At 48.7% G+C, this 139,644-nt stretch overlaps 7 protein-coding genes across 12 annotated transcripts; 5 read left to right on the top strand and 2 right to left on the bottom strand.

Moving 5' to 3' along the window:
* Positions 1–29,244: 29,244 nt before the first annotated feature.
* CCL22 (C-C motif chemokine ligand 22) lies at positions 29,245–33,465 on the top strand. Its single transcript, XM_007167550.1, has 3 exons — positions 29,245–29,317; positions 30,536–30,659; positions 33,381–33,465. Exons 1-3 carry the CDS (start codon positions 29,245–29,247, stop codon positions 33,463–33,465), a joined length of 282 nt encoding a protein of 93 aa, XP_007167612.1.
* A 9,378-nt stretch (positions 33,466–42,843) lies between these two features.
* On the top strand, positions 42,844–54,011 carry CX3CL1 (C-X3-C motif chemokine ligand 1). Its single transcript, XM_057534414.1, has 3 exons — positions 42,844–42,968; positions 48,827–48,947; positions 50,901–54,011. Exons 1-3 carry the CDS (start codon positions 42,899–42,901, stop codon positions 51,979–51,981), a joined length of 1,272 nt encoding a protein of 423 aa, XP_057390397.1. The 5' UTR covers positions 42,844–42,898; the 3' UTR covers positions 51,982–54,011.
* Positions 54,012–68,853: 14,842 nt separating this feature from the next.
* On the top strand, positions 68,854–71,446 carry CCL17 (C-C motif chemokine ligand 17). Its single transcript, XM_007167548.2, has 3 exons — positions 68,854–68,936; positions 70,544–70,661; positions 71,294–71,446. The coding sequence occupies exons 1-3, from the start codon at positions 68,867–68,869 to the stop codon at positions 71,391–71,393; spliced, it is 288 nt and encodes a 95-aa protein (XP_007167610.1). The 5' UTR covers positions 68,854–68,866; the 3' UTR covers positions 71,394–71,446.
* Positions 71,447–81,953: 10,507 nt separating this feature from the next.
* CIAPIN1 (cytokine induced apoptosis inhibitor 1) lies at positions 81,954–95,533 on the bottom strand. Of its 2 annotated transcripts, none has more exons than XM_007167545.3 (9): positions 95,424–95,533; positions 90,287–90,468; positions 89,314–89,466; positions 87,845–87,924; positions 86,251–86,413; positions 84,738–84,811; positions 83,738–83,853; positions 83,164–83,245; positions 81,954–82,683 (listed from the first exon to the last, which is right to left on the bottom strand). In XM_007167545.3, exons 2-9 carry the CDS (start codon positions 90,441–90,443, stop codon positions 82,573–82,575), a joined length of 936 nt encoding a protein of 311 aa, XP_007167607.1. In that variant the 5' UTR covers positions 90,444–90,468; positions 95,424–95,533; the 3' UTR covers positions 81,954–82,572. The 2 variants fall into 2 exon arrangements, with proteins under 2 accessions (XP_007167607.1, XP_007167608.1); XM_007167546.3 differs by having other exon boundaries at positions 87,845–87,921.
* On the top strand, positions 95,519–109,044 carry COQ9 (coenzyme Q9). Its single transcript, XM_007167547.3, has 9 exons — positions 95,519–95,658; positions 97,931–98,099; positions 99,269–99,404; positions 104,592–104,734; positions 104,995–105,079; positions 106,144–106,248; positions 107,522–107,677; positions 107,978–108,031; positions 108,340–109,044. The coding sequence occupies exons 1-9, from the start codon at positions 95,589–95,591 to the stop codon at positions 108,373–108,375; spliced, it is 954 nt and encodes a 317-aa protein (XP_007167609.2). The 5' UTR covers positions 95,519–95,588; the 3' UTR covers positions 108,376–109,044.
* Positions 109,045–111,252: 2,208 nt separating this feature from the next.
* POLR2C (RNA polymerase II subunit C) lies at positions 111,253–119,619 on the top strand. Its single transcript, XM_057534733.1, has 9 exons — positions 111,253–111,411; positions 111,595–111,644; positions 113,819–113,887; positions 114,030–114,082; positions 116,866–116,994; positions 117,442–117,493; positions 117,624–117,792; positions 117,938–118,012; positions 118,599–119,619. The coding sequence occupies exons 1-9, from the start codon at positions 111,326–111,328 to the stop codon at positions 118,741–118,743; spliced, it is 828 nt and encodes a 275-aa protein (XP_057390716.1). The 5' UTR covers positions 111,253–111,325; the 3' UTR covers positions 118,744–119,619.
* Positions 119,620–120,701: 1,082 nt separating this feature from the next.
* DOK4 (docking protein 4) lies at positions 120,702–133,339 on the bottom strand. Of its 5 annotated transcripts, XM_057534732.1 has the most exons (9): positions 133,137–133,333; positions 126,922–127,174; positions 123,240–123,347; positions 122,967–123,081; positions 122,582–122,701; positions 122,298–122,487; positions 121,461–121,599; positions 121,177–121,300; positions 120,702–121,059 (listed from the first exon to the last, which is right to left on the bottom strand). In XM_057534732.1, the coding sequence occupies exons 2-9, from the start codon at positions 126,985–126,987 to the stop codon at positions 120,941–120,943; spliced, it is 981 nt and encodes a 326-aa protein (XP_057390715.1). In that variant the 5' UTR covers positions 126,988–127,174; positions 133,137–133,333; the 3' UTR covers positions 120,702–120,940. The 5 variants fall into 5 exon arrangements, with proteins under 5 accessions (XP_057390715.1, XP_028018728.1, XP_057390714.1 ...); XM_028162927.2 differs by having other exon boundaries at positions 120,702–121,300; positions 133,137–133,339; XM_057534731.1 differs by having other exon boundaries at positions 120,702–121,300; positions 126,922–127,171; positions 133,137–133,339.
* Positions 133,340–139,644: the final 6,305 nt, after the last annotated feature.

The raw sequence follows: 139,644 nt of genomic DNA, 5'->3' as shown, positions 1-139,644 counted from the left end.
GGGGAGGGAAAGGGAAGGATTTCACTTTTCATTTTGTACCTTTCAAAGTAAGGTTTGAATTTTGGAACCAAATCCTTTTTTCCTCTTTGTGCTCCTGCTTCCTCCTCTCACTGGTATCAGGAAGTCTCTGGCCAGAGAGCCTGCCACTGGAGATTTTCTTCTTCGAACCTCAGTATGTGAAAATGAAATAAAAACTGCAGTCACTGTTATATAATTTTTAAAAATCCCAAAATGCTGGCTTCCAAAACTTAATTATTTTTTTTACATTACATATTTAAAAAAATTTTTAACAGGCATGACATTTACATAACTTGACTTTCAAAAGGTACAAAAGAATAAGCAGTGAAGCACTTTCCTCTCCTCCCTGACCCCAGTTTCCTTCCCCAGAGGCACTCCCTGTTCCCAGTTCCTCCTGCAGCCCTCCAGGACATCTTTGCACGTACAAGCAGATATGTATAGGTAATTCCCCTCCTTCCCCTCCTGATGCTGTAGTTTCCTACACACTCTGCTCCGTTCCTCCCCCCACCCCACCATTTAACAATATATCTTGGTGGTTGTTTGCAAGAGTACACGAATGCCTATAGAATCTGGTCATTTTTACAGAAGGGGAAATTGAGGCCCAGAGAGCTCTAGAACCCCGTCTTGCCTCACAGTCTGGGGAGCGTTCCTCAAGTTGGAGGGTGAAATCGTCAGGGCTGAACTGTTTCCACTTAGAGATATTATTTTAAACAAATTCACTGAGTGAAATAGAGCTTACCAAGATGTGTTTAAGAGCCCTTGGTTCTCAGAAGGAAGAGAGGAAATCACAGCTTCCCAAGTACACACTAGAAAACAGCACCCGCCTTCCCCGGGTGTCATCTGTGAGACAGTGCCTGCCCCTGTCACAGATCGCTGCCTCCCAGCCCAAACTGGGACCAAATCTACTGAGCCCCCTTCCAGTACTGCCACAACAGCTGTGTAGCATTGGGTAGGTCACCTTCCCTCTCTGGGCCTCCAGGTTCATCTTCCCCAAGGAGCTCCTCTCTACGCCTCACCAGCTGGAATTTGTTGCTGTCTTTCTAGGTTCCCACAACTCGTGATTTACAACCATCCTTCCCCGGTCCCCACCACTTCCTCCTTTCACTCAAATAATCTTTAATTAATTGAGCATTTACGATGTTCCGGGTCTGTGCCAAGCAGTCTTCATGCATTGAAGTTTCAAAACAACACTGAGGGGAAGGGAGAGACTGGACACATTTTACGCATTTTACAGATAAGGAAACTGAGGCTTAGGGAGGTCAAGGAAGTACCCTGTGTTACACAGCTAGTTAGCATTGGAGACAGAAATCATACCAGGCCGGGTCTGCCGACCGCACGGTCCCTAATGTGACCTACCACTCCCTTGGGTGTTGATATTCAAGTGTAAGCCTAGACAGCTTTACATCAACCCCCAGACAAAGAGGCTGGGCCCAGAGAGGAAAAGCAGATTGCCCAAAGGCACACAGCCACCAGGGCAGAGCAGAAAAGGGAACATTTCCTTCGGTCTTTTGGATATTTATCATGTACAGGGTGCTGCGGGCAGGGAGGTGAATAGAACACCTGCAGTTTGCCCCCAGGTTGCTCACAGATCTTCTGATCCATACAGTGGTCTAAGCCAGGCGTTGAGCCATAGCTACGTGCCTGGCACTGTGCGGCTCATGCATATTTTCTTCACAGCGACGACCCATTGAGGAAAGGCACTTGACCCATTTTACAGATGGGAGAACTGAGGCTCAGAAGGTGTGGAAGCCCTGGAGCTGAAGCTCTGGCACGACCCCAGCCTGTTGTCCTAACCGTCCTAGTGCTCTGCCTCCCAGGCTTGGGACTACGCAGCACTGTGAATGAATGGGGGGCGGTGTTGTATGATACCTAGTAACAGTTATTATTATCAGTGGGGTGTTGTAACTGGATGACCCTTCTCCCCGGGCCTGGACAAGAGGAGTGGGGGTTTGGATGGAGGGGTCTGGACATTTCCTGGCCCTTCATCACCCAAGAGAAAGCAGCCAGGCTCCATCCGTAGGCAGGAAGGTGACTCAGACTTTCCTCTGGGACAAGTCCAGCCTGAGATCCCAGAACCTCGGGCTGACCCAACTAGCAGCTTCCGGTCTCTCTACCATAGAGTGTGGAGAAAAGGTCCCCAGGTGATTTCTCTGGCAGGGAGAGATGGGGCTTTCAGCAGCTGAGGAACAGAGGAAAATCTCCCTCCTGAGAGAGACCAGAGAAGGGCAGTGATTTATCCAAAGTCCCGCAGAAAGTCGGAGGCTGAGGCCAGCCCTATCTGGGACATTGAACAACTCTTGGAGAGGTCCGTTGTGTGTGAGGCTGGTGACATCAAGATGGACAAAGCCCACGCCCTGCCTGGAAATGTTCATGGCTCAGTGGGGAGTGACGTCATGACTGGGCTAAGACCTTGTGTCATGTCCACCCCGTGGTGGAAGGAAGCGGCAGCCTGGTGGCCCAGAGGAGGATGCTGTGCAATTCTGTCTAGTCGGGGAGAGAGGAGGAGAGGGAACATATCAGGGAAAGCACTGTGTGGGCACGGAAGGGTACGTTTTGCCAGGTGGAGGAGGGAGGAAGCATTCCAGAAGGAGGGAACAGCATGACCAAAAGCTCAGAGGTGGGATCGTGCCCAGGGACTCTGAGAGGCAGTAGAATGTATGAGTTGAAGGCCGAGATTTTGGAATCAAACTACTTAGGTTTGAATCCTGGCTCTGTCACTTACAGCTGTGGACCCTGGCAAGCATTCTAAAGTCCTGGTGCCTGTTTCCGTCTCTGTAAAATGGGGAAAACAGTAGTACCCACCTCAAAGCGTTTTTGTGAGGATTAAATAAATTAATCCACATAAAAGAGAGCGAGGCACGTATTCTCAACTTCTATTAACAACGCTGCATTTGGGTTCAGGGAGAATTTCAGTGTGGTGGTCCGGTGCTCTTTCCTCTGTTCTTGGCTCCATCTTGCTCTTTGGGGCTCCAAGAAACCTTCTCCTCACCTCACCCAGTATTCAAGATCCCTGATGGGTGGCCTGGAGAGGGGGAGATTCTGGGAATAGGCCTAGTGGAGCTTTTGGAAAGTCCCAGCTGTCGATTGGGATCCAGCCGCAGGGCTTAGGACATGAGAGAGGAGGGGATCCTCTGGGAAGGTGGGAGTATAGGAAGGGGGGCTGCTCCAGATGGAGCAGAGAGACCCCCCGCCACCCCTCACAGGGGCCCTCTTGCCTAAGGGCTCCGGAAAACTCTTACGGAACTGGTCAGCTGCAGAGGGAGGTCACAGATTTACGGCCATTCGTAAACACAGAAAGAATTTGCCTGGGCCTCCCAGGCAGGGACATGGAATGTCCAGAAACAACTGGGGTGGGGAACAGCTGGGGAGGGCAGGACAGCCCTGGGGCTGCCTGGAGCAGTTCAGCCCCCTCCTCTGGTCTGGGGCAGGCGGGACGCCTCCGGAGTCAGCAGCCCACCTTGACCAGCCGGCGGGGGGTATGGTCAAGGGTCGATGGAAGAGCCCCACCTGAGCCAGTGTCTTGGAGGAACAGGACATGCTCATGACTTTTGGGGTGGGGATATGTCATAGGGACACACAGGAGACAGGACTTGAGGAGATGGGTGTGTCTCTAAGGATGCCTTGGGGGTCCTCCCCACTCAGGAACAGGAACTCCTGTTTCCTGTGCCAGGCACTCTGCCATCTTTGTGCTTCAGCTTCTCTGTGGGTCTCTGGGTCTTTTTCCGTGGCTGCTCAGTCTCCCTAGGTCAGCCGTGGCACCCCGTCCTCACCTCCCTCACTGCTGCGGCCCCTGCTCACTGGTGTCCCGCAGAAGCCAAGGAGGTCCTGGCTTCTGTGCCCCTCTCTTCTCCATGTCAGAAGCACAGCGGGGTTTGGGGAGAGGGGCTGACAGCCCCACACTCTCCGAGAGGGGTGTTTTCCCAAAATTCGGCTTTCCAACTGAGTGATTTAACATCTAATTGAGTTATTTATTATAAGGTAAATAAATACTAAATTTGTTTTTGAATCAGTATTACATGTTATCTTAGTCAGCTGGGCTGCTGTCACAAAATAATGTGAACCGGGTGGCTTACCAACAACAGAAGTTTATTTCTTACAGTTTTAGAGGCTGAAAGTGCAAGATCATGGTGCCGGCATGGTCCATTCTGGTGAGGACCCTTTTCCGGGCTGTAGACTGCTGACTTATTGTATCCTCCCATGGTGGAAAAAGGGAGTGAACTAGCTTTCAGGCTTCTTCTTATAAGGACGCTCATCCCATTCATGTGGGCTCCACCCTCAGAACCTAAGTATCTTACTAAGGCCCTGCCTCCAACATCACACTGGGGATTAGATTTTAGCATATGAATTTTGGGGGGACACAAACATTCAGTCCATAACACACGTACATGGTATAACAGTAAAAAACAAACCTCTCTCCCTGTCCCCTGACCCCCAGTTACTTTTCCCAGAGGTAACTACTCTTGCCTGTTTCTTCAACAATAACTTTAATGTTGATTTGTGATTTGAGAGTTTCTGTGAGGCTGATGAAAAGTCCCAAGAGAAAGCAGTAGGAAAGCAGGACCACGAAATGCCCAGAAAACATAGTTAGAGGGAAGAGTCTTTTCTCTGGGCCACTTTCCCTTCTAAACAATGATGAAAGCCCCCATTCCTGCATCCCATTTGGGCCTCTCTTCCTGGTGTGAGAATTTGACTGTGATTCTGCTCTGTGGGCTTTAAAATCTGATGAGACAGGTTATTTCTCCATTCCAGAGCATGCCTGGGGCAGGTCTGGGGTGGCTACCATTGGCTCTAGATTTAACCCCTGGTCCCAACACTTGCTGCCTTAGTGATAGGTTACCAGTTTTTAGTATATCTTTCCAGAAAGATCCAAAGGTTTTAAGCATATACGTACATATAGCCCAGTTCCCCTTTTTACTACAATTAGGATAGTATTCTGGACAAGTGATTTAGATCACTCTCACCACTTCTCTTTAACATTGTACTAGAATGGTAGCCAGTGCAATAAGTCAAGAAATAAAAGGCATAAGAATTAGAAAGGAAAAAAAAAAGCTATCATTACTCATGATATGATTGAGTACAGAGAACTTTCCAAAAGAATCTACACACTAGCTCTTGGAATTGATAAGGACATTTAGCATGGTTTCTGCATCCAAGGTTAATTCAAAGGTTAATTATATTTCGATAAACAAGCAACATACAAATAGATACTTAAATTTAAAGATGAGATGATTAAAAATTTTTAATGGAAAATTTAAAATGTTATACAGTACCATAAATAATTTGAAACCTAGAAAGAAATCTAATAAAAGTTGTACAAGACCTCTACATTGAAAACCGCAAACTATTTTTGAAAAAAATTTACAGGAAAGCTAAATGAATGGAGGAATATACCATGGCCATAGATTGAAAGACTCAGGATTATAAAGAGTCTACTTCTCATTTCTTCAAATTGATCTATAGATTTAAGGCAATTCCAGTAGAAAACAATCCCAGTTTTTTTTTTGCACATGTATAGAATGTCTTTATTCTTGAAAGAAAGATACATGTTTGAAATATTTAAGAATGTAGTGTCATCATTGAGTATAACTTCCTCTCACTGAAAGAATACTCTACCTAAAATTTCTTTCGTATAGCATGTAACAAACATCTATGTATCTAATGCAGGAAGAAGCCTTTACATGCAGATGGAAAGGAAGATACATCCTGTCCCTGTTTGAAAGCTAGGCTTTTCCCACCTTCAAAGCAGCTTTAAAAACACTAGTGCTACAGGTCTGTTATACAATTCACTGCATGCATGACCCAATGAGTATAGCTTCCTTTCACTGAAAGAACGCTGTGCCTAAAATTTCTTTCATGTAGCTTGTGAGAAACATCTATATAAATCTAATGTGGGAAGAGTCTTCATAAGGACACGGAAAGGACGATACCTCCTTTTCCTGTTTGAAAGCTAGGCTTTTTGCAGCTTCAAGGTAACCTTGGAAACAATAGTGCTACAGATTTGTTATATAATCATTGCATGCATGACTCACTGAGTATTAAAAAAAAAAAGAATAGAGTGTCATGATGTCTACAATTTACTTGCAAATTATTTTTTTTTGTTTTTACTTTTTTTTTTTTTTTAAAGCTGAGGCTCTTTCTTTTTTTTTTTTTAATTTATTTATTCATATTTATTTTTGGCTGTGTTGGGTCTTCGTTTCTGTGCAAGGGCTTTCTCTAGTTGCGGCGAGCGGGGGCCACTCTTCATCGCGGTGCGCGGGCCTCTCACTATCGCGGCCTCTCTTGTTGCGGAGCACAGGCTCCAGATGCGCAGGCTCAGCAATTGTGGCTCACGGGCTCAGTTGCTCCGCGGCATGTGGGATCTTCCCAGACCAGGGCTCGAACCCGTGCCCCCTGCATTGGCAGGCAGACTCTCAACCACTGCGCCACCAGGGAAGCCCTGTTTTTACTTTTTTAATGTTATTGTAATAATGTTTTTCCATAATCATTTGAGACATTTTCTTCTCTAACCGCTTAATAATAAACTAATTTTTTAAAATTAAAAAAATTTATTGATGTATAATTAACATACAGCATTATATTTCAGGTGTAGAACATAATGATTCAATATTTGTATATATTGTGAAATGATCACCACAATAAATCTAGTTAACATCTTCTGTCACCATGCATAGTTATAATTTTTTGGTGTGTGTGATGAGAACTTTTAAGGTTGATTGACTCTCTTAGCAGCTTTCAAATATGCAATACAGTGTTATTAACTATAGTCATGCTGTACATTGGATCCCCATGACTTTTGATTTTATAACTGGAAGTTTGTACCTTTTGACCCCCTTTACCCATTTTGCCCACCCTTACCTGCCACCTCTGGCAACCAGTTCCCTGTATTCATAAACTTGTTTTTTATTTTTAATTCCACATGTAAGTGATATTTAACAGTATTTGTCTTTCTCTGTCTGACTTATTTCACTTAGCATGAGGTCCTCAAGGCAAGACTTCATTCTTCGTAATGTGTTTTTTTTGTTTTTGTTTTTGTCTTTTTTTGGCCGTGCAGCATGGGGGACCTTAGTTCCCTGGCCAGGGATTGAACCGTGCCCCCTGCAGTGGAAGCATGGAGTCTCAAGCACTGGACCACCAGGGAAGTCCCTGTAATGTGGTTTGAAATCAAGGATCATAATGCCTTCAGCTTTGCTCTTCTTTCTCAAGGTTGTTTTGGCTATTTAAGGTCTTTTGTAGTCCCATACAAATCTTAGGATTGTTTGTTCCCAGGATAGTTTTTATTACATGCAGATTCTAAAATTTCTTTGGAGAGGCAGAAGGCTAAGAATGGCCAAAGCAATCTTGAGGAAGGAAAGCAAAGTTGAACAACTAGCCCATCAGATTCAAGACTTACTATAGAGCTGCTGTGCTTAAAAAACAAAACAAACAAACAAGCAAAAAACCCAAACATGTCGTATCAATCAATTATCTAAATGGAAAAAAAAAAAGGAATATTGACCCTGTATCTCAAACTACATATATAAAATCAATTTCAGATTGATTGTTGATCTAAACATGAGAGGTAAAACAATAAATACTTTAGAAGAAAACAAGAAAATATCTTCATGACCTAGATGTAGGAGATCTCAACTGGGGATATCAAAAAATGCTAACCATAAGAAAAAAAAAATCGTTAAATTAGACTACATTAAAGCAAAAATTTGTGTTTGTCAAAAGCTGGGCAGGGGAGGTCATGGTGAAGGGGACTTCATGTTCTGTTCTGGATTGTCTGAATCTTTTTTTTTTTTTCATTTTCATTTATTTATTTATTTATTTATGGCTGTATTGGGTCTTCGTTTCTGTGCGAGGGCTTTCTCTAGTTGCGGCGAGCGGGGGCCACTCTTCATCGCGGTGCGCAGGCCTCTCACTATCGCGGCCTCTCTTGTTGCGGAGCACAGGCTCCAGACGCGCAGGCTCAGTAGTTGTGGCTCACGGGCCTAGTTGCTCCGTGGCATGTGGGATCTTCCCAGACCAGGGCTCGAACCCGTGTCCCCTGCATTGGCAGGCAGATTCTCAACCACTGCGCCACCAGGGAAGCCCCAAGTTTGGTTTTAAAGCAAAGGAAAGTTTTATTCTTTGGTCAAATCAAAGAATGGACAGGTGCAAGCTCTGGCTCTAGAGTACGCGCTACCCGCCTCCCTCAAGGCCGTGGGCGGGGCCGCTTTACAGGGTTCTTGTCAAGTGGAGAGGGGGCGGGGTTCTTGCAGGTCTGGCGCAAGCGTGTTGCTCACGCTCCACATCGCAGTGCCAGGTGCAGCGTCCCTGCACACGGCCCTGCCAAGTTGGGGTGCTGGGCTTAGTGGTTCTGCGATGGAAACTCTAATCCGTGGTATTAGGTGCAAGGCCTCTGTACCTGGTCCCCTACAGGCAAGGGAAAGTAGACTAAGCAAAGAAGAAATTAGACCTTATCACCTAGATTCAATCTTATTTTTCCCTGGACCCCAGTGGGCTTTGCAGGTGACAAAAGCTTTGCCTAATCCAAGGTCACAAAGATTTCGTCCTAAGAGTTTTATAGTTTTAACTCTACATTTAGGTCTCTGATCCATTTTGAGTTAAATTTTGTGAATGCTGTGATGTAGGGGGTCCAACTTCATTCTTTTGTGTGTAGCTATCTCGTTGTCTCTTGGCTCCTTGGTTGCAAATCAATTAACCGTAAATGTAAGGGTTTATTTCTGTGTCGTTGATCTATACGTCTATCCTTATTCAGTCCCACATTCTCTTTATTACTGTAGTTTATAGTAAGTTTTGAAATTGGGAAGTTACATCCTCTAACTTTGTTATTCTTTTTCAAGATTGTTTTTGTTATTCTAGGCCCTTTGCCTTTTAATATAAACTTTAGAAACAGCTAGTCAATCTCTGTGGAAAAGAAAAAGACTTGCTTGGATTTTTTTTTTTTAATTGGGGTATAGTTGTTTTACAATGTTGTGTTAGTTTCTACTGTACAGCAAAGTGGAGTTCCCTGTACTATACAGCAGGTTCTCATTAGTTATCTATTTTATACATATTAGTGTATATATGTCAATCCCAATCTCCCAGTTCATCCCCCCCCCCCACTTGCTTGGATTTTGATAAGGATCGAGTTGGATCTGTTGATCAAATAGAAGAGAATTTCCTGTAGATAATGAGTCTTCCAATCCATAGACACAGAATGTCTCTGTTTATTTAGATTTCTATTACTCTTGGCAAAGACATAATTTTCACTTTTCAAATCTTGCCCCACATTTGTTAAACTTATTCCAAAGTATTTTATTCTTTTGATACTGTTGTGAATGGAACTGTTCATTTTTGGATTGTTCATAAGTGTACAGAAATACAGGTGATTTTTGTATATTGATCTTCTACTCTGCAATCAACTGTACTACTGTTGTTTCTACTAGGGTTTTGTGGTTCTGTTTGTTTATTTGTTTTTGTTTTTGCTTTTGTAATCCCCTGAGAATTTTCTGTACATAGGATCATGACATGTGCAAATAGGGATAGTTTACTTCTTCCCTTTCGGTATGGATGCCTCTTATTTCTCTTTGTTGCTCCAATAAAATATTGACTTAAAGTGACTAGAGCAGAAATCCTTGTCTTGTTCCAGATCTCAGGGGGAAAGCATTTGGTTTTTCACCATTAAGTATGTGTTGGCTGTGGGTTTTTCATAGATGCCCTTTATCAGATTGAGAAAGTTCCTTTCCATTTTTAGTTAGTTGAGTATTTTTTATCATTAAAGGGTATAGGATTTTGTCAAATTCTTCTTCTGGGTCTATTGAGATGATCATGTGTTTTTTGTCCTGTATTCTATTAATATGGTGTATTGCATTGATTGTTTTTTGTATGTTAAACTAACCATGTATTCCTGAGATAAATTCCACTTGATCATAGTTAATCCTTTTTGTATTTTGCTGGATTTTGGTTGGCTAATTTTTTATTTAATAGAATTTTTGCATTTAGATTCATAAGGGATGTTGGTTTTCCTAGTTTTGTTTGTTTGTTTTTGTTTTTGTTTTCCTTAGTTTTCTTTTTTGTGATCTCTTTTTCTGATTTTGGTATCAGAGTAACATTGGCCTCACAGTATTACTGACCCAGGTACTTGGAGTCTTCAATCAATAGAAATTGATAAGAGGCCAGATGAGAAATTCAGGCAAGGCTTCATTGGGCTCTGGCTGCAGCAGGAGGGAGTGAAAACAAGAAACAGGTGCCCTTGCTTGCTCTCTGAGGAGATCAGGCTGATTCCTTAAATGGGGTGAGTGTAAGGGGTGGATTGGTGGGTTGGGCTGGAGGGATGGCTTAGGTGGGCTGTCCACCCCCTTGGTGGTGCTGTGTGCAGGGATCACACAGAGCTTTTGCTCTTGGCACCTCAGAAATGGCAGCTGGTTTTGGCCTTTTTGTATCTTATTCATAATTTGCCCTACCCGCACATGCATGCAGTTATTTTTAGTCCCTTATAGTTTCTTTGTATTCTCGAGTAGACATTTATCCAGGTGCAAGCACTCCAGTGAAGGGTCCCAGGTGCCGGGTCCCAAGTCCCAGCCTATCTCAATAGAATAAATTGGGAAGTATTCCCTCCTATTTTTGGAAGAGTTTGAGAAGGATTGGTGTTAATTCTTCCTTAAACTTTTGTCAGAATTCACTAGTGAAGCTATCTGGGCCTGGCCCTTCTTTGTGGGAAAATTTTGATTACTAATCCAATCTTTTGGCTTGTTATATATCTGTTCAGACTTCCTATTTCTTTCTTAGTCAGTTTTGGTAGTTTTTGTCTTTCTAGGAATTTGTCCATTTCATCTAGTTTATCTAATTTGTGGTCATACAGTTGCTCATAATATTTTCTAGGTAGTAATATCTCCTGTTTCATTCCTGATTTTGTTAATTTGTGTCTTCTTTTCTCCTTAGTCAGTCTAACTAAAGGTTTGTCAGTTTTGTTAATATTTTCAAAGAACCGACCTTCGGTTTCGTTGATTTTCTCTGTTGTTTTTCTATTTATTTCCACTTTAATCTGTACTATTTCATCCCTGCAGCTTGCTTTGGATTTACTTTGATCTTTTTTTAAATTAGTTTCTCATGATAGAAGTTTAGGTTATTTGAGATCGTTCTCCCTTTTAAATATAGGCATTTAGAGCTGTAAATTTCCCTCTATGCACTGTCTTAACTGTATCCCCTAAGTTTTGATGTTTTGTGTTTTTGTTTTCATTCAACTCAAAGTACTTTCTAATTTCATCTGTGATTTCTTTTTTACTTACTGGTTATTTAGGAGTTTGTTGTTTAATTTTCATATATTTCTGAATTTCCAAAAATTCCTTCTGTTATTTTATTCAATTGTGGTTGGAAAACATACTTTGGATCATTTCAGTTTTTTAAAATTTATTGAGGCTTGTTTTATGGCTTAACATATGGTATATCCTGAAGAATGTCCTGTGTACACTTGAGAAGAATGTTTATTCTGCTATCGTTGGGTTAGAATGTTCTATAGATGTCGGTAAGGTCCAGTTTTTTTAATAGTGTTGTTCAAGTCTTCTATATTCTTATTGATCTTCTACCTATTTATATTAATTATTGAAAATGGAACATTGAAGTCTCTATTATTGTTGAATTATCCCTTGGATTCTGTCAATTGTTGATTCATGTATTTTGGAGTACTCTTAGGTGAATATATGTTTATAATGGTTGTCTTCCTGATTGATTGACACTTTTATCACTATAGAATATCCTTATTTGACTTTAGTAACAAATTTTGTCTTAAAGTCTATTTTACCTGATATTAATATAGATACCCTAGTTCTCTTTTGCATTTATATCTCTATTTGCATGATATATCTTTTTCATCCTTTTACTTTCAACCTATATGTATCTTTGGCTCACAAGTGTGTCTCTTGTAGACATAACATAGTGGGATCATGTTTTTAAAAATCCATTCTTCATACTCTGCTTTTAATTGGAGAATTTAATCCATATGATTTCAGTGTAATTACTGAAAAGGTAGGAGCTGTGTCTGTCATTTTTCTATTTGTTTTTTATATATTATTTAAAAATATATTTCTATTTCTTAGTATTTCCCCTGGGGAGTACAATTAACATCTTAATTTAGAAGCATCTAATTTGCATTACTATCAATTTAATTTCAGTCATACACAAAACCTTTGCTTCAATCCCTCCCCTCTCCTTCGTGTTATTATTTTCATATAAATTACATCTTTATACATTTTAAATCTATCAACCCAGTTTGACAATTATTGCTTCATGCAGTTTTCTAAATCAGATGAGAGAAGAAAAGAGTTATAAACAAAAAAAATTATACTGTCTTTTATATTTATCTGTGTACTTACCTTTACTGGTGCTCTTTATTTCTTTTGTGGATTTGACTTACTGTCTTAGGTTCTTTTATTTCAGTTTGTAGAATTCACTTTAGTATTTCTTGTAGGGCATGTCTGCTAGTGACAAATTCACTGTTTTTGTTTATATAGGAATGCTTTTATTTCTAATTTGTTTTTGAAGGATAGCTTTGCTGGATAGGGAATTCTTGGTTGACAGTCTTTTTCTTTCAGTACTTTGAATGTGTTATCCTTCTGCCTTCTGGCATCCATGGTTTCTGATGAGAAGTCAGCTGTTAATCTTAGAGGATCATATGTATGAGATGAATTGTTTTTCTCTTGCTACTCTCAAGATTCCTTCTTTGTCTTTCTACAGTTTTACTGTGATGTGTCTAGTTGTGAATCTCCCCCCTCCTTTGTGCTATAATTGTCATATATATGTCTATGTGTTATAAACCTAACAGTATAGTGTTATAATTATTTCTTTACGTAGTCTTATGCCTTTAAAAGAGGTTAAGAGAAGAAAAGAGAAAATACATATTTATAATGGTTTTAAATTAACTTACATATTTATGATTTCTGGTAGTCTTCATTTCTTCCTGTGAATTCAGGGTAACATCTAGTGTACTTTCCTTACACCAGTATAACTCACCTCCCTCCTTCATGCTGTTACTGTTACATATATTACATCTTTGTATGTCATAACCCCAACAGTACACTTTTATCATGATTTTTTAAAAATTTTATTTTTAAATTTTATTTATTTATTTTTGGCTGCACTGGGTCTTTGTTGCTGCATGCAGGCTTTCTCTAGTTGTGGTGAGCAGGGGCTACTCTTCTCTGCTGTGCGCAGGCTTCTCATTGTGGTGGCTTCTCTTGTTGTGGAGCACGGGCTCTAGGCACGCAGGCTTCAGTAGTTGCAGCACGCAGGCTCAGCAGTTGTGGCTCGTGGGCTCTAGAGTGCAGGCTCAGTAGTTGTGGCGCACGGGCTTAGTTGCTCCGCAGCATGTGGGATCTTCCCAGACCAGGGCTCGAACCCGTGTCCCCTGCATTGGCAAGCGAATTCTTAACCACTGCGCCACAACCACTGCAATGAGAAGCCTGTGCACCACAACGAAGAGTAGCCCCTGCTCGCCCCAACTAGAGAATGCCCACGTGCAGCAACAAAGACTCAACGCAGCCAAAAAAAAAAAAAAAAAAAGATTCATCCATGTTATAGCACATGTCGTAAGTTCATTCCTTTTTAAGGTTAAAAATGTTCCATTTTATATATACACCACATTTTGTTTATCTATTCTTCTGCCACTAGACAATTGGGTTTCTTCCACCTCTTGACTACTATGCAGCTATGAATCTGGTGTGCTGCTATCTCTTAGAAATCCTCCTCTCAATTCTTTTGGGTATGTACCCAGAAGTGAAACTTCTGGACCACACTGTAATTCTATTTTTAATTTTTTGAGGAACCACCATGCCATTTTGATGGCAGCTGCATCATTTTTACATTCCTACAAGCAATGCACAGGGTTTCAGTTTCTCCATATCCTTGTTATTTTCTGGGGTATTTTTGGTTATTTGTTTGTTCGTTTTTAATACTAGCCATTCTAATGGATGTGAGGTGATACCTAATTGTGGTCTTGGTTTGTATTTCCCTAATGATTAGTGATGCTGAGTATCTTTTTATATGCTTGTTGGCCATTTGTATATCTTCTTTGGGGAAATGCCTATTCAAGTCCTTTGCCCATTTTTAATCAGGTTATTTGTTTTTTTGTTGTTGATTTGTAGGAGTTTCTTATATATTCTGGATATTAAACCCTTATCAGATATATGATTTGCAAATATCTTCTCCCATTCCCTAGGTTGCCTTTTAACTCTATTGATTGTGTCCTTTCATCCACAGAAGTCTTACACTTTTTTTTTTAACTTTTTGGGTTTATTTATTCATTTATGGCTGTGTTTGGTCTTCGTTTCTGTGCGAGGGCTTTCTCTAGTTGTGGCAAATGGGGGCCACTCTTCATCGCGGTGCGTGGGCCTTTCATTATCGCGGCCTCTCTTGTGGAGCACAGGCTCCAGACGCGCAGGCTCAATAATTGTGGCTCACGGGCCTAGTTGCTCCGCAGCATGTGGGATCTTCCCAGACCAGGGCTCGAACCCGTGTCCCCTGCATTGGCAGGCAGATTCTCAACCACTGTGCCACCAGGGAAGCCCAGAAGTTTTACATTTTGATGTAATCCAGTTTATCTGTTTTCACTTTTGTGCTTTCAGTGCCACATTCAGGAAATCTTTTCCAAATCCAATGTTGTGAGCTTTCATCCTATGTTTGCTTCTAAGAGTTTTATAGTTTTAGGGCTTACATTTAGGGTTTTGATCCATTTTGAGTTAATTTCCATGTCTGGTATAAGGTAAGGGTCCAAATTCATTCTTTTGCATGTGAATATCCAGTTTTCTCAACACTATTGAAGAGACTGTCCTTTCTCCCATTGAATGGTTTTGGCATGCTTGTTTGAAAATTATTTGACCATAAAAGTGATGGTTTATTTCTGAGTTCTCTATTTTATTCCATTGGTCTACCTGTCTATCTTAATGCCAGAACCACATTGTTTTGTGTTTTGATTATTATAACTTTGTAATAAGTTTTCAAACCAATTCCTCTGGGCATGGAATTTTCTGCACTCTGAGCCAATAATGCCACCCCGTTCTATACTATGAAGCTGAGGGGAGGAGATAGATGGGCATAGCCTCAGGCTGAACACCACAGATTCATACTCTTCTTACTAGGGTTCAGTAGATTTTCTTGAGTAAACATTTCTCAATTTCTTGTATGATGTATTAGTTTTCTATTGCTTCTATATCAAATTATCACAAACTTAGTGGCTTAAAATTATAAAAATGTATTATCTTACAGTTCTGTGGGTCAGAAATATAAAATGGGTCTCATTAAAATCAAGGTGTTAACAAGGCTGCCTTCCTTCTGGAGGCCCTAGAGGAGAATCCATTTCTTTGCCTTTTCCAGCTTCTAGAGGCTGCCTGCATTCCATGGCTTGTGGTCCTCTTCCATCTTCAAAGCCAGTAATGACCAGTCAAGTCTTTCTTACACTGCTTCCCTCTTCCACATTTAAGGAACCATTGCAATTACGCTGGACCTACACAGATAACTCAGGATTGTCTCTTTATTTTATGGTCAGCTGATTAACAAGCTTAATTCCATCCTCAGTCTTAATTCCTCCTTGCCATATAACAGCATATTCAGAGGTTCCAGGGATTAGGACATGAACAATTTTGGGAGGCCATTATTCTGCCTACCACATATGATTTTGATAAATTTCCAGTTTTCAAATGGTTGCTTTTGGCCATTTTGCATAGTTTTATCATTGTACGTTTCGGGTGAGCATTTTCAGAGGTTCTCAGTCATTCTGGAAGTCCCACCCCTATATGATAAATTCTTACAATAGAATGCTATAAAGGAATGAGAATGAGAGAGCTGAAAAAAGGCAACAACATGGCTGAATCTCATAAACACAGTTTTGAATGAAAGAAGTCAGACACAAAAGAATGATTTCTACATGATTCAAATAGAAAAACTGGTCTAGATATTAGGAGTCAGAATTGTGGCTTCCCTTGAGGAGGTAGTGATTGGAAGAGGTCATGAGGGGGCTTCTAGGTGCTTATAATCTTCTGATTTATTTTTTACTTTTTGTTTTGAAGTAATTTCAAACTTACAGCAATCTTGCAAAAATAGTATGAAGAATTCCTGTATTCCCATCACTCTGATTCCTGGTTAACATTTTGTCACTTATTTTTTTAAATCATTCTCCCTTTTCAGATAAGGGGTACAGACCCATGCAGTAAATACAGCATACCTGGGGCAGTAACTACCTGGAGCTCAGAATAAAAGAATGCAAAAGGAGGGTCTCTTTCCTTCATGGTTCCTCCTGGAGGATCCTTTCCTCAAACAGACAGCTATTGACCAGGGAATCAATATTAATTTAGGTCATCCTCCTACCTGAAGGCTCCTGGGTATTCCAGATGCCCTTAGTTACCCCTCTACTTCTCTGTAGTCCCCCCTCTTTGAACAGATCACCAGGCATCAGGGAAAACAAATCACAAGCCACCACCTCTTATCTAGGGACTGTGAATTGGGGTTTTCCTGGGCCAGTCATGTCACCTTACCAGCTCAGACTTTCCCCATCTGTGAAATGAGCAATGGCCATTCATGCCCTTTCAACTCCAAAGGGCTGTTGTGAGGATCATTTGGAGCAGAGAACGAGCAGATCTTTGATTCCCCAACAACATGACAGTGGCAAGCGTTACTAATCCCCGTTTCACAGAGTTGGATCCTGAGCCCTAGGAGCATGAGGCTTGGTAGGCAAGCTCTTGCTGCCAGTTGGAAGTGGAGCCATGCCAGAGTCCCAGTCTTAGGGTATAGCCACGCTAGTCACACCCTACAGGCTTTAAGGTACCTCTTGTTTTTATGGAACACTGAAAAACCAAACTGGAAACCCACAAAACATATCAAATGGCAGAAGAGATAAATGGAATGTTAGGATTGTTTGGTTTTCTAAGGGATTTCTTCCTAGAAAAAAGCAAATGTGGTTTTACAATGGGACTTCCTCTCCGAATCCAGGCCAGAGCAAGCTATTCATTCAGGATAAGATGCTGGAGGATGAATCATCTTTTTCTTGCCTGCTCACTGGAAGCCCTTGGAGGACTTCCATCATTTGCAAAGACTAGCTGACTCTTCATCGAGCCTATTTCCTTTTCTTCTTGGGCAGTCAGCTAGATAGTTTCTCAGCCTTCCCTGTGGTTAAGTGAGGCCATGTGTCTGAATTCTGGTCAATGGAATGTTAGCAGAGCTGATGCCCCCCCAACAACCAGGCCTGGACCATAAAATCCTCCCATGCTTCATGCCCTGCTCTATTTTCCCTTCCTTGGCTTCCTGCAGATGAGCACAGTAACCTGTTGACAATAGTAGAGCCACAGATGGAAGGAGCCTGGGTCCTTGAATCATCACTAAGAGAAGAGCTGCCCCATTAATCAGGAATACCCATTTTGGACTCTGTGTGGTGAGAAGTCAACTTTTATCATGTCTGAGCCATTATGTAATTTGGGGTTTGTTTGTTACAGCATCTAGTGTTCCATCATCTAAACGAATTTACCTAATTCCAACAGGTTTTTTTTTAACCACAAAAGACATTTTATATCCTTCACGTGTTTAACAATTTCTCCATCCCCCATAAACCGAAAATATTTTCTTATGTTTCTGTCAATACCTTCAAAATACAGTGTGCTCCAGAGCTTCACCTCCCCCTCCCCTCTCTGAAGTGGATCTTCCTCTCATGAATCTGCCATCACAGGGAATTCCAAAGGAATCTCTGGAATCAGAATGGGAATGGAGAGCCTAGGACAAGGGGAATTGGAGACAGCAAGTATAGACTATTCTTTTGAGTCTTACTATAAAAGTGCAGTATTTGGAGGTGGATGTGTGGTCAAGGCACTGTTTTCTTAAGATGGGGGAAATAATGGTATGTTGCACGCAGATGAGAATGATAGAGTAGAGAGGGGGAAATTGATGATGCAGGAAAGAATGGGAGAACTGAGGAGGAGTGTCCTTGAGTAGGAGAGGGGATTAGTCAGGAGAAAGGAAGATGCATGTCCATGGGTAGCTGCAGTAGTTGTAGGCGGGTGTGCTCTTCTGGTAACTTCTCTTTTCTCAGGGAAATAGGAATCAGGGTCATCAGTTGAGAGTGAGGATCAAGGAAAAGGGGTCAAAGGTTTGAGTGGAGAGAAGAAAGAATGAAATAGTGTAGGAGAATGGGAAAGCAAACAAGCCAGGAAAATGTAGCAGGACTTTGGGGCAGCATGGAAGGACCTCAAGAGATCAGTGATCTTGAATTTTCAGTTAGCATGGCTGGATACTTCTCTCCAGCCATGTTCAGCTGCACTGGTGCAGGCGCAGTGGGTGAAGAGTTGGGTTTCCACCTGGTCTTGGATTTGTCAGGAGGTAGCAAGAATGGGAGTTGAAGTTATTTGGGCAAGAGAGTTGAAGGTATAGGTAAATGATGCTTGTAATGAAAGACCAGGGAAGTTGAGTTGAATTAGGAGAGAAGCAAGGACCTGAGTGGGGAAAATAGATAGGATCAGTTTGGGTACAGTGGAAGGATAGTTGAAATTGGGTGCTCAAAATGATGAGCTGGGCTGAGAGATGATGGTAGTTAGAGAGTGGGGTGTGTGAAACTGAGATTATGCAACTGCAGGTACTGGTAATGATATGGTCAAGATGTGACCTTGGAAGTGAGGGACTGAGGTAGGTGGAGGATAAGTTTTTTGGAGGAGAGATGGTCATGGAACTGAGAGGCTGGTTGTTGAAATCACCATGACTGTGACAGAATCATGCTAGAGGGAATGACTATGAGCTGGGAGCTAAAATTATCAGTGAAGGAGAGGGAGTGTCTAGGGGTGTACATGGCTGCAACAAGGGGTGGGTAATGGATGGAGAGTCTGGTGACATGCATGTCAAAGAATCTGGGGGTTTTAGGGAGAAGAGAGGAAGAATGGCTGGCTTGGAAGTAGCTATGAATAGCAAAGAGGATGCCTATCCTATCCCAGTCTTGTGGTGTGATGGTCCTCAGGGAGAGAACCGCGACTGCTAAGAAAGCTGCAAGGGAAGCAGAATCCACAGGGGAAGCAGAATCCTCAGGGGAGAACCCAGCTTAGAGCAAAAAGATGAAGAGAACAGGAAGACACAGGCAAGGATGTCCATTCATTACAGAACTCTCAGTAACAGTCAACATCTGGAAACAACCTAAATGTCAGTTGCCAGGGGAATGGATAAATAAACGATAGATTAGTTCAAAATAGAACTAGTTCATTTTCACAGCAGTGAAAATGAATGTACTAGATCCACATGGATCAACATGGAAAAAAATCTTATGAACATAAACTTGAATGGAATAAGCAAGTTGTAAAAGGTTACATTCAGTACGATGCTACTTACATAAAATATTAAGACCCACAAAACAATGCTATAATATATTATAAGGCTATAATAGGATAATGGTATCCAAGGAAAGACCCCCAGCAGCTTCAGAGTGATGGTTTTGTGGTTACCCACGGAGACAGAGGGAGGGGAAATGGGTGGGGGTAGGAGTAAGATAGCTTTGGTTGTATCTAAACTATTTTACTTCTTAATGAAAAAAAAAAAAGCTGAACCAAAACACAGAAAAATATCAACTGCTGTTAAATCTAGGTTGTGGGTTCTCAGATGTATTTTAATTTTCTGTATGTTTGAAAGATTTCACTTAAAAAAAAAAAAAAGAACCTGAGAGTATTATTATAAAGTATGGTAATCAAAACAGTGTAGTACTGGCACAAGGGTGGATAAACAGATCAGTGGATTAGAACTAAGAGCCCAGAAATGACATCATACATTTAGGGACAATTGATTTTCAACAAGGGTGCCAAGACAATTCAATGGAGAAAGAAGGGTCTTTTCAGCAAATGATGCTGGGACTGGATAGCCACATGCAAAAGAATGAAGTTGGACCCCTACCTCACATAAGATACAAAAATTACCCCCAATTGAATCAAAAATGGAAATGTAAGAGCTAAAACTATAAAACTCTTAGAAGAAAACATAAGGATAAATCTTCATGCCCTTGGCTTAGGCAATGGTTTCTTAGATATGACACCTGAGGCACAAGTAACCAAAGAAAAAATAAATTGATGTCATCAAAATTTAAAACTTTTGTGCTCCAAAGAACACTATCAATAAAGTAAAAAGACAAGCCAGGGACTTCCCTGGTGATACAGTGGTTAAGAATCCGCCTGCCAATGCAGGGGACACGGGTTCAAGCCCTGGTCTGGGAAGACCCCACATGCCGCGGAGCAACTAAGACCGTGCACCACAACTACTGAGCCTGAGCTCTAGAGCCCGTGAGCCACAACTACTGAGCCCACATGCCATGACTACTGAAGCCCGCGCACCTAGAACCCGTGCTCCGCAACAAGAGAAGCCATCGCAATGAGCAGCCCACACACATAAACGAAGAGTAGCTCCCGAGCGCCACAACTAGAGAAAGCCCACACGTGGCAACAAAGACCCAACACCGCCAAAAATAAAAATTAATTAATTAATTAATTAATTTTTTTTAAAAAGGCCAAAGAATGGGAGAAAATAAGGATCTAATATCAGGATACGTAAAAAACTGCTACAACACAACAACAAAAATATAAGCAACCCAATTTAAAAATGGGCAAAGGATATGAATAGACATTTTTCTGAAGAAGATATACAAATGGCCAATACGCATATAAGATGCTCAACATCATTAGTCATTAGGAAAATGTGAATCAAAACCACAATGACATCCCACTTCATACTCACCAGGATGGCTATAACCAAAAAGGCAGACAATAACAAGAGTTGGCAAGAAAACTGAAAAATGGGAACCCTCATACATTGTTGATGGGAACATAAAATGGTAGATCCTCCTTGGAAATAGTCTGGCAGGTCCTCAAAAAGTTAAACATAGAATTATCGTATGACCTAGAAACTCTATTCCTACTTATATACTCAAAATAGTTGAAAACATATGTTCACAGAAAAATCTGTACACAGATGTTTATAGCAGCATTACTCATAACAGCCAAAAGGTAGAAACAACTCAAATGGTCATCAGTGGATAAATGGATAAACAGAATATGATATATCCATAAGGAAATATTATTCAGTCATGAAAGAGAATGAAGTACTGATACATGCCACAACATGGATGAACCTTGAAAACAGGTTAAGTGAAAGGAAGACACAAAATTCCGCCTATTGCATGATTCCGTCTATATGAAATGTCCGCAAAAGGCAAACTCATAGAGACAGAAAGTAGACTAGTGGTTGTCAGGGTCTGGGGAGAGGGGGAAATGGAAAGCGACTGCTAATGGGTACTGTGTTTCTTTTTGAGGTGATGAAAATGGTTTGGATTTAGATAGCAGAAATGGATATACACCTTGTGAATATATTAAAAACCACTGAATTATATATATCCTTTACAAGGGTGAATTTCATAGTATGTGAATTATATCTCAATTAAAAAACAAAACCAGGGACTTCCCTGGTGGTCCAATGGTTAAGACTCTGTGCTTCCACTGCAGGGGGCGTGTGTTTGATCCCTGGTCAGAGAACTAAGATCCTGCATGCAGCGCAGCCAAAAAGCAAAACAAAACCAAAAAACCTAGGATCAAATCCAGTGTGGTCCCAGCAGATGACTTCCATTCTCTGAGCCTTGGTTCCTCATCTGAGGGGACTTACAGTAACCCCGGCTGCACCCACCTGAGATGGACTCTCAGGCCATCTAACAAGCCCATCTAACGGGGCTTGTTACTCTCACAGGTGCCTTTATTCCTAGTCTGATCATGGCTGCAACAATGAGTGGTTACTGCGCACCTGGATTCTGGCATCAGACCTGAGCACAGATTCAGGCTCCGCCACTCACTGGCTGTGGAATCTAAGTCTCAGTTTCCCTATCTGAAAAATGAGGATAATGATGGTGGCCCCTTCTAAGTGTTGCTGTGGGAAGATGATGACACAGTTGGTGTAAAACACAAGACACAGTACATCTGGCACTCTGACGCTCAGTAAGTACCAATGGGCTGCTGTCGTCTTTTCTTCTTCTTCTTCTTCTTCTTCATCTCCCCTTCCTCCTCCTCTTTCTTCTTCCTCCTATTGCTGTAGTGGTTGCCATTGTGGCCAATTAACCCCAAAGTCTTTTACTTCTCCCTCCCCACCCCTCTCTCTCCATCCCAGGATTTCCCTGTTGCCTCCCACTCCACTCGTCTGGCCCAAGTGGTGGTCTGGACTCAGCTGCCTCTTGGCCGGGCTCTTAAACAATTCTCTTTGCTCACAAAGGTCCAGGTTTGTCAGCCTGCCACCCCAGGCCCTCAGATAAAAGTGCTCATCCTTCCTTCCATTTGTGGGACAACCTTGGGGTGCTGATCTCCTCCCTGCCAAGTAGATGGATGGCAGGATGTCCCCCAGAAAACTTTGGCTCCTAGCTGCTCAGAAATCAGGAGCCTGGCGTGGTCCTCACAGCCCCACGTGGAGCTCTCTCCTGGGGCCCCTCGCCTTTGCTGAAAAGGGGAAGCTCTGAGGCAGCTGTTCAGGGCAGGGGCTTTCTCTTTGCCTCTCAGTGGAAGCAAAAGCCCAGACACTACTTCTAGGAATTTATTCACCAGTTGCATTCTCCCTCGTGAGTATGCTCAGGGAAGGTTATTTCGGCATTTTTATGTAAATGCAAAAGACCGGAAAAACCCAAAACATCCATCAATAAGGGGACCAGTTCTATGAAGTTTGGTAGGTCCATACAGTGAAAAACCAGACGGCCATTGGAAAGAACCCATCCTTTCTCCCATTTCTTTCAAAGGAATGCCTTTATATATGTGCTTGCATAGACTGTTTCTGAAGGAAAAATAAGAAATCATTAAGCTCGTTTGCCTCTGAGAAGGGGAAATGAAATGTGGTTGAGAGGTCAGAGGTGAGAAAATTACTTTTCAGTCTACCCTGTTTTTGGCTGCATGAATTTAAAATTTTATCTTTTTGAATTGGTCAGTCATGCATATGGAAAAAAATTTCAAATCATTCAAAAAGGTATTTGGTGGAAAGTAAGTCTTTCCTCCTCTGAGCAGCTGCCCCCATCCACTACCCCGTTTCCCTCCTTAAGGGCAACTAATGTAATGGATTGTTTGTATATCTTTCCAAATATAAGCTATGCATTTCTGTAAATCCACATTTACATGTAAGTAAGTGTATTTTTATAGAGGTAATATATGCATAACATAAGCTTTACCATTTAAATTGTTTTAAAGTGTACAGTTCAGTGACATTAAGTATATTCACATTGTTGTGCTACCATCACCACATTCCATCTCCAGAACTTTTTCATCTTCCCAAAGTGAAACTCTGTCGCATCAAACAATAACTCCCCATTCCCTCCTCCCCCAGCCCCTGGCAACCAGCATTCTACTTTTGATCCCTATGAATTTGACTACGTCTAGGTACCTCACAGATACCTCTAGGAATCATACAGTATTTTTCTTTTTGTGACTGGCTTATTTCACTTAGCATAATGTCCTCAAGGTTCATCCATGTTGTAGCATATGTCACAATTTTCTTCCTTTTCAAGGTGAATAATATTCCAATGTGTGTGTGTGTCTATCACATTTTATTTTTCCATTCATCCACCGATGGACACTTGGGTTGTTTCCACCTTTACGTATTTTTTAATAAACAAAAATTAATTTAAATAAAAGAAGAAGGAAGTTTGGGGGAAAGAGTATTTGATCTGGGAGCTTCCCATGCATTGCCAGTGTTGTAGAAGGACAGAAGGATAGGGCATCATCAACCTCTTGACAAAAGGAGGGAAAACATCCCCTTCTTTGGCAACTGCCCGTGATTCCCCGCCTTCAGCCCCGAGAGAGAAACTCCCCTTTCCTTTCTTTGAAAGCTGGTCCCTTGAGCCCTGCCTGGTAACTCAGGGCTCCTTGAACGCAGTACCTGCCTCTTCTGCACCAGGGAGGCCAAGGGCCCTGGGGGAGCAAAGGCCTGCTGGCTGCACGTGTGGCTCACCGTCTTTACAAGCCCCAGGGAAATGGGGTGCTGGGTAGCAGAGGCTGAGCCAGCAGGAAAGCCTTGGGGCCCTGCCGAGTCCCTGGGGACGCAGGTGCTCTCCAGGGGGGAGCCCCTGGGCCCACCCCCTGGAGGGGCCTCCATGAGGGCCCCGTGTAAGGAAACCCCGAGTTCAGATGAAGAACTGTCAAACCAGTTCTCTGTCTCTCACTTGCAGTCCTCCAGTGACAGCCCATTTTTACAAGATGACTTCCACATTTAAAAAATATTTTTTTTCTTTTCTCCCCATGTTTTTGTTATGAAACATTTAAAATGTTCAGGAAAGTTGTTAGAGCAGTTCCATGATTCACTACCTCACTGCAACATTGTTAACATCTTGCCATGTTTGCTTTGTCTTTCCCTTTCTCTCTCTGGGATATGATATACCTATACACATACATACACGTACATGCGTACAACTCATTTACACATACATATACACATGTACATACACGCACACACCACACATGTGCATACATACACGCACATGTATACAATACACACATACATGCATGCATATACACACGTATGCACATGCACATATATAGGCAATACATACATGCATATACATACGTATATGCACACACACACATATATCCCTCTACATACACACATCTATATGTACTCACATACACACACACCCACACACACAGACACACACACACACACATATATTTCCTCTGAACCTGTACTCTTTGAAAGTAGGGTCATCATGAACTTCACCCCTAAATACTTCAAGTGCATCTCTTAAGAACAAGGACATTCTCTTACACACCTTTAAAGTCTTTATCATACCTAAGAAAATCAACAATAAAGCCCTAATATCATCTAATATTTAAATTTCCTCATTTGTCCCCAAAAGGTCTTTTATAACTGTTTTTCAAAATTAGGATTCAATCAAAATCTACATATTGTACATATTTGGCTGTTATGTCTCTTCAATCTCTTTTAATCTTCAATGTCCCTAATCCACATTTTTAAAAAAAGAACATTGACTATTTGTTGATCTCCACACAGTCGTCTTGTAGGAGACCTGGAAGGCCCCACCTTCTGGAGTTGTCTGTTTTCTTGCGGGATCACTCATCTTCCTCTAGCCCCTGTAGTTCTTGTAAACTGGAAGTTAGGACTAGAGGCTTGATTAGATTCTGGGTTACACCTTTTCTTTTTGTTTTTCTTTCAAGACTTAATTTTTTAGAGCGGTTTTAGGTTCACAGCAAAATTGAGAGGAAGGTACAGATATCTCCCACATGCTTCCTGCCCCCAGGCAGGCGTGGCCTCCCTCACTATTAACCTCCCCCACCTGAGTGTACCTTTGTGACAAATGATGAACCTACTTTGACACATCATAATCACCCAAAGTCCATAGTTTATATTATGGTTTATTCTCTCTTGGTGTTGTATAGTGTATGGGTTTGGACAAAAATATAATGATGTGTATCCGTCATTGTGGTATTATACACAGTATTTTCACTGCCCTAAAAATCCTCTGTGCTCCACCTACTCATCTTTTTTTCCCTCTAACCCCTGGTAACCGCTGATCTTTTTACTGCCTCCGTAGCTTTGCCTTTTCCAAAAGGTCATATAGTTGGAGTCATATAGTTTGTGGCCTTTTCAGATTGGCTTCTCTCACTTAGTAACATGCATTTAAGCTTCCTCCATGTCTTTCCCTGGCTTGATAGCTCTTTTCTTTTCAGCAGTGAATAATAATTCCATTGTCTGAATGTACCACATTTTATCTATTCACCCACTGAAGGACATCTTGGTTGCTCCTAAGTTTTGGCAGTTGTGAATAAAGCTGCTATAACATAGGCTTGTGTGAGGACATAAGTTTTCAACTCCTTTGGGTGAATACCAAGGATCATGATCACTGGACCAGAGAGTAGTTTAACTGATAATATATACATAATGTAAAATTTACCATTTTAATAATTTTTAAGTGTACAGTTCAGTGGCATTAAGTACATTCATACTGTTGTGCAGCCTTCACCACCATCCATCTCCAGAACTTTTCCGTCTTCCCAAACCAAAACTCTGTATCCATTAAAAACTAACTCCCCGGGGCTTCCCTGGTGGCGCAGTGGTTAAGAATCCGCCTGCCAGTGCAGGGGACACAGGTTCGAGCCCTGGTCTGGGAAGATCCCATATGCCACGGAGCAACTAAGCCCGTGCGCCACAACTACTGAGCCCGCGTGCCACAACTACTGAGCCCGCGTGCCACAACTACTGAGCCCGCGTGCCACAACTACCGAAGCCTGCGCTCCTAGAGCCCATGCTCTGCAACCAGAGAAGCCACCGCAATGAGAAGCCTGCGCACCGCAATGAAGAGTAGCCCCCGCTCGCCGCAACTAGAGAAAGTCCGCGTGCAGCAACAAAGACCCAACGCAGCCAAAAATAAATAAATAAATAAATTTATTTATTTAAAAAAAATCCACAAAACTAACTCCCCATTCCCTCCGCCCTCCAATCCCTGGTAACCACCATTCTGGTTTCTGTCTCTATGAATCTGATTCCTCTAGGAACCCCACAGAGTTGTAATCATGCAGTATTTGTCCTTCTGTGACTGGCTTTGGGTAATGCCTTTTGACAAGAGGACTTCCAAGGCGATGCTGTGCACCTCCAATGCACATCCATCAGGAGGCTCATAGGAACTGCAGCTGAACAGGCCCTGCCCGGCCCTGCCTGCAGGCCCCTCCCATCTGGCTGCCCCCTGCTCCCCGACCCACTCTGCCCCAGCTGCTCAGCCCTCTCACCCTTTGCACTTGCCCCTTCCTCCCTGGCAGGTTTCTTAGTATCTTCTGAATTTCAGCTTGCATGTCAGCCCTCACAGAGTAGTCTCCTGACTACCCAAACCTGCTTCCCCATAGTCACTGTCTATTTTTCTCTGTTTCATTTTCTTCACGGCACTCACCACAGCCTGACATTACCTTGTTTGGTTTTGGTTTTTTTGGGTTTTTTTGCCTGTTTATTGTCTGTCTCCAAGGTAAACATGAGAGCAGGGACCTATTCACTGTTGTGTCCCCAGATCCTGGCAGTGTACCTGGCACGTGGCAGGTGCTTGTATTACTCTCCTCTTGCTTCTGTAACAAATGACTTGGTGGTTTAATACACCAATTTATTATCTTACAGTTCAGCAGTTCAGAAATCCTAAATCAGTCTCAGTGGAGTAAAACTGAGGTGTTGGCAGGGCTGTGTTCCTTCTGGAAGCTCTAGGGGAGAATCTGTTTCCTTGCCTTTCCCACCTTCTCGGGCGCATAGCGTCACATCATTTGGACTTCTGCTTCTGTCATCCCATCTCCTGTCTGAATCTGACCCACTCACTGGCCCCTCTTATAATGACCCTGTGATTGCATTGGGTCCATCCAGAGAATCCAGGAAGTCCCTCTGTTTTTGTTTTTGTTTTAATATTTATTTATTTTGGCTGCTCCGGGTCTTCGTTGCGGCACGTGGGATCTTCGTAGCGGCATGTGGGATCTTTAGTTGCGGCATGCGGTCTTCTTAGTTGCAGCATGCAGACTCTTAGTTGTGGCGTGCATGTGGGATCTAGTTCCCCGACCACGAATCGAACCCGGGCCCCTTGCATTGGGAGCACGGAGTCTTACCCACTGGGCCACCAAGAAAGTCCCAAGGAAGTCTCTGTTTTAAGGGCCTTAACTTCAACACACCTGCAAAGTCCTTCTTACCATGTAAGGTCACATATTCACAAGTTTGGGGAATTAGATATGGACATTTTGGGGGGGTTCATTATTCTGTTGACCATGGGCTCAATAAATATTTGTTGAATGAATGAATGAGTGGATGGATCCCTCTACAAATGGAGTGCTGAGCCCTGAACTCCAGGATGGCTTATCCACTTACAGGCAAGGCCCCTCCTCCTCTGAGCCTGGGTTTCTTCTTCCACTAGGTGTGTTCTGAGCACCCACCGTGTACCCCACTCTTGGTAGACCCTGGAATGCCAAGACAAATAAAGGGAGGCCCCACCTTCTAAGAGCTTGGAGTTTGGCTTCTGGGAGGAGACTGAGAAAGAGGAAACCTGACGTAGTCTGTTCAAGTCCACGTTCTAGGTCACCTCAGAGAATTTTGGAGTCCTGAGGGGGTGTGTTTACCTAGAGGGTGACATTTCAAATGGCTCTTGATGCACGAGTAGGAGTTTACGCGGTAGAGAAGTGGCAAGGGCATTCACGGCCAGGGACAAACCACAGACCTCTTTGAGAAACTATGAGGACTGTGGATGTGATTCCTCAGGGGAGGAAGACCAGTTGGGCGGGGGCGGTGGGGTCGTGTCCGGAATGGAGGCCTCGAGGGCCAGAATCAGGAGCATGGGTTCAGGGGCCCACAGCAGGGTTTTGAAGCAGGAGAGAGGCATGTGCAGCTTTGAATCCGGGCTACTCACTCTGGTCACTGCAGTGTGGAGAGGGGAACGAGGGGCCAGCATCTGAGCCTGAGGTGGGGGTGGCCTGGACTGGGCAGGGACAGTGGGGATGGAGATAAGGGGACAGATCCGAGACAGACTGAGGTAGTAGAATCAGTGGGACGTGGCGGTAGATTGAGAAGGGGGTGGGTGAGGAAGAGCGTGGAGACAGCTGCGAAGGAAGAACAGGCAAGTTGGAAATGTGTGGAAGCTGTTTACAGCTGTTGAGTGGACCATGAACTGGCCCAAGCTGAGACTTTGTGAGAAGCCCTAGAGGACACCGGTGATGGGGCAGAGAAGCTAACCCAATGGGTTCATAGGCTTCTCCCTTTGAAGACAGATCAGTGATGAAGACTTCATCAAGATGGGCCTCAGTTCCAGGTGAGGGTTTAGGGCTGTTTGGCTCCTGTCCACATTCTCACTTGATTTACAAACAACCACTGGGGTAAATACGTAGGACTGTAAAACCATCTCCCCCATTTCTAGATGGGTAAACTCAGTCCCAGAGACATCCAGTGACATGGCCAAGGCCACACAGCCAGCAGACCCCAGGGAGCACAGGCCTCCAAGAGGCCCAGCTCAAGGGGGATTTTGCAAGTCTCTTGGGACCCAGGGGGGAGGTCAGGGTGGGGGTCCCCTTTGAGTGGTTCCTGGCCACAGAGAATTTCCTTCTCTTTGGAGGAAGTGGGAGTTCTTCTTTCATAATGTGAATGTCAGAGATTCTGGGCTCACCGGTGACTAAGAGTGTCTGAGGCCTGTGGGTGTAGCAAACACTTAAATACCAGAGCTTCCTGTCCTTTGGCGATTGTAGACATCTGAGCTGGGACACAAAGGACAAAAGTATGGCCAGCCTGCAGACCCCACTCCTGGCTGCCCTCATCCTCCTTGCTATGATACTTCAAGCAACAGAGGCAGGTGAGGTTGGGAAGAGGGAGGGCTCTCTGCAGAGGTCAAGGTCAGATACTGGGGTATCTTCCTCATGTGGTAGAAAGAGCACTGAACTGAGAGCAGAAGACCCCAATCTGCCACTGGCTCTTGGGCTAGTCCCGTTGCTTCTCTGGACCTCAGTTTACACATCTGTTAAATGGATAGTCTTGAAGGCTTGGAGTCTAGGATCTATCTCAGCTGGGCTCGGGGTTGCAGTGGGCATGGCCCAGGGTCTCCTACTCCAGAGAACTCACGGGTAAGGCCTTGGGACGTGGAGAGGGAGCCACTGAAGGAGGCCAGCTGGGGTGGGTAAAGGCAGGAGCAGGGGTAAGAGATATTCCCTTGGAAAACTAGTCCTGCCCTCTCACCACCCCATCTTTCTCCCGAACCTGCCCTCAACACTGGGTTCCTGACTTCTCTTTCCACCCCAATGTACACTCTTCTGCCCTACGATGGGGAGGGGAATGAGCACTGGACTGGGAGTCAGGGAGCTAGGAGCAATAACTGCTCAGTTATGGGGTTCCTGAGCGCCTTCCCTGCATTACAGGCCCCATAGAGTAGGTACTATTATTACTCCCTGGGTCTGAGGAGGAAATTACGTCTCAGAGATGTTAAGTGACTCAGGGCAGAGCGAGACTCGAACCTGGGTTTCCGTGCCTGGACTCTGCCTGAGCCCTTGTCCTGACTCTCCAGGGTCATGCTGTGTGATCTGGGCAAGTCCTCCCCCATCTCTGGACCTCAGCCTCACCATTTGCATCATGAAGGGGATTAGAGTAGATGTGAGTTGAAGGGAAGTTCTCAGATTACCTGGGAAGTTCTTCAAAATGTCCCCCTGATTCAGCAGGGCTGGGACTAGGCCCTGAGCTTTTCTGACAAGCTCCTAGGCGATGTTGACGGTGTGGGTCCACAGACCTCAACTTGAATAACAAGCTTCTAAGGCTCCTTCCTGTTCAGCGTCTCTGGTCCCATCTAGAGCTTAGGGCATTGTTGATGCTCGGTCGTTCTGAATCCCTCTCCCTTGAGCTGACCAACGCAGAGTGTAGACTTTGGGCACTTAGTGGCTTCTCAGAGGCCCCAAGAGTGGGGACGTTGAGGGCCCAGAATCCTCTGGACACCAACCTTCCACATGAGAACAGAAAAGCTGGGTCAGAGGTTAGGGCCAAGGGAGAGCAGCCTGTGACTCCTCTGAGCACGCTTCCCCCCCAGGCCCCTACGGTGCCAACGTGGAGGACAGCGTCTGCTGCCGGGACTACATCCGTCACCCCCTGCCCCTGCGTTTGGTGAAATATTACTACTGGACTTCGGACTCCTGCCGGAGGCCTGGCGTGGTGTGAGTAGGAAGCCGGGGGTGCAAGACCTTGGAGAGCTTGATGGGTGTGGCCTGGGAGGCTCCAGGTGCACGTGGGTGGGGTGCACCCAGGGATGGAGGAATGCAGCTGGGCATCCAGATGTCGGCTGGGAGCACTTGGCTGAACTACATGGCTCAGCTGAGGCTTGGGTGTACAAGAAAAAAATCATGTTATCATTCAACAGATATTATCAGGCACCTCTTACGTGCCAGGCAGCGTGCCAGGTTCTGAGGATGCAGAAGGTGCCGCTCCACGCCGGCAAGGCAGATAGGTAGTGCAGAGCTGCCGTAGAGTGTAGGGCTCAGCGTACGGGCAGTATGCCTGGTTCCACTGAGTCAGCGAAGATGCTCCCATCAGAAGCATCTTGGATCCCCAGTGCCCTGGGAGTCAGTTATGTGAGGCAGCCTATTCTTACCAGGAGCGTATTAAGAGCTGACACTAAGTGCTTCCTCAGGGCCAGGCACTGTTCTGAGCATGACTGTTTAATTCTCACAATGATCCTACAAGAAGGTGCTATTCTTTCCATTTTACAGATGGAGAAACAGGCTCGGGGCAGGGTGAGGGGAGAAGTGACTTGCTCAAGATTGCCCAGGCTGGAACCAGGACTCCTGGGTCCTTGTTTAGGGCTTTCTCCTAAGGTTCTTATTCTCCTTTGCTGCTTTCTCTCAGCTTCTCTGCTTCCTTTTCCTCGGCCGGGAGCCTGGCCCCGCCCCCGCCCCTGCCCCTCCCCCTGCCCCTGCCCCTGCCCCTGCCCCTGGCTGGGTGACGGGACCTGTCCTTCCTGGGGCAGCCCCTCTGGCTGCTGCTCTGGCTCCTCAGAGCCTGCTGCCTGCCAGACCACAGAGTGGGGGGTGTTTGAGCTTGGGGACTTATGACCCCCTTTGGGGCCCTGTCATCTTCTCATCTTCATCCTTCTCACTCATCTTCCGTCCCTCAGAGGGGTCTGTGGATAAAACACAAGAAGGCTGAAACGGGAAGGCCTGCCACAGTTCTGGTCACTTCAATACTGGGCCTCAGTTTCCCCATCAGTATAGCGGGAGTGATCACTTTCATTTATTTATTTATTTATTTTTTTTTTTATATATATATTTTTTAATTTTATAGCTACTTTATTTATTTATTTATTTATTTTTGACTGTGTTGGGTCTTCGGTTCATGCGAGGGCTTTCTCTAGTTGCGGCAAGCGGGGGCCACTCTTCATCGCGGTGCGGGGACCGCTCTTCATCGCGGTGCGCGGGCCTTTCACTATCGCGGCCCCTCCTGTTGCGGGGCACAGGCTCCAGATGCGCAGGCTCAGTAATTGTGGCTCACGGGCCCAGCTGCTCCGTGGCATGTGGGATCTTCCCAGACCAGGGCTCGAACCCGTGTCCCCTGCATTAGCAGGCAGATTCTCAACCACTGCGCCACCAGGGAAGCCCCTCATTTATTTTTTTAATCAAACATGTGGAGAGTGCTTGTTAAGTGCTAGGCACTGTTATAAACACTTTATAAACATTAACTCATTTAATCCTTCAAGCAACCCTATGTAGTAGGTACTGTTACAATCCCCTTTTTACAGGTGCATAAATGTGCACAGCGAGTTATGGGGCCTCTCAAGCATCACAGGGCACAATAATAGTAAGTGGGAGGTGTACTACTCAATGCCTGGCATATAATAGATACTCAATGAGAGATGGTACACATGTGATTATTGGATCTTGAGCCAGAAGGGATTCTAGAAAGAATGTGGCTCAATGAATGAGAAGATCAAAGCTCAGAGAGGGTCTGAGCCTTGTCCAGTGTCACAAAGCAGACAGGGCAGGCTGGCCACGTGGCCAAGATCAACGCTGCTTTGCTGCCTTCTTTGTTCTTTCTATTCATTGGTCATCTAGGTGTGTGTGTGTGTGTGTGTGTGTGTGTGTGTGTGCAGATCAGGGGTGTTTGTTGCAGCTCTGGCAAAAGTGGAAGCCTTAGCCCACTACTGCCATGTGGTCTTGGGCTACTGTTCACCTCCCCTCTCTGTGCTCAGGTCTCTCAGAGGGGCCTGGATAGGGATGCTCGTTCACAGCAAGCACGATGTGTCAGGTCTTACCAGCTCTGGCACTTAGGCAAGTTGCTTTACCCCATTGGGCCTCACTTTCCTCAGCTATGAAGTAGATAGAATATTGGAGGCTCATAGGGTTGTTGTAAGGATTTATTAAGGAAATCAATGTTAAAAGTTCAGGCCAGGCCCTGGCACAATTATATATCACCTACCGTCTGCTGTGCACTGTTCTGAGCACTCCAGTTTATATTAACTCAACAAATCTTCATCAAATTCCTATGAGGTTGGACCAGAATTATCATGCCCGTTTTACAGATGTGGAAACTGAGGTTCAGAGAAGTTAAGGGACTTGCTAACATGTGGCAGAGCTAGAATTCTAATCCAGATAGGCTGGCTCCAAAGTTCATGCTCTTGGCCACTACCCAATACTCTCTTCCAAAGCAATGTCAGCAAAGATTATGGGACTCCTGGGCATTCTATTTCCTGGCCTGACCTGGCACTCATGGCTGGGGCTGAAGGTATGGGAAGTCCTTGCTGCTTATCTCCCCCTCTCCTTCTTAAGAAATGTGTTTGCCTACAGCAGGTGACTCATAATTGCTAAGGTTCTGCAGCGGGGCTGTGGCATCCTTGCTGCATGCTAATGGGGCCTCCTTGTCTCCCTGGTGTCTCCGCCTTCCAGCTTGCTAACCGTGAGGGACCGAGAGATCTGTGCTGATCCCAGACTGCCCTGGGTGAAGAAAGCTCTCCAGAGGCTGGACCAATGAGGCAGGCCCTGCCCTGAAGACCATGGCCTTGGCTCCTCCAGGAAGGCTCATGGAGCCCCACCTCCCTGCTGTTACAGCTGCTCCCCGACACAACCCTGTGCCAACAACCCTCTCAGCGGTCCCTGATCTTGATCTCTGCAGCTGTCACTCCCAGTCAAGCCTCCAACTGTCACTCTCATCTCCCCACTTACCCTTCCAACCCATCCTCTGCCCCACCAAAGCCAGAGGGTCCACAGTCCTGGTCAGTCACTCCCCTGCTCAAAATCCTTCCATGGCTCCCCTTTGCCCTAGGCTGAGGTCAGAGCTCCTGAGCCTGGCATCCCTGCCCTCCAGATCTGGGTCTTATCCTTCGCCTCCAGCCCTGCCTCATTTCCCTTCATGCATGTTGGACTCTGGCTCCCTGTTCTCCCAACCCATGTCATACATTTCCACTTCTGGCTCTTTTCCCGAGCTGCTCCTGACACCCAGAATGTCTCCCCATCCTCTGCACATGTCCAACCCCACCAGCCCTCCAGGGCATCACTCAACCTAAGCAGCCAGTAATTGAGAGTCATTTTTTAGACTTCCCCTGGCCCTCTGCCCCCTTTTAACAGCCCTGATCACAGTCTGCCCAGAATTCTCGGGAACTGGGAGCTTGTCCTCCAGCCCCACCAGCTGGACCAATATCCACACCTGAGCTACTTTTGTCTCCCGGCCTCTGGCACAGAGCACAGGGCCTGGCTCAGAATCAGTGCTCAATAAGAGGCTGCAGATTGAATCAATAAAAGTAATGTCCGTCTCCCACCTCTCAAGGGCTCTCACACATCAATACAGAGACTCAAGGTCATCTAGAGAAGGGCTGGCGGGGTTCATTATGAAGCCTCAAATTTACCCAGATTCACCTTTCTTCCCCATGTTACCTCTTTAAACTTCTTGCTTCCCTTGGGTTTTTTACTGCTTCTCCAACCTCCAACATCCAGGCCTGACCTCTTCAGAGACCCGAATTTCCTCTTCCTCCTTCCCCAAATAGCTGACAACCAAATTCCTGCTATGGGGTGAATGAGTACCCTTGGCTTGGTATTATAAGCTCTAGTTATATTTGTATAAGAAAAGAGGGCAAATGCTTAAAAGGCCAAATGGATGACTGGAAGAATTTTAAGAAATGTGTGGAAGGGGGACAAGGCAGAGATTTCCTGGTCCTTGGACCAGGAATGTGTGGGGTATAGTTAAGTGAAAGAGCCTTGGATGGAGGTTGTTCTCAGGTGGCTGGGGCCAGGCTAAGGACTGGGACTTAGGACTTATCTACACCTCTTTGAGGACCACGGCTTCCCCAGGTATCTGTGCTTGTTCCTTTCCAAGGGAGCCTGGTATAGTATGGCAGGGTGGTTGTTGCTGTGTGACCCTGAGGAGACCATCTAACCTCTCTGAGCCTCACCTGAGAGTGAGAATACTTACCTTATGGGATTGCTGTGGGGCTCAGATCCAAGTCACAGAAAATATGGCTTTGCTGGCCATGAAACTCAGTGTCTTCCAGGGCTTGTGTCCCCCCGGGAGCCCAAGGTCATTTGCCCACTATAGGCACTGGAAGTGTTAACCTGGCCACTGCCCACGCACAGGGCCTTCAATTGTTCTGGGATCTCCCTCCACTCCTGTCCTGCCCTTGCCCTTGCCCCTCAAGCCTTCTGGAAAATAAATCCTCTACAACAATGTCTGTTTTGTTCCTTGGCATGTGCTGTTCCTGTGAGGTGGGGCAGGGGACCCATGGCCCCTCTCTCCCAGTGGGGAAGCCCTTGACATTTATATGTGAGCTGGCTTGCCCAAGGTCACCCTGTGAGAAGGTAGGGAATCCCAGCTAGACATGAGGACCTGGGAAGTAGCTGAGCAAGTGTCAGCCAGGAACCCCAGACATTTGTCCACCCTGGGACCACTTGTCAGGAGGAGCTGATGAAATCATTCATTCAGTCCTCAAGTCTAGATCTTTGAGCAGCATATTCATCCATTCATTCAATAACCCAGTCTCAACCTTCCCACTTCAAGGGTGGACACAGAGGCAGAGGAGAGTATATCAGTCAGGAAATGCTACTTGCAACAAACAACCCCCAAAATCTCAGTGGCTCAACTCCATAGAAGTTTTTTTCTTCTCACACGAAGTCTTATCAGGCATTCCTGGTCTGTGGGCGACCTTCCATCCATGTGGTCATTCAAGGACCCAGGTTGCTTCCTTCTCATGGCCCTGCCCACCTCCAGGACCAGGTCTCCTCTCCCTCATCCAGCAGACGGGAAAAGAGAATAGAGGCTTGTGGGAAGGTTTTTTATGAGCTGGGCCAAGAAGAGGGGCTCATCACTTCTGCCCATGTGCCATTGACAGAACTTAGTCACATGACCACCCTGACAGCAAGGGATGCTGGGAAGTACAGCCAAGCTGTGTGTCCAGGAGGAAGAGGGAGTGGGTTTGGGGAGCACTCCAAACCCAGTTCATCTGGCGCTAACTTCCCTGGACCCTCAAATGGGCCTGCTTCCCTGAAGTTCCTGGACACAGCTCACTCTGCCAAAACAACAACAAAAAAGGACTCCTCTGCCCTTGGTGCATCTTCATTATTTCCTCGGTGTGCATACTGTTCCATGGACATCTTGGCACAAGTGGCCTTTTTTCCCTTTTGGATCTGGCTCTCACAGTGGGATTTCCAGGGTTGAAGCTACAGACACATAGAACATTGTCTGGGAGGCATGGAGAAGTATGATGAAGGGCACAGGTCACGGATTCAGACAGATATAGGAACTCTCACTGGCTGCGTGTCTGGAACAAGTTACTTGGTCCCTCTGAGCCTCAATTTCTCCCTCTGTGAATAGGGGGCGATAAAAGCACATGGTGCATGTAGCTGTGAGAATCTCATAAGAAGGTACAGACAGCCCAATAACAAAATGGGCAAAGACTTGGATGGTTAACAGGCACATTGTAGGGGAGCAATATTTGCCACCCCAGAATGTGTCTCTTTGGCATGAGGACTAATTTAGGCTGATTATTTTTAAGAAACAGAAGACTCGGGAAGTTTTCCTTGTTACTTCCGCCTTAACTGCCTGAAAGAATTTAGATAAAGGACTGGTCACAGTTACAGAGCTATCGCCAGAGGTATCTGCAAAGAATATGGGGCGAACTGTGGTGGGGAGGACTCGGCAGCGTCTGGAGATCAGGGTCCACTCTGTGTCCCGTTGTCTCTGCATGACCCAGCAAACATTTATTTACCAAACATTCACTTTTCTATCTCCCTGTGGATCGTCTTCCTCCCCTTTGAAGTCCCAAACCACTACCCCCAGCGACCTCTGAAGGTTTCAGCCATTTTGGCAAGTTACTCAGTTTTCCTGGGCCTCTCCCATATATACAAGTTATTAAACTTTTGTTTGACTTTTCTCCTGTTAATCTGTCTCATGCCAATTTAATTCTTAGACCAGCCAGGAGAACCTAGAAGTGTAGAGGAAAATTTCTTCCTACCCAACACATGAAAAGATGCTTAACAACACTAATCGTTTGGGAAATGCAAATCAAAACCACAATGAGATACCACTTCATACTCATTAAGATGGCTACTATAAAAAAAAAACAAACAAGGTTGGTGAGGGTGTAGGGAAATTGGAACCCTTGTGCATTGGTGATGGGAATGTAAAATGGTACAGTCGCTGTAGAAAACAGTGTGACTGTTGCTCAAAAAATTAAACATAGAACAACCATATCCAGAAATCCCACCTCTGGGCATACACAGAAAAGAATTGAAAGGGACAGGAACAGATATTTGTACATCCGTATTCATTGCAGCATTTTCTGAAATAGCCAGAAGGTGGAAACAACCCAAGTGTCCATCGATGGATGGATGCATAAGCAAAATGTGGTCTATCCATACAATGGAATATAATTCCGCCTTAAAAGGAAGGAAATTTTGACACCTGCTACAACATGGATGAACTTTGAAGACATCGTGGTAAGTGAAATAAGCCAGTCACAAAAAGACAGATACTGTATGATTCTTAGAGGAGTCAAATGCATAGAAACAGAAAGCAGAATGGTGGTTTCCAGGAGCTGTGGCAGGAGGAAATGGGAGTTATTGTTTAACGGGTCTGGAGTTTCAGTTTTGCAAGATGAGAAAGTTCTGGAGATGGATTGTGGTGATGGTTGCACAGCAATGTGAATGTACTTAATGCCACAGAACTGAACACTTAGAAGTGGTTAAAATGTTAATTTTTACGTGATGTATATTTTACCACACTAAAAAAGAGGGTGTGGCCAGGCATGTGCACAGACAGAGGAAATGCCCAGTGCATGGGGGTAGCCCTCTTTACTGGTCAGAAAAGGTGAGCTGGGCAGGACTGGCTGGGACAGGGAAGGCTGTTCCCAAGGGGCCCTGGAGATGACCACCTCCCTGGCCACCACATTCCTCCTACCATCCTGGGACCCCACAGGGGTGCCCAGGGCTCCCCACCCTGATCCCCATGTTGTTTCTGTTCTGCTTCCAATGCTGGGGGAATCGCTCATGTTCCACAAGAACGACACAGGCTCCCTGCTCTCTGGGACACCCACGCAGGGCTCCAGCCATCTGTGGGCCTGCAGAGGTATGGGTGGGAAGACCCCCATCCCTACCATCCCACCGACTCTGAGAGAACCTACTTGCCTGCTGCCCAGCGCTGCTCTAGTTATTCCTCAGCTCAGAAGATCCCCAGCTCCCCTTTGCCCCTGAACAACATTCTCTTTCCTCACTCCAGCTTCAAAGTGTCCAACTACAGCCTCCCTGCCCATTCCTTCCTCAGAACCAATGGCATTGGACCGTTCCCCAACCCCTGCCTAGGTCCTGTGCTTTCCACCTTGGTTAAGTTTTCCCTCTGCCTGGAATGGTCAGTCAAAATCCTGCCTGTCTGCATATGGCAAGTTACTTGTGAATCACAAAGGGAATAACACTTCCGCAGTGGAGAGATCTAGCGGTCGGCCATCAATCTCTCAAGAATAGTGGAATAACCTGTCCATCGTGGTGGATGTGATTGGTGTACAAAGTATTACTCATAATGGATTCTTACCAAGGATTTGTAGCTAAGATCTAATCAGGCCTCTAGATCTAACTTCCAGTTTACAGGAAATATATAGGGTAAAGGAACAAATTAGATGACATCACAAGGAAATAATTCAATAAATTAAGAATGATGGGGCTTCCCTGGTGGCGCAGTGGTTGAGAGTCTGCCTGCCAATGCAGGGGACATGGGTTCGAGCCCTGGTCTGGGAGGATCCCACATGCCGCGGAGCAACTGGGCCCGTGAGCCACAACTACTGAGCCTGCGCGTCTGGAGCCTGTGTTCCGCAACGGGAGAGGCGGCGATGGTGAGAGGCCCGCGCACCGCGATGAAGAGTGGCCCCCGCTCTCCGCAACTAGAGAAAGCCCTCGCACAGAAACAAAGACCCAACACAGCCAACAATAATTAAATAAATAAATTTAAGAAAAAAAAAAAAAAAAGAATGAGAACAGCGTGTGAGACAATGGTCCTGACTCTTCAGAAAGTCAATGTCATGAAAAATGTAAAGGAGGTCTATCGTAGAATAAATAGAAATAACCATAAGCAATGCATGAACCTAGATTGGACCCTGGTTCAATAGATAGATAGATAGATAGATAGATAGATAGATAGATAGATATGTATGGTTAGATAAATAGGTAGATAGAGAGAGAGAGAGAGAGATAGGAAAGAAGGAGGAGAGAGAAAAAGGGAGGGAAGGAGAAGAAACTTAAAATACATTTTGGGATAATTGGAGAAATTTGAATATTAACTAAATATTACAAGACATAGGAATCATTGTTAGTTTTGTTAGGTGGGATAATAGTATTCTATTTATGTAAGACAATGTCTATACAATGGAGGTACATGCTGAAGAATTCAAGGGGCAAAGTATCAGGCAACCATAATTTACTCTGAGATGGCTTAGCAAAAAAAAAAAAAAGAAGAAGAAAGATGAAGCAAATATGAAAAAACACTAATCATTGAATCTTGGTGGTAGAGATAGGAAAGCTCTTTGTTTCATTTCTTCTTTACTGTTAACAAATTTTTCAAAACGATAATGTAAAAAAAAAAAGCAAAATTCTGCCCATCTTTTTTTCTTTTTAATAAAAAAATTTTTTTAATAAATTTATTTTATTTATTTATTTTTGGCTGCATTGGGTCTTTGTTGCTGCGCGCAGGCTTTCTCTAGTTGCGGCAAGCGATGTACGTGCTTCTCATTGCGGTGGCTTCTCTTGCTGCAGAGCACGGGCTCTAGGCGCACAGGCTTCAGTAGTTGCGGCACGCAGGCTCAGTAGCTGTGGCTCGCGGGCTCTAGACCGCAAACTCAGTAGTTGTGGCACCTGGGCTTAGTTGCTCCACAGCATGTGGGATCCTCCCAGACCAGGGATCGAACCCATGTCCCCTGCTTTGGCTGGAGGACTCTCAACCACTGCGCCACCAGGGAAGTCCCTCTGTCCATCTTCTGATTGAAATATCGTCTCTCATTCCTGCCTTCCTTGATTCCCAGACAAGAACAAAGGCTTCTCTCCCTCCCTAAGACCTGCAGCCTTCGAATCTCTGGTAGGACTTGCATCTTCTCCCTGCCAGTGAGCTGGGGCTCCTTGGGGCAAAGACTTTGGCTTATTTGCCTATGCTCCCCCACCAACACTGTCCCACCACAGTGCTAGGCACACATCAGGGCTGAATAACAAACACCAATGGTTTCTGTGTGCCAGGCACTCTGAAAGTCCTTAGTTTTATGAACTCCTCCAGGGAGTGATTTGATGAGGTGGCTTTAGCATCCCATTTTACAGAAGGGGAAGCTGAGGCTCAGAGAGGTTAAGTCACTTGCCCAAAGTGATACCCCTCATAAGCGGCGGAGTCATGTTTGTCTCCAGGTCCCACCATCCTAAAAGCCTGGCTCCTGTGTCTGAACTGAATCTAAACTCAGTTAGTTCTTAACACCCTGATGAGGTAGGTGGGGTGACCATTCCAATTTTATGGGAGGGAAAGCTGGGCCAGTAGAAGATAGGGGATGTTCCCAAGGGCTGAACAAAGAAAAGCAGTGTTATATCTGTGTTTTGGCACCTGTTTCGTGCCAGGCTCTGAACCGGCACCTTAAGGGCACAAACTCAATTCTCACAGCATTCCACGAAGTGGGGATGGAGGGAGGTGGTATAGTCTGGTGATCAGGAGCTCAGACTCCAGAGCCAGCTGGCTGGGGCAAATCCAGGCTCCCCCACTTCCTGGCTGGTGATCCTCAGAAAATTCCTTAACTTCTGCATGCCTCAGTTTCCCCATCCATAAAATGGACCACGACAATGGTATTTTGCTTACACCTGGGTTTGTTGTCATGATTTCCTGAATTAGTCATACAAAGCACTTAAAACAGTGCCTATCTCAGAGTAAGTGTGAACTCAGAGGGGCAGGGAAGCCTCCCAAGATCACACAAAGATAGTGGCAGAGCCAGGATCATCTGATCCCAAAGCCGTTGCTTTCTAAATCCTTTGGAGCATAGTCCGGGGCCAAGGGAACAAGGGTCTTTACCCCCAAATACCTGGCCCAACCCGGGTCTTGTCCTTAATGAAGTGTGGGGCTTCCCAGGACTTGCCTCTTGCCTCTCCCCTCTCCCCCTTCCCTCCTCCCTATTTCTCCCCCCTTCCTCCTCCCACTTGTCCCCTACCCCTGGCCCTCCCCCTCCTCCGTCTCTTCTTCCTCCTCTTCCTCCTCCCCCTTTTCTTCATCTGCTCCTACTTGGGCAGAACAGAAAGCCTTGGACCTCAGTTTGTTTCACTTCTTGTCCCCCTCTGGGCCTCAACAGCTATACACCGAGGGATGTGAAGGTTACTAGCTTCGTATCTGCATGGGCTGCAACAGATTCTCTGAGCCTGAGTGGACACTGGCCAGTGCCAGGGGTGCTCCTCCCTGTCAAGGAGGGTCCAGGCTCTTAGCTCCACACCCTAGGCAGCTTTACTGTGCTTGGGTGAGAGAGAGGTACCCTGGCCTTGGGAGCTGTGACCCCTCCACCCAGCCCAGCCTAGACCAACTGGCTCCGTAGCCTGCAACAGTGCCTCACAAACTGGTTTTGCTCTGGCTGGCAGCCCAGACTTGCCTAGATGGGAGTGGGTTCACAGTTAACTCCTGTCCCAGACTGAGCTAGGCTCCTGTTAGACTCTTCCAGAGTCTTGGGCATTATTGCCACTGCCTGCAGGAAAAGCAGCCATGAAAGCAGCTGTGCTGCACCCATTTACCCCAGCAAGCACTTATACCAGTTTGGTGGGAGCTGATGGCCGATCATGCCTGGTCCTGTTGTCACCACCTCTAACAAAGAGAGAACCTAGAAAGTCAGAGCTGCGCAGCTCCCTCCTCAGTGGATAAGCCCAACTTCCTCCTTGTACAGATGGAGAACTGAGGCCCCGTGAGGGGCCGGACTTTTTCAAGCATGCTGCCGAGTTAAGGACCAACCGAGAGGCCCTGAGTTACCAGGGGTGAGGCTGGCAGCCGTGTTTTTCCCGTGGGCTCACAGAGGGTCAGAGCCAGCGATGGAAGCGGGTGCAAATGAGGAAAGGACAGGTCGGGGGGCTGGAAGCAGGGAGGCCGGGGCTCTTGTCTGTGTCCTGCCTGAACTGCCCACGCCCTGTTCACACCTACTCTTCTCTGTGGCAGCGGGAGGTGGGTTCTCTGCTCTGATGACCTCTATGACCTGGCATGATTCTGCCCCCTCTCTGGGCTTCAGTTTGCCCATTTGTCCCTATGAAGTTGGGCTGGATCATTCTCTCAGCAGGCATTTGCTGTACGGAGCCCCTACTGTTTGCCAGGCTGCATGCTGGGCTCGGAGGATACTTCGATGAACAAGGTCCCCCAGGTGTTGGGGCTTTAAGAGGTAAGGGCTGGAGGTCCTTCCTGGCGTGGGAGAGCTACCTCCCAGACCAAAGGAGACTTCGTCAGACCCAGACTGACGGGCCCTGTGTCCTCCTGGCTTGCCCGCAGCCAGCATTCTCTAGTCTTCTGTCCTTTGGTTTACTGCCCACTTAGGAGCTAGGGCCCCAGGTCGGACCCTAGGGCGTGTGCCAGCTCCCAGTAGGAAGGTGGCCCCAGCAGATGGGAGGAGAGGAGGCCCTTTGAACCCTAGCAGGCTTTGTCCAGCCTCCCAGGCGGGTCCCCGTATGAGAAGCCAGCCCATTACCCTCCCAGGAGCCCTCACCCGGAGCCTGGGAGCGCCTCAGCTCCTTGGCAACATCCTAAGGAATTCAGTCGCTGCACACGCTCCCTTCCTCTCCCCTCCCACCGCCTGCCTGCTGCCTGTGGGGGCGAGCGAGGCAGAGGCAGAGGCAGTGGAGCCCCATTATAAACCGCGGCAGAGCTCAGGCAGCGAGAGGACTGCACCGAGCCCCGACGAGGGCCCCCACGCCCGCCCCGGCACCCCCGGACCCCCTCGACCATGGCTCTTCTGCCTCTCTCGTGGCTGCTCCGCTTGACCGCCCTCTGCCATCTGATCGTGCTGCTGGCTGGTGAGTGGGGTGGACTCAGGCATGAGCGGGGTTGGGGAGCCCCCAGCCCCACTTCTGCCCCTCAGGGCTCCATGAGGGCCCCCGGACCCTGCCCGCGTAAGGCTGAGATCCATGGCAGCCCCTTCCTGACTGATATGCCAGAGGGGGCTGGGCATCTCCCTGGTGGCGGTCCCGGACTCAGGACTGCCCCTCCGGCTGGAAAGATTTACCGTCTCCAGAGACTGTCCCTGCCCGGCCCAGTGAGCAAGGTGGCGACCGCGTGGCAGCACAGAGAGGTGGTGCGGGCAGCACAAGATGCCGGGTGTGGAGGGGTGCCAGGAGGTGGGGCTGTGGGAAGCCCGAGGATGCTCTTGGTGGGCCCTGGGGTGGGAGCCCTGGCAGACTGTGGGCTGGTCTCCATGCCCGGGGTTAATATGTAACCCTCAGCCCTGACTCCTGAGTCTCAGCTTGGCCCCGGGCTAAGCCACACTGGGACTTTCTCCTGCCCTGATTTCAAGTCCTTCCCAGGAGTAGGGGGCCCAGGACCAGTGGAGGTCAAGGTCACTGCAGCTCATGAATTGGACTCATCACTGTTGCTCTGGCCTGTAGCCCCCAGTCCCTCTGCATGTGTCTCCCGCATGATACTGCCTTTCTCCTACAAGCATAGCTTAGAAATGTTTGCACCTCCAGTCACTTGCTTTCTGGAGCCTGGGACCTGATAGGGCATGATGTATCCATCCCACCCGACATGAGTAAGATGGAGGCCCAAAGAGGTTTAGAAACTGGCCTGAGGATGCACAGCCAGCAAGTAGGGCAGGAGAGGGTAAGAGTGGGCGCAGGAGAGAGTGTGGATGCATGCTCACCACCTCTGTGGATCACACTGCCTTCAAGAACCGTTTGAGTCAGCCCCATCCTCAGGGAATACCCGGACCATCCGGCAGGTTGGGGCTCAGAGAGGGTGGGAGGCTGCCTTAGGGCACACAGCCAGGCTGGGAAAATGAAAACCAGTCTCCAGCTTCCAGAGTGCCTCCGTGGAGCAAACTGTCCCCCGAGTCCCTCTGTTTGGGGAAAGCCCACCAGTGGGGCAGAGAGCAGGTGGGTGGGGTGGGGTGGGCCTCGTGCCGCTGGCCTTCCTGCTTCCTGGGCTAGAACACTGAACTCCGAGGTGTTGGGGATAGTGAGTACCGGAAGACGTGGGCTCCGATGGAGGCTGCTTTGCCATAGCCCTGACCCTGAGTGGGGTCTTGCCTTCTTTGGTCCCAGCTGCCGCACCTTTAAAGATAGCTATTGCCGCCATGTGGTGAGGCTCTAATGCCTATGAGGACGCTTTGAAAGTGGGAGGAGGAGGGATTACTTATACTAAGCTGGGGGTGGAGGTCTTCTATGTTAGGATGGAGAGGGGATCCTGGGGGGACTCTGGATGCTCTATCCAGCAGCCCGAGGCTTCAGAATCATCAGGTTCCCGCCCCAATCTTGGTCACTGATTTTGCTGGGAGATACTCACATTATTTCAACCTTTCCAAGCCTCAGTTTTTCCTCCTTTAAGACTGGGCATTGGGCTGGGATCATCTTGGAAGTCCTTAGCCATGCTGACATTTGTGGCTCTGAGAGAGCCCCTGGGAACCCCTGCAGGACTAGCGAGTGGTCCACAAGCCAGAGAGGTCTGGAAGGGGGCTGGGGACTTCGTGGCTACTGCCCTGGCAGGTGCAGGGTGGCTGCGTCAGTTCCCAAATGTGGGTTTGCAGGGCTGTGTCAGGCAAGAGGCTCCTCTGCTTTATATAACAAACCTGCAGATACAAGTCAGAGCAGTGAATTTTTCTCCCCAAGCACTGACGCATTCACTCCCACTCAAGCTCCAACAAGAAAGAGAGCAAAAAAAAGCCCTGAATTAAGCTGCTGTCGTCTGCCCCCCTGGTTAGGGTGTGGGTGGGGGGAAGGCAGGGGAGGATAAATCCAGAGGGTCAGGTCCAGGCCCAAGTCGAACTTAAATTAAAATTCCTCTATGTCTCCGTTGGTTAGGATTTTGTTTGTCACAAAGTGCTTCCTTGTGCATTTTGTTGATTCATTCACTGGCTGAGCATCTACTATGTGTCAGGCACAATTCTAGGTGCTGGCGACACATCAGTGAATAAAACTGCCAGAGATCCCAGCCCTCAGCGTGCCGAGCATCAACCGGAGAAGACAGACAATCCTCAAAATAAACAGATTTGGTCTGTGAGAAGGGAAAAAGCGCTGCGATTTAAAAAAGCAGGGAGTCGGGGGTGGTGGGGAAGGTGTTGAGATTTTAAGTAGGGGGTCAGGGAAGAAGGGGACGTTGAGGGAGCCGGGCGGGGACACATGGGTGTCTCCAGGGCAGCGCTCCTCAGTGCGGGATTCGGCCCCCAAGGGGACATTTGGCAATTTCTGGACACAGTTTTGGTTGTTGCATTTTGGTTGGGGGGTGCTCATGCACCTAGTACGGAGAGGCCAGGGATGATGCCCAAAGTCCTACGGGACACAGAACAGCCTCCGTAGCAAAGAATTATGTGGTCCGAGATGTGAGTGGTGTCTGCTGTTGAGAAAACCCTGCTCTAAGGGCCCAGATATTTTTAAAGCTTCATTCTCATAACCATCCTGCACAGCAGGTATTATCATGTCCATTTTACAGGTAAGGGAATGGAGGCTCAGAGAACCTCAGTCACTCGTCCAGGACACACAGCTGAGCAATGGCTCAAGCCTCCTCTACCACCCAAATACCCAGAGACCCGGAACATTCCCATCTTTTCCTGCCTGTAATCCTCCAAACAGTCCTTGAGGTCCAGCCTAATGTACACCTCCTCTAAGAAACGTCTCCCGATCACTTGCAGTTGGAAGTGGTCTCTCCCTCCTGTAAACCCTGGCACAATTTGGGGTCTGTTCTGGAACATGGTGTTTTTACCTGGTGTTTAAGGCAGCCTAGAACAGTGGATGTCTAGGGGCTGGGAGGAAAACCAGATCTGCCACTAAGCAGTTGTGTGGCTTTGGGCAAGTCATTAAACCTCTCTGATTCTCAGCTTCTGCATCTTTAGAATGGGGATAAAAATCATCCTTTTGCAGGAATTAATGAGAGCAGATGTGTGTGTGCTGAGCATAAGGTCCAAAACAGAGTAGGTGTTCTACTAAGAAAAGCTCTGATACTTTGTGGTTATGTCTTAGCTGTCCATCAGGCTGGGAGACTTCTGAGGGCAGAGATGGGCCTTGTTCATCCCTCTACTCCTCACAGGGCCTGGCAAGAGCCAGGTCGGCATTTGTTGGTTGACTGAGTAAACATGGCGATCTGATAGCATTTATTGGGATTGAGGTGCTCTCTCCAAGCTCAGCACCAGCACCTTCGGGAGAAGGAGCTCAGGGTTAAGGACAAGAGGGTCTGGGTCTTTGTAGATACTCAAAAGTAACTCAGACAAGTGTTGCCTGAATCAGGAAATGGATGGATGAATGGATGGATAATGAAGGATTTGTGAGTGGGCTGGTGAGAGATGGAGGGGTGGGTAGATGAAGGGGGTGTAGGATGCGTAGGGGATGGACACGTGATAGGTGGGTGAGTGGGGCACGGATAGGTTGATGAACCAGGGTGAGTAGGGATGGATGGGAGGTAGACAGGTGGGTGGCAGGGAACGGGTAGGGGATTGACAAGGGGGTGGCAGATAAATGGATGGATGGATAGATGGATGGGGAGGTATGTGAAGGGATAAGTAGATTGAGACATTATTTCCTTCAATGAATATTTATATCCACCTTATGCTGGATGCTGGGAAACACTGTGACGCCAAGACATACAAGGTCCCTGTCCTCCTGACACTCATTTGACAGACAGGTAATAGATGACTGGCTGGTGGAGGCATTATCTCCAGTTACAGAAAAGAAAACTTCAGTTCTGAGAAGAAAAGACACCCCAGTTAGTTATACAACCTTCTCAAGCAGAACCAAGAACAGAGCCTGGTCAGGGCCATTCAGGCACCACGGCAGAGGGTGGAGACTTTAGGACAGACCGCCTCTGTGGTTCTTTAAGCCCTGGAGGTGGGCAGTGGAAGCAAGTCAGAAGAGCAAATTGACCTGCCCGAGCTTATCCCTCTTGCCCGCTGGACAGCCTCTCCCGGCTCCAGGTCATCCGGGGTCACCATTCTTCTGGGGATTCCTCTGGAAGTCACCTGCCACACCAGTCCAGGGGCCGGCTCCTGGCTCTACTCAACAGGACCTGGGGAGGCTGCAGCTGAGTCATTCTGAGGTCCCGTTGTGGGAGAAGGAGGGTGATAAAGCTTCTTTCACATCCTGGTTCCTCAGAGAGAAAGGGCTACCGGTGACTCAGGGACCAGCTGCAGGGAGCCCCACCACCACCACGACCACCTCCGGAGCTACTAGTGCTGCCCCCTAATGGCCCAGCTCCATCCTGCAAGCCCTGCACCCCCTTTCCCACAAAGCAGGGTGGGCCGAGGCAGGGGAAATGATGAGAGAAGGGGTGGCAGATTCTAGAAGGTGTGTGTGCACGCCTGTATTTGGGAAGGCGGAGCGTGTTTGGTTTGCATGTCCACACACATAAGTATTTGTGTGTGAGCTATGTGTGTTTTGGTGGAACCCGGGGTGGGGGTCACCTGGGGCCTCCCTAGCTCTGCAGAGCTAAATACGTTTGTTCCCTCAGCTCCACTGCCCTGGAAGTCCTGGCCTCTAGATTTTTGCAAAACCCTCTGAGGTCATGCTTCGGCTGCATATGACCTTGACCCAGATCTTACACTCAGGTTCTTCCTCATTTTTTGCATACCCCTCTACAGCTTACAGCAAACAGAGTAAATTTTGCTGGAGATTTTAGGGAAAGGCGGAAATGCAATGCAAACCACTCGAATGTTTATATAAAATGTATGGGTTCTCAACTATCTGTTGAGTCACCGTCATTCTGTCCTGGGGTTTCTGTCTGGCTCCACGTGGGACGCAGCCATCTGCAGGCCCCCGCCCATCTCACTCTGTCCCCACTCCATGTACAACGCATCTCCATTCCTCCTCCTTACTCCTGCTCCACCAGCTTGCCCCGGGAATCCAAATGGCCCATTGCGTTCCTCTCCAGAAACTGCTTCCAAAATCGTCCTGGCTCTTAATGGCAGAACAAAGGATCACCTACTCAGCACACTCCTTAGAAGGTGGTTGTACTTATATATTTAAAAAATTATATTATCCGCTATGTGTGCTTGGTTGCATGTATGCCTTTATGTGTTTTTTTTGGGGGGGGCATATATATATGTGTCATTGTGTTTGTTGCTATGAGTGTACGTGTGTGTCATAGGGTATACACGTGGGGTGTGGATGGACGGAGGTCTGGGTGTGTCCCAGAGGTTGTGGAAATCCATGAATATGGATCAGGCGGAGAGGGATGGATGGGATAGGGATGGGAGGGGGCGATAGTTGAGCAGGTGACTTACTGGAGTAAAAGCATGGTGGGGGCAAGGGCAGCCTCCTGGGTCCAGAAGGGGCGGGAGCCAGGCCTGGCAGGAGACCCTGTTCCATCACTTGCTGGCTGTGTGACCTCAGGCAGATCCTTGACAGTCTCACACTCCTCTCCCCTGGGTGAACCAACTATAGCGACTTAATTTTTAAAATTAAACACAAGGTGCCAGGCAATAAGAGCTTTATAAGTAAGAATTCATTTTCATCACCTTACAGCAACCCTCTGAGGAAGGTTCTATTGCTGTCTCTATTTTACAGGTGGGGAAACTGAGGCATAGAGAGGTTTGGCCCGGGACAGGGGGCTGAGGTCAAGGGTGTGGGGCATCGGTTCTGGTTTGGGGGGTGCGTGGCGGGGACAAGCTGGCATGGGGCTGGGAAGCCAGATGCCCATGGACAGTCCTGCTGACTGGGGGCCTCTGTGGGCTCAGGACAGCACCTTGGTGTGAAGAAGTGTAACATCACGTGCAGCAAAATGACCTCGGAGATCCCCGTGGCTCGTCTAGTTCACTACCAACGAAATCAAGAATCATGCGGCAAACGTGCCATCATGTAGGTACTGCCCTCTTGGCCTCTGAATTCCTTTCAGGCCCCGGGGATGGTTCCCTGGCCTCTGCTAATCCACGTCCACATCCTGTCACCCAAAGCTGGGCTCCTGGCCCAGGGCCTCTGCAAACGCTCCTCTTGCTCCTGACCTGCTGGCCTCCTCGCCAATCTTAATATCTGTGCCACAGGGCAAAGGTGAGCTGTGGCTTCCTGAACGGCCGTGGCCTGGAGATGCCACCGAGGGTGATGATTCCTTCTGGGCCAAAGGGTGTTTATGCAGCCCTCGAACCTGCTGGATTTCATGGGGGATGAAAACACGGTGCTCTGAATGTGCAGGCTCCGGACGCCAACAGATCTGGTGCAAATCCTGGCTTCACCACTTACAGACTGGGTGGCCCTGGTCATATTGCCTACCCTTTGCACTTTAGTTTCCTTATCTGTAAAATGGGTAGTTTGGGGAAGCTGAAAGGAGATAATGAAACTAAAGTGCTTGGCAGGGTGCCCGGAAGCTGCTGGCAATAGGAGAGGCCAAGGTTATTATCGCCATTGGACAGATGGGGAAATAGAATCCCTCTGAGACTTTGGGGAGGGGTCAAGCCAAGCCAGCTTCCCCTCTGGCTGTTGGGATCCCTGGCCATCTTGGCTGCTTGATCCTCTGGGGTCCTTCTTGAGTACTGCCAATCGCCCAGCCCTGAGGCCTTTCCCCAGGACTGACCTTTGGGTCTTAAAGTGGCCTCTGCCAGACTCAACCAGACACTGAGTCCTGGCAACAGGAAATGGCCAGTGGGCCTTCGAAGTAGGGGTTCAGCTAAAGGAAGTTGTACTTCCTCCCACTGATTGTTACTAAGAGGAGCAAGTGTGCTACTGCCTGACCTCTCTGCTCACCTGTCAAGACTCGCTTCCCCCAGACCCCCCCACGTATTTGCTTCTATTTTGTAGGCAAAGGGGAAGTGGGACGCTTCAGAGAGGGGATGATGGCACTAGGGCAGCACTGCACCTGTGGGGCCTACAGGGTCACGCTTGCTTTCTGGACCTCTCTGGCTTCCTAGCATACTGGAGCCAGGCACATTTACATTACCTCTCTGAGCCTTGGTTGTCTCATCTGTAAAATGGGGGTGCACGTGGTAGCCATCTTACAGGATGGGTGTGAAGTTTAACCAGGCAAAATGCCTAGCACAGGTCATGGCGTGGAGCAAGGGTCCCTGCCAGCTCTGAGCTGTGGTCTCGGTAGTAAACCAGCCACACACAGCTTCAAAGGAAGCTCAAGATTTGGATGGCACTCAGGGTCCCAGCAGGGCCACCATATATAGGGTTAGAGCTCCCTAGGGGCCCTTTCAGTCTGAGGATACACACTAGGAGAGGAGGGTAGAGGTCCAGAGGGCAGCCTGCAACTGAGGGAGAGGAGGCAGAGGACGTTATGACATCGAGTCCTTTCAAGAGCGAGGAGGCCCTACCACCAAGTTTGCCAGTCTTACACCTGGTGGCAGAGAACACTGGTGACATCTTCTCCCAATCAGAAAACTTGTAGCCCACAGCCCCCACCTTCATGTTAATGACATTATTATTAACATTGTTATTATTTTACTGATCTCCTACTCTCAACGAGGGGCTTTACATCATTTTCATCTTCTACAATAACACAGAAGTAGGGTGACCAACTTGTCCCAGTTTGCTGGAATTTTCACAAAAAGACCCGCATCTTGAGAACGCCCTCAGTCCCAGTTTTTCTGGGATGGTTGGTCACCCCGCGGAAGGTAGGGCTCTCTTTCCCGTTCTCAGGTGAGAACGCGGAAGTTCCGTAAGCTGAGCTGCCCCAGCTAAGAACTCATAGCTCACAGCTAGTAAGTGGTGGGGGCAGGATTTCTAGCCGGGTCTGCTCACCTGCAGCGCATGTGCATGATACCCCTACTCTGCATGGCATCTGGGCATCACTGGGTCCCTTGTCTTCCTTCCTTGCAGCCTGAAGACCATGAAGGAAAAATTATTCTGTGCTGACCCACGGGAGGAATGGGTCCAGAAAGCCATGGAGCATCTAGACCGCAAGGCTGCTGCTCTGGCTCCAAATGGCGGCACATTCGAGAAGCAAATCGGCGTGGGTGAGCCCAGGACCAGCCCAGCCACCAGGGGCATGGACTGGTCTGAGGCCTCAGAGACCAAATTCACAAGCGACAGCAGTAGCCAGGAGGCACAGAGGGCCTTCGGGACTTCCCCAGAACTGCCACCAGAAGTGGCTGATTCCAGGGGGACCAGGTCCCCCTCCACTTCAAAGACTCTGGATGGAGGGCCCGAGAGAACTGAGCTTTTCAACAAGGCTGCCGTCACCACCACCACGTCTTGGCAGAGTTCTACCGCCTACCAACCTGGGGCAGACCTCGAGGCTGAGGGGAAAGCCTCTGAGGCCCCCTCCACCCAGGCCCCCTCCACCCAGACCCCCTCCACCCCGGCCCCCTCCACCCAGACCCCCTCCACCCAGACCCCCTCCACCCAGACCCTCCCCACCCAGGCCCCCTCCACCCAGGCCCCCTCCACCCAGGCCCCCACTATTTCACACACAGTCCCAGAGGACAACACTGGGCCCGAAGGCCAACCTGGGTGGATCAAGGGACAGCACCCCACGCCAGAGAACTCTCTAGGGTCCAAAGAAATGGGTCCCACTTCAGCTCACACGGACGCTTTCATGGGGCCCGGCAGCACGTCTGATGTCTTCGTGGTCCCTGTATCCTCTGAAGCGGCCCCCAGCACGGATCCACTGGCCTCTGGCAGCTGGACCCCCAAGGTCCAGGAGCCCATTCACGCCACCGTGGACCCCCAGAGGCTGGGTGTCCTCATCACTCCCATCCCCGACTCCCAGGCAGCCACCCGAAGGCAGGCAGTGGGGCTGTTGGCCTTCCTCGGTCTCCTCTTCTGCCTGGGGGTGGCCATGTTTGCCTACCAGAGCCTTCAGGGCTGCCCCCGCAAGATGGCAGGAGACATGGTGGAGGGGCTTCGCTACGTTCCCCGGAGCTGTGGCAGTAACTCGTACGTCCTGGTGCCAGTGTGAGCTGCCCACCTGCCTGCATCCAGTTGTTCAACTCAGCTGCCTGGGGTCCCCCATCCTCACACTCACCCTCACCCAAGGGTCTGGCCCAAGCTGGGATGACTGGGGCAAGGAGGTGGGACCCTCTGGGTGGAACTGCCCCCAGCTCCTGGAGGCCGCCCTTGACCATCCTTGACCTACTGCGGACAGAGAGGGTGGCCTCCACAACTCACTCCAATGTCCCAAGTCAGAAAACTCCCCTCTGCTGTTGGCTGGTTAGAGGATCCCTTAGATACCGTGCCAGCCCCAGTGAACAATTATTTATTGAACGCCCAGCCCCTCTGACCCACACCCCTGTGGGTACCACAGTCATCCCTTCTTACAAATGAGCCTCAGGCCAGGCTCCTTCTCCCCACTCCCTCAGACCTCATCGTGTCTCTCGGTCCCCGCTGTGGTTGCCAGTCACCCCGGCCACCTGCGGTGCTAGCTCCCCTGCCCCCTGTATAGACCCCATGCCCCAGCCGGGGACCTGTCTTTTCTTGCATGAGGCTAGTGTGGTGTTTCCTGGGACTGATCCCAGCGAAGGATCGGCCCTCAGGTAGGCATCATGAGAATGGGAGATGAAGTTATCCGGTGGCTTTGATTCCCACCCGCTGCCGTGCCCCGTCTGTGCTGTGAAGGAACATTGACTATGAGCGTGAAGGTTGGTGGGTCTAGTCCCAGGCCCACCACCAATCCATCAAGGCATTCATACCTCCGGTTTCCCATCTGTGAAAGGGGAGAGGGACGGCAAATATGCGGCAATAGCCTGTACCCCTGGCAGGCATCACTAGTTGATCCAGAGACCCCTTTCTGCAGACCCTGGGTACAGCCTCTCAGCCTTCATCAGAAGAGATGGTCTCTGCCAATCATGAGACCGGCACTTCCATGGACGCTGTGACCTGGAGGTCCTGCCCCGTTGTCAGCACTGTGGGCGCTTGAGACGCAGAGACCAACTTTGAAGGCCCCCCCTCCGCCCCCGCTGGCTCTGAAACGAAGTGACAGTGACGAGTGACAGGCTGAGGGAGGAGAGGAGGCCTGCGGGCTCCGAGGAAGGAGCCGGGGAGCAGCTGCAGGCAGTAGCCATGCTCCTTCGCTCCTTTGTTAGGGACCCGAGTCAGGCATTTTCTCTTTCTTTCCTGCGGCCTGGGTTCCTCTTCCACCTCTCGCGGCCTGAAGACACTGTCCTCTGCACTCTGAGATCTTCTCCCCTCACCTTCACCCCCCCTCACCCCCACAGGCAGGGCTAGGAATTTCCATGAGATCAGAATCCACCAGGGAAAGCTGAGGTTCCCGTGTTTACTTCTGAAAGGGACTCTGTCTTGCGGAGAGGGACCGGCAGGGGAGGGGAAGTTGTGGGCATGAAGTCAGAGGTTCTCTTTTTGGCGCTGAAGACTCGTGCAGGCCTGAATGGGGCCAAAGGCTCACTGGGCTGGCCAGCACCCCGCAGTCAGAGCCGGACCTGCAGGCCTCACCTCTCAGGCCCCTGGCGGCAGCTCCCCACCTCCCTCTGATTGTCTCTGAAGGTGTTCTTTGCCCTCCACCAGAGGAGTGTCCCATGGGCTAGGCTTCCCCCAGGTACAGGTGACATGCTCCTTTGTAGACAGATGCTGAGAGGCAGCACCCAGGGCTCCGGTCCACAGAGAGAGGGAAGCCGTGTTTCCCTGCCCGCCTGGCTCTCCTGCGCCCCCCTGCAGGTCATGGCACAGGATGTTTGGGCCTGGCTCAGGTTGGCGGCACTCTGACAGCTCAGAGAGAAAGACGGCGGATCTGAATGCACTTTTTGGGGCTCCTCTTGCCTGGGAGCCTTCAAGGGACGGGCACCCGTGAAGGGGCTCCTCTCTGTGAGAAAGCAGCTGGGGACAGCGTGTCCCCCTTGCACGGACTTTGTGAGTTCCCCCAAGCAGGACAGGGACAAAGACGATTTGGGGAGGACTTTAGAAGGAGTCGGTTGATCATTTTGCTTTTCCAACACTATCACCAATGCCTGTGCCATTTTGTATTTTACTAATAAAATTGAAAAGTCTTGTGAATCAAATAAAGTTGCTTTTCCTAGGGCAGGCTCAGCACCAGAGCCTCGGGGAGGATGGAACAAAGGAGAGGCCAACACTCTCTGGGAAAGCGGGACTTCCCTGGCGGTCCAGTGGTCCTGTGGCCATGTCAGTTGCCATTTATCATCACCGTTCTCTTGTTGTTCTTATACTAAGGATATTTTTCTCTGAGTCCAAGTCTTCATCAAAAGTAGGACAAGGAAAGACAGAATATGATGGGCACATAATTTTTCTTACACATTGCTTCCCTCATTTTACTACCTGCCAAGCCCCATAGACATTTGGGTTGGAGGTTCCTGCAAGAATCTGAGATTGCTGCCTCTGCACCAGCTGCAAATTCTTCTTTTTTTTTTTTTTTTTCGGCTGCAGCCTGCGCGGCATCTGCAATGGAAGCGCGGAGTCTCAACCACTGGACCGCCAGGGAAGACCCTGCAAATTCTAGTACTGCCCTTAGCAGTGCGCAGTAGCTCTCCTGTTCCACCCCAAGTCCAGTCCCTCCTGCTTCTGCCCATTCCCACCCCCAGGAAGGAGCTTGGAGGCAAAGTCACAGCCCCCCAACCTCTCCCCGAATACCACCCTTTCAGCAACATGAGACACCAACGGAGGCTTTGAAATGAAAATGCTTGTCCCTGTCTTTTCATCACATTCTCAGATAAGGTCAAACTCTTCATGTGCCAGAAGAGGATGGAGAGTGGGGAAATTTTATTCTCCCTCAGTCCAGAGCACCTCCCTAGGGATGCTGGGTGTTTGTGTTTTATTTTCTCTTTCAGTTACAGAGCTAAACCTTAGCTGAAGCGATTCCCCATAATTAGTGCAGAGTTTGATAGAGACTTGGAGGCCTCTGAAATCTTGGATAGAGCGATCAGGGCTCTGAGATATAATAGTAATATTATTATTATTATTATTAAAATAGCCATTGTTTATTTAATGTTTACCATGTGCCAGGCAATATACTAGGTTCTTTACGTACAAGGGCTCCCATCTTACAAATGATGAGAGTAAGGCTTTCAAAGCCTACGTGACTTGCCCAAGGTCACACAGCTTGTAAGCAGCAGAGCTGGAATATGACCTGAAGTGTTTCTCCAGGACTTCAGTCTTTTTTTTTTTTTTTAATTTTAGGGAAGGCTCTTTTATTTATTTATTTATTTATTTAATATTTATTTTTGGCTGTGTTGGGTCTTCGTTTCTGTGCGAGGGCTTCCTCTAGCTGTGGCAAGCGGGGGCCACTCTTCATCGCGGTGCGCAGGCCTCTCACTATCGTGGCCTCTCTTGTTGCGGAGCACAGGCTCCAGACGCGCAGGCTCAGTAGTTGTGGCTCACGGGCCTAGTTGCTCCGCGGCATGTGGGATCTTCCCAGACCAGGGCTCAAACCCGTGTCCCCTGCATTGGCAGGCAGATTCTCAACCACTGCGCCACCAGGGAAGCCCAGGACTTCAGTCTTAATCACTATTTCTGAAAGCGTGAGCCACAGATTGTCAAAAGTACAGACTCCCAAGCCCCACTTCAGCCCCGTTGAATTCTGACTGCAGGGGTGGGAGAGCTGGGAATCTGTACCTTCAAGACATTGCCCCTTTCCCCCTCCTCCCCTCCTCTCCCCCTCCCCCACTGCCCTGCCTTCCAAATTAGGGGATTTGGCTCCTAGCCAAAGTTTTAGAGCCCTCCGCACCAGGCCAGCCCACCCCCACTCCTCCCAGGTTTGCAGGGTCCTTTGAGTGGTAGCTACCTGCATTCTTCTCACCCTCTGCCCTTTGTTGTTATTCCCCTTTCCCTCTCCTTTGTTTTCTGTACATTCCCCAAAAGGGTGAGGCCAGGCAGAAAAACACAGACACAAATGGCTGGGAATTTCCAGCACAGGCTGAATAGGCATCTGGGAGCCAAGATATACGTGAGTGTGTGTGTGTGTGTGTGTGTGTGTGTGTGTGTGCACGCCCTGCTGCCCCTGTGCGACTAATAGCTCAGGAGACCACCTGTGCCCCATTTACTTCTTCTCAGTCATGTGCTTTCCTGGATAAATAATGTTTCAGCTGCTGGGATTAAAGTAAAGATCTAGTGCTAGGCTGGCTTTCCCCAGATGACCGCAAACTTCAACGGCCAGACCCATGCAGGATCTCATTAATCTCACCAAATCGGCTGGTGGTGGTGATGCCTCTGAACCTAGGAGAATTCCAAAGCAGGGAATGTTTTGGAAGAGATGCCCCTCTCTTACCTTCAAGGGATCTGTTGCCCCCAGAGGACAGAACAGAATTATTTATAATGAGCCTCTTGTTTTTTAGCCATACAGGAGTGTAATGTAACATGGTGATCTTCGGCTGTATGACTTTAGGCAAGTTGCTTAACCTTTCCGAGCTTTGATTTTCTCCTCTGTAGAATAGGAATAATAACAACTCTCCTTGTAGGGGAAGATGTCATAAGATAATCCTTGCTGAACACTTAGAAAAATGACGTGCCCATAGTGAGCTCTTGGTAAATTAGAATCTACGATCATGCGATAGATGTTTCCAAAGGGTTCGAAACATCCTATTTCTATTCACTTTTGTTATTGTTATTGGTTACCCAAACAAGACTATAGAATTATAGGATGTGTATAAAGAAAAGCAGTCTTCCTGGTTTTCGGTAAAGTAAAATGAAGACATTATAGTGTCAGCAAGCAGATAAAAATAATTTGTAATTTGCATAATTTTTTCCCTAAGCTAATAGATGCTCTTCAAATTGATGTAACTTTTTTAAACACTATTTTATTTATTTTATTTATTTATGGCTGTGTTGGGTCTTCGTTTCTGTGCGAGGGCTTTCTCTAGTTGTGGCAAGTGGGGGCCACTCTTCATCGCGGTGCGCGGGGCCTCTCATTATCGCGGCCTCTCTTGTTGCCGGAGCACAGGCTCCAGACGCGCATGCTCAGCAATTGTGGCTCACGGGCTCACGGGCTCAGTTGCTCCGCAGCATGCGGGATCTTCCCAGACCAGGGCTCGAACCCGTGTCCCCCGCATTGGCAGGCAGATTCTCAACCACTGCGCCACCAGGGAAGCCCAAATTGATGTAACTTTTTTCCTCTAAATTGCTTTTGAACTTGGCAAGGTCAAAACTCACGAATCCCAACTAATTAGAAGCAGACTAGCAAGACACCTGAATCTTAGACTTGGACAGAATGGGAAGTTAGTTTCAACATCAGTCTCTCTGAGTTTTTCTGGCTTGCTGCCCCTAGGCATTCAAGAGGGCTGCTCTTCTTGCCACCTTGGCGTTGGTGAGATGCCACATGACCAGTTCTGAACTGGCAGTGGGAGTAAAGTTTGTCAAACCAGATTCAAACATTTAATTATCGGTGAGAGAGCCTTCAGAACTTTTAGTTCCTTGGGTCCAGAACTTGGCAATATTCCAGAAGATGACAGGTCCATTACCCCGGGTCCCAGAGTGAGGATGACTCAGAACCTCCAGCCACAGAAAGAGCCCCAGCAGATCTATGTGGAAGAAACAAAGATTTGTGGTTTTAAACCACTGAGAGTTTGAGGCTATTTGTCATTGCAACATAACCTAGCCTATTCTGATTGATGCAGCAATCAGGAAGAAGAAATATATTACTTGGTCTAAGTAGGAGTGACTTGTCAGTAATGTGCATGATGCTGTTAAAAGGCTCGAACCATTCCCTTAACTGGGGTAAACAAGCTTTCCGTTATCAAGCTCACCTCTCTTCACTTACTCTCTTGGCAGACGGGATGAAGTTCATCCTTAGCCCACCAGCTGTCAATGGATTTATCTGGGATTCTCACTGAGTGGAGCTGGAAAGGAGAAGGGTTTTGTAGTTGCTTTGAGATACACTGATACTCGGGAGTTCTAATGACTCAGATACGCTGGTGATCACTGCAGCAGACAAGGAAGTAAATAGAGAGAAGAATATTAAAATGATTGAGCACCAGGTGTTTGCCAGATGATCTGCATTAACCAGTCTTTCACGTACCTCCTAAGCCCAGAAGCCCAACCAGGGTAACCTAGGCCTGTTGGCACAGAAATCGAGCATAGTTCTAGGGACTGACAAGTGCATGTTCTGTGTCTTTGTTTTCCTAGAGGATTTCAACTGGCCCGCTGTCTCCAGGCTCATTTCCCCTGATGCTGGTTCCCCCGTTCTCACTCCACGCCCCCACATCACCTTTGGCACACATTTTTTTTTTTTTTTTTTTACATCCTCAAGTCAACCTTCTCTCTCATACCCCTGAGCCATTGCACTGGCTGTTCTCTCTTCCTGGAATAACTTCCCCCTTCACTGTTGCCCTGGCCAACTCCTACTCATCCTTGGGTCTCAGCTTAGATGTCACTTCCTCCAAGAGGCCTTCCCTGACTTAGCTTAACGAAGGCTCCCTGCCACGGGTACTCACCTCACCTGCACCCATTATATCCCTCATGTGACCCAGCTTGTTTCATGGTGCTTCTGTAAGACCCGTGAGAGCAGGCATGTGTGTGTCTTCTTCCCTCTGTGCTCCAGTGACCACCACAGGTCCTAGAAGAAGAGAAAGAGGGGAAGGGCCAGGGCTCACAGTTGTCTGTGTCCATTGGCCCTCTCTGACCTGGTGCCTGTGCCACACCCCTTTCTGATTTATTCAAAGCCCGCCCATTCATGGCGGGGAGGTGCATTTCAAGGCATTTCCTGGTGAAAATATTTAACTGCCTCAAAGGGATGTCAGAGACTGAAAGTGGCCTTCTGTGAAGATGTGTTCAAGTCACCCCGGAAACTCTCTGACCCTCTGGCTTCTTATCCTGGTCAAGAAATTGCTCCTCAGGCCCAGCGAGGACCCCTGGGAAGCCTGGACTGGGTCAAGGCTCTGACTGTCACCCAAACCCACAGAGGGGTGAGCAGGTGGAGGGGGTACCTAGCATCCCTGGGATCTCAGGAGTCTCAGCGTGGGTGCTTCTGCCTGCCTGGCCATTTTCCCGGGTCTTCCCTTCTCCTTCCCACCCCCGGTTCACCGTCCCTATGCGGCCTGTTTCCTCGTTTTTATATATCATCATGACTGCCATCGACGTGATGGAGTTGAAGTCCCATCTGTGTGAGCACTGAGTGGCCAGGTACGTAGGCCCGGGTCCTCTTTCCAGGGTGCCAGGAGCAGTGGGGCTCCTGGGCGGGATGGGGAGCAGGGGAAGGAGGAGGCGTCATTCATTTATCGCCAGAGACGCCGGTGAACAGGACACTGGCCTCGTCCTCCTCGGGGGCTTCACTGTCCCTGTCACAAGCCACTGCGTGCCTTCGAATGAATTTTCTCATTTAATCCCTTCCTCAGGTTTCAGATGATGTCCTACTAATAGGAGCCCCATTTTCTAGATGGAAGTGCTGAGGCACAGACCGATTAAGGGAACTTACCTTGACGAACAGCAGGCAGTCCAACTCCAGAGATCCCACTCTACTTTTTGTAAATTGTAGTATAGTTATTGTATGCAACAGCGTACAATGTAAAAAGAAAGAAATACATGGATACCTGTCAACACACATGACTCTCAAGTTCAACACTACAAGATGTGAAAGTACAGATACAGTATGACAGTGTTAATATGAAGCGTAAAAACATGCATAAACAGTGCTATATATTGTTTAGGGACATACACGTATTAGTAAAATATGAAGAAATGCATGGGACTAATGGATGCCCAATTCAGGTTTCTCTAATGCATAGCGGGATGGAAAAGGAGAGGCACACGGGGCCACCGTGAGCAGTAATATTGACTCTTACCTGGTGGCGGGTTCATGGGTATGGTTAATGGTGCTGGTGTCCCGCCCGGAGCCCCACTCCCTTTGGCTGCTTTTGCTTCTAACTCTCACTTTAGAGCCCCCGCGGGGCCAGGCAGAAGCTCCCTGGGGGGCTGTGCCTGATGTCACACCTTCTCTGCCCTCATTCCCATCTCCCCTGAGAGCACATCCTTAATGAGCCCAACCTCAGACATCGGAGAGAGCCAGTCACCCTGCTCCCCAGCCTGTACCCCACAGGGAGGGCAGGGATGAGGGGGAGCTGGCTGGGGGAGGAGAGGTCAGACAGTCTAAGAAAAACTTCAAGGAGTAGATGGTACAGATACCCAGCTCCCTAAGGACATCTATACACTCAATGTGATCCCAATAAAAATACCAAATTATTTTTGGAGTTAGTTTAGATAGTTTTAGTTTCATCTGAAAAAAAAAAAAATGAGTCTGGAGAGTTGATGGGACGGAGGCAAGGCAGGAAGGAGGGAGATGCTGAAGCAAGTGGGGTTGAGGGGAAAGCCCCGCGTGTGGTAGGACAAGCCACAACCCACGTGGCTGGGCCCGGACGGTTGCTGAGGCGCCGGCTTCTCTCTGGAAAGGGAACAGGGCCTTAGCCTCCTCTGGGGGCTCATACGTCCCAGGTCTGGACCCTGCTCAGGAGTGGCCACGCCCCCTCTGCACCCTCAGCCCTCACTGAGGGAGCCATGATCCACGCAGGACTGTGCCACGTGTCGAATGGCCCAACGCCGCTGCTCTTGTCCCTGTTGGCTTGTCTGCAGTGACTCAGATTGGACAGGAAGGCAGGGAAACCCCTAGACTTTCAAAGAGACCAGATCCACCAGGCTCCTTAGAAAGGGTGCCATGTTCTCCTTCCAGGATGCTGGGCTCTGAGCGCTGACCCTGGTGCTGAACAAACCTTTCTTGGGAGCACGAGGGTCAGATTGGATAGGAAGGACCCCACCCCCACCCCCACCCCCCCCAGGCAGGCTGCCAGGCTCGGAGCAGGCTGCAGCAGACCTCTGACATCCGAACGAAAGATCCGTCATTGCTCCCTGAGGGCTGAGTGCCTTGAACCGGTCACTCGGCAGCACAGCCTGGAATTGTCCCAGTGCTGTCAAGAGACCAAAGACCTGCCTGTGAAATAATTTGGAAACTGGGACAAATGCTCCCCAGAAAGAGAGAGTTGGACTCTAGCAGTGAATAAGAGGAATTGTTTTACAGGGCTGGAGCAGGAGCCCAGATGGAGTGCTAAAGCCTAGGCACGAGAGAGAGTGAGACAAGTCCATCACCGGTAAGAGTGAGACTGCATGAGAAGTGCTTCTGTACTCTGCCCCCGGAACAATATCAGCCATTATTCATCCACTCACTGAATTCTACCAGTATGTAGAATATAGCCCACTATGTGCCGGGGGATATGCTTCACTGAAAGGCCTTTGTCCCGTGGAACTTACATTCCAGTGGGAATGGGGGTAGGGGGATACGGGTAGGAGACAGGCAATGAACAGCAGGCAGAATAAGTAAGTCAGTGGTATAGTATGTTTGAGGGTGGTAAGTATTACAGCAAAAAGAAAAAGAAAAAATAGAGCAGAGGAAGAGGTGGGGGTGGGTTGCAGTTTTAAATAGGGTAGACCTCACTGAAAAGTGACATTTAAGTAAAATTTGAAGGAGGTGAAGGAGCGAGGCACACAGGTATCCAGGGGAAGAACATGCCAAAGTTAGCAGGGTAGGGATGGGTGCAGAGCACGCAGGGCCTTGTAGCTGCCGTGGGGTCCTTGGTTTTTCCTCTGAGTGCGATGGAAAGCCATGGAGATGCTCTGATCAGAGGACACTCACGTTCCCTGTGGCAGCTGTGCTGACAATAGACTGTAGGGAGCAAGGATGGAGGTGGGGAGACGGCCAGGAGGCAGTGTAGGAATCCAGGGGAGAGATGATAGGCTCTGGATGGATTCTGGAGTCAGAGCCAGGCGATCACCGGACAGATGGGAAGTGGGGGGTGAGAGAAAGAGGCGTCAAGGATGGCACCCAGGTTTCTGGCCAAGTAACCGGACGGAAGGAGCTGGCAAAGAACAGAGGAGGAGCAGGTGTGGGAGTGAACGGGAATGGGGAATTCAGTTTTGGACTTGGTGGTTTGCGACATCTGTTTGACACGTTGAGTAGGCAGCTGATATACAAGTCTGGAGTTGGCGGGAGGAATTTGGGAGTCATTGGCATAGAGATGATATTTAAAGTCAGGTACACGTACTATTTGCCAGATATAGGCGCTAAGGCAGTTGATGTGAACTCAAACCTTCTAATGCAGTTACTATTATTATTTTCATTTTATAGATGTGGAACCTAGGCTCAGAGGGAAATGACTTGCCTGAAATCCCCCAACTTGCCGATGGCAGAGCTAAATTCAAACCCGGGTTACCTGACTGTGAGTCTTTGTTCCCAGCCCCTCGGCTCCACAGTGACCCCCTTGCTTAATCCGTTATGGCATGCCATATATGAGAAATGGGTAGAATTTGGTTTGCGGAGAAGGGGATGGGTAATCTAGAAAAGCAGAGGACAGGAGCCGCAAACCCAGGCACAGAGTATAAGGTGAACCCTGGGGATCCGTGAGATGAGACTGACTAGGGAGGGATGGATCAGATTGACAGTAGGGCTTAAAGACTGGCCTGAAGAGTTTCTAGTGGAGGCAGAAGGAAGCAGGGAGCCATCGATGGTTCTTGAGGGGGGCAGTATGTCGTCAGAGCAGCCCTTGAGAAAGACCTATCAGACATAAGCATGCAGGTGGGTGGCGTCTAGAGGACCAGAGAGGAGGAAATAGGATTGGAAATTGTTGATACAGTCTGGGTGTGAAGGATTCATGTTGAGCCAGTGGGAATGAGAGGAAGTGAGAAAGCTGAGCGTTGCCTGACGACATCGCTGAGCAGAGTCTGTGCCTGATGCAATGTGGGGGCTGGAGGCGAGGAATGAGTCAAGGGCAAAGTTTCAGACCAGTGAGGCAGATGGGGAGGTAGGGAATGATACTGGCTTGAACAGAAAAGAGGGAAGTTGGTGGAAAGGGAACTTGGTTCTGCCTTTCTGGTTCTTGAGGCTGAGTGAACCGTGAGTGGACAGCTTTCTTCCTCTCTGGGGCTCACAGTCAGTGTGGGTGACAGACGTGCACAGAGCCGGCTAGATCGCAAGGCAGAGAGAGCTAAGGCAGCTGAGAGTGCCGGCAAGAGGAGGCCAGAGGATGGGGTGGAGTCCAGGGGTGTGTGTTTGATCTGTCACAGGCAGAGGCTGGGGACAGAGATTTAGGAAGCATCCATCCCAAGATCAAAGGCCTGAGTGGAGACATCAGGGAGGGAGAAAGGGTTGCTTGAGGTGAAAACACACCCTAGGACAGAGCCCCGGGCATGCTTCTGCCACAGGCTAGCTCTGTACCCTTGGAACAGTTTCTTTTTCTTTTTTTTTTTTAATTAATTAATTTCTTTTAACATCTTTATTGGAGTATAATTGCTTTACAATGGTGTGTTAGTTTCTGCTGTATAACAAAGTGAATCAGCTATACATAAACATATATCCCCATATCTCCTCCCTCTTGCGTCTCCCTCCCACCCTCCCTATCCCACCCCTCTAGGTGGACACAAAGCACTGAGCTGATCTCCCTGTGCTATGCAGCTGCTTCCCACTAGCTCTCTACTTTACATTTGGTAGTGTAGATATGTCCATGCCAATGCCACTTCTCACTTCGTCCCAGTTTACCCTTCCCCGCCCCCCCATGTCCTCAAGTTCATTCTCTATGTCTGCGTCTTTATTCCTGTACTGCCCCTAGGTTCTTCAGAACCATTTTTTTTTTTTGTAGATTCTATATATATATTTGTTAGCATACGGTATTTGATTTTCTCTTTCTGAAGTGGACCAGTTTCTTAACCACCGTGGTTGGCCCCCAGTTTCCTCATCTGTAAAATGTAGATAATAATAGCTCTTACCTCCTAGGGCTGTTGTGAGGACAAAGTAAACCCATCCATGCATCCATGCATCCACTCACCCATAAACATAACTGCTAAGAATCTCGCCCAACCTGGGGTGAGAGCTCAGGGATGTTACTGAGGAGAGGAGCCCACAAAGAGCTCAGGCAGGAGCCATGTGTCGAATCCCATGGGGAGGAATGTCAAGAAGGGAAGCGGGTTCTCGGTGATGACAAGGAGACTCATCAAACCAGCTGGGGACGAAGAACTTTACATATATCATCTCAGTTCATTTTCCCAGCAATACCATGAGGGACAGTCTACCAACATGTCCATTTTACAGATGGGGACAGTGAGGTTCATAGTCTTGTTCTTGGGTCACACAACCAGGGACAGATAGATGAAGGACTGGGGCTGTAGGTAATGCTTTCAGAGCACCTGCTGGTAACCACTGCCCCACACTGCCCTCTGTGAGGGGATGGGAAGTTCAAGGAGTGGCCATGGAGGGGGTGATGTTGAGAGGCCTAGAGAGAGTCACTTCCCCAGAGTGTCAGTGCCAGAAGCCACAGTCTAAGAATTAAATCACACGTGGGTCGAGAGGAAATTGGTAGTGGGAGATGTAGACCACACATAGGAGAAGTTTGGTCCTGAATAAAAGGGGAACTAGGAGGACAGTGTGCTGGGGGTTAGGAGAGAGGGGAGTTGGGGGCAAGGAGAGGTTTTATGGAAGCGGAGAAATGGGATCATGTCATCAGCAGAGGGGAAGGGGACCGTGGGGTGGGAGATTGTGAGGAGCCAGGAGGTGGGAGTGTAATGGGATGAAGAAGGACCTTCTGGAACGAAGAAGGGATGAGATCAAAGCCACAGTTGAATCAATTTAGGTTTGGCAAGAGGCAGGAAATGGCCACAACCCACAAGGAAGCTGTGAACTAGATGGAAAAAGAGTCAAAGAGTGCCTTGGTTGGGTTCCTCCACCTCATCCATGACAGAAGGATTCAGGTGTATCTCATGAACCGGTGGGACACACTAGATCAAAAATCACTTGTCCTTGGGACTTCCCTGGTGGTGCAGTGGTTAAGAATCCACCTGCCAATGCAGGAGACACGGGTTCAAGCCCTGGTCCGGGAAGATCCCACATGCCACGGAGCAACTAAGCCCGTGCGCCACAACTACTGAGCCTGCGCTCTACAGCCCGCGAGCCACAACTACTGAAGCCCATGTGCCTAGAGCCCGTGCTCCGCAACAAGAGAAGCCACCGCAATGAGAAGCCCGCACACCGCAATGAGAAGCCCGCGCACCACAACGAAGAGTAGCCCCCGCTCGCTGCAACTAGAGAAAAAAGCCCACACGCAGTGACAGAGACCCAACACAGCCAAAAAAAAATTAAAAAAGTCACTTGTTCTGGGGTGAAGGAACCACTAGATAGAATGGAAGCTGGGCCCAAGCTGTACTTCAGAAATGTGTAAGTGTCCATCCATCCATCCATCCACACATCCATGCGTCAATTCACCCATCCATGCATCCACTCACCCAGCCATACATCCATCCATCCATCCCTCATTCGTCCATCCATTCACCCATCCATCCAACCACCCACCTCTTCATTCATTCAATAAACATATTTTATGGAGTACTTACTGGGTGCTAGTCCTGGAGGTACAAGCTGAAAGAAGCCCCATAGCACAGGGAGATCAGCTCGGTGCTTTGTGACCACCTAGAGGGGTGGGATAGGGAGTGTGGGAGGGAGATGAAAGAGGGAGGGGATATGGGGATATATGTACACATATAGCTGATTCACTTTATTATACAGCAGAAACTAACACAACAATGTAAAGCAATTATACTCCAATAAAGATGTTAAAAAAAAAGGGACAGGCTGGGGGCAGAAAACCCTCCTGGGCTGTGGCTTGAGGAGTGGGTGGAGTTAGGGGTCTCTGGCAGGCGATGTGACCTTAAGAGAAGCAGACAAATTGTCCTCCACTAAGGGAGGACCCCATGTTTCTCAGACCTACAGTCTTGGTGGGGCCTCCTGAGTCCCCCTACAGGAAATGAAACTGAGGCCCAGAGAGGGCCTGTGAGCTTCCTGAGGTCACACAGCAAGGACACAACAGAGCATCCCACCCACAGGGTGGTTCTACCATGGACAGGAGGACTCCCCCAACCAGGAACTGAAGCAGCCCAGCCTGGGGGAGGTGGCCCTGGGGGAGGAGGAAGAGCACGTGACATCCTCTTATGATCTAGTCCAGCGTCGTGGTTTCCTTTCACAGGTGAGCCGTGAGGGCTGATGAGGTTATAGTCTGAGCACTGTTCCTGGTAGAGTTGGGTTTCAACAAACAGTGCCTGATTTTAAACTACCCTACAAAGCTGAAGTAATCAAAAGAGTATGGTACTGCACAAAAACACATAGATCAATAGAACAGAATAGAGAGCCCAGAAATAAGCCCACACTTATATGGGCAATTAATCTGCAACAAAGGAGGTAAGAATACACAATGAGGAGAAGACAGCCTCTTCAATAAATGGTGTTGGGAAAGCTGAATGACTACGTGCAAAAAAATCAAACTGGACTACTTTCTCACACCCTATACAAAAATAAGCTCAAAATGGATTAAAGACTTAAATGTAAGACTTAAAACCATAAAGCTCCTAGGAGAGAACATAGGCTCAGTTCATGCTCTCATGAACTGAGAAATAACCAGTATTGGCATATAACCTGTACTTTTTATCTGTGTGCATAGATTACATTTTTAATGTACAGTTTTATAAAATATACCATATATGCTGTTTAAAAAAAATAAAAAAGAGAACATAGGTAGTACACTCTTTGACTTTGGTCTCAGTAATATTTTTTTTGGATAGGTCTCCTCAGGCAAGGGAAACAAAATCAAAAATAAACAAATGGAACTACAACAAACTGAAAAGTTTTGGCACAGCAAAGGAAACTTATCAACAAAACAAAAAGGCAGCCTACTGAATGGGAGATTATATTTTCAAATGATATATCTGATAAGGGGTTAACACCCAAAATATACAAAGAACTCATACAACTCAACATCAAACAAACAAACAAACAAACAAAAACCAACCTGATTAAAAAATGGGTAGAGGAACTGAATAGACATTTTTCCAAAGGAGACATACAAATGGCCAACCGGCACATGAAAACGATGCTCATCGTCACTAATCATCAGGGAAATACAAATCAAAACCACATGAGCTATCACCTCACACCTCAGAACGATTATAATCAACAAGACAACAAGTAACAAGTGTTGGTGAGGGTGTGGAGGAAAGGGAACCCTTGTGCACTGTTGGTGGGAATGTAAGTTGGTGCAGCTACTGTGGAAAACATTATGGAGGTTCTCCAAATAATTAAAAATAAAACTACCATGGAATCCAACAATTCTACTCCTGGGTATTTATCTAAAGAAAACAAAAACACTAATTTGAAAAGATATATGCACCCCTATGTTTATTGCAGCATTATTCATAACAGTCAAGATATGGAAGCAACCTAAGTGCCCATCAATAGATGAATGGATAAGGAAGATGTGGTATATATATACATATAAAAAAGAATGAAATAAAAAAGAATGAAATCTTGCCATTTGTGACAACATGGATGGACCTAGAAGGTATTATACCAAGTGAAATAAATCAGATAGCGAAAGACAAATACCATATGATTTCACTCACATGTGGAATCCAAAAAACAAATGAACAAACATAATAAAACAGAAACAGACTCATAGACACAGAGAACAAACAGGTGAATGCTAGAGGGGAGAGGCGCAGGGGGATGAGTGAAATAGGTGAGGGAGATTAAGAGGTACAAACTTCCAGTTTGCAAAATAAATGAGTCACTGGGATGAAATGTGCAGCATAGGGAATATAGTCAATAGTATTGTAATAACTTTGGTGATTTTGTAATGTATAGAAATATTGAAACGCTATGTTGTACTATTGGAACTAACATAGTGTTATAGGTCAATTATACTTCAATTAGAAACAAAAACAAAACAAAACAAAAACAACAGCACCTGCTGTTGTTTTCATCACTGGTAATGAAATGGTAATAATGGCTCAGTGATTAACACAGAGCTGACCCTGAGAGGGTCAGATGCACCAGACACCCTGTTGCAGGGGTGGGTGGGTGTCATTCTGAGCTGCCTCTGGTTGCTCAGGGACGGGGTGGAGTCAGGCCTAGACCCCACGTGTCAGAATCAAAGTCCAGGGTGGCCCTGGTGAGATGCAGCCTGTGGAGGTGGGCATGGGACTCTCCTTCTAGCTAAGGGACTCCCATAATCTGGTTCGGGGGAGCCCTGAGCAGACTGTTGGCCATTTTCTCTGGTGGCCAGGAGACTGACCTGATGCAGGGATGCTGTAGCCCATGGGGTTCGTGGAAATTCTGCTCAGGGCCTGGCTGGGACTGGACCCTGACCACATGCCCAGTGCAGACTTGGCTCTGCTAGGAGCCAGAGGGAACTTGGCTTCCCAATCTCTACAGATTGGGACTACATGGTGATTCAAACCTGCTGGGCTCTGGCCTTCTGTGGGCCAGGGCCCAGCTTAGGGAAGGACCCACAACCAAGTCTGTCTGGGCATCAGACCTTTCTCAGAATGAGACGGAGCTCTCCCTGCAGAGAGACGCCGTGTGCCCGTGCAGCCTGCCGACCGCCTGAGGAGGCCTTCCTGGCACCCTGAAGCCCCTCCGGGCCCAGGTTAAGCAGCCCCTCTTGGCCCCTGCCTGGCCGTCCTCCAGCCCAGGGCGCCGTGCGTGAAGGAGGCTCGCCAGCCTCAGAGCAGGGGTGCACGCAGCTTAGGATGGAGGCTTTTTGGTTCTGCTAATTGAGGAACCAAGAAATGTCTCCTGTGAAAGGAGAAGTGTGTCATGGCCCCCGGACACACATAACCCACCTCTGTCCCCAGCTGAGCGTCTATTCTCTGGAAAGCCGCAAATATTCCAAGACTGGGCTTCTGCCGAATCACCTCAAATGCGTCGAACTCCATGGGTCTAGGGAAGGATGTGGGGGGAGGTGACAGGAGGCGGGGCAAGATCCCCAAAGAGGTTAAATAGGTCACCTCCGCACTTGGTGCTCATCCTGGTCTCCCCTGAGCAAAGAGACCCACACACAGAGACCTTCTCCTGGGCTCCCGGCACCATGACCTCCCTGAAGATGCTGCTCCTGGCCGCCCTCCTCCTGGGGGCTTCCCTGCAGGACACCCACGCAGGTGAGGGCAGATCAGAGGCAGCAGGAGGAAGGGACACAGGGCAAGGAGGAGTGGGGGCACTGAGGCTACAGCAGCTGCACGCACACATTATTCCTACACCCCACTTATTCCTACAAAGATGTGAGAGGCCGGCAGCAATAGGATTTTGAGGGAGGCATTCAAAGGAAAATGATGATGATGAGAAGGAGGAGGAAGAGGATGGAGATGAGGATGAGGAGGAGGAGGAGGAGGAGGAAGAGGATGGAGATGAGGACGAGGAGGAGGGTGCCCCAGGACTTGGGGCTCAGCTTCCGAGGAACAAAGTACTTGCATGTCTCACACTGCAAATGTTGTGAGGCAGTGACTGTGGTTGTGTTTTGACAGTGGAAAAGGAAGAATTCTCACAAGTATTTGTTAGAGTCTAGTTTATTAATGGGTCTTATATACAATGAGAGGATCAGCATTAAGGCAGGAGAACTGGTTCCCAGAGCAGGTGAAAAAAGAGGTTTTTATACTCAGTTGGGAAAGGAAGACTGAGATAAGATTGTTACTTTAGAAATAAAGCTGGTTAGCGCCCTGCGTGGTGACATGGTGACACAGCTGCAGTCTTCGGGGTTATCTTAATGGGGTGATCTTCAGAGTTGGCTGCACGTTCACTCTCACTTCGTAAAACGCTGGGCCTGGTCAGCTCCGTGTTAGTCAAACCAAGTTCCACCCCCGAAGTGGTCAGAGGACAGTCAGAGGCTTCCTAGAAAACACTCTGTCACGACCTTAATTGAAGTCACAGATTACCAGCTTGCCAGTTAGCAAGTGTTGGATATTTTTTCTTGTGCAAAGATGAGGACCCTGAGTCCCAGGAAAGTGTGTTCACACCTCGGACCTCCACTTTCTCATCTGTAGAATGGGGTAGTGACAGCACCTGTCTCCAGATGTGCTTGAGGGCTGAAGGGGCAGCGGTAGCAAAGGCTCAGCCCAGAGCCTGGCCCAGAGTCAACATTTGGTGATTCGGGGCTGGTCTGAGTGTGAGCACACACGGATGCACACACATGCAGAAACACACATATATGCACAGACTCCCCAAACACACGCAGATACACACATGCACACACACAGAGATCTCACACACACAAATATGCACACATACAGACACACACTCACAGGCACACACACAGACATGCATACACAAACCCTCCCATACACAGATACGTGAACAGACAGACACACAAACTCAAAGGGCCCCCCAAAGCACACACAGGACCTCATGCACACAATCGTGCACGCATTGACACACACAGACACACACAGATACACATGTGCAGACCCCTCACATACGCCCTACACAGAAATACAATTACAGACCCCCCCCACAAGAGACCCCTCCCAACCACACAGACACACACATGCAGAAATACACACACACGGATCCACCCCGATACCACAGACACACACAGGCACACCAACACACATGCAGATATGCACACACAGACTCCACTCCAGACACACACACACACACACACACACACACACACGTGCAGACCCTCACAGCGCCTCCTCCCCATAGCCATGCACATGCCCTCCCCACGCAGACACCCGCAGACACAGCTGCTCCTGCTTTGTTTTCCCCGCAGCTCGAGGAGCCAATGTGGGCCGAGAGTGCTGCCTGCAGTACTTCAAAGGGGCTATTCCTCTCAGGAAGCTGGTGAGGTGGTACCGGACCCCAGGGGACTGTCCCAGGGATGCCATCGTGTGAGTCTGCCTGTCCCCACCCTGCCCCTGTCCTGGAAGCTGAGTGTGGGAGAAGGCAGAGCCTGGAGCTCCCAGAAGGGCCACTGGGGAGAGGAGAGGAGAGAGCAGGGCCTTCGTCCCTTGACCCCCTGGCCCTGCTCCTCAGGGCAGCCCCCGTACCCCACACTGCGAGCCCCCAAAGGGCCCCAGGCTGTGAGGTCTAAGCTCTTCATTGATTTATGGGGAAACTGAGGCCCTCAGAGAGATGGGACAGCCCCATATCACAGGGCGGTCAGCGGCCCATGTGGTCACTTCCCAGGCCCTGGGCTTGAGCCCCGAGCACTGGGCCCCTCCCGGGCACCCCTCGTTCCCAGGCCTAGGTGGGTGCAGGCGGTCTGAGGAGGGGGGGGCAAAGTCGTGCAGCCCCAGCTCCCTGGGAGGGCCAGGCCTGGCAGGGACCCCGGGAGGGTCAGGAATCACCAAGGACAGAGCCGGGAGTCTCAGAGCTGCCGCTGATGCCCTGGGTGACTTCAGGCAAGTTCCTGCCCCTCTTGCAGGCTCAGGGTCCTCGTCAGTGCAGGGCGAGGCTGGTCCTGGGCCTCTGGAAGGCCTTCCTGCCCTGAGCGCCCGCACGGTTTTCTCCCTCTGTGTAGGCTGGTGACTCTCCACGGCAGATCCATCTGTTCAGACCCCAAGGACGTGCAGGTGAAAAAGGCAGTCAAGCACTTGCAAAAACACCACAAAGCCACGTGACCTGGCCGCCCAGCGGTCCTGACTGCTCCCTGGACCATCTGGAGTCTTCCCGCCTCCACGTTCACTATCCCAACCCCGAGCTCCCTGGGTCCGGTGGAGGCCTTACAAGGACAAAGAGGCCCCTGTCCCCTTCTCTGATTAAAGTTTTTCTCCCCCAGTCTGGGTCAGCGTGTTCTGTCCACTCTGGCCTGTCGCCCTGGAAGGGCCCGCAGAGAACATCTAGTCTCGCCCTGTCCAGGTCGGAGAGGGAAACTGAGGCTTCGAGTGTGCAGACCACCTTAATGAGGGGAGGCCCGGGCAGGGGTAGGGCTGAGGGGGTCTGTGGGACGAGCAGGGCAGGGGTGACAAGAGGCCAGCAGGTCCTCCCCTCTGCTGCACGCAGGCAGAAGGGGGACCTGGGAAGGGTCGTCTGGATTCTCTCCCATCTTATCTGCCCATGGAGTCCTCCCAGGCCTGCCCCATTCTCCTCCGTGACACCCCAGCTGATGCGGAGCTGAGGACACCCTTCGCCTTAAGCATTTGATCCAATTCCACAAATGGTTCTAGAATTCTTCCGCAGGCCAGGGTTCTGTCAAGTGCTGGGGAGCTCCCTGGCCCAGGGTCTCCCGCAGCCCCTTCCCCATCTCGCCCACCTCCCAGCCCCCACCAAACCCCGCAGCCCAGCCAGCCCCAGACGGTCTTTGCAAGCCCAGCTCCACCTGCGCCCAGCTCCCTCTCCCGGCTCCACCCCCAGTCCGGCTCCCAGGGCCGGAGCTGCTCCACCGCGTCCCGAGCCAGACCCCCGCGCCCGCTCATCCCCGCTGCCCCCAGCCCTCGTCTCCTGCCCCAGCCCGGCCCCGTGGTTCCTGCCGACCTGAAGTGTGAGCCCCGCCCTACCAGGTGACATCTCACCCAGCCTCAGCCCAAGCCAGCCTCCAGGAAGCTGTCCCTGAGAACAGCTACCCCCGATTCTCTCTCTTGCTCTGATTCCTCCAGCTTTCAGGGACTCTGGGGCAGCCCGAGGGGGTTGTTCTCCCGTCGACTCCTGGGTGGGTCTGTAGTCCTGACTCCTCCGTTAGGCTGGGAGCTCAGTGAGTCTCCCTGGGGACCCCATAGTGCTCAGAAAGATGTGGACCAGGACCCATCCCCAGACCCCTCTGTCGAGGTCCAGCTCAGGACTGGAGCCTTGTGGGGTGGGGGAAGTTAGGGTCTTCGGATTCTAGTTCTGCCTCACTCTCCTGACCAGCTGTAGGCTGTGGCTTCTCTCTCTGGGACGAAGCCTAGGAGCAGGCGCAATGGGTCCTTCTCTCCTGGGATTCTGTGACCTGTGTTGTTTGGCGGGGCTGCAACTGAGTTATTTTCAGGCAAAGCTTATGCCTTCTGCTGCCCCCCTGTGGCCAGTTGTCTTATTGCAGGGCAGATGTCAGAGCCAAGCCCACTTTCGAAGAGGGACAAGAATAAAACAGCAACAGTACTACTACTACTACTAATAAAGCTGATGATGGTGATGAACTGTGAACTTCTCTGTGAACCCAGGGTCTCCTCAGCCACAGGTGGGCTCTTTCCCTGCCCTGGTCCCAAGGAGTATCCCTTGAACAGCTGCCTTGGATCCAGAGTCCTTGGGGCAGCCCAGTCTGAATTCTTTGTGGAAAAATGTCATCTGGATACATGGGGTAAGGGGTGAGAAAAAGATGATCTCAAAATAGGGGGAGGCAAGGAGGAGCCCCTGGGACAGCAAAGGAGAACAAGGGCTGGGGCCCAGATCCCTCGCCCTGCCAGAAAGACACTCAGAGAACATGCATGTAATCCACTGCATTGAAAACTTGCCTTAAAAGAATCAAAACCTTTTTTTCCTAGTGAAATATTCCTCAGAGGCCCATGTTGTGAACTCGGATAAGTGAAGGACTATGAGGAGGTAAGGGGTTACCCGGGGGGAGGCCCTGAGAGTGACCGAGCCGGGAGGTGGCTTAAAGGTCCCTCAGTGGGGGAGAGGTGGAGCCAGGGCTGGCAACAAAATGCAGGATTCAGAATCCAAGTGTCTACTAGCAGAGTCAGGGTGCAATGTGGGTGGGGCAAGATGCAGGAGATGGGACCAGCCACCATGTTCCCCTGGGAAGAAGCCATTTTAAGGACTCGTGACTGGGAGACTTCCCATGACAGGCTAGTAGGGAGGTAGGAAGAAAGAGGACAGGGCAGGAACCAGAGAACACAGAACGGTAGGGAGGGGCGCTGGTCTCTCATTGTTCCTTCCACCTGAAAAGAGCTTTGCTTCCTCCACGTCTGAAATCCAGTCCCCCTTCAGAGCTCAGCTCAAATGCTGCCTCCCTCAAGAAGCCCTCCCTGGTCTCCTTGGTTGCAGTTGATGCCCCACTCCGTGTCCTCCACCAGCTCCCTTTTCTCACCTCAGCTTTACCACATTGTCCCCTGTAAATATAGATACTTGCATGTTTGACTCACTGATGAGCTCCTTGGGGCAGGTATTTGAGTCAGGCAACTCGGTACTTACTGACTCATTTATAAGGGGGGAAAAGTGCTTTGTGCATAGTGGACATTTGACATATATATTTTCATCAACAAGCCCCCGGGTGAATCCCATGAGGGGCACGTCAAGAAAGAAGCCCTCAGAGGAGCGGTGCCCTGATAACATAACTGGGCTTCAAGCCCGGCCTTGAAGTGGAATTTTGAATTGCGCTGCTCTTTGGTTTCCCACCAGAGGGCGCTCCAGCTCCCAATAAAGATTGAGCCTGATTGACGTCCCTGACCACCAGGGCCCTGGCCTCAGTGCTGTCCCCAGGGGCTGGGGTCACCTACATCCGACTGTAGCTGCTCAGGGCCTCGGGTCAGGCTGTCTGCGGTTGGCCAGTCCTTCTCCTAAGGGAGCAGAGGCAAGGAAACCACAAACGACGCTGCCAGGGGTTAACGAGATGAAGAGGAAGAAGGAAAACCACTGCTGGGAATTGCAGGGCCACTAATTCCAGATGCAACGTGGGCAGTGCTGAGAGCAGTGCGCCAGGGGTGTTCTCACCATGTTTTCTTAGATTCTGTATTTGTCTATTTGGCATCCATTCATCACAAGTTACACCTCCCCTGTGATCCAGCTTTCGAAGGCATGCAAAAATCATATTGCAAACTCTCCAACCAATCCTGAATCCCCCAACCACTTCCTTTATATAACTCACTCCCCAAATGAATATTTCCCCAAATCACCCAGGGCTGGGTACCAGACAATGAGGGACAGCGCCCACACCCTGAAGCCCGCTGGAATGACTCCCACAGGCAGTCCTCAGTTGCTGACCCTGCCCTGCCTTGCTTTTTCCATGGAAACCCAATAAGGGTTGTGGCCTTGGCTTTCCCCTCGCTTCTCCTTCTGCCCTGCGTAGTGTGGCATGACCCCTTCTCTTAGGAAATGTAAGTAATAAATTCTTCTTTAATGGCATTCAGTCACCTACATACATTTAAATCCCATGGGTACATTTTATTTATTTATTTATTTTTATTGACGTACAGTTGATTTACAATGTTGAGTTAATTTCTGCTGTACAGCAAAGTGACTCAGTTATACATACACGTACATTCTTTTTTATATTCTTTTCCATTATGGTTTATCCCAGGACATTGAATATAGTTCCCTGTGCTATACAGTAGGACCTTGTTGTCCATCCATTCTTTATGTAATAGTTTGTATCTACTAACCCCAAACTCGCAATCCATCCCTCCCCCAATGCCCCCTCTCCCTTGGCAACCACAAGTCTGTCCTCTATGCCTGTTTCTGCTTCGTAGATAGGTTCATTTTTGTCATATTTTAGATTCCACATATAAGTGACATCATGTGGTATTTGTCTGGCTTACTTCACTTAGTATGATAATCTCTAGTTGCATCCATGTTGCTGCAAATGGCCTTATTTCATTTTTTTAAAAAATTAATTTATTTATTTAATTTTGGCTGCGTTGGGACTTTGTTGCGCACACGGGCTTTCTCTAGTTGTGGCGACCGGGGGCTGCTCTTCATTGCGGTGCATGGGCTCCTCATTGCGGTGGCTTCTCTTGTTGCAGAGCACAGGCTCTAGGCGCGCGGGCTTCAATAGATGTGGCACGTGGGCTCAGTAGTTGTGGCTCACGGGCTCTAGAGCGCAGGCTCAGTAGTTGTAATGCACGGGCTTAGTTGCTCCGTGGTATGTGGGATCTTCCCAGACCCGGGCTCGAACCTGTGTCCCCTGCATTGGCAGGCGGATTCTTAACCACTGCGCCACCAGGGAAATCCCTTATTTCATTCTTTTTTTGGGGCTGAGTAGTATTCCATTGTATATATGTACCACATCTTCTTTACCCATTCATCTGTTGATGGACATTTAGGTTGTTTCCATGTCTTAGCTACTGTAAATAGGGCTGCTATGAACATAGGGGTGCATGTACCTTTTTGAATTATAGTTTTTTCCAGATACATGCCCAGGAGTAGGACTGCTGGATCATACGGTAATTCTATTTTCAGTTTTCTGAGGAGCCTCCATACTGTTTTCCATAGTGGTTGCACCATGGGTACATTTTAACAGAAGAGGGTCAGGGACCTGTTCTGTCTCTGCTTTGCCACTGACTGGCTGTGGGTTTTTGACACGATCTCTTCACCTTCCTGGGCCTGTTTCTCCATGGAATGATTAAATCGAGCCCTTCTCTAACCTGCTTTAGGGCTTAGCCAGTCAAGAGAATGGGGCTTAGTCTGCTGCCGTCCTGCCTCTCACATTGCCCTTAGGGGAGCAGAGTCTTTGAAAACCTGCAGTTTCCCCATAATTGAATTGCCATGACCCCTTCTCCAAAACCACCATGCACACTGCAGGGATGAGACACTCAGACAAGCAAAGAGGCTGGGGCCTTGTTGAGAAGTAAGCCTTAAAAGGACGTGTTCAGCACATGGACACACACGTTTATAGCAGCGCTATTCACCAAAGCCAAAGGTGGAAACAGCCCAAGTGTCCATCACTGGATGGATGGATAAATAGTGTATATCCACACAACAGAATATCATTCTGCCATAGAAAAGAGTGAAGTACTGGTACTTGCTACAATGTGGATGAGCTTTGAACACATGCTGAGAGAAGCCAGACACAAAAGGTCACATATTGTGTGATTCCATTCACATGAAGTGCCCAGAATAGGCAAATCCATAGAGACAGAATGCAGATCGGTTGTCACCAGAGGCAGGGGCATAGGGCAGCCTGCTGAAAGGGTACACGGTTTCCTTTGGGGGTGATGAAAATGTTTGGAACTAGACAGAATCAGTGGTTGCACAACCTTGTGAATGCACTGAATGCCACTGAATTTTTCACTTTAAAATGGTTAGTTTTATGTTATGCAAATTTCACCTCAAAAAAAAAAAAAGGGACACATTTCATACAACCTCTTTTCTGCAGAGTAACAATATAAACGTAGGCACAGGTGTGATATATGACCTCAGGATGGAGAACACTTCTGAGGAGGGCAGGGAGGGGCAAGGGATGACACAGCTGTGACATTTCACCTATTAAATAGAGTGATCTGAATCAAAATATGGCAAACCCAGTTGTCTGTTGTATTGTATCTGTAGTTCTCTGTATCTGAAATCTGTCATAATATAATAGAAAGAAAAGTTTAATTACTTGTTAAAAAAAAGAGAGAGAGAGAGAGAGAAAGAGAAAAGAAGGAAGGAAGGGAGGGGCTTCTGAGCACTTCTGAGCCCAGCTGAGTCTAAATGCAGCTTCCAGATCATCACAGGGCTTTGCAGAGGTAAAGGCCTCATATGCTGGATGGTGGTGACCAGACCACAAGTTGACCGCCCGGAAGTGACAAAAGAAGGTGAGGTCTGAGGCCACTAAGGTTGGAGTGGAGCGTTCAGTCCCCACTGTGTAGCGAGAGGGGTGAAGAGCTGCCTGCAGAGCTGCACTGTCCCTACCCCGCAAGTCTGTCGCTGCGAAGGGACAGCAAGGAAGCAGAGAAAGACTGAGGGAGCAGAGAGGATAACACAAACAAGCACAAACTAGAGACATTTCTGGACTCAAAACAAACATGTTTGTTCTGCTCGTTTACAGAGAGTATCACACGGCTTTCACGGTAAGTTACCCTAAGCATTAACAAGGCCCCCTTGCGATGCTCAGCCCTCTGCGTGCGCGGGTTCTGGGACTAGAAATGCTATCAAACAAAACTATTACGTTTAGTATCGAACGTTCTATATCTTTTTTTTTTTTTTATCAATCTATGGATCAAATCTTGCTTTATTTCTGGGAAAGGTCTTGAATTATGTCTTTAAGTAATTCATTCTGATTCCTTACTGATTTTTCTTCTACCTTCTGTGCCTAATCATTTTCCCACTGATCCTTTCTCCCTCTTTATCTCCATTTCATTCGGTTGGTCCTTTTATTCCTGTCCCTGTTTTTAGCCCTGTCCATTCTCCTAGTGTTATTTCCAATATCGACTTCATATCTGGGATGTTATTTTTTTCACTTCTTGCCTCGGCTCTGCCAGTTCACGTTTCCATCACGCTCTCTCTCTCTCTGCCTCATTAATCATTTCCTTGAGCTCTTGTATCTCTTTGATATATTTTATACATTTGTGTAATTTGTAGTAAAAATGTTGGTCATGGGCAATATTTATCTGCTCAGCGGCAATGTTCTCTGTTGCTGTTGTTGCTGTTACTGTTGTTATTATCATTTGTGTTGGTTCCAGTTTTATAATTTTGAATGAGCTGTTAACTGGGCCAAGTATTTCCTGGAGGTTCATGGCAGGGAGGCATGGGACTTTGTTCCAGGCTAGTGGGCATTTTCCTTAAGACCCAGAGTTTTATGTTTGGGTTTCCCTGGGTTTTTAAAAATGAAATTTCTTATCAGTACAAAATACATAATGTATATGTAAGGTAGACAAACCAGTAAAAAATAAACACCTGTATACCCACCATCCAGCTTCCTAAATAGAACCTTCCTGCTGCTCTGAAGTCCCCATTCCCCCTCCCTGTTGTTATTCTCCCACCAGTCTCCGGAGACATCTACGTTCCTGAATTTAGTGTTTATCATTCTCCTTGATTTTCTTTCATTTGTCACGTGTGTGTATATACATACTACCTATGCATGTATGCGTATATCCCTAACAATATATTGATGCATCTTGTATGTTTTTAACCTCTTGAACTTTACATAAATGTAACATATCTCATACACATGCTCTCCCGTGACTTGCTTTTGTGACTCCCTGTTCTCTGAGATTCTTCCACGCTGATGTGCACAGACAGCTACAACTCATCATTTTCCCCCCCGTGACGACCAACTCCTTCACCCATCCTCTTGGTAACGGCCACTTGGATTATTTCCAGATTCTTGCTATTACAAACAGTGCTGCTTTAAACATTTTTTAGCTTGTCTTTTAGTGCGTGTGTCAAAGAATTTCTCCAGGGCAGTGGCTCTCAACTTTGGAGGCACTTACCTGGGAAAGCTTTGCCAAAATGCTGACACCTGCAGCCCTATTCCAAAAGATTGACTTAATTGGTCTTTGGAAAGGAGGGATCCCAGGCAGTGGTGTTTCTGTTGTTTTTTTGGGAGGGGGAAGCTATCCAGGTGATTCTAATACAAGGCCAGCGTTGAAACTGACTCTCTAGGAGGTAGTTGTCCAAACCAATCCCAGCGGCCTTGTGAAAGAGTGCCTGCCGGGTCATGCCCTCATCAATACTAGCTCCACATGTAGCTTCCCCTCCTCCCCCCACCCCACAAGAAGCAGGTGGCTGTAGGATGAGCACAAAGCCAAGCCTCTGATCTCCTGCCCAACAACCGGAGTGCTGCCCCCGGGTGCTCTGTGGGATGCTTCCTTCAGCCCCACTGCTTGTCTGGGTGCGTGGAACCCCCTGCCTGATTTTACAATTCAAGAGCAGCCCTCGGCTTGGAGCAGGTTTGTGTTCTCACTTGTTCTCCTTGTCTTCCTCCCACACGCCAGCCCCAAAGCCCCCGAATTTGGCCCCCTTGCAACTATCCTGTGGTTCCTCTTGTGGTTCTGTTTCGGCTAAACCCAAGGAAGGTGTGGTTTGCTCGGCTGCCCACTCCACTTGGTGCTTTGGAGTGACTTCAGAGAAAAGGGGATGTCCCAACTGTTTGCTGTCAGGTTTTGGAAATGACCTTAGAGAGCTGACCAAAAAATTAAGATTCCCAAGCCCCACTTAGGCCCACCTAAGGACCTCAGCCACCTGTACCTTTAAAGGTCGTCAGGTGATTGGTGGAGGCAGGTCATTCTCTGGGTCTCACCGTGTCCCCAAATGTAAATTGAAGTTGTTTTCAATGGTATCTGAGGCGGTTTTTGGCTCCAAAACCTCCCCTCAGAGCTGCTGTCTTCCAGAGTCAGCAGGTGTGAGGACCTGTGTCCCTCCCGTGGTCTTGCTGTGCTGAGTGGCAGCTGGGCACCAAGGCCACGTGTGCGCTGCTGGCCGGCCAGGCCGCTCTGCAGCATGCTGGCCCCGACTCTGAGCTGGCCAGACCCGCTCTGAGCCCTCATGTGGAGCGATCCAGCAGCTGCCAGCCGGGACCCTTAACTGCCAGGTGCAGCAGACAGGAGGTAGTGTCACCCACTTTGCCAGCAGCGGTGGGGACACAGAACAAGAATCAGTTCAGCAAGAGCTTGTGGCACTTGCCCGGGGCTCTGCTAAACCCAGCCCAGGAAGCTCTTTGGCTCAGGATCTCCTGTCCTCAACCTGCAGGTGGAGATTTTCCTCTGCACCTTGGCAACTGCAGCGGAAGCAACTAACAGCATCCCGCCTGGCAGCTCGACTCGATAAATATCCGTTACCATTAAGCCTAGTCGGGGGCTGGAACGGTTTCCTACTGCTGTGTAACAAACCACCCCAAATCTAGCGGCTTAACACCACACACAGTTATGGTCTCAGACTCTGTGGGTGAGGAGTCCAGGTGCAGTGAGGCTGGGCCCCCATGTAGGGTCCCACCAGCTGTGTCTCATCTGGAACCGGGTCCTCTTCCGAGCTCACGTGGTTATTCAGTTCAGATTTCTGTTCTCACGTGATTGTAGGGCCAAGGGCCTGTTTTCTCTTTGTCAGTCAGTGGGGTCTGCTCCCGGGTCCCAGAGGTTGCAGTTCCTTGCCTGTGGGACCTCTCACAACACGGCAACTCAAGGCCAGCAACTGTCCTCCAGTTCTTATAAAGGATCAACTGACTAGGTCAGGCCCACTCAGGATAATCTCCCTTTTAAAAGGCTGAAGGTCTATGACGGATTTTTTTCCCCTAATTATTATTGTTATTGAAGTATAGTCACTGTACAAAATATTGTTACAGGGGTATAATATAGTGATTCACAATTTTTCAAGGCTATACTCTATTTATAGTTATTATAAAATATTGGCTATACTCCTCATGTTGTACAATATATCCTTGCAGCTTATTTTATACCTAATGGTTTGTACCTCTTACTCCCCTGCTCCTATATTGACCCCCCCCCCCCACCAACCGGTAACCACTAGTTTTTCTCTATATGTGTGTATGCTTCTTTTTTGTTATTCACTAGTTTGCTGTATTTTTTAGATATCACATATAAGTGATATCATACAGTATCTGTGTTTCTCTTATTTCACTTAGCATAATGCCCTCCAAGTTCATCCATGTTGCTGCAAATAGCACCGTTTCATTCTTTTTTATGGATGAGTAGTATTCCATTATATATATACCACATCTTTATCCATTCATCTGTTTAGGGACACTTAGGTTGCTTCCGTTTCTTGCCAATTGTAAATAGAGCTACTGTGAACACTGGGGTGCATGTATCTTTTTGAATTAGTGTTTTTGGTATTTTGGATATATACCCAGGAGTAGAATTGCTGGGTCATATGGTAATTATATTTTTAGTTTTTTGAGAAACCTCCACACTGTTTTCCACAGTGGCTGCCCCAATTTATATCCCTGCCAACAGTGTTCGAGGGTTCCATGAGGGACTTTTAACTACATCTGCAAATCCCTTCATGTCTGCCACACAAGGTAATCTAATCACAGTAGTGATGTCCCATCATACTCACAGGTCCTGCTCAAACTCAAGGGCAGGGCATTACACAAAAGTGTGGGGCACTGGGGTGTCATCTTAGAACTCAGCCTACCACAGGGGCTTCAGAGTCAAGCCACACCCATAACTAAAATCCACCAGCAGGGACCAGGATAAGCAAAAGCAAACTTAGAGGATCAAGTCAAGTTTCCAGGACAAATACCAATGAATACTTTTCTTTATTGTCAAAATAGAAAAACCCAGGTCTCTTAAGTCCACAGTGATCTCTCTCACTATTTGGCAAGATCAATTCCAAGTCTGTGTTGGTGGGGAACAAGAAGAACAAAGGGTCTCCTGCTCAGAGATTTATTGTTGGGTCAGACTTCTGTCCTGCTTCTCTCTAAATGCTCACCAACCTGGACTCTTCTAAAGTAGATGGAGAGAGGCCCTGATCTATAAGTGTAGGACTGGCCCCATGTGGTGTGACTCAGTCTCTCCAGAAAAGAGTTTTGTGGTCCCAGGTGAGCCTGGATGGCTGTGTCAGACATTACGCGTACACACACACACAGACATATCCCCTCTTCACAGCGAATATACATTAGTACGTAAGTTTAATACCTGGAGATTAACAGAAATGACAGTAGGACACAGATGCAACACAGTAAAACAGGGATGGGGGGGTAGGACTGGAGGGGGCAGAGGGACACTGGATATGATCACAGCAACCAAGGAGTGACTCCCTTGGTGCTCTGAGGGCATGAGACACTTGCCTCTTGTCACCAAGAAAATTGCATGGTGAATAAACCACCAACTCTGGAAGATAAGCCGTGGCACTACTGCGGAGCTTAGAATGGGGCGGGGCCCTCTCTGTCACACTGTTAATACTCAAGGATGGCGGGCTCGGAGAGTGTTACGAAATGTCAGCATTCTGACCTGGGGAGAGGGGCCTCTTTGGGATGCACCCCGTTTACCTAACACTGGGTGAAGGAGGTCCCGACTCAGGGCAACAGGGCCCCGGGTACCTTGGTGTTGATCTGTAGCAGCACTCCACACCACTGCGCCCAGCCAGCTCCACTCTGTCCACTGAGCACCCTCTCCGCAGTGGCCCTAAGCCAGAGTGAGCCAATCGAGAGGAGATGGGAGGAACCACGCAGTGGGATGTGAGGGGCAGGAGCTGGCGGAGGAGCGGGTGTGTCCCAGGCCGGGCCCTCCCCTAGGCATCATTGAAGTTGCTGTCGCTCAGGAGCACCTTCTCCCCAGGTCTGAAGGCCGGCATCCCAAGGTAGGGGCAGCTGGCACAGCGGAAAGCATCGCCCAGGTAACACTGTTGAAAGAAGAGACCGTCATACAGGGAAGCCAAGTGTCAGCTCTCCCAGAGAAACAGGCCAGAAGAGAACGACTGGGTACATTTGTAGGTCCAATTGGGATCCAAATACTAAGAGTCTTTAAGATCTCTGATTTCATGAAAGACAGAAGTCTAGAGAAGTTCCTTAGGTGGACAAACTTCTATATTCTCAGCAGTTCAAGTCACAGCCACACTCAGCAAATGGCTGAGTAGCATAAGGCCCAATGTGAAGAAGAAAGAAAGGGGCCAAAAATAAGAAATGACAAGCGCCTCCCCTACGGGCATGAGTGTGCTACCCACTCTCAGGAGACAACCCCTCTTCCCCATCACTACCTAGAGACACGTTCTCGCATGTTCACCTATTATTAAAACACCTGGGCAGTGAATTCTGTAGAGCTGGAGCTGGTCTGTGTTTAGTTTAGGCCTTTGTGAATACTGAGTAATCAACCAGATACTCACATTTCCACAAGCCGACTTGGGCTGGGAGCTTATCTGGTCCCTCGACTTCTCTCTTTCCAGTTCTTCTGCGAGGCCACAGGTGCTGGGGGAAAGTTAGCAGCTGATGAGTGGGATCTGCCACTACCCAGAAACTCCAAATCCTTGACAGATCTTTTCCCTGGGAGCCTTCACAGATATGGAGTATTGACCTTTCCTGGCCTAGTCAGGTTTGGGCTCCACAATTATTGTTTGGAGATTCACACATAGACAGTAAACTATCTAAAAAGCCAGGAAAGATTAGCACAAATTTGGGAGAATGGTAGCCTCTTGTAAGGAGAGGGAGGGAGATGCAGCTGAGGGAGCACGCAGAGGCGACTTCTAAGGAACAAGTCATGTTCCTGATTCTTAACCTGGGTGATCAGTACATGGGTGTTCATTTTATTATTCTTCAAAATGTACTTATTTAGCATACTCTTCTACCGTCTGATACATTTTACGATAAAACATGTTTTAGTAATTGTAAAGTATAGCGATTCCTTGATAATCAGCAGCTGCTGGAAGCAGCCTGGCAGCCTCTTCTCACCCCAATGCTTACCAGTTCTTGCAGGCCTTCCTCTTTTTCCCTTCCCCACAGGAAGCAGCCCGCAAGGAAGCTGGGTCTGGCTTCTTCATATCTTCTGGATCCAGCAGTTCATCTGAGTCAATGAGATCCTGGAGAATGTTTGAAGCCATTAATGACACAGTCATGGTCTCTGCTAATGAACAGGTGAAGTGGTCACAGGCCACAGTAGCAGTTCGCCCATCTACGTAGAAGGCACCCATCATCCTACCTGGGCTTGATCATCACGCCCAAGCTGACCACATAGTGAGTACACTACGTGCACAGAAGCTGTGTTAGGCTGTGAGGGGGCTGGGAACTCATTTACGATGTGTAGAGAATATGTGTGAGGAGGGCAGGGCGGGAGGGATCAGGAAGAACAAAGAGAGAAATGTTATATTTATGTGAATATATAAAGGGTTGTCATGTGAGAAAAGGGAATGAAATATTTTCTATATAATTCCAGAGGAAAAGGCAGATAATGATATATACACTTGTGTAAATCTTCGATAAACGTGTAGACAGTTAATCTGTAAGCTCTGTGAGGGCACAAACCATCGCCTAGTTTGCTTACCACTCTAACTTCAATAGTTGTAGGAATGAAGAACTTTATTACAGAAAGCACTGATCTGAGATGGAAGAGCATTACTTTTAAGACAGTGAGCATTTGGTGACGTACCCAGACGAAGGAGCCAAAAAATATTTTAGCTGACAAACTCCTTTCAGGTTTATGCATGCCCACAAGAGTCTTTAATATATCACATGAAGTGAGAACAAGAAAATCTGCTGGGGGAAAGATGCTGAAAAAGAAATTTAAAATGCCACTAATGTGGAGTTTCCTTCTGAGTCAAAAAATGCCAGTGGCAGGCACAGCCACAAGGCTGGACTTTAAATGCTTTCACACCTACAAACCCAGAGAGGCCACTCCAAACAACAACATTCCCACCCAAAGTGGGGCTTAAAAGAAAGCAATCAGGTGGCCACAGTGCTGACTCACCACGCTCTCATCCTCCATATCATTGGCCGAGAGGGTCCAGAGCTTGGCAGCTGCAGGGTCCACAGCAGGCTTCCCTGAATCCAACCAATAGAAGAAAACAAGCTCCAGAAAAGCAGCTGGAAACAAACTCCAAGCACATGTAAGTGCTTTCTACTGAGGCTGTGTAGGGAACACACTGGACCGGCGGTCAAAAGACTTGGGTTCAAGACCCAGCTCTACCACTTTTAAAGGCATGAGCAGGATCCATCACTTTATGGTAATAAAAGCCATCATTTGTTAAGCACTTGCTTTGTGCCAGATACTACATTAAACATTTTACATACATGATCTAATTTAGTCCTGCTCACCATCTTATGAGGAAAGTTCTTGTCATCCTAATTTTATAAATGAGGAAAGAGGTTTAGATACTTAGGCCAGTTACACACAGCCACAAATACACAAGTACGGACAGAGTCTACCTAACGCTTTTAACTTCCGCTCCATATTGCTTTCTCCTCCTTCTCTTAGTTCCCATCCCTAGAACATGGGGCTAATAGGATTCCCCATACCCACTGCAGGAGATTTGAATATTAAACAAGAAACTGTGCCAAAAAGCATTATAAACAGCAAAGCTCCGGTCTCATGTATACCTGTTACAGACAAGAAAATGAGCTCAAGAGCTGATGGCGGCGGTGTAACAACAAATCAGTAGCAAATCACACCTCCTGATTCTGTCTGGGCCTGAAAGAGCTGAGGGTTCAGTGTGGGCCAGTCCACGAATGGGCCTTGGGGGGGTAAGTGCACCCCCCAGAGATCACTGTCACAACTGGATGCTCAGATCCCCCACAGGGCAGGTCATCTAAGCTGCTCCTACCCATTCTGGAACTGTGACTCCAAAGGTTAGGATGCTAAAGGATTTCTTGAAGATTTAGGCTGGACAGTCAAAACAGAGCAGTGTGAATGTACCTGTAAATTTTTGCATACCTCACAGCTAGGATAATTTTTCTCAACTCAGGCATTAAAAAATAGTGATAGGAAGGGTGAGAGTGGTGACAAAGGGTGGAGTGCAATCTTCTGAGAAGAGATATTTTTATGTGTCTTAAGATCCTCCAAGAAAAGCTGACTTCAATGGCACAGAGAAAAGGACACATGGGAAGAGGAAAAGCACACTCTTATCTGCCATGACCGCCACTGTGAGTTCTTCTGAGGGTAAATGTCATAATTCTGGGGTCTGGAAAGACTTCATTAACTAATGAAGCTATGGGAGTCTGACCTCTAGAATCTGGAGGCCTCAGTGTCCTCTGGTGCAGAAGAATGGGCTGAACTAGGTAATATCTATGCATCATTTCAGTTTTGGATCCGAATATGCCCAGGACAACAGTACATTAAGCATTCTTCCATTTGGAAATGAGGGAAATTAAGGAAGGGAATGATCCTCTAAAGATATCACCACCTCATTCAGATCTCTGGCTCAGTTTTTAATAGGGCCTTCCAGGCCCACTCAGACAGAACAATGTCCCTAGGCCAGTCTCACCGGAAGACTTCTTGGTAGTAGAAAGCTTAAGTTGACTAGAAGAACCCACTTCAAAATCGGGCTTTTTTCCTGTGATCTGCACAGAGAGCAGGCTGTCACTGTGGTAACCCAGGTGTTCTCGGACAGACTGAATCTCCTCGGGGCTCAAGAACTTGCGCTGCAGCTGAAATTCAAGATATCAGAGGATTAGGCCACACTTCTTCTACAGTATGATGGTGTACTATGTCCCCCTCACAGGTGTCAAATGCTCACATCTGTAGTAAGCACACAACAGCAGGAGATCACAGACATTGCCTCGTGCCTCACGTTCAGTTTCTCACTGATCAGGACCCTAGAGTGTACCTTCTGTCTACATGTTTATGTTGAGCCTGCCCCTTGGAGAGTTTTTACCAAATATCTGTCTATTAGGTACAAGGCACTGTGCGAGGCATTGTGGAGGCTGTAACGATTATGATTATCAAGATGAATCGGACATGTTGAAGAGGCTGTTGAATGGAATCGAAGCCTGTGGTGGGGGAGCATGCCCGCAGTAAAGATGCCAGAAATGAAATACGCAGTAGAGAAAGAGAACCACAGGGGGAGGGAAATGCTTTCTATGTTCCTTGGGAAGAAGCTGGGGGCGCCACCTCTATGTCCGACAACTATGGAACTGCTACATAAACCACAGTCCATCTAGAGCACTGAATGCCGTTCCATCATTAGTAAGAAAGTGGGTCCATACACTGAGGTGGATAATGTCGAGGCCAGCTAAAGGTGGGGAAAAGTGCTAGTGACTGAACACTGTATACATACGACCTTATTTACATTAAAAAATGTGTATACACACAAACACCCTTGTAAATACATAAAAAGAAGTCCGAACAGCCACACCAAAAAAATGTATTGGTGGCTCCCCCTGGGGAGGAAAGCGTAAGCAAGGCCTGAGATGTCACTTTATATTCTTCAGTCTTAACTGTATTTTTATGAACGTCCCATATTTTTGAATAAAAAATGGAAGAACTTTAACTAAAAAGAAAAATAAGAAAGGGTAGGCGTGAAGAAACTGAGGCCCTAGGTCATGTACAGATCAATAGTATAACAGCTATCGTGGTGTAACACCTCTCACACAAAATTTCAGCACTGGAGAAGAATGTAGAACCATAAATACCTCTATTTAATGTTAATATTTCTAATGAATTATCAGAAAAGGATTTCCCCCTCCAACCTATTCTAGCCTCCCACCAAAAAGCTGAGGAAAATACAGGCAACTGCCCTTTACTTAGGCCTAAGATTCGTGTCCACTAAGAGATGTGTCGCTCTCTCCCTGCCTCAGTGGTCACCACTAGTACTGAGACCAAAATATGTCCCAACCCACATGGGCCCAAGCTGAGTCTCTTCAGAGGAGATTGATTTCACAGGTTTCGTCCTTCGAGGCATCTGGTTTCTCACATGCAAAGCCCTTCTCAACTTGTTTCCTAGTTGAGTGACACTGATCACCTCACCTTCAGGGTTGTTATTTCTCCCAGATTCTCTCTGTATCGTCTGACAAAAGAGATACTGGGTTTAGTCACCCAAGGCTTAAATTCCCAGCAAAGAAGGTCGTCTACAAACATACCTCTTTTACTTCCACAAGACCAGAAAGAGTCAGGGCTGAACACAGCTTAGATGCCGTCTTCACTTTGCTATTGTTAACTGCTAAGAGGAAAACCCCAGTTAATAGCTTTATAGGTCAAAGCAGGAAAAATAATAAAGGCTCTCTCCTATTCAGGTCAGCAGGTATTAAAACAATAATAACCTATTCTGTTCAGTGTATATATATTTTAGTGATAGTATTTCAATTGGACAAATCCTTTTGGTTGTTCAAAGTGCTCTTACTGATGCTCTTGTCATATAATAATTCCATTATTATTGTTTCATATCACTCCCTGTTTCTTTGAAATACCTAACCTTCCAGGGGCTGTTGGATAATGACCAAGAGGCTGAGAAACTGTAAAGTATACAAGTATCTCTGTATAGTTCCGACAGACACTGTGTTTAGTCACCCAAGGTTTACATCCCAGCAAAGAAGGCTATAGCTGCTATTAACATCACAAGCTTATATTTCCACATAAATGCCTTTATACATTTCAACATACTTTTATTTCTATTATTTGATGAAATAAGTCATCACATTTTGACAGAAAGTCTAGTTAAAAATGCTAAAAATCTAGAATGATTCTGACAGCTTTACCACTGAGCAAAAAAGAGGTTTTTATTTCTTGGATTCTATCTTTACTTTCACATGGATCAACACTTAGCTCATCACTCTCAGACTTCTAGTCACTATTTTTTAACTTTTTAGTTTGAAATAACTATAGATGCACAGGAAGTTTAAAAAAAAATGGTCAGGGAGGTCTCAAGAACCCTTCACCTCTTCTCTCCACGATAATATCTTACACAACTATCATATAATATGAAGACCAGGAAATTGACACTGATAGTCCACAGAGCTTATCCAGATTTCACCAGTTTTACAAACACTTGTTTGTGTGTGTGCGTAGTCTTCATCACCACAAGGAACCCTCACACCACCCCCTTTACAGCCTCACGTACCCCCTCCCTCCCATTCCTAACCCCGACGATGGCCAACCCGTTCTCTGTCACTATAACTTTGTTATTTCAAGAATGTTATATGAACAGAATCATACAGCATCTAAGCTTTTGAGATTGGATTTCTTTCACTCAGCATGATTCCTCTGAGATTCATCCAAGTTGTTGCATGTGGCAATAGTTTGTTCCTTTTTTACTGCTGCATAGTTTTCCATGGTGTGGATGCACCAGTTTAAGCATTCACCTGTTGAAGGATCCAGCCATTTTCAGATGAGCAGTTTCCTTCTATTTTACTACCTAATGGGTCAAAGATCACAATTTATTCAGATGTGTTGGTTCAGAGTTTTACAATAATTCATCCCTTATCCCTAAGGATAAGGTTCAGTATAGGACTGTTGATCTCCAAATTATACCTCCTTCTCAGAGAGATGCAGTAAACATACCTAAAGATTCAACCCTGTTAAACTCTAGTCTTTCAAGTGAAAATTTCCTTACCTACAGCTGTCTCTACTGGCTCTTTCAGAAAAAGACATCCACTAGGCCGAAGGATCCGGGCCATCTCAGCCAAAATCTCAGCACTGTGCAGAGTGGTGCTTCCAGGAATTATACCCGACAAAATAATGTCAAAGCTAGATTCTTTGTGGGCAGCTGAAAAGAAAGAAGACTCTAATCAGCAATCACCTGGGCCCCAGAATCTCCCAATCCCTCCCAAGTCCCCACAAAGGCTACATGCGTGGCCTAGTAGAATAAACAGCTACCTGTTCAGCAAATGCTATTACACCACCGTTACTAGCAAGAGGGGCAAGGACACTGCTGCCCTGCTCTCCCTCAGTCTTACTAACTTCATCTCCTTTTGTATGCTCAGGGGAAAAAGTAAAAAAGGAAGGTGGACAAAAACCAAGCTTTTTTAAAAAATGTGGTACAGCTAATAAGAAATAAGAACTTACTTATACAAATCATCAACTATACTCCTAAGTCCACTGTATCTCAACTGAAAAAACTACTATCATGTGCCACCCCCCAAAAAAAACCCAGCTATTGGGCTTCCCTGGTGGTGCAGTGGTTAAGAATCCGCCTGCCAATGCAGGGGACATGGGTACGAGCCCTGGTCCGGGAAGATCCCACATGCCGCGGAGCAACTAAGCCCGTGCGCCACAACTACTGAGCCTGTGCTCTAGAGCCTGCAAGCCACAACTACTGAAGCCTGTGTGCCTAGAGCCTGTGCTCCGCAATAAGAGAAGCCACCACAATGAGAAGCACGTGCACCGCAATGAAGAGTAGCCCCCGCTCGCAGCAACTAGAGAAAGCCCGCGCGCAGCAACGAAGACCCAGCACAGCCAAAAATAAATAAATAAATTTAATTAAAAAATAAAAAACAACAAAAAACACAGCTATCAAGGAACGACAAGAAATGCAGCACTGCCATCAAAACTGCCCTCCCTGTAAGACAACCTGGGTAGGTACTTACACTGCAACAGCTGGTTGATGTTTTCCACAGACACTCGGCCCTCATCGCCAGTTAAGGCTCGAAGCTTATCCACCAGATCTTTTAGAGCCTCCATCGGAGATGACTTATCCCAGACCACTGCCACAAACTGGCCAGCTGAGATCCCAAAATCTGCCATTCCTGCAGTGCTGTGGACCTAAAAGCTATGGGCCAAAGGAGAGTCAAGAGTGAGCAGAGACAAAACGCAATTCAATCCATGGGGTACCACTAAATGTGATAAGAATTGCAACCTAATTCCGACCTCCCACCAGGGAATGCTGACCATATTCGAAAACCTCACTGTAGATACCAGAGTGTGAATAAATAAACCCATTATCCCAAGGTTTCATAACCCCAACATTCCCAAATATGGCAGGTGGCTTCCTTGGTGAGAATCCTGACTGGGCAGTCAAGTAAGGAGGTTGAAGGCACAAATATTATTTTCTCTTTGGTATGAGACAACTCAGCTTGAACAGCATGTAAAACACACCGGACATTAATTAGGCAGAAGTATGACTCAGCAAGGGAGGCAAATAAATTGGCTGATACACCCCAACCACAAGCTTAGTGTTTTTTTAAAAAGATACAACATATGTAAATTTAGCAAACTGAATAATGATATTTTCCCATTCATCAAGATATGAAAATTCAATTCTACTGACTCTGCATTCATCAATAGTATCTACTATCTCTATCTCTAACAATTAATATTAGCCAGACTCTTCAAAGCATTTTACCTACATTATCTCAATTGAACCTCAGTACAACCTTAAACTAGATATTACTCCCATTTTACAGTCAGGAAACAGGCTGTTGACTTTGCCCAGGTCACACAACTAGTAAGTGTTGTGTGGAAAAAGTAAAAGCTGGGATCTGAATCCAAGTCTATATGACTGTAAAACCCATGCTTTTAACCTATGGAAATTTCCTCCTGCTGGGGTCAACTTTCTCTTTGACTTGATACTCAGATGAGTATAGAATGTCCTCATGATGCAATCAGGTCAGGAGATAGCAGTCTACTCAGTTCCCCATTTCTTTCTTAAACATTAATGACTCCAAGTCCCCGGCTTCAGACAGCTCTACCAAATGACATGAGACCAAAGCTGTGGGTGAGGGATCACACATAGATGGGTCTTAAGCCGAATACTTCTGTATTCTGCAGAGGTGGCTAACCCAGTGACAATTACGCCACCACAGACACTCCAGGACCAAGTTTAAGTCAGGCCTACACACTCTCTTCCTTCTTTAAAAATGTTCCCTTCAGGGACTTCCCTGGTGGTCCAGCAGTTAAGACTCCGTACTCCCAATGCAGGGGGCCTGGTCCGATCCCTGGTCAGGGAACTAGATCCCGCATGCCACAACTAAAGTCTCCGTATGCCACAACTAAAGATCCCGCATGCTGCAACGAAGATCCCACGTGCTGCAACTAAAGACCCAGTGCAGCCAAACAAATAAATAAATCTTAAAGGAAAAAAAAAAAAAAAGACATGTGCAGCAATCTGAGTGCAGAATCTTTTAAAAAAAAAAAAATGTTCCCTTCAAATGACTTGCTCCTCAGCCTACAAAACATGCCTAGGTCAGCCAGTCATCCTTAAATACTGTAGTACTTTGATTTTGCTGCTCATTTCCTAAGGCTTTTATTTTCTAGAGCAAAATCAAAACTCTTCAGTCTTCTGGATTCAGGTGCTCCGTAATCTGGCTCCACCTGTATCTCCCACCCCCCCAAAGTGAATCCTTCCTTGTTGTATGAAAAATCTTGGTATTTTCACTCTATCATGCTTTTTATCTGGTTCCTTCCTTGTGGAATGCCCTCTTTATTATCCTAACCTGACTGCATGCCGTAGTAAAAGGATGCCAAGTGTTACCAGATAAACAGGATTCCGTAGTCATTGAATTGTGGTTTTTAAATCCCTAAAAAGCACACAATCAAGAACTGAAACTTTAAGCTTTCAACTGTAACATGATGTTGAGGAAGAACCCTTACAAATCTTTCAAGTGAACAACTTGGGATCAATCTCACATTTAAGAACCAGCTGGGGAAGATAGGAATATGGATTGCTGGGTATGAAGTTATAAGAAATAAATGGTCTTCTAGAATGATGCTGGAACAGGCTCTCCCTTGGGACAACAGAAAGAGGTGAGAAGTTCCCTTCCCACTACTACAACCTTGCACTGTACTCACAGAAAAATCCTCCTGGAAGAACTGAGGGGCCAAAGGCTACTCATTAACTAGAGAAACACAAAAAGCCAGACGTCGAGACCTTTTCAGCAACCTTAATGGAGGCAGGGTTTTATTTTTTTATTTTTATTTTTTTGAATTTTATTTTTTTATACAGCACGTTCTTATTAATTATCCATTTTATACATATTAGTGTATATATGTCAATCCCAATCTCCCGATTTATCAGGCAGAGTTTTAGAGAGCACAGGTTTCGAATACAGATGAACTGGGGTTCTACCTATCACTAGATCTTCAATTTATTAGCTACATGACAATGGATCAGTGATTAGCCTCTTTTCTCATTAACAAAGTAAGAAGAATAATCTTATATTTTGCAAGGCTGCTGCAAGAAGTAAATGAGAAGATAAAAATATGCAATGTACTCAGCAGGACCTGGCACACAGAGCTCAATAAAATAATGTTCTAAGAGAACTCTGAGCCTCCACTTCTCCATGACCAGTTTATCTGCCTTTGCTTCAAACAGTCCTATAAAATCTTGTTCCTCCTCCTCAGCCATACCTGCTGGGAGGACACCCCGGGGAAAAATGTGAAGCTGCTTTTTTATTGTTAAAATTACACAATATAAGAGCTGCACTTTATGACATCTTATACAGTACTCCAGTGGGATTGTGTCTGTAAATCAGAAGAATGGAAAGTGCTTTGTTTTCCATATCCCCCCAAACTAATCTTCTATGGCAACGGGGAGCTCATAAAATACATTTATTAAACATTAACTCTCAAAAAGACGCAGCCACCACTTTCAGTCAGCATATTCCAAATAAAATGGGACACAATGTTCTTTTAAATATCTAAAAGCCAAAGTGTGATACTATTCATCATCAGAGTTTTATGTTGTTGTCAATGTCTTTTCTAAAAAAACAAGGAAAAAATGTCTGGCACCTAAGTCAACATACTTAGAAGTGTGACTCAGAGCCCAGTTTCATAAATAAAAAGAGGTGGAATAGAAGTCATTGTTACGTCACTGGACTTGTTAAGCATCTCTCCAACTCTGACTGCTGCACACACATGCCCACAGCCCTTCTAAAATGTTGTGGGCAGGCAGTGAAAGCAGATGTCTGAGAACAACTTCTGGAGATGCACTTGTTTATTTTTAAGGCACCTAGTAAACATCAAATCCTGAGCATTTGGCTCCTTTTAAGGATGAAGAGGGCCAAAAGAAAAAAAATAAGATTGAAGTTTGGGTATCAGTTCAAACCAAGGATCAAATCCTTTTAAGTCAAATGCATAGAAAATTCTAAGAATACTGACAGCTATCAGAAAGAAAAATTTAATTAAAATGAACTGACCAAAGCGTGTGCACTTGCACACACACACACACACACACACACAGAAAAAAAGGTGACAATCTGCAAAGAAACAGTAAACTCAAAGGAAAAGAAATAGAAGACTTTGTCTCCAGGCAATTAGGTGTGTGTCAAACTTAAGGGTTTCAGGAAGTATATCCAAGCGCTAGATTTTCCACAGGAAAGATTCATTCGAAGATGAGTGGACAGGGGCTTCCCAGGTGGTGCAGTGGTTGAGAATCTGCCTGCCAATGCAGGGGACACGGGTTCGAGCCCTGGTCTGGGAAGATCCCACATGCCGCGGAGCAACTGGGCCCGTGAGCCACAACTACTGAGCCTGCGCGTCTGGAGCCTGTGCTCCGCAACAAGAGAGGCCGCGACAGTGAGAGGCCCGCACACCGCGATGAAGAGTTGCCCCCGCTCGCCGCAACTAGAGAAAGCCCTCGCACAGAAACGAAGACCCAACACAGCCAAAAATAAATAAATTAATTAATTAATTAAAAAAAAAAAAAAAAAAAGATGAGTGGACAGAACTCAGAAAACAAAACCTCATGGAGAGATCAGTAGTGCTTTACCGAAATCCAGAAATATGGATCTGAAATTTTAACATTTGGGGAGTAGTTTTGGCTTAGGGGGAGGCTTCCCCACACTCACGCAGGGGAGAGGAACAGGTTCTGAAAAGGTTGATAAGGAGTGTGCAAAAATACAAAGACAAGGGTCTAACTGCACAAAACTTACAGGATGGCATGCTTAGCTCCAGCTGTTGGTTATCCCTCAGCCCAAACCATTTACTTCTTCCGACTATTATGAAGCCTTCCCTGGTGATAGGTTTCCCAGTGAGGCGCTCCGCATTTACATATCTGCTCAGTGACTAGTCCATGACCTCCCTGAGTCACGCAGAGCTTGGCACTCAGTGTCAGCATAAAGGCCACCAGCCTTTCCCAAACTTGCAGATCATCCAAATCACCCGGGGGCATTTGCTAAAATAAGATTCCAGGACTACATCCAGATGTACTGAATCAACTCTCCAGGAGAAAGACCTCGGTATCCGATTTATTAACAAACGTCCTGATGGTTTTTCCAATCTGGCAAGTTTGGGAATACTCAATTATATCAACTCAACACTTTGGAGGTTCAGGGAAGTCAAAGGTTCAAAATTACAACCTGGGGGGTCCAGGTACCCCCAAAGACGGAAACTTCGGCTTCCCTGATGTTTGCGAAGAGGAACTGAGACTCAAGGTCACAACAGCTGGCTACTAGCAGAAGCGGGTCTCAGACTCCGGTCTCCCGGGCCCCAGCTCAGCGCTGTCCCCAGGGGCCTCAGGCCGGGTCCGGCAGCGCGGGAGATAAGGCAGCCCGGGAAGAGCAGAAGCCACCACGCCAGGAGCCCGGGACGAGGAAGGACGGGCCCGATCCCTCACACCGGCTTCCCCCGAGCGAAAGCCCGCTGTGGTCCTCAGGGAGGTGGCCATAGCCACGTTTCCGCCGAAGGACGGGGCTCGGGATGGGAAATGAGAGGACGTGGGGCAGAGGGTGGGCCGGAACGGGGGCGTTGGGGAAGGTCGGGCTCTCGGACCACCTGGTGATCGCTCACCTGCCGCCCGGGTCTCGCTCCCGGCTTCTCAGCATCGGCCGGCTCCGCACCTCGCGCCTCTCGCGAGAGGACGAAGCTCCCGCTGCGCGGGGAGGGCGGAAGTGGCCATGCAGCTGACTCGGTGCTACACGGCGCGTCGCCGTAGGCAGCTTGCCCGCTTCCAAGATGGCAGCGACGGTGTCTGGCGCGCTCGGCCGGGCGGGGTGGAGGCTCCTGCAGCTGCGGTGCCTCCCCGGTGAGAGGGCGGCCGATCCCGGGAGCGGGGAGGGAAGGGGAGGGGGCGCGAAGCCGACCTGGGCTGGGTGAGGGGCGGAAGAAGCCTCGTGGCGGCTCGAGAGCAAGGTGAGGTGAAGGGCATAGCGGCTCGCGCCGGCGCCTCGGGCTTGAAGTGGCCGCCTGGCTGGCTTCTGACCCCATTCTCGACCTGTGAGGAGCGAGAGCATCAGGGAAGAGCCTGTCACTCCCATTTCATGGAGTTGACGCAGCCCGAGAGAGGGCTGTGGGTGCCCAAGGTCACACAGCTCGGTCGGTTGCAGACTGGCACACTTGTACCCAGTCTCTTAACTCCATTGTCAAGTCCCTGGGCCCTGATCCCGGGAAACAGACACAGAGACCTACTAGTCTACTTATTCCCCAAGTCAGTCATTTCCCCACCTCTTCAGTAATTCTTCGGTATCCTCGTACCACCTTTGCCACCATATAGTCAGTATTTTTGTTTATACGTCTGATTTCGTAAAAATATAGACGTTTACTTAAAAGAGGAAACTTTATAGCACTACCATAAATGGAAAACCAGTGTCACCTTCCACAAATAGAACGTATGAATTAACATATTAACATAAATATATAACTAATGAAATAATATTCTCCTGTATTTCACCTAAAATCTTCTCGTGGACTGCAGTGGTTCTGCAATACTGCTTTGGGACCTCCCAGGTCCTTTTAGAAGTTTTATGAATATTTGGTCCGTTTTTTTCTGTACATATGCTAAAATAATTGATATTTTCACATATACGTGCTGTTTCTTTTAAAAATCATTTTTTTCCTGAGTTGGTCCATAGATTTTTTAAAAAATAAGTGCTGTTTTGTTGTTTTTATACAAAGCTCCAAACTAAATATGTTCAGTAAAAGTAAGGCCTATGACCCAGAAAATCTACTTCGAGGTATTTACTCAACAGAAATGAAAGGAAAATGTCCACGAAAAGGTTTGAACAAGTGTATTCATAAAACCTTTATAACAGCCAACAGCCCAGGTGTTCAATAAAATAGTGTTTCTTAGTGGAATGCTACTCAGCAGTAAAAAGTAACAACCTCCTGATTTTCACAGAAATATGAATCAATCTAAAAAATATTCTAAGCAAAAGAAGTCTTATGCATACACAGGACACACAGTATGATTCTATTTAGATGAAATTCTAGGACAGGCAAGACTAGAATGAAAAATTCAGAATAGTGTGGGTGGGGAATAACTGGGAAGGAATAAGAGGGAACTTTCTGGGGTGATGTTAATCTCTAGATAGGGGTTCAAGTTATGCAGGTGTATACATTTGTCAAAACTCAGAATTGGCCCATTTAAGATTTGTGCATTTCATTGAATGTAAATATCACCTCAATAAAAGAACAGTAAATATTCCATAAATATTGAACTCTAGTTAATGACGTGCATGTTGAAATGTTTCAAGATAAAGAATTCTGAAGTCTGCAACAAATGCATCAAAAAAATAAGATGGATTGGGGAATTCCCTGGCGGTCCAGTGGTTAGGACTCGGTGCTTTCACTGCCGAGGCCCAGGTTCAATCCATGGTTGGGGAACTAAGATCCCACAAGCCGTGTGACATGGCCAAAAAAAATAAATAAGATGGCTTGATGTATGAAGAGTGTGATGGATATACAGGTGTTCATGCCACAATTCTTTCCACTTGCTTGTATGTTTGATTTTTTTTTTTATAGTAAAATGCTGGGAAAGAAAAAAGTAATATGAGCCTTTGCTTAGGAAATACAATACTGTACTTTTCAAAAGCCCTTTCCTAAAGTAAATGGGTGTTGCAATATTGCAGATGAGAAAACAGAGACACCACATAACCATTAGGGAGTCAATACTGAGACCTTCTAATTTCTAGTCCAGTGCTCTTGCCATGATATATAAATATATAATGTTTTCAAGTCACTTTCATTTTTTTGTTTGGGCCTCACAACACTCCTGTTGAGTAAGTAGAGATTATTTCTCTTAATTTGCGTATTTTAAAGTCATGCTCATTGGGGTGAAATGGTTTACCCATTAACACACAGCTGACAAATGATGGAAACATGCCGAGAAGACAGGTCTTCCGTTTCCTGATTCATGCTTTGCCACATCATGTCGAAATGTTCCCAGTTTACCCAAGAATTTTGTCTGGGATCCAACACTTGGTTCTGGTTTTCCTCTGCTTTTCTTCCTCCCCATCCCTCATACCACTCTGGGTCTTCTCTGGTGAGTGTCCCTGGCTGACCAGCTCAGTTTGTTTCAGTGTCCCGCTGCCGACCAGCCCTGGTGCCACGTGCCTTCCATGCTTCAGCTACACAGCTGAGGTCTTCAGATCAGCAGAAGCAGCAACCTCCCCCCTCTTTTTCTCAGCAACATTCTGAGACACAGGGCACCGAAGAACCAAATCAAGAGTCTTCTCGTTCACCCCCCAGGTAGGCAGTAGGACCCCAGTCCACCCATTTCTGACCACTTTGCGTGCTTGGGTGAATCTCTTCTTCTCCTTCCTCTAGCCTCTCTGTTCCCTTCACACCTTTCATCATTTTCAACCTTATCTTTGAAAGGAACGTGTTGTTTGTTTGTTTTATGAAAACAGTGCCTGTACATTCTAAACCATTCTAAATACAAAGAAGTTCACAAAAGTAAAAATTATCAGAAATCACAAACCCAGAAATAACTCTGCTAACATTTTTGTGAATATCCTTTTCTCTAACGTATTTCATATATAACCCTGTATATATTATAAACGATTAATTACACTGTACACTATACATGCTGTTCTAGAACCTGTTTCTTCACTCAACAGTACGTTTATGATGTCATTTCACAATTATATTATTTTAATGGTTGCATAGTATTCCAGCAAATGGCAGTACCAAAATTTATTTGACCTATCTTTTATTGATGGATATTTAGATTTCCTTCACTGGTATGAAAAATAATGTGATAAAGTAGATGGTTCTCTCAGCAGTGGGAGCACTGAGTCAAAGGATATGCACATTTTACATTTCGTTACACATGTGAGGCCAAATTACCCTCCAGAAAGGAAATAATAATTTACATCTCCATTAGATGTTTCGTCTTTACTTAATCCTGCCACTGAGAGAAGTTCCTCTAGCTCTGAAATTAGAGTGTTCCCAGTCATTTTTCTGGTCTCCCAATGAAAGTAGTTTTCATTTCAATTCAACAAATATTGTTTGAGGATCTACTTTGTGCCAGGCCCTGTGAATAATGTAACCGTTGTCCCTGTCCTCAATGGAGTTACAGTTTGGTACAAATCCAGATAAAGAAACAATGCGGTAAGGCTATAAACTGGGAAATCCAGGGTGCTGGGACAGCATGTACCTTCCTATCACCTGACCTCCTCGCTCATGGTTCCTTTCTCTCAGTGACTCTATGGGAGGCGATGGATGATATGATTTTTGCTCTGTTGGCATGCAAACACTGATACTGACACATAAGTAAATGTCCTCTCAGCATGTGCTGAGAGGAGGCACAGAACCTGCGGTTTCTGGCCCAGCACATGTTGCATGCCAGGCAGCAGGCGGTGAGGTGAGGTGTGCCGGGCTCTGTGCCCCATGCCTCTCTTGCATTTGGGCCTCAGGTACACAGACCAGGGCGGTGAGGAGGAGGAGGACTACGAGAGCGAGGAGCAGCTGCAGCACCGCATCCTGACGGCAGCGCTGGAGTTTGTGCCCGCCCATGGGTGGACAGCAGAGGCAATTGCAGAAGGAGCCAAGGTGGGTATGGGTGCGGGCGGGGCAGCCTGACCAAGATCAGCCAGGAGGGAATCACAGCAGCCAGAGCAGAGGGCTTTCTTCCAGCCCAGCGCAGAGCCCCAGAGCTCCTCACTGCCATAAGATTTTCTGGTTTTGTTTTGTTTGTTTTTCCCCAATAGGGTAGAAATGGCTTTATTTTTTAATTATTTTTTAATATAAAAAGAATAGGGCTTCCCTGGTGGCGCAGTGGTTGAGAATCTGCCTGCCGATGCAGGGGACACGGGTTCGAGCCCTGGTCTGGGAAGATCCCACATGCCGCGGAGCGACTGGGCCCGTGAGCCACAACTGCTGAGCCTGCGCGTCCGGAGCCTGTGCTCCGCAACAAGAGAGGCCACGATAGTGAGAGGCCCGCGCACCGCGATGAAGAGTGGCCCCCGCTCGCCACAACTAGAGAAAGCCCTAGCACAGAAAAACGAAGACCCAACGCAGCCATAAATAAATAAATAAATAAAATTAAAAAAAAAAAAAAAAAAAAAAAAGAATATACCATGGAGTTAGTTCTTGGGAGTTAGGTTCTAAAGGCAGCTCATTAGGCAAGAATTGCCTATGATCAAAACTGCCATATTTCATTGACTCTAAGATGCCATTGGTTGTAAGAAGCACCCTTATTTTATGCGTCACTAAAAAAGAAAAAGGCTGTCTGTTAAACTATGATGCATCATCAATTTATGATTCACACTTTTTGTTTAAAATGAAAAAAAAATGGAGATCCTAGAATTGACAAAATGTGGTGTTTGAAAACTCCCAAGAAGGCACCACCTTGGAGACCAGCACACCTCGTTTTTCTATGTAAGTCTAATAATCAGTGTTTCCTCCTGCAGTGGAGCAGCCTGCTCCTTCAGATTAAGCCATAGGCTCATGTTGAGGCCTCGTTGTGCAGAATCATCAAGCGTAGCCACATACCATCCTATGAAAGGTCTGTGAGGATGGAGACTGATGGAATTGCAGACTCACATCTCCCACCCCAAGCATGTGAGATATCTGCTCCTGAAATGGGACAGTGGGCAACTTTGCTGCTTTATTTAAATTTAACTGTTATTTCTCTTGTCTTCTCTCACTCTCCCAAGAGCACATATGGTAACAGAAGTCACGTAAGTGAAATGTGTATACTATATGATTCCACTGTGTGCTCACTGTGAAAGCTTTGAACAATAAAAACAGATATAAAAGAGAACTTAAAAATTGTCTGTGATAACAAAGATCAACATTTTGATCTTTCAAATTAGAAAAAAGAAAACCTTTCATTTATTAATCGTTCACTCTTTAAATATTTATTGAACAGAGAGTGTGCTAGGTCCTAGGGGCATCATAGTAGTCAGGATGGGCAAAGTTCTGCCCTTGTTGAGCTTCCAGTCTGATGACATTAATCAAATATATACAAATACATATTTATAAAATGTGGTAAGGGCTATCAGGAAAAGGTGCTATTGTGACATGCAGTGGAGGGACTGAATCTAACTCGGGGTGGGGTGAGGACGTGGTGAGGAAAGGCTTTGGAACTGAGAGCTGAGGAATGAGAAGGCTTTACCTGATTTGGTGGGGTGGGGGATGGACAGGTCCAGACAGAGACACAGCATGTGCAGAGTGGAAAGAAGCCTGCACATTAGAGGAACCGAAGAAAACCATCATGCCGAGAGTCAGGAAGAGATCCGAGCTGAGTGAGGCTGGGGAAGGGTCAGTTGAGGCCACATCAGGCAAGGTCCAAAGGTCATGTTGAAGAGTTAGGCTTTCTTTTATTCTAAGAGTAATTGGAGATATAGAACTCAATTTGACATTTCAAAACCATCACTTTGGCTGCTGGCTGAAAAAGTACTGGAGTCAGAGAGTCACTGGGAGCTGCTGCTCGTCATCCAGGAGAGATGAGGGCTTTCTGACCTAGAGCAGTGGCAGTGAACGTGGAGACAAGTGGGTAGATTTGGTGAGAGAATGACGTAGGAGGGAGTGACAAAATGCCACCAGAGCTGCCTGCTGGTTTGCATGCGTGGGTACGTGGTGGTGCCGTTTTCTTAGATTAAGGCCACTGAAGAGCCAGGTTTGAGGAAGGCCCATGGGTACAGTCTTGAGCTTTGTTGAATATGAGGGGTCTTTGGGTCGGCCAACGGGGGCCCTCAAGCATACAGGCCTGAAACTGGAGGAGCTGCCTGGACTGGAGTATATGTTGGGGCATAATCCACATATGTATGTGGTCATTAAACCATGGGAGTGAGTGAGATTGCCTAGGGTGGCATGAATGTGCCTAGAGTGTCATGTGGAGAGAGAGAGGAGTCTAGGTCCTCAGGGACCACTGACATTTAAGGGTGGGGTGGAGCAGGGTGGGGTGGCAAAGAAGACTGAGGCAGAGGAGCCTGTGCTGGAGGCAAAGCAGGAGAATGTGGATGAGGCAACTAGACGTCGGTGACCGCAGCGGCAGCCGTTTGAAGGGAGTGCAGGTCCGAAATAACGGGTGGGTCGAGGAGTGAGTAGAGGTAAGGAAGTGCAGAGGCGTTTGGCTGCGAGGGGGAGAAGAGAGCTAGTATACTAAGCAGGGGAAGTGGGATGGAAGTTTGAGCATGTTTGAATACTGGCAGGAGGGCACAGAAACACCGGTGACGGTGAAGATACAAGAGAAAGTGGCAAAATAAAAAACGTGAGGTTCCTTGAAGGCAAGGATTATGAAATCCGGGAAACAGGTGGAAAGACTAGCCTTCGATGTATTAGGGGCAAAGTTGGAGAAGACAGCTGCAGGCTTAGTTTCTAGAAGAACCTTTAAGGAGTTCCCAGGGGATGGCTTCTGTTTTCTCTGTGACGTAGCTGTGGTTGTCTCCTGATCCTGAAGTTGGGAAACAGTGGGAGGAGACAGAGGTTCGGAGGCAGCAGAGAAGGTTTGAGAGAATCATTACAGAAAGGTGTGCAACCAGGAGAGGACAGAAATGTAACAGGATTGTTTGGAAAAATCTGATTCTACTGAATATTCTATGGTTAACTTTTCTACTCTTTTTCATATGCTTTTTTCACTCTGCATATCTCCATTCATATGGCTGCATAATACCTATTGCATTTACTTGAGCTCAATTGATAAACATTTGGGTTGTTTCCAATTTTTTTAATATTGTAAACCTATTTGTACGACAGATTTAAGTACATTTCTGGTTGGTTTCTTTAGGACAAATTCTGAGAAGTGCAGTTGGTCTTTCAGGGAGTGCATCAATCAGAAGAAATCACACCAGTTACTCGAATAGAGAGAATTTAACACAAAGAATTGTTAACTAGATGCGAAATTGGTAACCAGGTAACTGAAAGGATAAAAAGAACACTAAGGTATCCTAGAGGTAGCACCTGCAGGGAGGCGCTCTCATCCCCAGGGCTAAGGAAACAAAGGGAAGAGTCGGAATGATTACAACTAGGAGCTTGAAGGAGAGTCCCTGTGAAGGTGAAACTCTGACCTCTCAGGAGAAGGCACTCCTCAGCGGGTGCTGGTGTCGCTGACCTTGGAGGAAGGGTCCCCTGGGGCTGGCACTTGACCTCTGGGGTTGGGGAAATGGTGGAGCGGTTGGGAGGGCAGGGAGAGGATGGTGGCTCGATGAAACTGGGTCTGCACCTGTTGAGAATACTGCAGACTGGGTTCAGCTGCTGCCACTGGACAGAACTGCTGCCGTGGTGAAGGAGGGCGCTGCTCACGCAGACCAGTAGCGGACAGGAAGTAAACTGCGAGGAGCCAGGCCCTTCCTCCTCCTCCAGCCTTGCAGTCTCCCTCTAGAGACCCTATCGGCAGAGCTAACCTGGGGCCAGAAGTGTGGCTTGCAGAGCCCCAGCCCCTGCATCACAAAGCTGAGGATGGAAGGACAGGTTTGGAGCTGAGAGACAAGAGCTCAACAACTGGCCCAGGGAGTGTGTATATTTTTGAGGTTCCTGTTACATGCATGTTAGAGGCAGTATAGCCTGGTGGTTAAGAGCTTGAAGCCTCAGTTTCTGTAATATGTGGATGATGGTAATACCCACCTGCTGGCGTTGCTGTGGGGCTGCAGCAAGGTCGTGTATATAATGCGCTCAGCCAGGCACCAGGCACACAGGGAGCACGCAGTCACCCTTAGTACTGGTGCTCCTGCGGCTCTGATGTTGAGGTGAATATTGCCAAACTGCCCTCCAAAAAGGCTGTGTACTTCCCCCAAAAGAGAGGCACTTTCCCAACGGTGGGAATTTAGAGTTAATGGTTTTTTTGGTTCCTTTTCTGCCCTCTGTCCCTGCTGCCGTCAGGGTTCTCCCTCCAGTAGCTGCTCAATGAGTCCTGTATATGAGGAATAGTAAAGGATCTCTGTGGCTTTGCTAACTCTTTGACAACTCATTAGGAAAAGTTTGTGAGGGACTTTCCTGGCAGTCCAGTGGTTAAGATTCCGCGTTTCCAATGCAGGGGACGCGGGTTGGATCCCTGGTCGGGGAACTAAGATCCCACATGCTGCGGTGTGGCAAAAAAAAAAAAAAAAGTTTGTGAGGCTTTTTTTTTTAAACAACTGAGAGACCTACTTTCCAAGAGACTTAGGTTAAGTGAGTTGGTGAGGAAGAGAGTTATGAGCGCTCTTCCCAAGCCCCTTTTTATAATAGTTACAACTCTAGGTTACAAGTGTCAGAACTCGAACTCAACTGGCCCAAGCAAGAAAGGGAGTGTTTGGCTCATTTAATAACAGAAAAGTCTGGAAGTAGCTCTGGCTCGGTGTTCTTAGATTGTTGCTGCTGGGAACTTCTCTACAGCATATCTGCTTTGCTTTCCTCTCTGTGAGCTTCATTCTCAGCAGGGGCTTCCCATGCAGGACTAAAAATGGCTCAGCAGCCCCAGAGGAAAGAGGGTACTTCTTTCCCATTGGTACTAGCAAAAGTGTGGAGGCGGCCTCGTAGGGCTGGATTTGGTCACGTGCACGTTCCTGAACTAGTTGCTGTGAACTCCACTTATCTAGGTCTGGATCCCCTGCTTTGCATCACACCCAGGGGCTTGATGGAGTGTGGAGGGACTGGTGGTCAGCTTCTCCCAGATCACACGGACAAGAATGAAGAGTGGGGTGTCCCACTGAGAACCAAGCTGCTGTTACTAGAAGAAGAGGCACTAGCGATGAACAGGCGGCAGATGTCCGCTCCACCTGCCCGCCACTTTCCTGTTTTCCCTCTCCCCCTTTGTAGTCTCTGGGTCTCTCCAGTGCGGCTGCCAACATGTTTGGGAATGATGGCAGTGAACTGATACTGCATTTTGTGACCCAGTGCAACGCTCGGCTCACCCGTGTGCTGGAAGAGGAGCAGAAGCTGGTACAGCTGGGCCAGGCAGAGTAAGTCCCATGGCATCACTGCTCGGGGTGGCAGCTAAGGTTCAAGGAGCTTAGGCGCCACCAGCTGTCCCCAGGAGGCCAATCCAAGTGGAGCCAAGAGAGTAGCACTGAGCAGCCCTGCTGCTCTGATGGGACTGAAATGCATCTGCCTGTCTCATCAGGAGCTGGTGGGGCCCTCCCCACTAGGGCTGAGTAAACAGTGTAGCACCGAGCCCATGCCTTTGATCCAGAGACACACTGTTTTCTTTTCCCTCTTCCAGGAAGAGGAAAACAGACCAGTTCCTGAGGGACGCTGTGGAAACCAGACTGAGAATGCTGATCCCGTACATTGAGCACTGGCCTCGGGTACAGAGTCCATATCCAGGCCCCAGGGCATAAAGTATTCGTGTTTATGATCCTCAGCACCTTCACTTGGAGGGTCTGGCACACTGTTCAGAAGTTAGCTCATTCATCTCCACAAAACTCGGGATTCTCAGTGCACTTGGTAGAGCTAGGTTTCAGATTTGCGAGAGCCAAAGAGAGGACCTCTGAGCCATCTGTGTCTCAGTTCCTGGAAACGTGGGTGGCGTGGGTCCTAGATCACGTCCTGGGTGGGGTCTTAGTGGCCCGAGTGTGCCACCAGGTCTTCAGTGAGGAGGAATCCATGAAGGGGATTAGAAAAGTCAGAAGATTTTACTGGCCATCATCTTTAACAGGCCTGTCACATTCTAGATCTCAGGGAACTGGGACTTCTTTTCAGTATGTCAGTGTGATGCTTAGAGAATTGGAGTATTCATTCCAAGGGCTTCCCACCCCCCTTTTCTAAAGGTCCTTTTTTCCTGTTTCAAAGTGTGTCACAGTGCAGGCCATTCTCTCAGTTAAGAAGCTCAAAGCACATCAGCACTGAGAGGGCCCACGGATCACCTAGCGTCCTCTGCCCAGCTGGGAGACGGTTGAGCATGTAATTTCAGCTGTGGGCCGGGTGTGAGGGAGTACAGTCCAGAGTCAAGTCCCGTCCCCTGCCCATGCTCACCACGCTTGATTTCCAGATCTCCAGCTTGACCCATTCCACCTCGCATTCCGCCCCCAGACTCCCCAACTATCCCTGCTTCTTTCTCCATGTTACAGAATGGGGTGCTCTCAGTACTCAAAGACACCAGTCTAGACCTGGCTGTCTGCATTCCCAAGTCCACGTGCTAGGGATTGAGAATCTGATTGGGTCAGCTGAGGGTCGGATCTGCCCCGGCTCCCATTAGCTGTAGTCGGGAGCATTAGACGCCAGGAGCTCACACGAGTGGGTGGAGATGGTGAGTCTCAGAATGCGGGCTGGGCAGGCCCCCTTGCGCACCTCCACGGAGAGGTGAGGCACCAGCCACCTAAGCGCTGCTGGTACCGGTGTGCAGTACCGCTCCTCTGTCATCTCTCCGCAGGCCCTCAGCATCCTCCTGCTCCCTCACAACATCCCGCCCAGCCTGAGCCTACTCACCGGCATGGTGGATGACATGTGGCATTACGCTGGGGACCAGTCCACTGACGTGAGTGCTCTCTGCAGGCCCACAGGCTACTGGGAAGGCTTGGATTAAGCATTTCCTCAGGAAGTTTGTGAAATTTCTTTGATAACAAATCCCTTCACGGGACTACAGTGTCATTCCCATCTTGGAGAGGAGAGGCTAAGGTATGAGGAGGGTCCCTCAACAAGCCACAGTGGGATGTAGGTCATCTTCATTCAGGGACCAGTGCTGTAGCCATGAACCATCGGTATTCCTTCCCCCCCTAGACTGGTGACAAGGCATTAGAGGGCCTTGTGATTGGATTGCCATTTTATAATCATTTCCCCCTCAGTCTTCTAAGATTTAGATTCTGTAGCAGACTTTCTCAGTGTGTGTCTTTTATGAGACTGATTTAAAAAAAAAAAAGAATGCCATGGAGACACTCATTGCTTTAAAAAGAAACTCTCTCCCTGTAGCCCATGTTGGCCTGCTTTGCTAAGAGATCAATAAGCCTTTAAACAGGCACCAGGAAAGAATCTGACTTGTTAATGCTATCATATTTCTGGTAGGAAATTAAAAAAATATATATATATATACCTTCATAAAAGAAATTAATGTGTGATGGTACTTTGTGGAATCCAGGATGGGAGGCAAAAAGATGCTCCCACCACAGTTCTAACAAAGTGCTTTAATAAACTTCCATCGTGTGGGAATATACCACCAACAGAGATGATAGGAAAATGAAATTAGAAAGCTGAGAAATCAGAGGGATAAAACACAAAGCAGCCGAGCTAGTGCTCTAAAGAGTGGTTCGCCAGGACAGTCAGAAGTTGCTGAAGGACTTGAACTCTCAGCTCTTCCCAGGTATTCCAGTCTGTCCGTGATGCTGTCTCAGCCCTCACCTCACTGATGAACTCATGAAGGTTTGGTCATAACTGCCTGACCACAGAGCCTCCCTGGAACTTAGATGTCCCGAGACTTAGGCTTTTCACTGGCGTTTCCAAAGCCGAGTGGATGTAGCAAAATCACGTGGGGTGCTTATTAAACATCCAGATCCTGGCACTTATTTCAGACCTCCTGACTCTAAACTCTAAGAGGTTGGGCCCCGTAGCTTGCATGTTTAATCTCCCAGGTGATTCTGATACCCAGCCTAGTTTGGGAACAGCAGTCTTGTCTAGAGAGCCATGTGTATCTGTGAGGAAAAGAGGAAATCAGGAGGAAGCCCAAGAGTGCCAGTGGCTCTTGGTAGGAACTACCCAGACTTCCCCCAACCTGCAGCAATAGTGGTGACCCACCTCCCTGATGGGTGTCTTTGCAGTTTAACTGGTACACCCGCCGAGCAGCGTTGGCTGGCATCTACAGCACGACAGAGCTGGTGATGATGCAGGACTCCTCCCTGGACTTTGAGGACACTTGGCACTTCCTGGAAAACCGAATTAACGACGCAATGAACATGGGCCACACTGCCAAGCAGGTAGCTGGGGGCTCGGCGTTTGGGAAGCCTCCTCACTAGGCACACTGTCTTCCTTGGGCCGCACTGGACACCTGTCTGTTCTCTTGCTCCCCTTTGACTTCAGCTGACAGTCCCCAGGGCCTTCCCTGAAAGCCACACTTGGCCCGTTTGTGATTGTGTTGTCCATAGGCTCTTCCTCCAGTACACAGAGCCTTCTTGACTCTACCTGTCGGGGCTAATAGGCCTACTGATATGTCCTACCTGTCTCACCTTCGAGCTAGTGGTGGGGGCCTGAGAGAACCTGACTCTGACTCCTCCTAGGTAAAGTCCACCGGAGAGGCACTGGTGCAAGGACTCATGGGCGCAGCGGTGACAGTGAGTACTGCCCAGCTCATCCCTGCCCAGCCATTCTCACGTGTGTCACTGACCCCAAGTAGTTTTGTAGCCTTAAACTGGAAAGCTAATAATAAGACTGACAGTGGTTCAGTCCCAATCTCTAGATCCCAAGCACCCCACTTCTATTTTTTACTGGCATCAGGAAACAGTGCTCACTCCCGGGACCCTGCTATGTCAGATCTCTGCATCATAGCCACACGTGCTGCCTTGGAAATCTCAGTCTTTCCCATTGGAGTCCTAGGGTCAGGGCAAGGTCTCATCACTCTCTGTTTCTATCCCTTTGTCAGCTCAAGAATTTGACAGGTCTAAACCAGCGCCGGTGAGCAAGAAGGGGTGTAAGCTAGAGTGCCCAGAAGAAAACCCGAGGATATATTTAAAGGGCTTTGAAACGAATGAGGTGCCATCCGTGAAACAGGGTGTTAACGAGAGAACACCGAAGGACTCTACACACTACCACAGCCACCTGGAAACCACAGGGCGCTGGAGGATAGATACAGTTGTAGCCCAGGGTTGGGCCACTTTTTCAGTTCCTAACACCGGGCCAGACCTCCTGATGCCTTTCTGCATTGCAGCTGTGTGATTAAAAATGCAGCGCTCAATCAAGCATTCAAGCCACAGAAACCCAGCACGCCCCTGTCCTGGTCTCTCAGGCACCTTGATCATGTCTTAATGTGCCTAGAAATGCTCTCTGGGGCTCCCAGGTCAGAGTCAGGGTCTGAAGCCACCCCAGGTGGCAGCTCTTCCACAGCACAGCACAGGCCTGTGCACCCAGAGGGAACCATGCTGCCCTTTCCTTCTCTGGTGTCCTGAGATGCTGCACTGGAAACCCCCTTGCAAGCTGCCTCACCTGAGACAGGTGCGTGCTGGACGGTGGTGCCCAGCCAGGCCAGAGGTGTGATTCCAGGCCCTGTGTTGAGTTACACCAGCACGCGTTGCAGGATTATTAGTGAACTTAGAGTCTGTAAAAATTATAATAAATATGTTTGAAGCAATTTCCTGTTGTGTAGGTAGTTTCCATGTAGACCATGGCAGGTATCCAAGATGCCAGAGTGAGACAACAATGTTGTGGAAAAGGCTTGAAACTAGCAGCCAGGAGACCTGAGTTCTGGTCCTGGTGCTGCCTAATACTACTGGGCAGTTAGGACAACTCTGCATCTGTGGGCCCAGGCTTCCCATCAGTAAAATGTGGGTGGCAGGGGCCTTTTCCCCCTCACCATTAGCTCCTTTGACTCCTGTCTGTCACTAACTATTTCAGTGACACAGTCTTTAGCTTTACTAATTCTCTCAGCCTCTACACTGACTGGGCTTCCTTTTTCAGTCTGGTTAACTCTGTTTTATTAGTCTGCTCAGGCTGCTGTGATGAAATATGGCACAGTTCTAGAAGCTGGAAGTCCAAGATCAAGGTGCCAGCCAACTTGGTTCTTAGAACTTTCTTCCTGACTTGCAGATGACCGCCTTCTCCCTATATTCTCACATGGCAGAGAGAGAGAGAACACGCTCTGATGTCTCTCCCTGTTCTTATAAGGGCACTAATCTCATCATGAGAGTCCTACCCTCATGACCTCACAAAGACCCTCATTTCCAAATATCCTCACATTAGGGGTTAGAGCTTCAACATTTTGGTACATACAGCATCCCACAGCATCTGTCTTCTGCTTTGCTGTCTCCTACCCAAGTAGACTGAATGATGGGGGGCGGGTAACAAGCTAGTAGGAATTTCCAGTCTCTTCTTGTGTACCTTCCTCTGGGCCCTTTCTGCACCTCTGATTCTTTTACCTCGACATCCTGTCAAGTTCCCTGCAGTAGCTATTCCAAATTTCATTCCATTCTCTCCTTTATAGCATCTGTCTCACACTCAGAAGACTACTTTAATTCTTAATTTACTGAGATGACACAGGCTGTGTAGCAAGGGCCCCCTCAGTGCTCTTCCCCTCTGTCTCAGGAGGAGGTGTCACTCCTTGCTAAGGCAAACTCCTCCTCATCTCCTCTGATTACTCTTCTTCTGCCTGCTAAATGTTGTCCCCTGCCAAGTTGTATTTTAGGGCTTCTCTGTATAAGCTGCTGCCACCTGGGAATTCCCTGGCGGTCCAGTGGTTAGGACTCTGTGCTTCCACTGCAGGGGGCATGGGTTCGATCCCTGGTTGGGGAACTAAGATCCCACAAGCCACACGGCTCGGCCAAAAAAAAAAAAAAAAGCTGCTGCCACCTTTTTGAAGCCCACTCTAACCTCTCTCTAGGCTGTTTAGGGGACTTTGGTAATTCTTTATTGAATGTTCAACCTATGAGACGCACACTGCCAGGCACTGGAGATGCAGAGATGAAGAACTCATACCCACCCACTGCAGCTACACAGAACTGTAGATGGTAACAATACATTAAAGAGCATTGTATCTTCCTGCAGTTTCAGAAGTGCATGATCCAGACTTGGTGGGTGGAAGGGAAAGGGTATAAACCTATTGTTCAAGTAAACTTTGCTAAAGTGTACGTTCATCCCTCGGTATCTGTGGGGATTGGTTCCAGGACACCTGCTCCCCACCAAAACCTGTGAATGCTCAAGTTCCTTATGTGAAATGGTGTAGTATTTGCATATGACCTACACATGTCCTCCCATATAATTTAAATTATTTCTAGATTACTTATAATACCTAATACAATGTTTAATACTATGTAAATAGTTGTAAATACAATGTAAATGCTATATAAATAGTTGCTGGGCATACAGCAAATTTGCTTTTTTGGAACTTTATAGAATTTTTTTTTTTTTTTTTTTTTTTTGATCTTCAGTTGGTTGAATACACGGATTCAAAACCCTTGGATACGGACGACCGACTGTACTTTTATTCTTCCATAAATGTACAGACTTCATTCTTTTAAAAAACGTTACTGTATTCCTATGTTTGTATATTTAATCAGGTCTCAGTCAATGGGCAAGTAGTTCTATCTTCTGGTACAGACTGCTGCAGTGAACGTCCTTGTAGATGTATCTTTGCTTACAACTGCAAGTACTTCTGCAGTATGAATTCCTAGAAGTGTTATTGTTGAGTCAAGCGCGTGTGCATGTTTTGCGAAGTCGCCCTCCAGATGGTTTAACCTGGTGCCCTTTAGAGAAGGGGGCGGGGGTGGACAAAACGTTGGGCCTCCGAGCAGCAGGTGGCGTTCTAAGCGCCTCTCCGCCGAAGAGAGAGGCAAGGCCGCGTCGACCGACTTCCGGTGGCGGCGTTGGCGCAGGCGCAGTACAGCCGACGCGGGAGGCCCAGCGAGTGGCGCGGCGCGATGCCGTATGCCAACCAGCCTACCGTGCGGATCACGGAGCTCACCGACGAGAATGTCAAGTTCATCATCGAGAATACGGACCTGGCGTAAGGCTGCTGAGGGAAGAGGCTGGCGGCTCTAGAGAGCCGCGGGCCCCAGCCTAGGTGGGGCGGGGGTCATCTTTCCAGAACTGGCCCCCGGGTCAGGGCTTTCGCTTTGGGAACCGTGGGTCGCGGGGCCGGCCTGTCGAGGCTGCGGTGCCCACACGCCGCTTGGTTTTCATTCCTCAGGGTGGCAAATTCTATCCGGAGGGTCTTCATCGCTGAGGTGCCCATAATAGGTAAGCGACCCCCGCCTCGTTGCCAGGGCCACCAGGCCTCCCCCGCAACCCTCCCCATACCTTGGCGCTCCTGCCTCCAGCCTTGGTTTGGGCCGGGGATGGGGACGCTGAGAGAACAGGAATGCTGCAGACTTGATTGGACCCTGTGCCCTTGGCCCAGGGCCACTCTGGTCACCTCCCTGGCTCCCACGGGCTATTTAGTTCCACTCTTCCACGTGCGTTGGTGGAGAGCACGGGTTCAGGAGTCTGTGGACTTGGGTTTGAATACTGTTTTCACTTACTGTCTCTGTGAAATTTGAGCAAGTTATTAAACTGTGCTGCAGTTTCCTCTCTAACGTTCGAACACTAATAGTAGTTATCAGGGTGATGTCACGTATTAAGGGGGTAATCTCTGTGCATTGTGTTCAGTGAGTGTCTAGTACCGGTAGATGTGAATCTGTTCCGTCAACTGTATTTAGGGAGCATATAAGCACCAGGCAGTGGTGCTAGGCACTGGGAACGCAGAGCTGTAAAGTACAGGGTTCCTGCCCTCCAAAGGCTCACAGTGAAGTTGCAGGGGAAAGATGAATTCACAGACAACCCAAATGCAAGACAGACTTTTGAATCAATTAAGGAGAAGCATAGCTACAGGGCCCTTGGCGCCTAGAAGAGGGAAAATCTGTTTCTGCTTTGGTTCCAGCCACTCCGCTCTAGGTGTTCTACACGTTTACAGATACACTACAAATATCTTCTGAGTGTCAGCTCAGAGAGTTTGGGTTAGGAAAAAGAAATGTAAGTCATAGTTGCTGCATCAAGCGTGCAAACTCCTAAGGAAATAAGCAGGCCAAATGATTGGTAAAGAAGAGAACATTATAGTTTTTCCACCATTACCACCCACAGAGACTTTTTCAACTCAGAGCTTGGAGGGCTGGTCCTCCTTCTCTGCCTAATCACTCCATGTCCCGGAGCCTTAGTTCCATCATGAGTAAAATGAGGGACTTGTGCTTTAGGATGCAGCCCTGACATTCTAAGTGCCACTTTTCCCACAAATAATATTGAGCACCTGCTGCATTCCAGGCCCCAGCTAGGAATACAGAAGTTAAGACATCTGAAGACCCTGCCCCAAGGAATTTTTGAAACATGAGGTAGAGACAAGACACACAAATATAACACAAGGCAAAATATGACAGGTGTCTTAAGAGAAGTCTGGACAGAGTTCTGGGAGGGAGGAGGTTACAGGGACAGAGTGTTCGTCTCTGTATCATGGAGGGCAGGCAAGGCTTGGTTTATAGGAGGCTCAAAGGATTTTCAGCTGCACAAGAGAGGTTAAGGGCATGCCGGTGGGAGGAAAGACGCAGAGGCAGAAAAGCTTGGCTCATGGTCCTTATTTGGCTTGGGTTGAGGAAGCAATAGGAAGCATAGGACAAAGCAGGTTGGGGCTTGGTCATGTCTGGTCCTCTTCTGACCTCCGTACCTAGTGTCCATGCCCCTCATTGGGCAATTGGGCGCCAGTGCCATTTGATTAATGAATTTAATTGCTTATGTGCAGATGTTTATTTATGAATGAATGAGTGAATGTGTGTTTAAGTCAGGCGTGTGTGACAAGTACAGTTCTTACCGTCCTACTAGCTCATTGCTGGTAGAGATTGGGTTGTATACTTAGTATGCCTTGCTCATTAAAGGATTCTGTGAGCATTAGTTGGTTGAGTGATAATAAAGCATTAAATTGAGTAATCTGAGTAATCTGGTCACTGTATCATAAAATGAGATGTGGACCATAAGTCTGTGTTACTTCTGTGAGGTTTGTCTAACTTTCAAGTGCTCTTGGATTTGGTGTTGGCATGAATAGCAGATTTAAGTGCTTCCCACAGAAATACTCAGCTCAAAGAAACATGTTCCCACTCCCGTGGTATTCTCTAATAAGTCATTGTTTTTTGGGTGGTACAGGGAACTCTCTGCATCAGATCCACCTGAGCAGGGAAGTAGGGTGTGGTGTATGTGGTTCTTGTTAAAATGCAGCTTCCTGGTCCCCACTCCAGAGCTGTGGAATCAGAGTCTCTGGCAGCCTGGCCAGGCCTCTGCAATTTCATAAGCATTAGATGATTTTTAAATCTGGAGAACCATTGCTCTTAAGTCTTCAGATGAATGTGGTGGCTAAACTGCACATCTCCTTTTCTGCTTCCTTCATTCTTTAGCAATTGACTGGGTTCAGATTGATGCCAATTCCTCAGTCCTTCACGATGAGTTCATTGCTCACAGGCTTGGTGAGTGCTGGGTTTGGAGAGTTAAAGGGAGGGGGCTGTGCCAGTGTCAGAGGAGGAAGCCTCCTCACTCCCAGGGGGACTTCGGGGTTCTCCTTTTGGCTTGGCCCCTTGGCCTTCTTTAATGTGCTTTTCTGTCTTCCAGGATTAATTCCCCTCACGAGTGACGACATTGTGGACAAGCTGCAGTACTCCCGGGTATGCTGTGTGCTTGGGTGGAAGGTCGGGGGTGGGGGGAGGCAGGGAACCTTAGTTCTTACAGGGATTTTTCCCGACATCTTGCTTTCAGCTTTTAGAAAGACAATGTGGAGATGTTGTCTAGAGCCCAAAGCAGGCATTGATTGGTCTTTGGTTCTGATGGGACCTCAGATTGATTAGTCTCAAGGGGCATCGGGGAGTCTCATTAGCCAGCCACATAAGAGGGGGCATACTCCTGGATGCCCATTTATACGGAACGGGTGGAGCTCTTCCTCTTCAGCATCTGATCTGTTCAGACTCTGCGTTGCAGAGCATCTCTTCCCAGGGACAGGGGCCTAGGAGGCTAAAGGGAGTCGACAGAAGGTTAGGGGGTGAGGACAAGGAGCAGAGGGAGTGAGAGCTGTCCCACAGAGCAGCACCTGAGTGACCGGGATACTGGCGTCTGCAGGTTTATGCCTCACCCCGTAAGTTCTGCTAGTTAAACATGGCTCCCTTCCTCTAGGGCCAGGTTTGCACTTCCATGATACGTTAACAGATTTAGAACTAGGGAGAGTGTAGGACAGGTTTAGGTTACCTGCATCCTTTCACCAGAGCTGCATTAGGTAGCAGCTTGAGACTATTCCTTCTTGATGGCTTTAGGTGATCCTGAATCAGCCCATTTTCTTTTTTTTTTTTTTTTAAAGATTTGATTGATTGATTGATTGATTGCTATGTTGGGTCTTCGTTTCTGTGCGAGGGCTTTCTCTAGTTGCGGCAAGCGGGGGCCACTCTTCATCGCAGTGCGCGGGCCTCTCTCTATCGCGGCCTCTCTTGTTGCGGAGCACAGGCTCCAGACGCGCAGGCTCAGCAATTGTGGCTCACGGGCCCAGTTGCTCCGCGGCATGTGGGATCTTCCCAGACCAGGGCTCGAACCCGTGTCCCCTGCATTAGCAGGCAGACTCCCAACCACTGCGCCACCAGGGACGCCCGGCCCATTTTCTAATATTCCCAAGGGCACGTCATTTTTATGGTGGCTAATTTGATATATTTTGTAAATTTATATGTGTTTTTTAAAAGAACTATTCAAGCACACAGCAAAGTGTGGAGCTAATATAACAAATAGGCATGCTCCCACCAAACCGGTTGTCACATTTTAACGTTTCACCATTTTGCTTCACGTCTCCAGAGTCGGTTTTTAAGAAATAAAACATCACATATATTGGTGAAGACAGTTGTACAACCAATTGAAGACCAGTTAGTCAATATCTTATATAAAGATGTGCATCCCCCATGACCTAACAGTTCCTTCCATTAAATTTGTTTCTAGTATTGCATTTACTGAACAAAGATGGTATGGATTTTTTTGTTTGTTTCTTTTTTTTTCTGAAAATCTTCAGAAAAGTGAAAAGTAGAATAAATACTAGTCTTTTCACCTGTAATTTCCAGTTTTTGATATTTTGCTATATTTGCTTTGTGTTTCATATAGATGTGATTTTTGCTGAACCATCTGAAAGAATGTTGCAGAAATCATGACATTGCTCCCCCTAGCTACATCAGCATGCATGTCCTAAAAATAAGGATATGTTCCTACATAGCCACACTTATCATGCCTAGGAAAATTAGCCCTGATTTGTACTATCTATCTACAGTCTAAATTCAGATTTTCCTAGTTATCCTCAAAATGTCCTCAACTGTTTTTGTTTGGCTGCACCACGCGGCTTGTGGGATCTTAGTTCCCTGACCAGGGATTGAACCCGCGCCCTTGGCAGTGAAGGCGAGGAGCCCTAAGCACTGGACCGCCAGGGAGTTCCCCTTAATTGTTTTCTGTCTGTGGCTCTGTCATCCGTGCATTGCATTCAGTTGTTGCGCCTCTTTAGTCTCTTGATCTCTTGAACAGAGTCCTCTCTTTTCATTATTTTTTTTTTTTTTGAGGTTAAGTACCTTTTCATATTTTTGTCTTCCATTACATTTTGGTTCTTTAATTTCATATTTGTGAGTGATTCAGTCTCAAGGGTCTAGGTTGCCTTCCCGTCTCACCTGTGATTGCAGACTATCCAGGTATGGCCCCTAGATCTTCCTCATTGTCTTGAAAACATCGAAAATAGGTTGGATTTTCCTCACTGGCATGAGGGGGAGAACAGTTTGCTTGATTACATTCTGGTAACTCTCTTCTTGCCTGAAGTTAAACGGTAGCAGCTAATCTCTAATACGGGAGTGTTTCAAGAATCAGCGTAAAGAATGGCAAACTTGAGAATTATTGAAGCCAAGTGATGCTTATATTGTGGCAGTCTCTTAACACTCTTCTCTGCTTTTGTGAAAAAATTTCCGTATGAAATTTTTTAAGAAAAGGTCAGTAGTCTGGAACTTAAAATGTACTTTTTTCTATTGTTCCCTGGATTATTTTATTTTAAATGGTCATTGCATTCCCAGGCTAGTCCACTTAGCTCAGGGGATGCTGAACTATGCAGTGTGAAAGCCGCTTCCTTCTTACCGCCTTGGTTCTCTGAGGAAGGGCACCCGAGGGCAGGGTGAGACGTTAGTGCGTCTCCCGGCCGTGGCCTGGCAGCGAGGGGTGGGAAGGACATGTGGGTACCAGCGTATAGGTGGTCTCTGAGCTGGGACGCACCTGCCCTTGAGCAGCCTGAGAATGGTGTGCAGATGGACACAGCCCAGGAGAGCCTGGAGGCTGTGATCCACCCTTTCCCAGATGAAGAACCTTAAGGAACAGGGTATTAGAAGCGGGGAGCCAAGCCAGGATTCGCCGTCTCTCCGCAGACTCACTCCTGCCTCTCTTCCTGCCTCAGGACTGTACGTGTGAAGAGTTCTGCCCTGAGTGCTCGGTGGAGTTCACCCTCGATGTGCGGTGCAACGAAGACCAGACGCGTCACGTCACGTCTCGAGACCTCATCTCCAACAGTCCCCGGGTCATTCCGGTCAGGAACACCCTCCCTACCCAGGACCTTTGCTCTTCTCCTGGCTCCAAGTGGGCCAGACTGGGGTGGATTCTTATAAGACACCGACTTTCCCTGTGTTACCCTCTGCCTTAACCTAAGCCTGATGCCTAGAAGTGCTAATAATTCTGGACTCTTGCCAGTGTGGGCAAAAGCATTGGTGCTGTGGGCCCTGCCCCCTAAGGACCCTTTTAAAGGCCACAGTACTGTTTTGACTGGGGAGGTTGTCACAAAGCCATGAGGTAGGGGTTAGAGGCCAGTAACCAGCACAGACTGGGTCCTAGTAGGCACTTCTACCACCGCCTTCTCAGGCATCCTTTCCTTGGCTCGGCAGGTCGCGGTCTGGAGGTGCTAGAAGGTGGGTGCCAGCAGAGGTGCGTGGGGAGATGAGCAGCAGCTAATAAGTGCCTCTGTTTGGGCTCCCTGCAGGTGACATCCCGGAACCGAGATAATGACCCCAATGACTACGTGGAGCAGGATGGTAAGGGGCCTGAGAGGGGCAGAGACCAGACCCAGTTTCTCGTGCTGCCCGGTCTTCCAGTGGCACTGCAGGTCAGACCGTGGAGAACCGTGCCGCTGCTGGCCCTCGACTGACTCACATCTCCCCACAGACATCCTCATCGTCAAGCTGAGAAAGGGCCAGGAGCTGAGACTTCGCGCCTACGCCAAAAAGGGCTTTGGCAAGGAACACGCCAAGTGGAACCCGACTGCAGGCGTGGCTTTTGAATACGATCCCGACAACGCCCTGAGGCACACGGTGTACCCCAAGCCGGAGGAGTGGTATGTTCCTGCTGGGAGTGAGGGCAGGCAGGGTGGGCGGGTGTGGAAATGGCTCCTGGTGACCGAGATGGGGCAGCCTCACTATGAGACACGGGTGCCCTCAAAGCGGCAGTAGCAGCCTGTGCTGATCTGTGTTTGACCTCAGGCCAAAGAGTGAGTACTCAGAGCTGGACGAGGATGAGTCGCAGGCGCCCTACGACCCCAACGGCAAGCCGGAGAGGTAAGAGCCTGGTTTGGCACTTGAAGGTTACGTGTGTAAGGACGTACAGTTCTGATGCAGCCTCTGAGTTGGGGAGACCCTTTCCCGCCCATCCCAGTTCCCCTCAGCTGAGGAGGGGCTGGTAACTGCTGAACCCACGGTATGTGCACATCCAGGCAGATTATCATCCCCCTTTTGGTCGCTGGGGGGGGAGGGGGACCCTCCAGTTATCCAGACTGTTCCTAGTCTGATTTTTCAGCTCCCAAAGAAAGATCAACCTAGGACCCAAAACTGACCAGAGCCTTCTAGTGACGAACATGAAAATGCTGGAGCAGGTGACACTGCTTACTTTCTCTTTTCCCTCAGTGTGGAATACATCCACACACAGGTGTTTTGAGATATCTTTTTGAGGTAGCCGTGGCCTCCTCGAGGTCCTGCAAAGTGCCCTGGGACCACTGTTTCTAAGAGGTTGGATGGAGGTCATCCCTGGGGCAAGGTCGAGTTCATGGGGAGAAAGGAGTCAGGACCCAGGAGGGAGGCGGGCCCGTGGCCATAGCTCAGGCCGGCCTGCCTCATGGAGGGCTCTCACCAGACTCTTGCCTCTCAGGTTTTACTACAACGTGGAGTCCTGTGGCTCTCTGCGCCCTGAAACCATCGTCCTGTCAGCCCTGTCTGGATTAAAGAAGAAGCTGAGTGATTTACAGACCCAGTTAAGCCACGAGATCCAGAGTGACGTCCTGACCATAAACTAGCTGCAGCTCACCTGTTTCAGCAGAATAGCAGTTGAATTTTAGGTCTCTCCTGAGACTCCAGATTTTGGCTCCTGGGGACTGGACAGCTGTTGCTCAAGCTTCCTGGCAAGTCTTCAGTACCAACTAGAAAGGTAGCAGCGGGGAAGGGTAGGTCCATCCCAGCCTTGCGCAGTCACAGATTACCAGGGCCAGCACTGCTGTTGGAGGCAGGACGGTCCCTTCCCAGACATTTAGCGTCCCCGGCCCTGCCTGCTGATGGGCAGTAGTGCTGCCCGGAACGTCCCTTCTGCCCTGTATCCCAGTGTGCCTGAGGGGGCCACGGCGTCCCCCTGTTGAGAACCAGTGAGCTGAACTCTCATCTTCTGGGTACTTCAGTTCTTTACTTCAAATCCTTTCTGTTCACAAGTTGGAATGTTCACTGTTGTACCTTAGGCTTCTGTGTTAACGCTGAATCTAGAACCCTCACTCAGGCCCCGTGAGCCTTTGCAGTCCCTGCCCCGGCCAGCCTACTGGTTCTTCACTCAAATTCCCAAGTGTCCCTAATCTGAGAATCCTTTGAGAGTAGTGTTAGGCCCAGGCTATCCCCCTCTTCCCGCCAGTAAACCTTGTATTTTGTTCTCTACCTATGAGTTTTGAACGTCACCAACAATGGCCAGGTTATTTAATTTGTGGGGGAGGGCAAGGGCCTTCATGGAGGTCTGGCCTTGGCCACTTAGCCCTATAGGTAGGAACAAACCCAAAGCAGTTAATTAGGCAGCCTGGCAGGAGAAGCCTGGAGAAAACCAGAGATCTAGTACAAAAAGGAAGGGTTATTTATTAACAGTAGTTGTCTTTTAAAGTTTTTATTTTTGGCAATAAAGAGCAAAACGTACATAATCGCCTTCATGCGTCATCGTGCCACTAACCAAGCCAGCCAGCTCTGCCTCCCCTCCGTGGCCTTTGGGCTCCCTTCTTCAGGCTAGCTTATTCCTCTAGGTGGTCATTGCCTGGGTCAGGGTCAGAGCTGAGCGGGCTGTGGCCACCTCCCGGCTCCGGTGCTCTGTCGGAGGGGGCCTCTTGCTTTACCATCCTCCTGCCACGACTTCAATAATGGTTATTTACAAGGAGGTCTGTTCCCTCAAATCAGAACCCTAAAATATTAAAAACAAAACAACCCAACACACACGCAACCAAAGGTTTGATGTGAGTAAAAAGATAGCCCTTCTGCACGGTCGTCAGTAAATACCAGCACTAGAAAATCAGTTGCTCTAATTGCATTTCAGCAGGGAGCCTCAGCACCATGTGGAGGGGGAAGTGGGGAGGGCTCGGCTTCTGAGTACTTTGGCTGCCGGAGGGAGGCCAGACAGGGCAGAGGGGCTCCCTCTGTGGGAGCACTGCCCACGCCGGTCACTGAGAGCGGGCAGCAGGGCGCTCCCCCCCGCCCCCCGCAATCCTCCTGCGCGGCCGGCCTGGCCCGGGGGCAGGAAAGCGCCCGGGACTGGCTGTCCTCCCCGGGCCGACGTAACCAGCACCCCCCACGCCCAGGGCGTCTCCTCAGCCTGCTAAGCAGGAAGGAGTCTGGGCAGAAACCATTTTCAAACCAGATTTTCACCTGAGGTGTCACCAGATTTCACCTCTGCTGAAAACTCCAAGTGCAAGGCTACCAAGTGGCACAGTGTAAGTTCGGATCCTTCCTGTGCCACTCTAGGCCCAGAGGGACTGAGAAGCCACCTGCTGTCTCCGCCCCTGGGCTGCTAGGGAAAAGCCAGCAGCCAGCGCAGCACCCCGGAGTGTGGAGTGTCTCCCTCCTCTGGCCCTGGCAGCTCAGGTCCTGGCAGCAGGAGGGCTGGTACCATGGGGGTACGGGAAACCGCTGCCCTCACATTCAAAAACAGCCTTGACTGTGGCCTGGTCATGGGATTAAAAAATGTGTATGTGGTGGCAGGGAGGGTCAGAGGGGGAATCTTATTAATATAGAATACGTCATAAGCCATATATATTAAAATCATTAACAGTATATAGTCCCATGGTAGCTCCAGCCCCTCACACATGCTCAGGTGGCATGGCCAGCCCTTTGCCTTGGTCCAGTCTCACCCTCGGGGGCAAAGAAGGGACTGCTTGCTCCCTTTCCCCAGGCTCTTGGCCCACAGCCCCTCCATGCCATCCACGATACGCTGCAGGCAGCCCCAGTGGTCATCTGTGCGTGCCAGCTCTGCCGTCATTGGGAAGGGGCCTTGGCCTCACTGCTGTCCCCCTGGCTGGGCTTTGGCTTTAGCAGGATGAATCTGTTGAGGAGGTCCGTTTCTGAGCTGGCCTGGGCCGTCCCATACCCCTCACCTGTGGACACAGAGGCAGGCTGAGGCCTTGGGGCCGGGACAGAAGGCCCCTGCCCAACATGCCTTGTCCTCCACAGAGCCTCCTGGCCGGTAGGGGTGGGGCCCAGCAGTGACTCACCGGCATAGCTGGAGGCCTCAGCGATGTTCTGGGAACCTGTGATGTGGTGCCAGTAGGCACTGCGGGGCAGCATGGTAGTGGGCGTGCAGGGGTATGAGTAATGTTCCGTGCCCTTGTTCAGCAGCTGTGGGGCAGAGAAGGGTCAGTGGCTAAGCCCAGAGCAGCCAGCCCAAGACCCTGCCTGCCTCTACCGGACACACCAGCTGGAGACAGCTGCCACTCTCCCGGCCCCCGGCCCGCCCACCCGCCAGCCTGCCCCTACACTGGGACACGCACTGCCTCACCCTCACGTTCTTCTCCATTTCCAGCAGGACCCTCTTGTGCTGCTCGGCGATGGCCAGGGTGGCACTGTGGACCCGCTGGTAAATCTGTTCCCCCTCCTGTGTCTGGAAGGTGTAGAGCCCTTCCCCAGCATCACACATCCTGGGGACACAAGTAGCACCGAGAGCCAGGTGGTGGGTATGCCCCCATGTGTGTGCACATGCATGGTCAGGCTCTCGTCCAGGAACAGGCAGGGCTGTCGTCTGAGGGTCTGACCACCCAGCTCAAACGTGCTGAACATTTTCTATGTGCCAGGTGGGGGTCTAAATGCTTTACAAGGATTAATCTATTCCATTTTCCCCACCACCCCACTCTGGTCTCTGTGCTACTACAGTTTCCTCGTTATTATAATTTTTCTCAAGCCATTTTACAGATGAGGGAACTGAGGCATTCAGAAGGTAACAACGAAAGTTACACGGTGGATTATACAGAATTTGAGTCTAGGCAAGCTGCTCCAGGGTTCAAGCTATACCCAGTCCTTACCATAACCCAATCTATGAGGTTAGGTACTTTTATTATCCCCTATTTGACAGAGGAGGAAACTGAGACTCAGGTCCACAATCACAGAGCTAGTCAATGCCAGTGCCAGCATCTGATTAGAGCCTGAGCAGTTTGACTTGGTAAACAGCTTCACTTGACCTACCTGCTGTGAGTCTCAATTTCTTCATCTGTAAAATGGGTTCCCCTTCAGCATGCTATGCTGATAAATAACTTAAGCTTCCAGCACAGTGCCCGACACAAGTGAATGGCAGCTACCATCATGACCACGGTTGGATGGCAGGGAGGCGAGTGGGTCCTACCGGCCAGCCTCGAAGGTAAAGCGTGTGGCATCCCGGCCATAGCGGCGCAGTGAGCAGAGGGGCCACGAGACGAGCTTCACGCGGGGGTTGTGTATGTCCCAGAGGTAGATGTTCTCGTGGGTGATCTGCAGCTTGCACTCGCCATACACATCCAGGTTGGGGCAGGGCAGCAGGAAGACGTTGAAGCGATCTGGATGGGAGTGGACAAGTGGGCCTGGAGCTTTGTGGGGGGCCGGGGGGGAGTCTCCCTCTCACCCCCACCCCGTGCCAGCGCCAGGCCTCACCTGTCTGCTCGCACTGCACTCCTGGGGCCAGGAGGTCCGGCTCTCCCAGACTGATGTCGTTGAGCCTCGACCCCAGGCACTCCACAGAGAGAGTCTTGTACCACTCCTCTGCCTCCAGCTCTGGAGAAGATAGTCCCTCATCGTGCTGCCAGCTCAGGGGCCCGCAGCAACCCACCCCATCTGCTTCAGCCGGAGTTATCCCACCCCGCCAGGCAGAGAGGGCAAGGCCAGTGGGTTCTGCGTGCCTGCCCCACCTCATCCTGGGGCTGCTCCCTCAAAGGTGCCCTCCACCCACACACATCATACCCAGGCAGGGCAAGCCTTTGCTCTGCCTCCTACCAACTGGACCTTGACCAGCCCACAGCCTGCAGCCGCATCCCCTCACCTGAGTCGCAGGTGAAGGTACGTGCTGAGTCGTCGGTGAATATGATGGCCACTGCCTGTCTCTTGGTCTCCTTGGGGAGCCGTGTGACACACTTGACATTGCTGATCTCCGTCACCTGGAACAGCATCCACAAGGTACTCGGCCGGGTTGAAGCACCTCCCTCTGCATCCCCCACGGCTTTGCCACCCCCCGGAGGGTCCTCTTGGCCCTCAGGACTCTGAACAAATCATCACTGCTTACAGGTTGGGAGAGCTAGGGCCCAGGCCCCCTAACCTTGGGGCAGCCTCGGAGGCACACTGACTTCTCATCTGGATACTTCTCCAGCCGCTGGGGCCCCTTGCTGGAGGATTTCCGGAACACCAGCCAGCACCTCCGGTAGATCTGTGGGACGAGATGGCAGGGGGATCAGACCCCGGACCACTCCCAAAGCAGCCCGTGACCCTGGAGTTACCCCTGCCTACCACAGCAGGCGGTGCCGCACAGCCTTCCAGGGAGCTCAGGCCCAAGAGACCTGCGGACAGCTGACACCAGCATGACACCCTGCCCGGGGGAAGAGGCCCCTCCCCGAATTGAAAAGTCAGTCATTTCTTGGCTGGCTCTGAAAGGCTGTTCCATAAAGGGTGCTCCTGAGTTACTGTTTACTATGAGCTCAGCTCTGGGTTTAACGTAAGAAGCCAACATTTATTGAGTGCTTCCTATTTGTACTTTTTGTTATTAGCACTCTTCACATTTAATCTCAGGGTCACTCTTGAGGTCGCTTCTATTATCATCTCCACTTTATAGACAGGGAATGAGGCACCCAAAAATTGAGTAACAGCTAATGAATGGTAGAGCTGGTATTTAAAACAGGCTGCCTAGAACCAGGGCTGTCCTGGGAGCCCGCTGCGCTAAGGTTCTGCCCAGGGCCCCAGGAGCACCCGCCACGACAGAGGCAGCGCCGCGGGGACAGGGATTAGGCCCTGGCCCGGTCCCAGCCTGCACAGCACCGTGGCCCTTGTTCTTAGAGCCGGGGGAGGGCTCTTGATGTGGGTAACACCCCCTCTTGTCTCTAGGACCTTTCACTAACCCTCTCTTTTCATTCTCTGACCAACCCTGGAGTGTAGGGAATCAGGGTTAGGTCCCTGTTCCAGCTGGGAGACCAGAGGCTCTCAGAGGTCAAGGAGCAGAGCCAAGAACCTGGGGTTACCCCAGAGCATGGTGCCTTCCCGGGCAAGGTTCCCTCCTTGTCCCGACCACTGCCCGTACCTAAATCCACCCAAATTCTCTATAGCTTCACGGACTCCATCCAAGAGGCAAGAGCCAGGGAGCAGGAAGCCAACCACTCTCCGGGGCTAAGGGGCAAACTGGCTTGTCAGACACCCCCCCCCCCAGAGGGGTGGCCCTAGCCACCTGCCTGGGCTGCTGACTCTTCCTCCCATGGCCCCCTCCCTCCCACCTTAGGCTCTCTTCCAGCCCAAAGTCTGGCTGGGATGTACCCACTCTTTCAGCCAGCACTCCAGAAGCCTGGCAGAGCCATTCCCCAGGAATCTCCAGTGCTCCTCTCACTGGCAAACAGTGGGGAGACTGAGGGGCCCAGAGCAGAGGAGGCGAAGGGGCCTCTGGGCCACAGGCTCAAGGCCCCTCCCCTTCTCTGCCCTGCTGCGTGGGTACCAGGTCCTCAGCAGGCAGGATCCCAGGGTGCAGTGGGCTCAGGCAGTCCCCATCCCAAGAAACTACTCACAACCAGGCTATTTCTGGCCCCTGAGACTAGGAGACATGTCTGTCCCTGCCCCCATGACCCTGGCTCAGCCCCTGGTCTATCCACCCAAACCCCAGCAGGCCTCAGCTCTCAGCTGGGGAGCTCCTTTAGGGCAGAGACTGTATTTTATTCTCAGAATCCTCACATCCCAGTCGCCTCGTTAACAGACCTCTGCTGAACAAGTGAATGATCATATGAAGGGACCGTGAATGAATGGATGGATGGATGAATGAATGCACGAATGCTGCCGACCCAGATATGCCCTGCCAGGATGGGCTCCATGCAGTCTGCAGAGGCAAGGGCAGAAGTCCTGGGGGCCTGAGCACTCCGGTTGCCTGGTTACAGGACACACACACACACACACACACACACACACACACACACACGCAGCACGCACACACACGCAGCACGCACACACAGAGCCCCAGGGAGCCACTGCGCTCAAGAGCCCTCCTTCCCCACTTCTCATAGGTCTTTGATCAGCGCTTCAGAAACACTCTGCCAGAGCTCTGCCTTGGGAGGAAAGCCCTGGCAGGTAGGAGGATCTGCTCCTGATCTCTTCCAGCCCTTCCCCCCTCACCTCTGTGGGCTGAGGCAAGAATGGCTGCCCCGGGACAAGAGCAGCTGGGTGGCCGCAGCCCCTCACAGCAGGTCTGCAGGGGGAAGCCGGGTTCCCTGAGTGCGGGCGATTCCAGACTGGGCCTGGCCACGCCCCAGCCCCTAAACCCTCCCCCTGACTGTGCCCACCATGGGTTCCCAGGCCTACCCTGGAACAGGCCTGGTTCTGAGCCCAAGCGGCCGCCCCAAGTGGCTTGCCTTCCTGGGAAGCTCTGTTCTGGACAGGGCCACAGCCCAGCTGGCCCCTGGGAACCTGACAGGTCTGGGCCCTCAGGAACGAGTCGCCACACTAGAACCTGGGCCCCCACCCCCTTGCCTCCCCACCTCAGCCTTAGTTCTTCTCCTTGTTCTGTGCGCAAAGTGGCCTCCATCCTTCTCTCAGGGCAAAAACAAGGTGGCTGATGGCCACCACGGCCCAGGTTGGGATACAGTCCAAATCCAGCTAAGACCCCAAACATGCCCACCAGCTAAGCGGCTGCCTCCTGCACGGACAGAAGAGCCTCCCACAGGGGCCCCGGGGGGGAGGGCCACAGGAGGGGAAGGAGGAGCAAGAAGCACCCTGCCCCAAGGCCAGTCCAGCTCTGTCTGGTACGCAGGCAGGGAAGCTGAGTATCAGAGCCCCGCTCCTCCCCCACCCCACTCAGCTGAGCCAGGAAGCCTTGAGCGGTCGGATCCCCCCACCCCATCAAGGCCATGGGGGAGGGGGAAAGGAAGGGCAGGGGACCCAGGTAAAACACAAGACTTGGGCCACCTCAGTCACCAGGGTTTCCTTTCTACTGGGGAGACCCCTCACTGGAGGAGGGAGGAGGGTCCGGGAATAAAGGCTGCTCTCGGGACAATCTCACCAAGATTATTAAATTGGCCCCTGGGGCCCCTGCTCATGCCTTTTGGGGGGTTTCCAGCAGTATGGGGTGGGAGAGGGTGCACACCCAGCAAAGGTGTGTCTGAGGCCTCACCTCCACAGGCCCTCCAAGCCCCCAGCCACCTCCAACACCTGGGAGGAAAGCAGCCTGTCCCAGTGCCACGGGCCATCCGGCCAGGTTCTCTCTCATAAACCACGGAAACGCCAGCTTCTGCACCCCTCCCACCACTGCCCTCCCCCCCAGCAACCAACCACTCTCCTTCTCAAATGCTTTTTTTTAACTGGAAAAGCAACCACCAAAGATAAATAAACGCCGGTACACAGAAAGCAATGGGAAGCAGGGGAGATGAGGTACTTAAAAGCAAAGAGGCCAGGAGAAGGGAGGGAGGGAACAAGGAGGTGATGGCAAGGGGAAGTGAGAAGCCGGTCTCAGCTCGGACACAGCCCGGCATTTCCAGCCACTGCCCTGGGGACAACTTCAACAATAGCAGGGGAGCCGCCTGCCCATCGGCTGCCACCGCTGACCCAGCCGCTGGGATGCCAGCCAGCCAGCCCGGCTGGGGCGGGAGCTGCAGCAGGCAGAGCCGGGCCCAGGCACATGCTGGGCAGCCCGCTGGCCAGAAGCCTCGAGACCAGCAATGCACGATGCCGGGCCACAGGCGGGCGGCCGCGCACCCCAGACACGCCACCAGGCGCCAGACCAAGTTCCTTGGCAGGGCCCCTTGGAGGTGGCTCACCCCGAGCTTCCTGCTCTTCATCTTCACGTAGCCCTGCTTGACGATGTCATTGAAATTGGTCGCCATGGTTTCTCCACCGTCTCTGAGGCTCTGGCCGGCCCGGCCCAGGCGAGGGGAGGGATGCCCAGGTGGCCTCGGTTTCCTGGCTCCTCCGATCACCTGTGCGAGATACTCCGTCGGGGCTGCCGCGCGGGGCCGCTCCTCACCTTGGCCCCCTCAGCATTGTTCTAGCAGCTCCTTCGCCCGGAGCCTGCTGGAAGTAAAAATGACAGGGAGATTACACAGTGACATCTTTCTCTTCCCCTGGCTGTCTCGCTCTTTCTTCCTTCCTCTTCCCACACTCCTCCCTCCCTTCCTCCCTCAGCCCGCCCTTCTTCCTTCCCTTCCCTCCCCACCCCAGGACGACAGAACCATTCAGGAAAACCGAGGTGGAGGCAGCTACGATGAAAATGGTCCAGCCCAGTCCCCTCCCTCACGGCTGGGGCTGGCGGTTAACCCCTTCCTGGGAGGACTGGCTCTGGCTCCTGCTGTGGAGGTGCGGGCAGAGGAAAGGAGGTGGCCCCGGAGCTGCTGTCGGGCCCTATCGCCTGCTACAACTTAGGGGTAAACTTAGAGCAAGCCCCCCTCCTGTGCACAGGAGCCTCCACACGGGAAAGCCTTCCCAGAGATGGGGCTCTTGGGAGGTGGCACAGGTTCTGGGACCCATGCTCCCCGAGGTTAGACAACTTGCCTGGTCAGTCTCAGCAGACCCCCCAGTCCCTCTGCCCCACCCCGTTCTATACCTGGTTCTCCTCAGCTCCAGGCAAGAGGCTGAGACTCGTCACCTCAAGCCCGCTCAGGCCCTGCTCTCTGCCCCTGGAACTCTTCAGCAGCTCATCTGGGTGCTGCTTCCTGGGTGGGAGGGCAGAGTCCAGTGGGGCGGGCTCTCAGATATAAGCCTGAGGAATGTGCTGGGCAGGCTGGAGGTGGCCACTGTGGAAGCAGTCACCTCGCCCTGGCGCTGGGAAGGTCGGGCTGGTCTGTGAGGGCACTGGGTCTGGCCAGGACTTGCGGTGCCCCATGTCCTGAGCACAGGCAGGAGTTAATTACACGGAGAACTAGCAATCACCTGGGCTTGGGGCAGAGGACAAAGCTGGACCACACTGAGGGGCACCAAGGGGCAGTCAATATGCATCGGGAAAAGGGATGCCGTCAGGGGCTCTCAGAATCAGGCAGATTACCAGATAACGAAGACTCAGACTTAGGGGGGAGGTGTCTCAGTGATGACCCAGTCCAACCTCCATTCTACATCATTTTACAGTTGGGGAAAAGAAAGCTGCCCAGAGAGGATAAGCAGCATGGCCAAGGTCACACAGCAAGCCCAGGGTTCAGCCAGGGACAAGTAAGTTCCGGAGTGGGTGATGGAGGCAGGCCTGGGGGTGGAATGCCCTGCCACATGGCTCTGGCTGCCTGCCACCACCTAAGCCTTCTCTGCCATCCAGGCTCAGAGGCAGGGCTGTGCCAGCAACATGGCCCCCCGTGTCTCCAGGATCGCTGGGTGGGAACGGAGCAGCATTTCTAGGGTCAGCTGGGCATCTGTGCTGCCAGGACAGGGCCCTGGGGCAAGCATCCTGCTGGAGCTGCCAGCAGCTTGGCATTAATTAATCTTCTGGAGGCCTGTCGAGTCCCTAACAAGGAATAGATGTGACTACCCCAGTGAGCACACGAAAACAGGCAGAGGGACAGAGATGGTAGTGCTCCCTATGCCCCTTGTACCCCAAGAGCCTCTTCAGCACCCCTCAGTGGTCTCCCTGCCCATCCACTCGCTCTCTCCCAGCTCCCTGGGGGCCAAGACCCTTCCACACCCAAGTGGTCTGCTTTCCTCCTATCAGGTCTAGCGCGGGGTCCCCTCCCTGGCACTGACCCCCAACATCCTTGCCATACCTGGGTGCTGGCACTCAGAGAAGAATAAGTTTTCCCAGCTCTGTCTCCACCGCCTGGGGCTGCCTTGTCCCCACAGCGAGGACCAGCTCCGTAAAAGCCCCCTCCAAGATGCCAGCTGGCTGGCTACTGGCTGAGGGTCTACAGCATGGAAGGCCCCTTTCAGAACACACCTGCAGCAAACATGGGGCCCCTGGGTTCATCCAAGGCAGCCGGAGATGTGGCCCAGCCAGGAACATGAATCCAACTGGCAGGTGGTCCTGCGTAAGCCGCTTAACTCCTCAGCGCCTCAATTTCCCCATCAGTTAAAAAAACAATGAGGATAAATCCACCTATTTTAAATGAGGAAATGAATCTATGAGGCACCTGCCTGCCCACGTTGGACCCAGAGCTTCTGCCTTGAAAACCCCAAGGGCTGTTTTTATTGCGAGAGCTGCTGCCCAGCCGAGGGCTGTGAAAGCACCCTAACCCAGCCTTCCACCTGCCCAGTGCAGGCCTGCTCCTTCCTGGCTCCACCAGTTACCTTCTCAGCAGCACCCCTTGAGTGACTGCAGTCACCAAGCTCTCAGGAGCACCTCTGCCATGTCTGTTCACCGTCCCACACCCCATGCCCTAGAAATAAACCCACAGAGACAAACCAGTGGGAAGAGCAACCTTCCAGGGGAAGCCTGGGTGTCAAAGGGCCTGGCAGCTCACACTGGCCTGGAATCACAGGTGGTGCTGACCTTACTCAGTTCCTAATGAATATGCAAGAGCAAGACCCACGCTGGGGCCCAAAGTGATAGAGCAAAGGGGAGTTGGGGAGGAGGGAGAGAGGGGAAAGGGCCAATAGGTAGACTCACAAATTTGATGGGCAATGGGGACAAGGTGAGAGGGGGCACCCAGAGCCAACCCATGCCCCAAAGGGACTGCACTGTGTTAAGCAACAGAAGTGGCCCCCAGGCTGACCCTGTATGGACCCAATGAGGCATCAAGGGATGGAGAGCAGCTGAGCTCAGCAGGCCAGGAACTGGGAAGGCAGCCCCCGCCCTGCCGCACCTGGGGCCACTTTCCCCATCACTCCTGAACAACCACCAGCTCTGCCTCTCACGAGCCTAGAGCAGGGGAAAAGGCCCCGCTAACTGGAGAGGGCCTGTGGTCTGAGGTGTGCAAGGTCAGCTCTGAGCACCCAGAGGGGCTACGCAGGGCGCCCAGCAGCCCCCTCAGCACTGCGGTAGGGAGCAGGGACCCCCGTTCCTCCTCCCAACCTGGCATCGAAGCAGCTGCTCAACCAGAGACCGTCCCTGCCCTGGACCAGGCCACCACTGGCTCCTCCAGAAAGAGGAGGAGCCCCCCTCTCCCAGGAAGGGCAGGTGTCCTGTGTGGAGGGGGCAGAAGACTCCCTGGTGCCCAGCAGAGGGGTGGGGAGCGGCCCCCTGCTCACCTGCCCCGTGCGGCAGCCATCTGAGCACCCCTCCCTGCACCTCGATTCTGCCTGGAGGCTTTGGCTCCAGAACAAACGCTACCCGCTGCTGTTGGCAACCAATGACTGAGTGGGAGCGGCTGCCTGCCTGGCTGGGCCTCCCGACCCCATGACAGATCGGATCTTATCAGGGCTTCAGGGACAGCCCTACCTGGACACTTGGACACCGTCTCACTGACGCTCGCTGTCTCCACCCCCGGCAAAGATCCCACTGGCGGGATTCTCTCCGGCACGAGGGACATTTCCCATCACCTGCCTGGTCCTCTCTACCCCTGTGTGATTATTATCAGGGGCCAGGAGGAGGTCATCCCCTCCCCAGACGGCCCCACCCCTGACCTCCACCCATGCAAATCCCCACAAGCAACCACCACCTGAAACACTGCAGGTCCCAAGATGGGTGGCAAAGACAGATCAAAAACCAGCAGGGGGGGCTTCCCTGGTGGCGCAGTGGTTGAGAATCTGCCTGCCAATGCAGGGGACACGGGTTCGAGCCCTGGTCTGGGAAGATCCCACATGCCGCAGAGCAACTGGGCCCGTGAGCCAGAACTACTGAGCCTGCGCGTCTGGAGCCTGTGCTCCGCAACAAGAGAGGCCCTGATAGTGAGTGGCCCCCGCTTGCCACAACTAGAGAAAGCCCTCGCACAGAAACGAAGACCCAACACAGCTAAAAAATAAATTAATTAATTAAAAAAAAAAAAAAGTTAAAAAAAAAAAAACAAAAACCAGCGGGGGGTGGGGGTTCCCTGGTGGCGCAGTGGTTAAGAATCCACCTGCCAATGCTGGGGACACGGGTTCGAGCCCTGGTCCAGGAAGATCCCACACGCTGTGGAGCAAATAAGCCTATGAGCCACAATTACTGAGCCTGTGCTCTAGAGACCACGAGCCACAACTACTGAAGCCCGTGCACCTAGAGCCCGAGCTCCACAATTAAGAGAAGCCACCGCAATGAGAAGCCCACGCACCGCAACAAGAGTAGCCCCCGCTCACCGCAACTAGAGAAAGCCGCACACAGCAACGAAGACCCAATGCACCCAAAAATAAACAATAAATTAATTATTAAAAAAAAAAACAACAACTGGGCAGAGAAGACTGGCGGGAGGTGAGGACATCTGAACAGCCCTCCAGTTAGGAAAGTGGTGCTATGTCTCCACACTACTGCCACTCCGCTCTCCCCAGGTTGCCTGCCCACCCGTCCAGCCTCATCTCCCCCAGGGTTGGCCTTCTTTCTGTTCTTCAACATGCCTAACTCCTACCCACGCAGGATCACTGCACTTGCTGTTCCCTGCCTAAAACTCTATTCCCTCAGATGGTCCAAGGTTCATTCTACTGCATCATTCAGGTCTCAGCTCAAAGACCGTCACTTCAGAGAGGTCTTCCCAGACCACGCTGGCCAAAGGAGCTCCCCAGTCAGCCTCTATCGCAACACCCAGATTCACTGTCCCCGCATATCACTATAGGGTTTGCCTCTTCATCTGCTGATTCGCTACTCGGCCACTCCCTGTCTCCTACAGCGCCCTAGAATGTCAGCTTCCTGATGGCTAGGCCGTGTCTGTCTAGTTAATGGCTCCATCCCAGCACCCAGAATGGTGCCTAGTGTGGCGCAGGTGCTCGGTATTTGAGGACTGAAAACATTAATTACCTCCAGGCCTTGTTCTCCTCATCCTTTCTCCCACCACCATCAATATCCACCTGGTCAGACCCAGCTCAACTTCCAGAGATGTGTGAGCAGCAGTGGGTTCCCATCTCCCTGGGCCCCAGACCCACAGTTTGGTTCAAAGCTGATCCGGGGGGTGCGAGACAGCACTGCTGACACTGTGTCCAGGCCTGGCCAGGTGGCCCCACCTTGGCCCCAGTTGTTGGATGAGGTCATGCCCAGCTCTGCTGCCCTGCCCGAGAGGGAAGAGCTGGAAGTAGCCAGTGCCCAGGCTCAGAGGGGCAGGCAACTGGGCAGGAGGGGGCACAGCTCCTGAGACCCATCCCAGATGGGGGACAGGAATGGCCTGCACTGGAGCCACGTCCCCTGAAAGGGGCAAGAAAGGAATCTGCACTAAATAAATCAGCCCAGCCTCGAACTGCTGCTGTGAATCCTGCCAGGCCTGTCACTGCCCTTGACTCTCAGCCCCCTACCCCCGAAACCCTCCATCCAAGTCTCCTGGCAACTGCCACGCACCCACGGCTGGGGACAGGGAGACAGCACAGAGGCCCTGCTCTGCCCACATCACCCAGGTGCCCAGCCTCCGCTCGTGCCCCTCTGCAGTGACAGAAAGCATTTAACTGGAAGCAGGGCTTTGGGTGTCCTGGGAGAGAAAGTGGACAGGACCCCAGGACCAGGGAAGAAGAATCAAGGAAAGGAGGCAGCTGGCTCCTCCTTTAAGTTGTAGGGTAGGAACCATTTGCAGGTAGGGTGGGCAGTAGCGGGGCAGATGGAGAAAGTGTTGGAATTTGGGGGTGGGGGCTGAGAGAGCAGGAGGCCACGGGAGCAGGAAGGGCGGGAGGAGGATGGGGGCTGTGATGAGCAGGGTTACGCCCCTTCGGGATGGCAGGCCCAGGGCCAGGGAGTACAGGGGCCTGGGCTCCTCCGATGAGTGAGTGTGGGGTAGGCGTGAGGTCAGGCCCCGACCTGGGCTCCCCTGGAGAGGAGAGCTGGGGGTAGGTGGAGCTTAGGGGGTAGTTTCAGGGGCCGGGGCTGGCTTTTGGAGGTGGACCCCTGAGGCCCCCCACAGGGTAGGAAGGTCCCAAGGGCTTGGAGAGTTCTCAGGTTGGAGTCGCCGAGGGTCTCGAGGGTTCCGGCGCGGCCTAAGGCCCCCTCCCCGCCTCGCGCCCCCCTAGTTACCTGGGCGCCGCGGCCCCTGCTGGGGGCGCTGGCTCGGCGGGCGGCGGGCCAGGCTCATGCCCGCGTCACGGCGCGGCCCGCGGGGGCGGCGGGGTGGCGGCGGCGGCAGCGCCCGGCGCCGGGTGGGGACTGCTAGGGAGGTGCAGCCGCCCAGCTCGGTTCGGGCTGGGACTCGGCGGCGCTGCCCAGCAGCCCGGCTCCAGCCACTCCGCCCCGCCCCGCCCCTCCGGCGCGGCAACCCCCCCGGCGGCCCGCCCCCGCCGTATTCCTCCGAGCCGAGGGACACACACTTCCGCCCCGGCTTCCTTTCCCTCCCCCTGCCCCAACCAACCACCGTCCGCATCCCCAGCTCGCCTCCGCGGCCCCTTCAGGTAGCCCTCGGCACCCCGGCTCAGCCTCACCGCCCCTCCCTGGGCCCCAGATTCCAATCTCACATCGCCTCTCAGCCCCTGAAAGCTGAACACCACATCAGCTCCCAGCCCCCAGATCTCAGCCCCCACCCCGGCAACTTCTACAGGAATCATACACACATCCACTGCTCCTCTATCCCCTACAGGACTTCCGGGGCCGTCCACAGCCTAGCCAGGACCCCCAGTGACCTCCTTATCGCCCCACCCACCCACCCCCACAGAATCCAGTAGCTTCGTGCGCGCCTCTCTCCTAGACTGTCAGCTCCCCTAGCAGTCTGCCAGCCTCTCTTTCCTCCCCTGCCCTCCTCACCGCCCTCAAAACACCCAGTACTCCCATACTACGTCCCCCCGAGACTTTGCCCTCAAGTGCCAGCCCCGTTGCCCTCCATCACCTCCCAGCACACACACTCTCCTCACTACCCCTCAGTCCTGCGCAGGTGTCCTGTCACGGCCCTGCTGGAATCACAAACCACAGGCCTCCCCAGCTGTGCCAGGCAGGGATGAGGACTTTGCCTAGGGCCTCCCCACAGGAGGGACTGTGTCACCCTACTGGTTTTCTTGTCTGCACCCTTCTACACCAGTGGTTTGCAAAGTGAAGGGTCAGCATCAGCATCACTTTGAAACTTGTTAGAAATGCAAATTCCCTGCCCCAGCCCAGTCCTGCAAAATCAGACTCTCTAGTAGTGCCCAGAAATCTGCGTTTTAACAAGCCCCTAGGTGATTCTAATGCACACTAACCACTGCTTTACACCAAATATACAAAACTAAACAAAAGGCCACACCTAAACAACTGAAATCCTAAAAAATGAAAATGCCTCCCAGTCCAACCCTTGTCCAGGTTTCCTCAAAGGAAATCCCACTCTAGAGAAGCTTCCTCCAAGCTATCCAGGGCCCAAGGACCATAGCACTCACCCATGGAGTCCATGCCCCTGCCTCATAGACACTGGGCCTCAGCCTGGCCTAGTCTTGCCCACGGAACTTCTTAGGGGGCTGTTTCTCTTCCCCTGAATATTTCCCAGGGAGGTCACTGTCATGCCGGTGGCCACCAAGGGAGCCCCAGGGACTCCCAGCAGCCTCTGCCCTGGGCCTGAGCTAACCAGTCTTACGCGGCCAGGGGAGGAGGTGGCCGCACTAGTCCCGTCCCTGCCAGCCAAGCTGGCCTGGGTCTTGACCTCCTGACCTCCCCCATACATCTTCCAAATTTGAGCCCACCTGCTTTGCTTCAAACCACAGCTCATAAAGCCCCCAGCACTTGATCCGTCACAGCAAAGTCTTTTCACCACCAGTAACCTTTGGAAGAGTTTTGGCCAACAGCAAGCACCAAAAGAGTGTTCGTAATAAAAAAGCATCTTCTCTAGAGTGGGGTTTCTGAAACTTCTTCATTCTCTCATTCTCCTAATTTTTGCCCAATCCACTCTCTGTCTGCAGTACTGTCACCCAAATTTTTTTTAATTAAACTTTTTATTTTGAGATATTTGAAGAGTCACATGCAGTTGTAAGTTATAATACGGAGAGAATCCATGCGCCTTTACCCAGTTTCCCCAATGGTGACATCTTGCAAAACTGAGTACAATATCACAAGGAGCATGTTGACATTGAAACAGTCAAGATACAGAAATTTCCATCACACAAGATCTCTCCTGTTGCCCTTTTATAGCCAAACTCACTTCCCTCCCCCTCTCACCCCTCCTTAACCCCTGGCAACCACTAATGTGTTCTCTATTTCTATAGTTCGGTCATTTCCAGAACGTTGTAAAATTAGAATCATAAGTATATAATCTCTGGGGACTGGCTTTTTTTTTACTCAGCATAATTCTTTGGAGATCCATCCAAGCTGTTGCATGTATCAATACTTTGTCCTTTTCGTTGCCAAATAGTATTCCATGGAATGTATGTGCCACAGTTTGTTTATTTTGCACACTCCTGAAGGATGTCTGGGTTGTTTCCAGTTTTTGACTGTGATGAATAAAGCTGCTATAATCATTCACGTACAGGTTTTTGTGTGAACATAAATCTTTATTGCTCCAGGATAAATGCCTAGGAGTGCAACTACTGGGTCATATGGTAATTGTATGTTTAGTTTAAAAACTGCCACTCTGTTTTCCAGAGTGGCTGTATCATTTTACATTCCCACCAGCAATGTATGATGACCTCATTTCTTCACATCCTTGCCAGCATTTGTTGTTATCACTTTTCTTTTTTTCGTTTCAAGCCATTCTGATAAGTGTGTAGGGATATCTCATTGTGGCTTTAATTTGCATTTCCCTGCTGGCTAATGTTGAACATCTTTTCATGTGCTTATTTGCCATCTGTGTATCTTCTTCAATGAAATGCTTGCTCATGTCTTTTGCCCATGTTCTAATTTGATAATTGATAGTTTGCCTTTTTTATTGTTGAGTTTTGAGAGTTCTTTATATATTCTGGATACTAGTCCTTTTGTGGATAGGTGGTTTACAAATATTTTCTCCCAGTCTGTAGCTTGTCTTTTCATCCACTTAACAGGGTCTTTCACAAAGTAAAACTTAATTTCAATGAAGTCCAAATTTTTATTTTTCCTTTTATGGATTGTGCTTTCAGTGCCAAGTCTAAGAACTCTTCGCTTAGACCTTGATCATAAAGACTCTTTCCTATGTTTTACTCTAAAAGTTAGATCATTTTATGTTTTACATTTAAGTCTGTGGACCATTTTGAGTTAAATTTTGTAGAATGTATGAGACTTAGGTTGGTGTGGTGTTCTCCCCCAGCTTTGGCCTATGGATGTCCAATTGTTCCAGCACCGTTTTTTGAAAAGGCTTCCTCTCTTTCTTCCATTGAATTGTTTTTGCAACTTTATCAAAAATTAGCTGGATCCATCATGGGTTTTCTGTTCTGTTCCATTGATCTATGTGTCTTTTCCTCGCTAATAGCACATACGCTTGATTACTGTAGCTATGTAATAAGTCTTGAAATCAGGTAAACTGAGTCCTCTCACTTTATTCTTTTCCAAAATTATTTTATCTATTTTATCTCCTTTGCCTTTACATATAAATTTTAGACTAATCTTATCTATAGCTACAGAAAATCTTGCTAGGATTCTGATAGAAATGGCATTCAACCTGTTTATCAGTTTGGGGAGAACTGACATTTTTACTATGTTAAGTCTTCCAATCCAAGAACACAGTATGTCTCTCCATTTATTTAGGTCTTTGATTTATTTCATCAGCATTATTTTGTTTTCAGTATACAAGTCCTATACACATTTTGTTAGATTTACACCTAAGCATTTTATTTAATTATTTTTGGTGATTTTAAATGGTATCGTATTTAAAATTTTTCTACCCATGTGTTCATTGCTACTATATAGAAATAAAATTTTTGTATGTTTATCTTGTATTTTGTAATCCTGCTGCGTTCAATTATTAATTCTAGGAGTTTGAGGCTTTTTGGGTTGATTCCTTGAAATTTTCTACATAAATGATCATGTCATTCGCATATAGAGACAATTTTATTTCTTCCTTTCCCATCTGTATGTCTTTTATTTGCTTTTCTTGCCTTGTTGCACTGGCTAGAACCTTCAGTACTATGCTGAATAAGAGTAGTGAAAGCTGACATCCTTGCCTTGTTCTTTTTTTTTTTTTTTTTAAAGTTTTTTTTTTTTAATTTTATTTATTTATTTATTTATGTATGGCTGTGTTGGGTCTTCGTTTCTGTGCGAGGGCTTTCTCTAGTTGCGGCCAGCGGGGGCCACTCTTCATCGCGGTGCGCGGGTCTCTCACTATCGCGGCCTCTCTTGTTGCGGAGCACAGGCTCCAGACGCGCAGGCTCAGTAGTTGTGGCTCACGGGCCTAGTTGCTCCGCGTCATGTGGGATCTTCCCAGACCAGGGCACGAACCCGTGTCCCCTGCATTGGCAGGCAGACTCTCAACCACTGCGCCACCAGGGAAGCCCCTTGCCTTGTTCTTGATCTTAGGAGGAAAGCATTCAATTTCTTCAGTGGGGTGTTCTAGAAATATCAGATCCTGTTGACTGATGGTGTTGTTGAGTTCGATATCTTTCCTGATTTTTTATCTAGGTTGTTCTATCAATCGTAGAGAGAGGGGTGTTGATGTCTTCAACAATTATTGTGGATTTTTCCTTTTCTCTTTTTAGTTCTATCAGTTTTTGTTTCACATATTTTGTAGTTCTGTTGTTTGGTGCATAAACACAGTGATGAGTTCCCTGGGTTTTCATTTTGCCTCATATATTGCACACCTGGAGCTGAAGAACACCAGCAACCTGGAAATACCAATGGGCACAGACAGAAAAGCCCCCCCCCAAAAGCCCGCTCTCTCTAGCCACAGGACCAGGAAAGGGGTATCCTGGCAAGACAGAAAACTTTTAGACAATAACTATCTACTCCAGCCAAAAACCACAGAAGAAAACTGTGATCCCACCCTTCCCCACACCAGCAAAGGCTGAATGGGGAGCCTAGGCTATAATGACACCCACCTTCCCAGCCAGTAGGGAGGCTCTCCTGCTGCAGTGTCATGGGGAACCTGGACTTGCACTTGACCTGGGAGTAATAAGGTGCCCCTCTCCCTCCCCTCCGGGGTGCTGTCAGAGGGGGTCTAGTGTTTCAGAGTGTTCTTGTATTTGTTTTACATATAAATTCCAGAGTTTTCAGTTGCTCTTAGTGGGAGGTATAGAGAAAAGTAGGACTACTCCGTCTTTCCAGAAGCAGAAGAGCCAACTCAATTAAAATAAACATAAACACCTTCCCTGCTCTGCCCTTGAACTAAACAATAGTATTGTTCAAATCACAGGCTGGATTGTGCCAGTATATATATATTATAATATATATAATGTATTATGTATATTACTATGTGTACTATATATAATACATTATATATAAAAGCTTTATGGAAGTGTAGTTGACATATATATATATATATAATGTGTATAGTAAAGCTTTATTGAAGTGTAATTGACATACAATAAACTGCACATATTTAAAATGTGCATATTTAAAATGTGTGATGAGTTTTGACATAGGTACACCTATCAGCACAACTCAGATAGTAAACATATCCATCATTCCATAGTTTCTTCCCTCCTTCTTATTCCTCCTCTACCCCTCCCCAACCCTCATCAGTCCCCAGGCAATTGTTGCTTTGATTTCTCTCACTATATACTATTAGTTTGCATTTTTTACTAATTGTACAGTTATGTACCCACAGTAAAATACAACAGCAATTAAAGCAAAGAAATATATATGCAACAACGTGGATGAATCTCAAAATAATTATACTGACAATGAATGAAACCAGAAAAAAAAGAGTACACATTGACATATTGTGTGATTCCATACACATACACACACACACACACCCACAATATAACATATTTTATACGTACATATACATCACGTCTTGAAGTATGGAACTGTTTCATTCATGTGCTACCTAAAATCAAGTATGTGCAAAATACTACTCTGAAAAATCTTCCTAAGATCCAGTTTCCAAATCTGAACTCAGAAGTTGCACACAGTAGGTGCTCATTCAACCCCTGGGTGTAAGTGGGGGGAGGGGAGGTTGGGGTGCTGTGGGTTACCAGGAAAGCCTTCAATGGAGACTGGTGACCTCTGACTGTGAGGCCATTGGCAAGTCATTTCTCCTCCCAGAACCTCAGCGCCCTCCTTTTAAAATCATGGGTGGGATGAAGGATGTCCCCAAATTTGCAGGTGAATGGCCCATCCATCTTCCAGCACGGATTAGGGGAGGTTAAATGAGGATGGTGCCAACTGGGCTTGGCTCTCCAGCTCATGGCTGGGGTTCCCAGCCCCAGTTTTAGTCCAGCATTGATTGATGCTGGGCCTGAGGCTCGGGACGAGGTTGGGGTAGTTTCCCGGTCTGCGGCTGCATTTGCTTTATCAGGTCCTTGAGGCTCAAGTCTGCTGAGCAGTGGGGCCACTCAGCCCCACTAGGCAGGCTGATTTCATTTTCTTACATTTTCATTCGGTAGCCAACACACTTTCTAGGTCGGGAGACTGGCTTTGCTTCTCACCTGAGCACACTCCGGGCTTTTGGGTGCTCTGGGCCTTGGCTCATGGCTGATTTGTCGGGTGTAGGGGGCATGAATGA

Source organism: Balaenoptera acutorostrata, chromosome 19 (assembly GCF_949987535.1).
Source record: "Balaenoptera acutorostrata chromosome 19, mBalAcu1.1, whole genome shotgun sequence".
Classification (NCBI taxonomy): Eukaryota; Metazoa; Chordata; class Mammalia; order Artiodactyla; family Balaenopteridae; genus Balaenoptera; species Balaenoptera acutorostrata.
This window is presented reverse-complemented; position numbering and strand designations above follow the sequence as displayed.

What these genes read in the sequence shown, in the direction of transcription:
- CCL17 (XM_007167548.2), top strand. Translation starts at nt 68,867, where the DNA reads ATGACCTCCCTGAAGATGCTGCTCCTGGCCGCCCTCCTCCTGGGGGCT. An exon ending in CCTGCAGGACACCCACGCAG is followed by an intron (nt 68,937 to 70,543) that starts GTGAGGGCAGAT and finishes TTTTCCCCGCAG; the next exon opens with CTCGAGGAGCCAATGTGGGC. An exon ending in TGTCCCAGGGATGCCATCGT is followed by an intron (nt 70,662 to 71,293) that starts GTGAGTCTGCCT and finishes CCCTCTGTGTAG; the next exon opens with GCTGGTGACTCTCCACGGCA.
- DOK4 (XM_028162927.2), bottom strand. Translation starts at nt 126,987, where the DNA reads ATGGCGACCAATTTCAATGACATCGTCAAGCAGGGCTACGTGAAGATG. An exon ending in TTTACCTTCGAGGCTGGCCG is followed by an intron (nt 121,600 to 122,297) that starts GTAGGACCCACT and finishes TTGTGTCCCCAG; the next exon opens with GATGTGTGATGCTGGGGAAG. An exon ending in AAATGGAGAAGAACGTGAGG is followed by an intron (nt 121,301 to 121,460) that starts GTGAGGCAGTGC and finishes TCTGCCCCACAG; the next exon opens with CTGCTGAACAAGGGCACGGA.
- POLR2C (XM_057534733.1), top strand. Translation starts at nt 111,326, where the DNA reads ATGCCGTATGCCAACCAGCCTACCGTGCGGATCACGGAGCTCACCGAC. An exon ending in GTTCATTGCTCACAGGCTTG is followed by an intron (nt 113,888 to 114,029) that starts GTGAGTGCTGGG and finishes TCTGTCTTCCAG; the next exon opens with GATTAATTCCCCTCACGAGT. An exon ending in CCCAACGGCAAGCCGGAGAG is followed by an intron (nt 118,013 to 118,598) that starts GTAAGAGCCTGG and finishes CTTGCCTCTCAG; the next exon opens with GTTTTACTACAACGTGGAGT.
- COQ9 (XM_007167547.3), top strand. Translation starts at nt 95,589, where the DNA reads ATGGCAGCGACGGTGTCTGGCGCGCTCGGCCGGGCGGGGTGGAGGCTC. An exon ending in CAATTGCAGAAGGAGCCAAG is followed by an intron (nt 99,405 to 104,591) that starts GTGGGTATGGGT and finishes CCCCCTTTGTAG; the next exon opens with TCTCTGGGTCTCTCCAGTGC. An exon ending in CTGGGGACCAGTCCACTGAC is followed by an intron (nt 106,249 to 107,521) that starts GTGAGTGCTCTC and finishes GTGTCTTTGCAG; the next exon opens with TTTAACTGGTACACCCGCCG.
- CCL22 (XM_007167550.1), top strand. Translation starts at nt 29,245, where the DNA reads ATGGCCAGCCTGCAGACCCCACTCCTGGCTGCCCTCATCCTCCTTGCT. An exon ending in ACTTCAAGCAACAGAGGCAG is followed by an intron (nt 29,318 to 30,535) that starts GTGAGGTTGGGA and finishes CTTCCCCCCCAG; the next exon opens with GCCCCTACGGTGCCAACGTG. An exon ending in TGCCGGAGGCCTGGCGTGGT is followed by an intron (nt 30,660 to 33,380) that starts GTGAGTAGGAAG and finishes TCCGCCTTCCAG; the next exon opens with CTTGCTAACCGTGAGGGACC.
- CIAPIN1 (XM_007167545.3), bottom strand. Translation starts at nt 90,443, where the DNA reads ATGGCAGATTTTGGGATCTCAGCTGGCCAGTTTGTGGCAGTGGTCTGG. An exon ending in CATCAACCAGCTGTTGCAGT is followed by an intron (nt 89,467 to 90,286) that starts GTAAGTACCTAC and finishes CTTTCTTTTCAG; the next exon opens with CTGCCCACAAAGAATCTAGC. An exon ending in ATATGGAGGATGAGAGCGTG is followed by an intron (nt 83,854 to 84,737) that starts GTGAGTCAGCAC and finishes AACATTCTCCAG; the next exon opens with GATCTCATTGACTCAGATGA.
- CX3CL1 (XM_057534414.1), top strand. Translation starts at nt 42,899, where the DNA reads ATGGCTCTTCTGCCTCTCTCGTGGCTGCTCCGCTTGACCGCCCTCTGC. An exon ending in TCTGATCGTGCTGCTGGCTG is followed by an intron (nt 42,969 to 48,826) that starts GTGAGTGGGGTG and finishes CTGTGGGCTCAG; the next exon opens with GACAGCACCTTGGTGTGAAG. An exon ending in TGCGGCAAACGTGCCATCAT is followed by an intron (nt 48,948 to 50,900) that starts GTAGGTACTGCC and finishes CCTTCCTTGCAG; the next exon opens with CCTGAAGACCATGAAGGAAA.